Below are 142,821 nucleotides of genomic sequence, written 5' to 3'. Positions count from 1 at the left end.
TGAAAATCGCTGATCCGATTGTTCAGAAATTTTTACTGTTTTTTACTGTTCACAGCAAAACAGCAATTTTCAAAATTGTTTAATAAATAGTAAAAAAATTCCAAAAAATGTAAAATTTAGTCTCCAAGCACATTTCAATATAGAGATCACATCTAACGGTTCGGATCGGTCATTTGGATTTTCAAAATGGAAATATGGCGTGGAGTACAAACACGTTTTACTCCATGGCTCACCGTAGCTCATCTCTAATTTTAACTAATAAATTAATTATAAAATAATATTATATAGTTAACTTTTATGAATGTATATACAATGTGAGTTATTTTTTTATAAAATTTATGATAATTTCATTCAATATCCAAACTATATTTGTATCCGTATTCGTGTAATATTCAATCTGTATCCATATTCATTTAATATCTGATTTGTAAATGCATCTGAGACTATTCATATCTATATCTGTGTTCAAAATTAAAAATGGATATGGATACTGTTTAGCTATTATCCGTCAGTATCCGATCCATTTTCATCCATAAACAGAAGGGATATTATTTTGAGGAATATTGTTTCCACTTATCAAATCAAGGATTATAGGCCTGTTCAATATATTTGGTTGAAAGGAGAGACCTCACTATGACCCAAGGAGAAGGTGGCTGTTTTCCAATTTCTGAAGGACAGAGATCTGTACAAGTTGTAGAGGATAAAGGTTCATGTACCACAGGTTTCCGTGAAATGAAGAAAATTCTTGCAATTTAATGACAATCCAAGGGCAATTTTCCAAGTTATATCTTTTGTAAAAGTAACAAGGAAAATGTTATACCTAATAAAATTAGTCCTTTCCTCTATACTGGCATCAGGCCTAGGTTTCTTATACCCTTGAGGCAGAAAAGCCTCATAAATTGAGTTTGCATAAGAGTTGCCACCGACCTCTATCATCGAGTCGATGTCAGCGTCTTCCCACTCATCCAGTGTAACTGACAAAACCTGAAATCACACCAATAATTCACTACCATGTCATTACTTTACTTTTCTTTTGACTCGCATGTCTTTTTTGACTAGAGTATACTTTAGTTTTTTTTTTTAGTTTATTTAAGCACCCTTGAGAAATTATTGCTTAGTTTTGAACTTTATAGATTTAGAACACGTCTGGGACAAGTTGCCAGATATAGTCCTGTAGAGGTGTGCTAAAACACATAAATAACAGGAAAATAATTATGTATTTATAGAGTTGGCATTATAGAAGTAGCAATAACATACAAAATGTTGAACACCCAACCAGCAACAATAGAACTTCCATTCAGCATAAGAAATGATTATGGCATGTGCACATAAGATTAGAAAGAGAAAGCTATATAATATTGTTTATTATCACCTTTGAAATCTCTGGGCCAAGACTTCTGTGAACATCACTGCACTTCAAGCATAGAAATACTCCAATGTTTGCTGAACTGATAACAAGAAAAGAGGTTGACTAATCAATTAATCATTATCATTACAACAATAAACCACTAATGTAAGACTTCAGCATCTAGGATACGGCAGCAATTATTACTGCGTTTACTGGTACAGCCACCAATTCTATTGGCACCTACCATTTCTGGAACTGTGCCTCAACAATACTGTTAATCACCAAACTGACCAGCAAAAGCTAAAAAAAAAAAAAATTTAGTTCCATAGCAGCCAGTAAAAGCAGTTACTATACTGGTACAGTTTTTAAATTGGCACTTACGCCCATTTCGGGTCAGATCCGCTACAATCAGCACAGGTTCTATTATCGCTTTTGAGCATAAGCTCCTTCAGCTTCCTTGATTTGCCTATTTATGTTTAAAAAAAGACAGCTTAATTCTCCAGATCATAAATGAAATGCAATGTATAAGTTTATTTTTATTAAAACTAAAATTATGCACCAGTAAAATTCCGATCAGGCCTATTGTAACGCCCACTCATCTTATCAATGTTTTATTCACCAAGGGCAATCTTCAACCTGCAACCAAAGGACTCGAGAATTAAGTTTACAATCAAAAGATGAAAATTAGCACAATAATCAGAATCTGGTTCATACAATTATATATCACCCAACCTTTTTAATAAAAAAAACGGCACAGGTGAAAATGTCAACAACGATAGATGATTGCCTTCCATTGCATTAAAAAGAATCAAAGACAGAAAGATATGATAACAAGAAGTTACTACATAGTTAAATTTAATCTGTTTTCATCAAACATTTCCAAGGTTGTAAAAGTAGAGTCAGAGAGGATTGGATTCAATACAAAAGAATAAAGGATTCAGGATCCAAGACAAATATAATCAGAAAGCCCGAAAAGTTGCGTGGTGACTCAAGGCGAGATGAAGCGTAAATTCCTGTTTCATTTAGAAGTCAAACAAAAGTGTCCCACCAAAAAGCTTGTTGATGGTGATTTTGTGGGAGGTGATCTCATGAAAAATGTCTCAAACTGTGGTACCACTCACTGAAGCAGCAAGAGTAACCGAATGTAAGTGTCTTTGCCATAAACTTCCTTACCTCAGTATTCTTGCTGATAGTGCCACTAATTTATTATATTGTAACCCTTCAGGTTTTTATTCACAATCAGTTTCATAAGAGAGTGGTCCCTGGTTCTTAACTAACGCCCTGTTCAAACACAATAACTGTAATTCTTCTGCGAGCTTAAGCGCAAGTACTATATTAGCTGCCCAATTTGAGGGGCCAGAATTTGTGGTCATTTAAATTCCTCTCTATGTTCATTTTGTTGAAAATAAATGCTACTTCCCTGCATAGGTACCACAAGTTTGGGATGGTTTGTGTCTGACAACTGGGACACGACCTCAGCACAAGATCAAATGGTACTTCTCTCTATGATTGCACTCAAATTGGATGCAGTCATTAGTAACTTTGTTGTTCTTTTACATAACTAACTACATCACAAAGGCATAAAAGAAAATGATATAATAGTAACCGAATTCCTTCCTGTGCGCCAACCCCCCCACCCCGCAACCACAACCAATTTAATTCTATTATTTGTGAAGTACCTTACTTAAAATTAGGACCTTCTACCATCACAATCAATAGTCCGTTATTGTTACCATGGTTTGGAGAATGTATCAATCGGAAGACCACTATCCGTTGATTATTTCCAAACCAAACCGAGTGGATTCGTTTTGGTTTTGGGTGATTGAAGGCTTAAATCGGAAGAGACTCACCGTCTGATTTACGCCAATTCTTCCTTTCTTCTAGTTGTGTTGTTTGTGACTGATTGAGTCTTCAGATTTGATCTTTCTTATTTGTTTACCGATTCTTCAAAGGCGGGCGTGATTGATGATCGGGAGAGAGATCGGGGATAGCGCTATGTTCCGTCAAGGCAGCATCTATTCCCTCAAATTTCTCTTACCAATTCGTCAATGATGGATGAAATTGATGATCGGAATATAGATTGGAAGAGAGATTGGAGGGAGCGTCAAGTATGTTCCGTTAATTAAAAGAGAGGAAAATAGACGAATTTCTGAGGTCCTATATAATAATTTATTTAAGAGAAAATTATCTCTTAAATATAGATTAATAATTGGAAAAGAGATTGACCATTTTGCCCTTCAGCAAATGGTAATAATTAAAAGAAAAAACATGGTTGACCAAATTATATTCAGTACAGAGACATTTCCCAAGTCATAAGGATTCAAACGCACCCTTAAGCTCTCTCTCTCTCTCTCTCTCTCTCTCTCTCTCTCTCCTCCTGCTCCGGTGTTTGTAAACGAACTATGGATGTCAATAAATATGTGCGGGTCAAGTAGATGTAATTTTCATATCCGTATTAATTTAAAATTGTTCTTACTTCTAAGTGTGGTACTATACTATAGTACGGGTACTGTAGTTCTTGGGGAGGTGACTCTGTGTGAACTAATAATTAATTACAAGATTCGCCAAGGCAAATTCGTTTCATTTGTGCGCCTGCGCCTCATCAATCCAGGTTGACAGTGACAAGTGACAAATGACAATTGAATGATCTATGCGTGGCATTAATGAAATTGCTATCCAACGAAGCGCCCATGGTGCCAGGCCTATCCAATCAAGTGTTCATTGGAACATGTGGTCCTGTGTCTGTGTGGCGCCTACTCGCCAAGAAAAATAACATATTAAAATTCCATGCTTATACATAAGTAATCTCATTAAAATTCCATGCTTATGTATAAGAAACCTCATAAAGGAGTAGTAGATAATCCAACACATACAAGTAGGTCATATCAGAAAGTCTTTCAAATTTCCTACTCTTTCAAGGAGTAATAGATAGTGCACAAATGACCAGGATATTAGCCTGAGATAATTAGTCCATAAAAATATACTATATATTCAGAATTGAATCTCGTACAATTTAACAAGGTGAACTATGTTGAAGGTTTGCACTAATTATACGTGATGAGGAAAAAAGGTTGGAAAAGTACAAGATAAAAAGCCTCAAGTATGTAGTTTCTGAGATTTTGTGCTACCAATTCGTTTTTCAATTTTCAAAGTTCAAAACATCAATCCGAACCGTTCAACTCAATCTCTATATTAAAATATGCTTGGAGATCAAATTTTACATTTTTTCTGAATTTTTTTACTATTTATTAAGCCACCTTGAAAATCGCTGATCCAACGGTGGCTTCTGATTTTACTATTTTGTTAAGCCACCGTTGGATCAACGATTTTCAAAGTGGCTTAATAAATAGTAAAAAAATTCAAAAAAATATAAAATTTGGTCTCCAAGCATATCCAAACATATTTTAATATAGAGATTGACTTGAACGATTCGGATCGACGTTTTGAACTTTGAAAATTGAAAAACGAATTGGTAGCACCAAAACTCAGGAACTACCACTTTGATCTTAGCCAACCTCTATATTTTGATTTGAAGAATATATACATGGGTCTTTTTAAAAGTTATTATAAGATATGGTATTAACTTATTTTATAAAATCTAACATATAAATATTTTTAACATACGACATTTTATCTAGTTTATTTGATATAAAATTTCATATCCTGATTTTTACAATTATAAGAATTTTATCAATCATATGTTAAAAATAATTTAGTGAGATACTTATGCTTCAATAAAAATATACTTATTATGTATATGACATAATCTTAAGAAATTAAGAATATGAATAATCAATGCAAGAAATAATGCTCGCAGCTCTGAATAAGTTAAAATGGAAGTAATACGACTCGCCAGTAAATAAATTACGGCAAAAAAATTAAAAACTAAACTTTGTTGAATCTGATAATTTTTTTGAGAAGAAATTTGAGAGTCTAGCTGTCACACCCCAAATTCCGGGTCTGACAGCCTGCCGCGTATATTTATTAAGACATATATATACGCAAGGCAGTGGATCTTTTATATGCATTACCAATATCCTCATTTGCTGTATCCATGTAATAAACCTGAAAATGACCCAAAGGGAGGGGGTGAGAATAAATTCTCAATGCGAAATTTGCCACAGTTAGATTATTGGACTTGCAATCAAACTCTATATTCAAAAATAAAACCCAAACCAAAACAGTTCAAACAGATATATATTCATAAATAACAGAATGCCAATGCTCGACAACAATTAATCAGATGAATCACAGTTAACGGAATTCCCAAGATGAATTTCAAACACAACACATATTTTGGCTTACTCGATTCATTAGGGCTTGTAGCAATTATAGATGTTCTTTCGAGCTGGACCCTTTATCAAACCCTCGTCTGTAGGGTTACTGACACCTACAGACGTCCCACCGAGCTGGACCCTTTATCTGACACTCATCTACAATTGCTTGGTTTAACAGTTATTAAGGTCTGGTTCAAGTCACATAAAGAAAATTCTCTTTAGAATAATTTCCAATATTCGCAATATTCAATTGACCGTCCAAATGCATTAACACGTAGGAGAATGCCACCGAGCCACAGATGTTACACACTAGTCACCCACGATTCCAATTCACACATCATAACATAATCACCCTCCCTCGTCCCAACCGGTACTGGGAAACATTGAGGGCCGTTCACCTTTGCAAAGCGCAACCTTTTCAAAGCCATTAGGATCCTGGGAATCAAAGCCAGCATACAGCTCAACTTTGCAAATTCATTGAATCCAAGTGCTTAACTTCGTAAATCCATTCACATACATATCAAATCGTGGTGACTTTCAATCAAATCAGATCATAATAGATCGACACAACCTACAACCATACCAGCATGCAAATCACTCAAGTCACATCAATTCGAGTTTAATTTGATTGGGCTATGCAAATGCTTTACACAATTCGATGATGCAATCAATGATATTCAACATGACAAACGAATACACAGTTTAATTCCTGAAAATAAAGTATCAAACAAGTCCAAGAATCCCGCACCTGATTACGACGAGCGTATCGCTTAGTTATGGTTCAGACGTCTCAAAATGTCCCGCGAAGTCTTGCTCGACCGAATCTACACCAATTTTACATGTATGCCGGGTTTAATCCGGTTACATTATCAAACTTAAATTTCAAAAGCCGTCTTTTAATCCGTCAATTCCTTTATACCCTTCGACCCATTTATAATCATTTTAATTCAAGCCCAATTCCAAAATTATATATATATGGTCGGCCCTTATATAAACTTTCACCTTATTACACTTTGGCCCTTTACTTAAAATTATTTACACCATAGGGTTAATTTGCATAACAACCCCTAAACTTTTAACATTTCGCAAAAATGGTCCCTGTCAGTTCAAAGGCTGGTATACACACAAAATCAGCACCATACCAGTAGTATACTGGGCTGGTACCACTGGTACCAGCACTTCGTAAGTCAGCACAACAACACCTCAGCACAGGTCAAAACTATTAGTTTGTAATAATCTAGAAGTCAATAATACGATAATTTATCATAAAGCTTTGTTCATGAATTGAATGTTTATTTATATATCATTTTGTTGCCTTGAGTATTATTGCATTTATGGATCATTTCGAGTTCATGACTGAAATTGTGAAACTCCATAATATAGATGATATATACTCTTAAAAGGTCACTGACCAAGGTAATTAGCAGGAACACTAATTACCGCGATAAGGTTAGTATGTGGATTAAAAGATGGTTAAGTTTTACAAACCACCTAACACGAGATGTCATTTTAATCACATAGATACATGTTCTAGGAACATGGTATTTGACAGATCCCGAATGAAACATTAAATAGAATTGTGTTCGTGTCATTTATGTTTTCATTCAGTGTCAGGTTCTACAATATGAGGTATTTATCGTTCCCACTGAGAAATATGTATGTGTGATTGTTATCTAACACTGTCCGTAAAAAGCAGTCATAACGGTAGCTTTTCCATATGTATAGCTTAGCTGAGGAAGTGATAGTTTACCAAGAATACTATTTGTCTCTAGTATTTTATACGAGCTATAGCATCACTGGGCCCCTTGATAGAGTAAGATTATCTACTAGCGCTATAATTACAAGAGTAATTATATTTGATAATCTGCTCAAGATCAAGAAAAGATTCAGTTAGCAAGGATGACACACATCTACCTTGAAACTAATCTGATAGTTATGAGACAGAATAACAGACACAAGTAAATTGTTTACTGGATCGTGATATTGTACTGTACAGCATCATCTGTGTAATTGGATGGTCATGATGTATACTGCCAGATACGGCTCATGATTATAGAAGTTAAAACAGTTTTAACTCTATTTACCAACATAACACAGATCCTATTGGGTCACACCATATAGGAGTTAATCGGAGAATCTTATTGTGATTGATTATAAATTGGTTATGATCAATAGTAAGATGGTTATAATTAATTATACGTGTTATAATTAAATTATAAATGTCATTTAGAATGACAAGCAGAAACAACGGTTAATTTATAAACGTACACATTACGTTGTATAAAAGTTACCGAACAACAACCGAAAAGAAATATAATTGTATATGACAATTATATATATTTGATTTGGATTTTAATTTGTTAATTATGGATTTGAATTATGGGTTTAAAAACCCAAAAATAATCGAAGCCTTAATTAAAATTAAAAGCCCAAAGTCAAAGCCCAAAATCAAAGCCTTTTACTATTCATGCCTTAATGGGCCAAGGGCAAAATGGTCATTTCACACCTATGCCACCTTGCATGACACCTTAGGGTGTAGAAGCATGGAGAAGAGTGTGGAAGGGGTATTTTGGTCATTTCACATATTAAAGCATGAGGTGTCAAGGTATTTTGGTAAATAGATTTGTTTTGAGGGGTATTTCGGTCTTTTGCGAACCTCCTCAAAACACTATAAATAGAGGGGTGAGGGTAGAGAGAAAACTTACTAATTCACGTGTTAATCTGATTGCTTCGTTAATCGGTTTTTCTCTCTTCCCCGGTTTCGTTTATTACGAGATTCGGAAAAATATATTTTTGCAAACTCTACGGTATTTCTTGTTTTGCTTTTAAGTGAAACGGAATAACTTGGAGTCTTAAATATATTTAATCTGTCCCTTTTTCGGTGAATAGTGTTTCTACAGAATTCCGCGGTTTACGGTATTTCTGACAGAAGAAATAAACTGCTCTCCGGTTAGTCCTGGTGGATAACCGATAGAGGTATCACATGTGTGATACTCCGAGTCAATTCTTTCCCTGGTGTAGCTCTTCTCGCTCGGTCTGCATTCCAACTGTGATTTGAAAACAAGGTATAAACATGTTATATTAATTTATTTAATTGATAAATAGATTTAAAGCTTTAGAAAATCAATTATGGAGTAGATCTGTAAATATGATTAAATGGATCTTCTTGATTCATTTAATCCGTAGCTTAAGGTAGATGTAAAAAATTTTGTTTAACTTGATACCTCGCATATTTAGCCTATATTTGACTTGATTTCATACCAAATCCATGTTCCAAATTGTCAAAACCATGTGCATTTCATTGATATATTCTTAGAATTTGGTACTGCTGAGAGTTTGTTTGTTTTCTGCAGGATTGGAGCAAAATACACGAAGAAACGGCGTTTTTGGACACCTTGGTACGGCCCTTACCAAACTTGGTACGGCCTGTACCAAACTTAGCCGTTTCAGCCTTCTTCCCACCTTGTACGGCCTGGCCGTACCAAATTGGTACGGGCCGTACATAGGTGCCGCCTGACAGAATTCAAATCTTGGCAGAGGCTATATATAGCGGGGGATCTCTCCATTTTCGGGGATTCCACTTCATTCCAGATTGAGAGCTCAGTGAAAGAGAGAAAGAGAGCAAAGGAGCAAGAAGAGAAGATCAAGGAAGAGGAAGAGGCGAGAATCGACGGATCTACACCTTCTCCATTCCCGATCTTCAATCTAGTTCTTTCATGACTTTCTCTATCTCTTTTCTTGTATATCTGGACAGATCCATGACTTGTGAGTAGTAGACTTTTGTTTCTAGGGTTTGTAGATGGATTTTCTTGATTTGTGTTGCTTTTCTTGATTTGGATCTTGTATGAACTCTTGTGATTGAATTGATTGTGAATTTGCTTGTCTTGATTGCTTTGTGTTTCTGTGATTGCATGTGGTGTGCCTATAGTGGTAGATCAACCCTAACAAGGTCATGTGACCATTGCCTTCTCTCAACCAAACCAATCCCTTTAGGTAGACTTGATCGAATTGAAGCCGAAAGGTTGAATTCTCCTCTAATCGACAGATTAGAGGTTACCTTAGATCTCCAATCAATCAACTAGAGGATCTGGACCAAAACACGAGAGTTGAGGTTTAGAAACCCTAGAAGGTGAAGAATTGAATCCAAAACTTAGATCTTGAACCAACAAACGAGAGTTGAGGTTTAGGAACCTTAGGTATGGTCAATTGAACCTTTATCAAGAGTTTAATACGAGGTACCAGCAAGAAATGCATCAACTCGAACTTGTAAGCTCTGTTCTGGTAAACCAGTACGGCCCTTACAAGAGTGGTGCGGCCTACCCGTACCAAGCCCCATACGGCTTGGTCATACCAGGTTGGTGCGGCCTGGCCGTACCAACTTGGTAAGGCCCGTACCACTAGAGGCAAATCAGAGATGAAGTCTGAAACCCTTGAAACACCTTTTATCCCAAATCAAAACACAGTTTATACCTTTTCTTGCACATTTTCTATTCTATATCATTGTGTGATTGCTTGAGTTGATTCCTTAGGAAAATTAAACACCAAAACCCATTTTTCTCACTTCTAGTCTTTAGCTAAGCTAAGTAAAATTCTAGATAAAGAAACCGTCCCTGTGGATCGATACCCGATTATACTCCTCGATAGGGTTGTGCACTTGCAACCCTAATCGGAAGGTGTAACCGCGGTTTAAAAGGTACGCCCCCAAGCGTACCGAAACTTGCGTTGCGCTTTTACGCCGATCAAGTTTTTGGCGCCGTTGCCGGGGACGGCTATCATTCTCTGGATTTTTGCTTATTTTAGCTAATCTAGATTTTAACTTGTATCTTTTCCTTTACGCTACTCTTTCTTATTACTAAAAAAACTGGCTCTCGAACAACCTCCTGCAGGAAAGTTCAGATTGAAATACCAACTGAGGAGCAGAGGGCCACTCTTTGACGACACTCCTCCAGACGACACTGTCCCTGCCCAGACCTCTCTCGACGCGACTCGAGTCACATCAGACGCGACCCGCATTGAAGAAAAGATGTCCGAACATCCGAGCAGAGAGGACAGGCGTGAGCGAGAGGAGGACAAAGACAGAGAAGCAGAGCTGACCGATCAGTCTGACCACGAGATGGATGATTTCATGCCCCGAACCTTGAGAGAGTTCAATGTGCCAAGGGCTGAAGATGTGAGAGGTGCAATCCGGCTGCCGCGCATTCCAGGACAACAACCTAACTTCAATCCAGGGGTTGTCAACATGGTGCAGCAGAACACCTTCCATGGACTCGATCACGAGGACCCGCACTCCCATCTCCAGACTTTCCTCGAGTGCATCACGACCATCAAGACCAACGGTGAGAATTCTGATTACACCAAGCTTGCTCTATTTCCTTTCACTCTTAGGGACAAAGCAAAGAAATGGTTGGGATCTTTACCCAGGGACTCGGTTTTGACTTGGAGGGAACTGTCCAAATTGTTTTTGACCAGATTTTTCCCTCATAAACGAACTGCCAAGGTAAGACATGACCTGACCAGCTTTAACCAAATTTTTGATGAACCCCTGAATGAGGCATGGGAAAGGTTTAGAGAATTGCAATACTCTTGTCCACACCACGGTATACCAGACTGGCTCTTGATCCAAACGTTTTACGACGGCTTGAACGAGAGCACTCGTGCTTACGTCGACGCTGTTGCGGGAGGCGCGCTGATGTCAAGGGAGCCTTTAGAGGCTATGAACTTGATAGACAGCATGGCGCAGAACCAGCAGTGGTCCGGCCGCGAAAACTCACGACGAAGAGGAGGCCAAGGAGGTAACCAAGGAGGTGGCAAGTACGAGGTGGATCACATCACTGCTCTCACCGCCAAGATGGACGCCATGCAGAGAGCGATGGACAAGCTCAGCGTCAAGGCAGTCGAACAGCAACCTCAAGCCTGCGTCATGTGCGGAGATGAGAGGCACGCTTACGAGCAGTGCCCGCTGGCGCAACAAGACGAGGAAAGCGAGCAGGTCAACTCTCTCAACAGCGAACCTTCTTTCTTCCCGAGACCTCCTTTCAGCCGGTCTTATTCCAAAGATCCAGTTGAGCAGCAGCATTGGAGGTCGAACCAGAACAACCCTGCACCGTTCAACAACTCTTCTTCCAGACCGCCCTTCAACAACTTTCAGAGACCATCCTTCAACAACAACACATGGAACAATCGAGCGAACAACAACTGGAACAACCCCCCTCCCAACAACAATAACTGGGGCAACCCATCTTCGAGCAACAGCAACAACAACGGCAACAGGAACTTCTACCAGAACGCTTCCTTTTCCAATCAAGGCAACCGAGCAGCTCCATCTGATCCCCCAAAATCACATGCGCCTACCGGAGCGAATGATTTCACCCATGAGCAGGGCAAGATGAATCAAATGATGTGGGAGCAGATGCAAAGCATGACGACTCAGATGGCTGCCCAAAGCAAGTTGTTGGAGCAGCTGAGCCAGATGGTCACCTCAAGCCAACCTCAACCTGGGAAGCTTCCAGCTCAACCAGAACCCAACCCGAGAGGAGAGGTTAAGGCGATTACTCTGAGAAGTGGGACCCACTATGATGAACCACCAATGCCGATTGACATCACAGTTGATCCGGCACCTGACGCGACCCTGACCCCTGTGCAGATTCCAGCGAGCGAGGTAAATCCAGGACGTGCTGACCTCATTCCACCTCAAGCGAGTACGGGTTGTACCAGCTCAGCGAGACCTGTACAACCTTCATTTGAAGCGTTAGGGAGTCAAAAGAAGAAAGGAAATGAGAAACCACCCCCATACCGGCCACCCGTTCCTTTCCCCCAGAGATTAGCCGAGACCAGATTGAACGCACAATTCGCGAAATTCATTGAGGTGATCAAAAGGCTGCACATCACAATCCCGTTCACCGATGCCTTGACTCAAATGCCTACTTATGCCAAGTTCTTGAAGGACATTCTATCCAACAAGCGCAGCTTGGGGGGGCAAGAGACTGTGAAACTAACGGAGCAGTGCAGCGCCATTCTGAACAGCGAGCTACCACCCAAACTGGGAGACCCTGGTAAATTCTCAATTCCTTGCAAAATTGGGAAAGCTACCATCAAGCGAGCCCTGTGTGACCTAGGGGCCAGCGTGAGTCTCATGCCACGCACCATCTTTGAGCGCATGGGAGTAGGCGAGCTCAAACCCACGCGCATGACTCTACAGCTTGCTGATTCTTCTGTCAGGGTACCACTCGGCATAGTGGAGGATGTGCCAGTTCTAGTCGGAAAATTCTATGTCCCTACTGATTTTGTGGTGATGGAGATGGAGGAGGACAAAGAAATTCCCATCATTCTAGGACGGCCATTCTTGAAGACGACTCGAACACTCATTGATGTGGAGAACCGAACTCTGACTCTGCGGATTGGAGATGAGAAAGTGGAGTTTAATCTCAACCGAGTTATGAAGTGCCCCTCTGAAACAGAAACATGCTGCTGGCTTGGTGTGGTCGATCAATTGGCCAAAGAACAATCTCGAAGGCAATACAGACCGGATGAATCCCACGCGGGTCGCATGCCACAGCTCGAAGTCTTGGAAAACAGAGAACGAGGATCTGATAAAGCTGACGCGAGGTCTTCACGCGACCCGAGTGAACCTGACGCGGACCGCGTCAAGGTTCACATGGAGCCGCTGACTCCCGAACTCAAACCTCTTCCAGCTAACCTCATGTATGAGTCCTCAGACCCAAATACCTCTTGTCCTGTGATTTTCAATGCAGACCTCGACCCTGCTCGCATCCTCAGATTATTGGAGGATTTGAAAGCTAAGCAAACGGTGATTGAGGACTTGATCGAGAAGGTGATAGGCGCTCATCCAGCCCCATGCAGGCTCAGGACTTTATCAGCAAACCAGCACACGGTCTGTACACCTCTGAAGTGGGAGCTCCGCCCAGAACCGCCTGATCCCGCCCGATTTGAAGCATAACAGAGAGATGGTCGAGCTCAAGACCTAAAACAAGCGCTCCTTGGGAGGCAGCCCAAGCCTATTTTTGTATCTTAGGAACAATTAGACATGCATTCATGTTTTCTTTTTCTGCATCATAAGCGAGATTGAGAAGTCTTCAAGGGCAAAAGAACAGCAACCTTCCCTGATACAGCTAGGCTGTACTGACTTTGTACGGCTAGACCGCACCAGATTGGTACGGCCAGGCCGTATCTAGGGTTGGCACGGCTCAAGAAAGGCCGGTACGGCCCGTACCAGATTGGTACGGCCAGGCCGTACCTAGGGATGGGCGACGCAGGGGTGCATTCAATGCTGTACCCTTCTTCTTAAACCCCCCCCCCGCACCTTCTCTTCCTCTCTCCCTCCGCCGTACCCTTCTCTCTCTCTTTCTTTCTCTCTGCCTCACTTATTCCCTTTCTCTTCCTCCTTCCTGCCGCGCACCAACCTTCCCTCCTTCCTCTCTGCCTGCTCTCCTCCTTCCCTGCCGCCTCCGTTACTCCCGTACGGCCCCGCACCAGTACAACCCGTACCAGTGAAGGCCGCACCACGTCTCTCTTCGAGTAAGTTGTCTTCTCTTTCTTTCTCTTTTCCATTTTTTGTCACCATTTCCATTTTCGTTGTTCTCTTCCTTTCCATAAACGGTTCTGCCATTTTTCTGCCAAACCCTAACCCTGGTACGGCCTACCCGTACCAGGCTGTACGGCCCGTACCAGCACCAGCACAGGTACCAGACCTTGTACCAGTGCTTACTTGTTTCATTTGAATTGACCAAATTTTTGTGTTCTGTACCTGGTTTGAGCTTTCTGAGCACTGATATTACCAATTTGGTGTTGGTACCAGTTTGTACGGCCTGTACCAAGTCCTGCACGGCCTGTACCAGGTTCTAACCTTACCAGCACAAGTTCCAAGTCCGGTACGGCCTGTACAACGTCCTGTACGGCCTACCCGTACCACTTTGTGCGGCCTACCCGTACTTGACTGGTACGGCCTACCCGTACCAGACTTGTACACCCCACCCGTACCAGTCCAGACCGGCCTTCATCTGCTTAGGTCTTGTGTGAGACGTACATGTCCGACCCGAACACAGAACGCCAACGCAAGTACGCTCAACAGCAACGCCAAGAGCGTCTTCGCGAGATGCGTCGGCAACTCTCGCACACCCCCACTCCTTCCGGGTCTGATTCTGAGTCCTCCGTCCCCTCCGCTTCTGGCCCCACGTCATCTCGTCTCTCCGGCCGGAGTAGCTCCAGGAGCGCATCGCAGTCTCGGGATGGAGGAGAGTCCTCGTCTAGGAGTGCCTCTCAGGCCGGTTCTGGAGGTGGGCACGAGAGCCCATCCTACCAGCCTTCTGGTACACCCTCCAGTGACCACGCCTCCGACTCCTACGGCACTGATGAGGGTGTCTCTGACTCCACCCAGCGCGCAGCGCAGTTCCACCAGACCCTCCGTCAGAGAAAGTTCGCCAATACGAGGATCGTAGACTTCTCGGCCCTCCAGACTCTGGGACTTGACCAGGAGTTCCTACGTCTCACTGATCGGATTGGGATATCCTCTTCCTTCTGGAGCATCGCCCAGAGAGGATACTCGGGTCTCACCCTTGAGTTCCTCTCCTCTCTGGAGCTTCGATATAACAAGAAGGATATTCCATACATCAAGTTCCGCCTTCGTCAGGAGGTTCACCGTGTTTGGCTCTCCCAGTTGCGCGAGTGGTTTGGTTTTGCACCAAACCCGACGACGGACTCCCTCTCATTCGCTGACGATCTGGATCGCAACCACTTCTGGGAGTTGATCTCTGGCAGGAGAGCAGGCTCTGCATTCAATCCGGAGTTCAAGCAGCTGAATGTCCCACATCCCGTCCTCCGCTGTATACTGCGGATCCTCGGCGGCACCTTCTTTGCACGTGGTGAGACGATGACCCGTGCTAATGTCGAGGATCTGCAGTTGCTGGATCATATGCTGCGCCCTGACGACGCACTCGAGCGGCCCGATCTGATGCTCGCGATGATCCACCACTGGCTCGGCCTCCAGCGCGCCACCAAGGTTGGTGGCATTGTCTCTATCTCCGCCTACGTCACGCTCATTGCTGAGCGACTGGGTGTCCAGATCATCGGCGATGAGGAGTGCAAGGGCCCCCGCCATTTCACTCTGACGGCCCTGCACAACTACAAGTTTATCCAGCCAGCAGCAGCACGTGATGGACGAGGTGTTTGGGCATGGCGCATCGGCGACCAGGCCAGCTATGTCATGCCTTTCCCGGTCACTCTCTCCTTTGACGACCGGAGCACCTGGCTGTTTACCCGTCCCCCTCGTATCCAGCAGGGCCCCGCACCACCTCCACCTCCACCACCACCACCACCCACGGACGATGTGGAGATGCTCGACATTCCCGTTCAGGATCAGGATGAGCATATGACTCCTCACTCTCCACTCCAGATGCCTCCCTCTCCTGGTCAGGTCCCTCTCTTCTCTCCGCAGGGACCTTTCCCTTCTCCTGCTGCAGGCCTTTCCTCATTCGGTGCTGGACCTTCCACTTTCCAGCTTGGCCCATCCACTTCCACATATCAGGCTGGCCCATCCATTTCCTCAGCTGGTCCCTCTCATGAGCCTACCATGCGCGAGATGTACGCCCTCATCTCCTCCATGCAGGCCACCCAGATCTCTATTCAGGCCTCGCAGGGGGCCATCCAGGCGACTCAGTCCGGCTTGCTCGAGTCTCAGCTCGCCATTCAGGAGACGCAGGCCGCTCAGGGGGACGCTATTTTCGATATTCGGGCCGATGTCGCTCAGCAGGCCCTGAGTATTCAGCGTATGGAGCGACAGATGACTGACTGGCGATTCTTCATGGACCACGGTCACTGGCCTGGCCCACCACCACCCTAGACTTCTCAGGTTCGCTTTCCTTTACCCGAGCTTTTACATATTCTTTATCTTTATGTCTTGAAGCATTGAGGACAATGCTCAGGGCAAGCTTGGGGGGGAGACATTTGCATGTAGGTCATGTTTACTTTATCGTTATTTTTACTTGTACTTTTTCGTATTTTCTTGCATTATTAGGTGAAAATTTGCGTGAACTGTTAGAATTAAGAGTAACTTTGAAACATTTCTAGTCGTATTTAGGACAGCCCTGAATGAATTAGAACTAACCCATGATTAGTTGATTGAACTGCTTAAGTTGAGATGTTTTTAATGATTGAAAAAGATGAAAAATTTAGGATTGTATCGAACGAAATTATTTGAATACACTGAACTATACCTTTAGGAATGGAGATTTTCTATTGGAGTATCCGTTGGTATGAGCAAAAGAATATAAAAAAAAAATAATAATATAATAAAAGATGGAGAAAATAAGAGTACTGGCAATAAGTCCTATTGGGCGCCTTTGAGCTCGTCTCCCAAAATAAAAAAAAATGATGAAAAAAGGAGCAATAAGCGAGTACTGGCAATAAGTCTGATTCAAAATGAATTAGACGCCTTTGAGCTCGCCTCCCAACCTAGGAAATAAAAAAATGAATGAATAAAAAAATATATATAAATAAATGTATGATTTTGCTTGTACCAACACATGTTTGAAATTTTCTTACCCAAGTTTGTTTCAAGCTTGGGGGAAAATTAAAATAACCATGAATAAAAGCATAGATTTGGTAAAGAATAAAATTGTTTCGATCAAACCTAATCATGAAACCTTTACAATCATTAAAAGCATCTCAAAATAAGAAGTTCAATCGACCAATTGGTGGAGTGAATTACGGTTTATAAAGGAATGTCCAAACTACAACTAAAATGATTCTAGAAATTCTTAACCATAGCAGATTCACGTAAGTTTTCACAATTAAGATTTGCAACAGCATTTAGATTTAGTTGTCTAGCTTCGAATCCAAGTTTGAATCTTTTTGCTTGAGGACAAGCAAAGGTTTAGCTTGGGGGAATTTGATACCTCGCATATTTAGCCTATATTTGACTTGATTTCATACCAAATCCATGTTCCAAATTGTCAAAACCATGTGCATTTCATTGATATATTCTTAGAATTTGGTAGTGCTGAGAGTTTGTTTGTTTTCTGCAGGATTGGAGCAAAATACACGAAGAAATGGCGTTTTTGGACACCTTGGTACGGCCCTTACCAAACTTGGTACGGCCTGTACCAAACTTAGCCGTTTCAGCCTTCTTCCCACCTTGTACGGCCTGGCCGTACCAAATTGGTACGGGCCGTACATAGGTGCCGCCTGACAGAATTCAAATCTTGGCAGAGGCTATATATAGCGGGGGATCTCTCCATTTTCGGGGATTCCACTTCATTCCAGATTGAGAGCTCAGTGAAAGAGAGAAAGAGAGCAAAGGAGCAAGAAGAGAAGATCAAGAAAGAGGAAGAGGCGAGAATCGACGGATCTACACCTTCTCCATTCCCGATCTTCAATCTAGTTCTTTCATGACTTTCTCTATCTCTTTTCTTGTATATCTGGACAGATCCATGACTTGTGAGTAGTAGACTTTTGTTTCTAGGGTTTGTAGATGGATTTTCTTGATTTGTGTTGCTTTTCTTGATTTGGATCTTGTATGAACTCTTGTGATTGAATTGATTGTGAATTTGCTTGTCTTGATTGCTTTGTGTTTCTGTGATTGCATGTGGTGTGCCTATAGTGGTAGATCAACCCTAACAAGGTCATGTGACCATTGCCTTCTCTCAACCAAACCAATCCCTTTAGGTAGACTTGATCGAATTGAAGCCGAAAGGTTGAATTCTCCTCTAATCGACAGATTAGAGGTTACCTTAGATCTCCAATCAATCAACTAGAGGATCTGGACCAAAACACGAGAGTTGAGGTTTAGAAACCCTAGAAGGTGAAGAATTGAATCCAAAACTTAGATCTTGAACCAACAAACGAGAGTTGAGGTTTAGGAACCTTAGGTATGGTCAATTGAACCTTTATCAAGAGTTTAATACGAGGTACCAGCAAGAAATGCATCAACTCGAACTTGTAAGCTCTGTTCTGGTAAACCAGTACGGCCCTTACAAGAGTGGTGCGGCCTACCCGTACCAAGCCCCATACGGCTTGGTCATACCAGGTTGGTGCGGCCTGGCCGTACCAACTTGGTAAGGCCCGTACCACTAGAGGCAAATCAGAGATGAAGTCTGAAACCCTTGAAACACCTTTTATCCCAAATCAAAACACAGTTTATACCTTTTCTTGCACATTTTCTATTCTATATCATTGTGTGATTGCTTGAGTTGATTCCTTAGGAAAATTAAACACCAAAACCCATTTTTCTCACTTCTAGTCTTTAGCTAAGCTAAGTAAAATTCTAGATAAAGAAACCGTCCCTGTGGATCGATACCCGATTATACTCCTCGATAGGGTTGTGCACTTGCAACCCTAATCGGAAGGTGTAACCGCGGTTTAAAAGGTACGCCCCCAAGCGTACCGAAACTTGCGTTGCGCTTTTACGCCGATCATAACTCTTTCCGCACCTTAAGCTAAATCAATGGATTGTCAAAAACCCAACACATTCATGGTGGCTTTTCTGGCTGAGCCACCTCCAAATAATTTTTGCCAACAGAGCTCTATTCATCGTGTATAAATTGGTTACCCCCAAACCCCCCTGCCCTTTGGGTAGTATGACTATTTCCCAAGCCACCAAACTCATATATCTAGACCCCTGAACCTGTAACTTATGTCCATGCCATAGAAATGCTCTTTTGATTTTATCAATTTTACTGATGACCCACCTAGGCAGAAGGAATACCTGAATCATGTATATCGGCATTACCGTTAATACATCATTTACCAATGTTATCCTTCCCCCAATAGACAGCATATCAGACTTCCATTTGGTTAATTTCTCTTCTATCTTCTGGATTAATGGGAAATAAAGTGCCTTGTTCAAATTTTTTTGTTTGATAAAGGTAACCCATGATACGTTATTAGAAATGTAGATACTTTGCATTCCATGATAGCTGCCATTTCCTTGATGTGCCCTTTAGCTGATGCTGTTGCCAGAAATTCCAATTTCTCTAGATTGGCCTTCAACCTTGATAGCTCTCCATAGGTGTGCAATGTGATTTTTAGCAGCTGCAACTGTTGTGGCCTTGGTTTTACTATGAAGAGGGTATCATCTACAAATAAGAGGCATGGTTTGCAATTCTGAAAAGGTACCTTGAGCAGACCCACTGCCACCAATTTTTATGTCCATCTTGATAAAAAGTCTGTTGCCAATATAAACATATAGGGGGATAATGGATCACCCTGTCTAACTCCCCTTTTTAGTATTATTTTTTTCCCCTGTACTGAATTAAGCAACACCTTTGATGATCCCTGAAAGACTCCCTGCATGATAGTTTGTACCCATTGTTCTGGCATCCCCCTTACTCTCATGATTTGTGCCATGAAATCCCAGGATAGTGTGTCAAAAACTTTAAAAATGTCAGCTTTAAACAGGGCCACCTGCTGCCTCTGAATTGTAGCTCTGGTTACCACAACCTAAGCATATAGGAAGCCCTCACTGATATGCCTTCCTTAGATGAAACCATACTGATTGGGTGATATCACACTATCCATCAATGGTTGTACCCTATTTGCTAGGATTTTTTAGAATAGTTTCTGGATTAAGTTGATGAGGCTTATTGGCCTGAAGTCTACTGGATTTTTGGGGTTGTTTTTCTTTGGCAGCAAGGTTATATGTGAGTCATCTAATGGGAATAGACTTTTGTTTGAGCTTGTGAGAATGTTGTTGTATACTTGTGATACCTCGCATATTTAGCCTATATTTGACTTGATTTCGTACCAAATTCATTTTCTAAATTGTCAAAATCATGTGCATTTCATTGATATATCCTTAGAATTTGGTACTGCTGAGAGTTTGTTTGTTTTCTGCAGGATTGGAGCAAAATACACGAAGAAACGGCATTTTTGGACTCCCTGGTACGACCCTTACCAAGTTTGGTACGGGCCATACCAGACTTAGCCGATCCAGCCTTTCTCCCATCTTGTACGGCCTACCCTTACCAGGCTTGGTACGGCCCTTACCAGGCTTGGTACAGCCCTTACCAGACTTAGCCGATCCAGCCTCCCTCCCATCTTGTACGGCCTAGCCGTACCACTTTGGTACGGGCCGTACATAGATGCCGCCTGGCAGAATTCAAATCTTGGCAGAGGCTATTTAAAGCGAGGGATCTCTCCATTTTCGGGATACACATTTCATTCCAGATTGAGAGCTCAGAGAAAGAGAGAAAGAGAGCAAAGGAGCAAGGAGAGAAGAGAAGGAAGAGGAAGAGGCGAAAATCGACGGATCAACCCCTTCTCCACTCCCGATCTTCGATCTAGTTCTATCATGTGTTACGTTATGAAATTTTTACAATTTAATTAGAATGATTTAAAACAAAGAATCGATAAATCATGTTAATAAAATAGAAGTTTAAACCTTAATTAAGGTTCCCCTAAATAAGTAAGTTAAGTGTGAATCGAAACCGCGTCGAAATTTCGAGATTTCGGAACTTTATAGGCTCAGTGCGGGTGGGGTCCATCCGCAGTGCGGGTGGGGTTCATCCGCACTAGGCTCGGATTTTCTTGAATTTGGTCTCCAAAATCGGCTAAGTAGTGAGTGCGGATGGGGTTGATCCGCAGTGCGGGTGGGGTCCATCCGCAGTGCGGGTAGGGTCCATCCGCAGTGCGGGTGGGGTTCATCCGCACTAGGCTCGAATTTTCTTGATTTTGGTCTGAAAACTTTCTAAGTCCCGAGTGCGGGTCAAGCCACCCGCAGTGCGGATGGGGGCATCCGCACTCAGGGTGATTTTTGCCCTAAAACTCAAATCCAACCTTCTCTCTCTCTCTCACTTCACCATTTCCCCATTATTTCGTGATTTTCGGCCAAAGAGAAGGAAAAGAGTGCGAGAACTTTCCGTTTCTTTCAGACTCCCGATTGTTGCGAGAAATCGAGTTTGGAACCGAGAAAGCAGCCGAGGATCTCTCCGAACCCTCCTATTTGGTATTTCTTTCTCTCCTTCTTTCTTTCGAAAACTCGAATCTTCTCGATTTCTCAGATTCTCGTTTTAAACCCGAGATTTGTGTTCGAATTGCTCGAGGACTAGTTCCTCTACACTCCTTACTAGTTTGTTTGCCAATCTTTTTCCCGATTTCTTCCGATTTATGAAATCTGATTTCTAGGGTTTCGTGCCAAAATTGAAAGTTGGCATAATCGTGATTTGAGTTGCTTAACCCGACCAATTAGACTTGTAATCGGTAGGGTTGCCTCCTGATCGTGAATTTTTAGAACATTTAACGACTGATTTGAGATTTTGACCAAATTAGGGTTAACCAAACGGTGGATTGAATTGAACCGAGAACCAAAGTAGTGAAACGGTGATTGATGGTTACCAAATGGAGAGTTTGTATGGTCCAGAGGACCTAGATGAGATCTTGTGTGGTTTTAGAGGATTTTGGTAAGAAATAAGGAACCGAACGAATTGATACCAAAAACATAGGAATTGATTAGAGAAGGTATAAGCCCTAGAGGTAACTCGAGTAAACCTCTCGATCCTGAACCAATGTTAAACCAAGTATACGTATAATATAGGTGTAGGCTCGGTCGAGCAAGAACTTGCGAGACAATACGAGACGTCCGATCCTTAAATTAAGCGGTACGCTCGGCATACTAAGGTGCGGGATTCTTGGACTTGTTTGATACTTTATTTTCAGGAATTAAACTGTGTTTTCGTTTGTCATGTTGAATATCATTGATTGCATCACTGAATTGCGTAGAGCATTTGCATAGCCCAATCAAATTAAACTCGAATTGATCTGAATTGAATGATTTGCATACTGGTATGGTTATAGGTTATGTCGATCTATTGTGATCTGATTTTGATTTAAAGTCACCACGAGTGGAATTGATATGTGTGTGAATGGATTTACGAAGTTAAGCACTTGGATCCAATTAATTTGCCAAGTCGGGCTGTATGCTGACTTGGATTCCCAGGATCCTAAATGGCCTTAGGTGAACGGCCCTCGATATTCCCAGTACCGGTTGGGACGAGGGAGGGTGATTATGTTATGAGATGTGTGATTGGAAATCGTGGTTGACTTGTGTAACGTCTATGGCTCGGTAGCATTTTCCTACGTGTTAATGCATTTGAACGGTCGATTGAATATGACGAATATTGGAAACGATTCTAAAGTGGATTTTCTTTACATGATTTGAACCAGACCTTAATAAACTGTTAAGCCAAGCGGTTGCAGATGGGTGTCAGATAAAGGGTCCAGCGGTTGGCCATCTGTAGGTGTCAGTAACCCTACAGATGTGGGTTTGATAAAGGTTCAGCTCGAAAGAACATCTGTAATTGCTACAAGCCCTACTGAACTGAGTTAGGAATCGAGTTAAGCCAAAATATATGTTGTGTTTGAGATTCATCTTGGAAATTCCGTAAACTGTGTTTCAGGTTGATTAACTGTTGTCGAGTAGTGGCATTCTGTTATTTATGTTTTCTTATATAACTGTTTGCGTTATTGTTGTTTGGGTTTCATTATTGAATATAGAGTTTGATTGCAAGTCCAATAATTCAAATGTGGCAAATTCGCACTGAGAATTTATTCTCACCCCCACCTTCCCCGTTATTTTACAGGTATTGGTGCGACTGATTCCGGAGAGGCACGAGAGTAGTAGGCCTTAGTAGCTTACCAGTATATGACCCTAGATATCTTTTGTTGTATAGATTTAGGGTAGGCCTCGTGGTTGGTATCCGGATGAGATACTTTTGTTGTATTATATGCTGACCAGACTGTGTACTCTGATATATATATTAGAAACTTGTTTGAATTGCTTGTTGTTTGGTTTGAAATGTGAGTAGCCTTGTAAGCATACACGGTGTTGTATGCTTACGGCGGGGGACTGTTACGACCCGTGGCCGCGGGGTGTGACATCATGCCTCTCTTTATCTCTTTACTTGTATTTCTGGACAGATCTATGACTTGTGAGTAGTTGATCATTGTTTCTAGGGTTTGTAGATGGATTTTCTTGATTTGTGTTGCTTTTCTTGATTTGTGTTGCTTTTCTTGATTTGGATCTTGTATGAACTCTTTTGATTGTATTGATTGTGTATTTGCTTGTCTTGATTGCTTTGTCTTGCTGTGATTGCATGTGGTGTGCCTATAGTGGTAGATCAACCCTAACAAGGTCATGTGACCATTGCCTTCTCTCAACCAAACCAATCCCTTTAGGTAGACTTGTTCGAATTGAAGCCGAAAGGTTGAATTCTCCCCTAATTGACAGATTAGAGGATACCTTAGATCTCCAATCAATCAACTAGAGGATCTGGACCAAAACACAAGAGTTGAGGTTTAGAAACCCTAGAAGGTGAAGAATTGACTCCAAAACCTAGATCTTCAACCAACAAACGAGAGTTGAGGTTTAGGAACCTTAGGTATGGTCAATTGAACCTTTCTCAAGAGTTTAATACAAGGTACCAGCAAGAAATGCATCAACTCGAACTTGTAAGCTCTGTTCTGGTAAATCAGTACGGGTCTTACAAGAGTGGTGCGGCCTACCCATACCAAGCCCACACGGCTTGGTGGAACAAGGTTGGTGCGGCCTAGCCGTACCAACTTGGTAAGACCCGTACCACTAGAGGCAAATCAGAGATGAAGTCTGAAACCCTTGAAACATCTTTTATCCTAAATCAAAACACAGTTTATTCCTTTCCTTGCACAGTTACTATTCTATTGCATTGTTTGATTGCTTGAGTTGATTCTTTAGGAATATTAAGTACCAAAACTCCCTCTTTCTCACTTCTAGTTTTTAGTCAAGATAAGTAGATTCTAGATAAAGAAACCATCCCTGTGGATCGATACCCGATTATACTCCTCGATAGGGTTGTGCACTTGCAACCCTAATCGGAAGGTGTAACCGCGGTTTTAAAAGGTACGCTCCCAAGCGTACCAAAACTTGCGTTGCGCTTTCACGCGAACAACTTGCATCAAATCTGGCATGAGGATCTAGTGGATTTTTTTGAAGAATCCTCCTGAAAATCCATCTATCCCTAGCGATTTATTATTTGGCATACTCATGATGGTTACTCTAAGCTCATCTTTTGTTATTGGATTTATTAGACATTGCATATCTTGGTTGTTATGTTCATCATATAATTAATCTGATAATTAATTGGACCATATATACACTTCAAATGTGTAAAATATGTTTCTCAAACCGTCTACACCACTTATTGTTATAGTATTCGAACTCAATATTTTTTGTATTGGTTATTTATTTATTATTTTTTAAATATTATGTCATATACATAATTAGTATATTTTTATTGAAGCATAAGTATCTCACTAAATTATTCTTAACATGTGATTGATAAAAATTATTATAATTGTGAAAACTAAGAATATGAAATTTTATACTGAATAAACAGATAAAATGTCTTAAAAAAATTTTATATGTTAGATTTTACAAAATAAGTTAATATTATGTCTTATTATATTTTTTAAAACCATGTTAGAAATATTATACATATTTTTTTATTCTAAATCATTTATATACATAAAAAATAAAAGTTATTTAAAACTTAAATAAAATTATAATTGTATATTTTATATAAGCAAATGATAAATGATAGTAAATAGAGAAAAGAAAAAGAAAAGAAAAGAGAAAAAACAAGTGGAGTCTATAAGAATATTTTGTTAAGAATTTTGAAAAGAGTATTTTATTCTCTGTATTGAAAAGAAAAGGAAGGAGGCTTTATGAAATTTGTTTTCCGATGAAAACTGTAAAATCTAAAATTGGCGGTTGAGACGAAGAACCGAACCCGGCCATTGGTCCGATAGATGCTTTAGCCTCACCTCAGAGCCCTCAGTGATCGAAATACGGTGGCGCCACCGCTTCTCCCGACCGCACACCCACACCCACACCCACACCCCGTGAAATCGCCATGAGTTCCTTGCTTAGAGACTTCCTCGAGCCGTCTGAGAAAAATCCCAACCTTACAACCGACTCAACAGAGCTCAAAGGAAAGCAAGTGATCGACCTGGGAAGTGGCAGCGAGGTGATACATGTCCCCAGGTTCGTACCCAGGGAACAAGCCTGGCAATGGTATGAGTACCTTGACAAGCACATTCCCTGGACCCGGCCTACCATTCGCGTCTTCGGCAAATCTTCCATTCAGGTTTGCTTGTAGAAGGTTCAATTAAATTGTTACAACTTTTTGCACATTCATAGGAAAATTATATTTTTGCTCCTTTCTTTCGTGTTGTTTGTAGCCTCGAGATACGTGCTACATAGCTAGTGAAGGGCTTCCAGATTTGAAGTACAGTGGTTATCAGCCGTACGCGCATGCATGGGATGAATTCCCTCCTCTCAAAGACATATTAAAGTTGGTAAGGCCATGCAATTTTGTCTCAACTTAGCCTCTCTCTATTCAAATACAATACCATTTTAACTCTTGTCTGATTGTTTTATGTGAATTTAATTATGTGCGTGCTGTTAGGTGCATGAAGCGCTTCCAGGAAGCTATTTTAACAGCCTGGTATTGAATAGGTACAAAAATGGCTCAGACTATGTATCATGGCACTCTGATGATGAGCCACTATACGGGCCCACTCCCGAAATAGCCTCGATCACTTTTGGTTGTGAGAGGGAATTCATGCTGAGGAGAAGACCATCCAGAGCAGAAGGTATATAGTTATGCATTATGCTAATCAAGGGCATTTTGGGAATACAAATTCTGTGTAAGAACAGCTTATATTGTCAGAATTGTACTACAAGTTTACCTTGCGTTTAACACTTGTGTGTTGCTTTATAAGAGCTAAAACTGGTGGGTGTTGTCATTGGCAAATCTAATGAACGAGATGGTTTTCTTGGAAGGTTAAAATAACTACAGAATATTATTTTGCACAAAACTATCTAAAATATTACAATATTTTACTGACATGTTTGTAAAGTTGGTATATAAATTGAAATGTAAGTTTAACAATTACAGTACTACGCACCATTAAGTTCATAACTTTGCACACAATCTAAATTTTGTTCCTTTATGAGCCAGGTACGAAGATTGCAGAGCAGAGCCCCAGAAAGAGGCTCAAGACTCTTGTGCCAGATCAGCATTCATTTTTGCTGAAGCACGGTTCCTTACTGGTGATGAGAGGGTACACACAAAAGGATTGGCATCATTCAGTGCCTAAGCGTGCAAAGGCTGGTTCCGCCAGGATCAACCTTACCTTCCGCCGCATGCTCACCTCAGCTGGTTTTCCAGCCTAATTCTGCTGCCGTTAGACAAGGGAATAGCCGAATAGGATTTTTTTTTGGACTAAATTGTCTTTTCTGATGTGATGCTTTAAGTTTATGTAAATAGAGTAGCTTTCTGATACTAAAAGATGACTTACTGGTATGTAATTAGAGGAACTAGACCTTTTTCTGGAAGGAGTGGTAACAGTCACAGCTCTATTACAGATTTCATCTGTTGCTTCTCAGGAGAATCTTGATTCAGATTTCATCTATTACTCTTTTCAGTACAGTTTGTTATATTACTATTTCTCTATACGAGTTGGTGAGGCCACGACTCTATGTAGGCATGCTATTTATGGTTGAGCTTAACCTCCTATCAGGCAACAGATGTTGCACAATCCAGATTGAGTCTGACGCTGACCCTTACAACAACATTAGACAGCATCAGAAGATAAGGAGCAGATATTCTGTCAGACCTAAAATAGGCAGCTCAGATTGGCTCGAGGCATCCAATGAATTGTTTACAGTTGGAGAAAGAACCTAACTTTTCTCACCCTCACTCGAAGATGTTGAGATATGAAGAACCATTTCCTGATTTAGTTGGCTAAAACTACTGGTAAGAACAGTTTCTAGCATATCTGTGCTCGTGAATTAGAAAAGTTTGATTTCTGTAAAAGAGGGAAGGACCCCTGCAGACAATATATAACTGCATGGTGTGTTAATGCAAATTTAAAGATACACGAAGCATAGAATGATGATAAATAAGGAACAATCAAATAACATAAATGACTCTGCAGTCACAAACAAACACAATGCATTACAGTGCTGATAAATAAGGATGCAAGTTCGATACACACTGAAACACTAGAATACCACAATGCAAACTAACGACATGTCTTTCACAAGGCTCTTAAGCTTAAATTGTTCCACACATACACACAGATGAAGATGCAAAGCAGAATGCTAATAAAACAACCAAATGAAGATACATATAACTCAGCAAGTGGCTTTCACTTTCAAGTTGCGGCCATGAGGCTCTCTGCGGCAATTGAAGAAGGCAGCTGCCACAGGGGGGCCCAAATCATGAACCCTTGAGTAATCTCGGGTTTTGAAATTTGCTCGAGTGCTGAGTTCAGAGATGCTGTGCAGTGGGCCCTTCTGCTGGAACAGAACAAAGACAAACCGGTGGATGCCTACCTGGGGCTTTGGAGCCAGGTATGGGACAATCTCCTCTCCTACATATAATAACACAAATGAGGGATGCATTTGCTGTGTTTTAAGAAACCAAATTTTTCTTTGCTTGTTTTCCCACTAGATTTGTTCTTTCTGTGACAACAACCTAAAGAGTTTTTCTGAACTTGGCATCATGTAGGAAAATTCATTAATCTGTATACCAATATATGAAAGAATGCTAAATTTAATAGTCACTACAAATGTGCAACCTTTTCCTATTTTTCTATAATTTAGTTCTTCTGTAGTGATTACCATCCTGTAATCTTGGGTCACAAAAGTATTTCATTCCAGGATTTTATAGTTTTGTTATAAGTGAAGTAGAGAGAGCTACATTTTACCTTTTGTCACGTCGCCGCCTCCAGGAATATTAACAACAATCCTAAAATTACAATTTGAAAATTAATCAGCTACGGTCAGATTGCATATGCCTTTCTTCTGTTCGATCAATTGCAAACTAGTTGGAATAAACTTTTGATTAGAAATTACTGTAATATATCAATATATGGACCTACCAGTGAACAAATTCTCGCATGTTGAAGTGACAAGGGCTTGGTGAATCCGGATCTATCATGACCTAAATGGGAAACAAGAAAAAATATTTATTTACCATAATTTTTCTTGAAATTATATTTTATTTACCATGATTAAACAACAAAAGTAGGAAAATAAGCAAACCTCAACTATATGGAGATTTTGATACTTACAAGTGTAAATAACTCATTACGCTTTCCAGAGATTTTGATCATTGGAGGATCGGCGATGATTGATGGTTTCAAATCACATCCAGTTATGATATGCTTTCCCTCGTAAGTTACCGACATGTCGATCATCGGCACAAATACATCCAGCACATCCCATATTACCTTTCCTATTACAAGGGGATCTATGACTCTAGCCATTGATGGGATTGAGGCTTAGAGACAAACACAGATAGAATAAGGACTGAGGTGGAGGAACCAAGGGTTAAATTTAAAGAAAGAGGAGATTAGGCCTTAAAAAAAAAAAAAAAAAAAAATCATGCTTAACATGCACCAAAAAGGAGTTTCAACAAAGCACTGTGTTGGTACGAACAGTTACTACTGCCTTGTGTTGTTGCGAACAGTTACTGTTTGTACAATTTTAGAGAAAAGTGAGCCGGTATCTTTGCTATTATTCCAAATTGGATCGTAGGGACTCCACTTTTATATTCTGGACCGTCTGATCTCAAACAAACATGCCGTAATCGACCCGTGACATTTGTTTCAGATCGGACGATCTAGATAGGAAAAGCAGGGTTCTGCAATATGGTCATAAAAAACAGCGGAAATGAAGGCGAAAAGAAAGTAAGGTTAAGCTTCCATATTTTCATGTTAAAAGGTTTTTAACTTTTGGACTAAAGCGCGATGGTTGCTGGAGACGATAAAATAGGAAGATAAGTTGAAGCAAGAAAAACCTTTTTGGTGCATGTTAAGCATCATCATAATTTTCCTATAAAAGATAGATCCATGATTAGACTATTTAATTATACTTTCCTGACAAGCTTGCATAATAGAAGAGCATTAAATTAAACTGTAAGGAAATGAAACAAGGCTTATATAGGCATAACCTTCCATGCTGCAAGTCTGTCAACAAGTGCTGGAGCATTGTCTTTTTTCTTCTTTTTTTTCTTTTGATAACTTCTGGCACGGCAGAATTTGTGTCCAAATATCATCAAACTTTCACAAGAGCTATTGCTGCGACATTACTTAGCATAAACTATATATAACTAAAACCTCTCGAAACGAACTTGTACCTAGTTTTAGTTAAAAAAAAAGAACTTCGACACTAATTGCTACAAATTAGATCAGAATTGAACTACAAAGTAAATGCAATGCTCTATTAGTTAAAACAGAGCAGTTATTGAGTATTATACTAGCGAAACCTGAGGCTAAATCGTCACATTATTGCAGTTTATTTTCCTAAAACTGTGAATCAAATTAAAACACAATAAGTAATCACATTCACAATGAACAAAAATTTACTATCTTTTTCCTCAAAAAGTGAAATAATTTTCAATTTAAATGTTGGAATTATGGATCAATGAAATCCCTTGCAGAGTCTGCCAAGTTCCTCAAAAAAAAAAAAAAAAAATGTTCGAATTATGAATTAGCGTAATACAAAGAACACTTGGTGCAATTTGATGCAGATTAGATCAAATTTGTGGCTTCAAAATGGTAAAAATTAAAGCAGAGCATGCATTTCCAATCAATTTGCAGAACGTGTTATGTGCAATCAACGCCATTTTTTTTGTAGTTCTAATCTCTCTTTTTTTTAGAAACAAGCAGAGGCTTGTAGTTCTAATCTCATATCCTTTTATGTGTGATGTTAATTTATTTGGCACCGATTATTAGCAATTTCGTAGAACTTTGGTAAATCACCGAATTTTTTATTAATAGAAATAAAATAAAAAATATCGAAAAATGGTGTTACTTTTAAATATTTGCGAAAAGTAGGTAGATCGGGTTGTCAGAACCCGTCCCACCGGACGGGTTAAGGCGTCCCGTCCCGACCCAAAAAATAAAAAATAAAAAATAAATCCTGGACGGGTTAAGAGGTCCCGTCCCGACCCAAAAAAAAAATCCTAGACGGGTTAAGAGGTCCCGTCCTGACCCAAAAAAAAAAAAATTAAATCTTGGACGGATTAAGAGGACCCATCCCCCATCTTTTTTATCCGGCCCCTTCCTCTTTTCCTTTCGCTTTCGGTGTCTTCCGTCTCCCCTCCGCACTCAGTAAAAAACGGGGACCAAGGCGAACGAAGGCGATCCAACCCGATCCGGACCATACCAAGGTGATCTCTAGGACGGACTAAGGCAACCCGTCCGGCTTGGTTAATTTCGTCGTTCCTCCATCAGACCCGCCCCTTCGGTTTTTTTTTTTAAATATAATTAAAATCAATTAGTATAAAAGTATGTTAATTTATAGTAATTTCTAATTTGATTTGTTATCAAACTATTGATTATAGTGAATTTTATTAATTTGTTAATTGCATTTTAAAATATTTGATTAGGAGTGTTCAAACGGTTCGGTTTTGGACCGAACCGAATTAGTTCGGTTATTTCGGTTTATTGGATCAGTTCGGTTATTTCAGTTTATTGGATCAATTAGGTTGGTTTTTCAAAATCGAATTATAACTTCGGTTCGGTTCGGTTCGGTTTGAAAAAAATTTAAATCCGAAATAACTGAACCGACCGAACTTGCATATAATATGAATTTGATCGGAACCACACCCTTTTATTTTTTAATACTCCGGTTTATTTCTTAATCAATTGCTTTAAATACTTGGTTTATTTCTAAATATCTTAGTTTATTTCTTAATAGTCTGGTTTATAATCAATTGTTTTAATTAAAAAAATTAATATATTTCGGTTTGAACCGAACAAACCGAGCAAACCGAAATAAAACTTTGGTTCGGTTCGGTTGCAATGCTAATTCGGGTCGGTTCGGTTCTATTTTTAAAACTGAATGAAAACTTTGGTTTGCCAAGTTTGGATCGGTTTCAACCGAACCGAACTGATGAACACCCCTAGTATTGATAGCATTATTTTAATTATTCTTGAGATTAACTATCTACTCTCAATTAGTAGTTGCAATTTATTAGATATAAATAATTCATAGGATTATTTGGACAATATTCTAGCCTAAAGTTCATAGTTCATTAATTTTAGATTTTTTGGTAATACAAGTAATTTAGGTAATGTAGGTACTTATTTTCCTAATCTATTCTGAAAATGAATTGAATTAATTAGATTTTATTTTATTAGTTTGGTAAGTGTATTTTGCAAGAAGTGATAAATTAGATAATTTATTCATCTCGTATTTTATTTATTTATCAATTTATTTATTCTTGTGAGTTTTAGAGTTCATAGGTGCTTAATTTAGTAATTTATTTAATAATATTAGTGGTTAGTAAATTCAGATTGTTATTATTTTTTTTTAAATATCATGCATGCAGAATGTCAAGCAATCGTGATTCGGGTGGCCCTTCACATGCTGCAGCTGCACATGATGATTTTGGTTTTGAATCGGCATGGTCAGCAAATAATTTTAGCAATATATTATGGATGCCGCATGACCAACATAAGATCTCACGAATCCATGATGATGTAAGTTACTCCATGAATCATATAATTTTGTTTTTTTTTTATAAAATGATATAACTATTTGAATTACAATATTTTACTTTAATTAAATTTTATAACATCGACAGGATTACAGAAATGTAGGAGTGGACCCTCGAGGTATTTGGACTGGGATTAAGTACAACGACCTTTGCAAACCATTCTTGCTTAGACTCGGTTTGTATCAGGTTTCTCAAATGGCTCACATAAAAATTGACCCAGCACTCCTCGCTGGTCTCGTGGAGCGATGGAGACCAGAGACCCACAGTTTTCATCTTCCCGTGGGAGAGATGACAATTACGCTGCAGGATGTTTCTTGTCTCTGGGCGCTGCCGATCGTAGGGTTACCGGTGACAGGTCCTTCAGACTGTACTTGGTCTATCTTAGTGGATCAACTTCTTGGAAATGGGACCGCAAGTGCGGTGCTTAAAAAGAAAAAGAGATCGGGGCCAAACGACACGCAAGAGGTTCGAACAACTTCTGGGTATGCTATAAGTTTGAAGGAGTTGCGTATTCGATTTGCTGCAATGCCAAATACGGAACCCGGTGAGCCGACAGAGGAGTAGATACGCCTTTACACAAGGGCGTATGTACTCGATTTGTTCGGGTCTATATTTTTTGCTGATTCGTCGGGAGATTCGGTTCCGGCAATGTATTTACAATTTCTAGAAAATCTTGATTCCCCGGAACAGTACAACTAGGGTGGGGCTGTTCTAGCTTATCTCTACAGAAGCCTTTGTGTTGCGGTTCAGCCTTTGTGTTGCGGTTCAGCGTAAATTTGAATACATTATTCAACGATTCAGATCCGTTAGTAGTCATAATTCCCCAACGAGCGTCGTTGTCCATACATTGATACACCTTCCATGGTTTAGGGATCTCATTATGATTGGTATCTTGATATTTACCGACATTATTTAAGTACGCAACTGCATCTGGATTTTTCTTTCATAATATTTCGAAGAACTCCTCTAACCACCGTGGCTTCTTTTTGTTCACAAGTATTTTAAATAGGTCACAAAGTTTTCTATTGTGTACTTTTTTCATCAAATTCTCAGTAATGTGTTGTGAGCACAATCTGTGAATGCACTCGCCACCATCCTCGTACCAACCACCGTATCTATCGGTGAATACTTTCTTGATTCCCATGTGCCGATCAGAAACAACGCATATGAACTTATTACTAATTACCTCCAGACACAACCACCTCATGAACCATCCCCATATCTGGAAACTCTCTTCCCCGACTAATGCAAAAGCCATAGGAAGCAACTGGTTCTCAGCATCGTAACCGCACGCTATCAGCAATCTCCCTTGATACCTACCAGAAAGGAAGCATGCATCAATACTAATGATTGGCCTGAGATGAGGCACTGCAGCAATGCACGGACCGTAAGCCCACGCAGCTGCCTTAAACAACCTTTCTGTTGGATCTCCTGTGGATTCGTGTGCAACTCCGAATTTTGTCCCTGGATTGTCTTTTTTAATTGCTTCCAACAATGGAGTGAGAAGGTCGTAAGATTTTTTTCAACTACCAAATAGTTGTGCGATTGCCAGCTCTCGACCACGCCACAACTTGTTATATTTGGGAATGATTCCCTTGTATTTTTTACGGACTAGCCCTTTAACGCTTTTAATGGTTAAGGCAACATTCTCCCTAATATTTTCTCGTATAACATCGGTGACCATTTTTGCAGTTAATTGTGCATGATCGGTACGAGAAGCATCGGCATGGCATGTATGTGGTCCTGAAATTGTTCTAATTTCTCACTTAGATGAAAATAATCCAGACTTAGCATACAAACGCCACGCACACCTGGTGTCCTTGCAATTGACTACCATGCTAATTCTATTGCTCCCCGTAATTTTTACTTCAATATTCTTTTTGATGTGATAACTATTTATTTTCAATTGTAGAGCCTCTTTTGAAGAGAACTCATTACTTACAGCAAGTGTATCATGAACATGTTTTGGCCTACTGAAGAAGTTGACATCTGCGGGTTGAAATGCTGAGGTGTCATTGAAGCTTGTCACAGGGTGACTTACACCGCGGTCACTTATGGGAAAATGTTCAGCCTGAACGCGTGGTGTTTGGTGTGATTGTGTTGAGGTATCATCCTGGACATCCCCTTCTGAATTAGCTTCATTATCCCAGTCGGCGTCATCCTCACATGAGTCAGCGTCCTCTTCATCATCACTTTGCGGCACATCATCAAAATCAGTATTAGGATCAGCTGCCTCCGGTGGATCGATCCATGGGCTATTCTGATTATTGTATTCTGTCTGAACAGACGATGACAACTCGTTCAGATTAGGATAAGGATGCAGATAAAGGTCTCGCCTCGGTGCTTGTTGTGTCGGATAGGGTTCAAAGAAACTGGGACCCCCATAGTTACCACTATATTGGATCTGTTGAGGGTCTTGCCTCGGTGTTTGTTGTGTCTGATAGGGTTCGAAGAAACTAGGACCCACATAGTTATCACTATATTGGGTCTGTCGAGGTTCTGGATTTGGTTCTGGTACCATACTATTAACGAATAACTGCGGTTGTATTTCACCGATGATTGAAACCAACTCAATGTATAAATCAAGAAAAGTATACTGGGTTTGGGCACACATACTTTGGATATAAATACCTCTCCAACTCTGATCACACACAATTTCAATTTTCTCATAATAACATCGGGTTGTTGTACCAACATTAACCCGTGCATGTGCTTTTAGGTTATACTCATTCTCGGAATATCCAAGTTGGCGATAAATTTCACCTTTCACATCATACCAACCGTGTTCATCAATCACACTCAATGAGAATTGAGGACTAATACTATACTCTACTCCTTTACGACCCTGTCGTATTTCATCACCAAAATAAATCCTCAGCATCAACATGATTAATTATTTTTATAAATTAACCTGCACAATAATGAATAAATCACATATTATTATTATTATAATAATAAAAACTAATATTAATTAAATTATTCTACAAGAGTTACTAAATGACATAGCAGAAAATAACAAAATCATTTAATTGAACAAATATAAAGTTCAATAATTACGTAAAAACAAATTAAATTTGATAACATTTTAGTGATACCTTACAAAATTTACCTATTGAAATATATTCGTAACTAATATTAATTAAATAAAAATTACATATTATTAACTTACACAATAATGAATAAATTACATATTATTATTATTACATTAATAAAAAATAATATTAATTAAATTATTTTATAAAAATTACTGAATGATATAGCATAAAATATAATTAAGGAGTTACCTATTTAAAATTTGATTTCGCTATCAACAGCAATTACTTCTCTCTGTCTGAGTGTGATGAGCTTCTGTCTCTGTCTGAACGCCTTCTGCTATCTAAGTGACCGATAATTGAAAATGATCAACCATTCTGCGTAGAGGGTATTAAAGTGTAGCTGGACGGTGTAAAACAACCCGTCCTATTTTTTTTTTTCCGCCGGGACGGGTTTAACAAAACCATCCAGATATTTTTTTTTTTAAGTTCGGGACAGGTCCTATAAACCCGTCCGATTTTTTTTTTTTCGGGACGGGTTGTCTAAACCCGGCCATGTTTTTTTTTTTTTTTTTTTTTTTTTTTTTTTGCACGAATTTGGTTAAGGTTAGGCGATTAGGGATGTAACCGGGACGGGTTTATTGGACCCGTCCGGTGGGACGGGTTATCACAACCCGTTATACCTACTTTTCGCAAAAACCCGCAAGTACTCCTCTTTTTCGATATATTTTTTATTTTATTTCTATTAATAAAAAATTCGGTGGTAAATCATATTACTGGGACAGTACTTCCATCGTCAATAAAGAAGAAAACACACAATTCTCAAAATTCCGTTTATCACTGGAAATAAAATGATTGGTACGAATTGATAAACATTAGATCAAAGAGACAATTTTGTGACAAAAAAAAAATCAGCATTTAGACCAAAACAAGGCTTTCTTAATTTACTTGTGGCATTCAATGTCCGAATCCAAAAACTTTTCTTAATTTTTTATAAGTAGAGTATTGATAAACTCCACTTTTGTTTAATATCTACAATTAATTCATTAAATCTGGATTTTAAATTTGTGATCTCTCACACAGAGGGTATTGTCTTTGTCACTGGAGCAGAGGTTGGTTCCTTTGTGTATCAATAATTACAAACTAGATAAAAAGAATGGTTGTATGTCATAAAACTAAAAATCATTGATATGGAAAGAAAAAAAAAAAAAAAAGAATTATTGGTTCAGCTCTCCCACCTTAAGGAATGAAAAAATTCATTAGCAAAAATTAATAATGTGAAAAATTATTTGAGTTTGGTGCATATACTATGAAAGCTGAGACATGCGACAGTAGTTCGTTAATAATTTAAAGAAGAGAATAGTGCCTCTTTAATCAATTTGTGGAACAAATTTTTTGATGCTCCTTTCTTCAACTATCAACTTATTATTGTCACACGCCGTATATTTTTATGTAATATGTACTAGTTTAGCACCTTAATGTTGTTTTTTATTGCTATGCTGGTTATTACTTGTAGCATTTATGAAAACTTTACTATTTTCTTTGGAGGTGATTAATACCATATTGATTAAACTTAGTCTCACTAATTATAAACAATTAAACATTATCTTGACATATGTTCACCCCTAGTTTAGTCTATTTATTGAGCACAGGAACTCGTAGTCGTTGCTGTGTTTGTATGTGAATTATGCCCCAGATTTATTAGAATTTACTTGATCTGAGCTTTGACAATTAATTCTTTGCAGACAAATTTTAGTCTAATCTGTTTCACCTAGTAAGCAAATTATTTTCCTTATGCTTATAATATATATTTATGGGACTTGCGTGAAATTTCCGTTCATCTTGGATGTGAATTAATATTTATTGAGTTCACTGCTGAATTACAGGATATGTACGAATCCGTATCATCTGAGACATCAAATTTTGCTTTGAGATTCGGCGCCCTTTTGAAATGGATGGGGTGAGTTTAATTGGCTTTGAGATTCGTGCAGAAAGAATTTGAATGGTCCAGATTTTACATAGATCCACCCAAAGTTTGAGATATCTCAGAGGATGTGAATTCGATATGTACTCCATTACTACATTCGGGTCTATTTAAGACTAAAAACTCGCCAGGAAGGGCCCATATCAGCCATTGACATCACCAAATGATTTCCCACATAATTTCGAGACAGGGCAACATGAACCTTGAAAATGTTTCTAAATCTCTTTCTGGGTAGACAGTTCCAAATTTCCAAATTACCATTATTAAATCGCAAGCATATTTAATGATATCTAACACAGATATGAGAACATAAAACCAACAGCAGCCATAACATGTATGTAGATTCAAACAATGTAACAGATTATAAAACACAACACCATAAAGGAACAGAATACACAACTTAAACAATTCATCATGGCTCATGCATGAAGTAACACTGAAGTTAACATGACATTATTCTGTATCCCTCCCAAAAATAAATAAAAATAGTTATGCTACAACAACATCAACAACGACCAAAAACTAATCTCTTTAATCACAACTTAACCACTTCTCTAAGAGACTGTTGTTATGCTAATTATCCTAACTTAAAGAACGTTTTCTTACATGAAACTAATATCACACAAGCAGCAGCTAACTGGAGGTCGACTAAACAAGATAAAAACAAAAGAAATCTACATCTCTATCCTAGATTAATTCCTACACTGCCATCAGTACAAATAAAATCACCATCATGGAAACCTTTATTTCACCTTTGTTAAATTTGCTTTCCACGTGCTCTGCAATAATTACATGCAGAGAATTTACTAATGTTAAGAGCTATGATGTAATTTATTTTAATTTCTTAAAAGATGAGCCATTATATATTAGAAAATTACCAGAGGCTCATCTTCATCGTCAGATTGACTCACGCCATCCTCAGAATTCTCCTTAGACCCAGCATCAGGCTCTTCTACCTTTTCAACCTTATTGCCACCTAAAATCAGACAAAATGTTACTAGAAACTTCAAAGTAGCTCAAGCTTTAGTGCCATCATGATATCAAATATGTTACCATTATTTGCATCATCAATATCAGCCTCAGTAGTATCTACAGGAGCATCTGGAATGCTATCCTTTGTGACACTTCCTGAAGGTGTTTTCTTAGGTCGACCCTTTGGTTTGCCGGAATCTTTTTTCTTGGATGAAGGAGACCTAAAACAACAAATCAGATAGTTAGTGCTGCACTAAACTGACCACAAGGAATGATATTAAATTCGGAGTTTTGCAAATGGGTGCTGATACAGTGTCCCTCATTAAGCTCCTGACTCATGCCCCTACAATCTATGGGTTGTGGACCACATGCAAAAATGAGCCCCACCCCACAAATGTGTAAGGGGGGTCATATATTTTCCCTTGGTAAATTACATACTTCTTAGCAGGGGTCTTCTGTGGTATGCTGTCTGTCTGCTTGGCAGTATCCCGTTTTTTCTCAAGAGATCTGTAAACACATAGTACTTGGTTAGGCAATGGTTGAAATAAATACTTCAGTAAGAGCTTTAAAGAAAACACCAGAAAAAAATAAAGGTATATCCTTACTCCTTGGGAGTTGTCTTCTGATCAGTCTTTTGTCTCTGCGTTGTTAAAACACGTCATAATTAAATAAAGTTTTCAGGTGCTCAACTTGACTACTTTACTCTGATAGAAAAATAAATAAAAGACGTGGGTCAAATTAACCTTTGCCAATGAGTCACTGCTGAGGAGCTTCCATTGCTGTTTAGCCAGGTTAAGCACCTCTTTATCTCCATCATCATAGAGAATCTACCAAAATTAGCACAAGATTGTCAAAAACTAGCAAAACATTTCTTGTCAACTATAAAATTCAGACCTTTTGTAAGGCATCTGTAACTCCATATTATCAATCTAAACCAATTAGACTAGAGAACACATAATGTTATTCCTTTCATCCCCCCCCCCCCCCCCCCCCCCCAATGAAAACAAAGACAAAGATCATGAGATTCACCGTGTATTTTTTCTTCCCTGCATCATAGGACCCCACAATGCCACTATAATACCTGATGACAGAAACATGGAAAAAAAAACAGTTGCATCAAATACCTGTTTGAATTTGCTACTAAAATAGTTTCTTACAAGAAGAAAAAAAAAATGTACCAACGAGAGACTTACTTCTTATCAAGAGGCCACCAGACTTTTATTCGTTTACCAATCAACTCCTTGGGATCATCTTCATTACCCTTTGTCGAGCACTATAGGCATTGACACAAAATAAAAAGACAGGCATAGAAGCAAAAATTAATAGCTGAACTAGTAGGCTCAACTATCAAGTCAGTTTATTTATAAACTAACCTGACAAACAGTACATATAGAATCTAATGTTACCTTTTCTAGACCCAAGAAGCTTTCCCTCTTGCGTTTATTCACCGAACCATTTGAGCTCCTGGCATCAACACTCTTGTTTTTCCCTTCAAAACTTGTTGATGCAGAACTTTTGTTTTCCCCCATAGAAACATCTTTCTCAGTTTTAAACGATTTCTTTTCTTCAGTTTTCTTTGGCGGGGACTGGTACACAGGAATGGATCTTTTCTTTTTAGGGGTCAAGCTGGCACTTCCCTTCTCAATTTGCCTCTTCTTCGAGACTAATTCTTTCTTCCGGGCCCCCCCTGTGTTATCCGAATTAATTTCTCTGACAACACCTAATATTTCATCCTCACCATCAAATTCAAAGGGGTCCTTCGGCTTTTCCTCCTTCTTGGACGCCTTTTTTCTTTTTGCTCCCTGGGCTTTGATAATTTTCAGAATTTTGCTCAAGGGCAGCTCGTTGCCATCCTTGTCCGTCACCGGCAATAGGGATTCATCATCAATCTGTATATTAAAGGGGAAAAAGGTCTTATAAAACCAAAACCTCACGAACCTTTCTAACTTCTAAATAGCAAAAAAAAATATATGATTCCTATACCAACTTCAAAGAATCTGAAATATTGATTTAATGACTCAAAAATGTCTAACACAAAAGGTCCATATTTAATCCAAAGAAACATCTTATGGGTTTCAGTCTCAGATTTACAGTAACATGCATGCAATATCAAAATAGATAAGATGGGAATGGAGAAGAAATGAGGAAAGTTTCCTTTTCATTTCCTTTTCATTTTCTTTTCTAATTCTTTATTCTTGTTTGCTCTTTGCTTTTCCTTCTCTATTTTCCAATTTGCAACTAACTGGTAAATTTTGGGGCCTAAAGAACCCCAAAATGCTAACTTAAATGAAACCCAACTCACAAAAGCCAGGTTGCTATTTCCAAAAATGCCCATACTCAAAATGGATAATAAAACCCATCTTCAACTCTGGTCACGGGCGTAATAAGGCCAACAAGTCTAATCGAGTTATTAATACCAACAGTCTGACCTTACTGGCCCAGCCCAACAGTCTCAAGGCCATGCCAAGCTTCACCCTGATCCAGTCTGACATGAGCCTATCACATCCCGTAAGCTTAAACTATGAATTCATTTGTAGGGTAAAATGCATACCAACTCTTCTTCAACTTTAAGAGCCTCAAAATGGGCCATAACACTCTCAGCAGCTGACCAAGTGTGCTTATTCTCCTACATGAGACACAAAAAAAGATAATAAATATAAAATAATAATGACCAGTCATTAAAAAAGTCAACTTAGGTTTCCCACTAATTAGGATTTAGGATTTCACAATACCAACAGACATTCCTGCATTTATTATTTTAATGTAGAAACATGGGCAAATAATCTACTTTTATCAACGTCTCAAAATTACTCACCATGCCATTTTCCTGCTCACTTTTCTCAGGAGTTGTATAAAGCTGAGTAGGCAATGGAACTGCTTGTGTTTGACCAATTTCTGTCCCATCAGAGACCAACCTTTTTGCAATGAGAAGACCAAGGTCGCTTATGGCATGTAAACTCTGAACAAAAGAGCACAAATTGTATTTATTATTTCATAAGATGACATATAAATTCATCAGGCATTTATTGTACCCAGACACGAGGCATTATAGATATACCACATGTAAGAGTTGTAACATACCTGTGTCTTATCTGCATCAATTATATCTTGAGAAGATTTGATACTATGCAGTATTGAGACAACTGTTTTGTAGCTCTCTTTATTTGCAGCTGAGACACCTTGTGTATTTTCATCTCCAGCTAATAGCACGGTGAGAAACAATGAAAGCCGCCTGATAGTTCCGATAAAATTTCAGATAAATAATAATTTCAGAAATAACAGAGAAAAGCTAAAAGTAAAGAAGTTGGCTTTTTCCAGTACATGTTCTAACCTAACCAGTTATTACAAAGGTGGAAACAACAATTAACTGACGTACCAATAAATGGGCCCAAATGCGTCAATTTCTGTGCCCTCCTTAAATTTGGGGCACGAAGGATCATGAGCAAGTGCATGTACCAAATAAGCAAGGATGTACTCTGGGTAAGCCACAAGAAGGTTCATGTCAGCTTGCACTGAGAGTTGGCGCATCTTGACTTGTTGGCATATTTGCACCACTTCAAGTAGATTGTGCTTACACTGACAATACCAAAAAGTGAAAGAAGAAACAAAAATAAAAAAATTGACAAAAACTTGTTGTAAGCAGAAGACAATTATTAGAACAAAAAGCATACAACCAAACTAAAAATGGAACTGTGAGTACTGACCTCTTCATATTCTGGTGAGTGGTACTTGGAGATGTTTAGCAGAAAGGAACAAGCATATTTTGCATCCAATACTCTTTCTTTTATGTATTGATGAACTTTGCCAAGGAACAGCTTTCTTGATTGAGGATTCCCATCCTTTTAAACAAATGGTATTAAATAAAAAACTATACAATGTCCCAAAAACAAAAAAAATTATTGAGTCCAGTGCACTGGTTCGGTTCATTATTAAATTACCTGGGAAATCCTCAGAGTCAAGTAGTAGACATCTGATGGTATTTGTGCATCCCACTGCCTCGATAAGCGAAGGACAGCCTTTGCAGAAGCAAGCCTCAGATGAGCCTTGTCAATAGCACTGCAACCATTTTATATCATCAGAAAAGAAATAAATCAGTAAAGAGCTGCAAGTCCCCACCCCCCCCCCCCCCCCCCAAAAGGTTTTCCACTGACCGTTGTTAACATTATTAACTCAATGTAATAAATGCAGATGGTCAATTACAAGTTACACAACCCTCTTTTCGATACCTAGAAATCATATTTGGAGAAACATCCCCATATGAGAGAATGTTTTTCAGAAGTCTGAGAAGCTTCTCAATTCCTTCTCGTGCATGTGCATCCGTAGAAGGCAAATAGCTGTTCACCAAAGTTTTTAAGCCATAAATCTGCAAGAATGAATGTTTGCATTACTATCCAATTTAACATGACCAAGAAGACAGCAATAAAATCAGTACCTTCAAAGAGCAAAGTTCTGATCTTTCGCTCCATTCAGACTTGGAAGGAGAAACTTCGTCAGCCTTCTGTTCCCGAAAAGGAAAAGAATAATCATTCACTAGCAAAATCATACATCAACAACAACCAAGCCTTTAGTCCCAAACAAGTTGGGGTAGGCTAGCAAAATCATAATAATGAAAATTTGATTTTAAGATTTAACAGAAAAACTCACAATGCTATTTTCCAGTATTTTGCTATTCAAAAAGCCAACTATTTCTTCTTCTCTTGTTTCAAAAATTGGCATTGCAATCTGTGCAATACATCCTAGAGATTGCAACGCAGATGGCAAGTGAACTTTCTCTTCTAATGTATCCACAATCCTCTGCCAAAGAAGCAAAGATACCAATAAATTAGAACAACATTAATCAAATATAAATCCTCTCCTCTTTAGTTTGTCTATTATCTGGCCTAGAAATCAGGTAGTGTCATCAATTTATAGTTTTATACCTAAGTGAGGAACTTCGCTACTAAAGAGTAATGTTGCAGTCAGGGGAGGAGCCAGACTTTAAAGGTATGGGGGTCAAAAACATATAGAGGGTCATCCATATAAAATTTTCATGCTGTGTATGGGGGGTCAATTTTACAGTACCCATAGCATTTTACTCTAAACTATATAGAAAATTATGTGTAAGCACAAAAATTTTGAAAATAAATGGGGGTCAATGGACCCTCATTCACTATGAGTGAATCCACCCCTGGTTGCAGTCAAAGAAGAATAATTATCATGAGATATTGCTCGCACAAATTTCAAAAACCACAACCTTGTAAAGAACAGACAGAGACTTGAGACCATCATCCTTCGTAACAGCAGCCAGGGCATGGACAGAGTACTTTGCCTGTTTCCGGCTTCCTTCCAGACACAGCCTCTCTAGAATTAGATCAATTGAGCTGCTGAAATCAACAACATAAATGACGTTGTAAGAGGTTAAGAAAATTTTGTCTGTCAACTCTAAAACTAATTCAAGTACTGCACCTTGATGTCGTAGCTAGTTCATCACGGATGGTCCCACCAGCTTTGGCCAAAACATGAGCAATGCCTTCTTTCAGTATTTCGTCGTCTTCCTTTATGAGATTTACAAGTGCTTCCTCTGACCCAGAAAAGAGCATAGGAAAGAAAGAAGCAATCACCTAGAAAATTAAGTCACAGAACTTCTTAAGAGTCTGAAAACCAACATGTATAGTCTTCAAGATTGTTCTGCAAGGAATAGTAGAAGTTATTACAGTGAGGAGATTCATGCATGCTGAAAGGAGGTCAATATTCCCAGCAGATTTTTCCTCTGATGCAACAGAAAGGAACTCCTTCACATGCTCCTTGTTTATCAATAGATAAGAGCATCTAGCCGACAGCATGCTCATGAATTCATGCAACGGGTGCTTTTCATCAATTATCTTAAGCAATTCAGCCTTCACAAATAAGAATGTTGTTAGAAATAACCAAAACAATGAAGAGTACGAACTTTTAAAAAACAGTATGATTAACAGTAAAAGAACCAAAAGTTACCCGAATAGAACATGCTTGTTGGAATGGTGTGGCTGGATCAAGCAAGGTGCTTAGTAATTTCCAAACATTGGCATCTTTTAATTGGTTGAGTGCATTTAAGCTCTCTTCTGCCTTTGAATGATCGTGAAATAAACGGGACATGCTCCTAAAGCACACAGATATTCTCTTCTGAAGATCATGTGCCTCTTCCTGTATTAAGAGAATTAACAAATTAAATAATAGGCCAATTAAAAACAAGACATTTATTTGCTATAATAACTCAAAAACAAAGTATATTGATAAATGACAATAACAATGACAATGACAATGACAATAATTACCTGAGATGTCTGTCTAAGGGCAAGGTACTTTTGCACCTCCTGCTGTAACCTGAAATCATATGCCAGCAACACTAAAATCCACTATATACCTATTCTTTTCGGAACACCACATAATTAAAGGAATTATGGTGAAAAGCAAACCGCTGTTTCTGGATTAGAATCTGCTCGAGGGCCTTCGTCTCAATCTTATCAAAACCGGAAAAAGCCCTTACCCAGTGTTTTGCTCTGTCCTTAATAGAGAACTCACCCGGGAAATAATCAATCATAATGAGTTCTATTGTTTCCGGCCTGAACACATTTTAGAAAAGAGATCAGAATAATTTTAATATGTTTCTCCTATGACACATAACATTTATTTCTAGGAAAGAATGTATATATCTCCTACCTAAAATCCTTGTCATAGAGACACTTCAATATCTTTCCTGGTATCCATTCAAATTCCTTGCCATCTTTTGAACTGTCAGTGCTTTTCTCACAGTAAAGCCGGTATATGTCAGCAAGCCTCTTCATGGTGTACTTCTTGACAGATATCTACAACTCAGCCAAAATATTCTCATTAAAATTTTCTGTACGAAAGGCAAAAAATCTAATTCCGGGAATTAAACAAAAGTTTTGAGAACAAACCGATGTATCACGAAGTCGCTTTGCAACTAATTCGATAGTCTCAGCTTGAATTTCTTCAAACTTATGGTGAGCTACGTCACAAATTGCCGCAACTACCTTCTTTCGAACATTATCATCAAAGTCTAACAACCTATCACAGAGCGCCTCTGCATATGTGACCCATACTAATCAATTAACAAAGATAATAGATTCTCATGTGCTTAAAACAGAGAAGGGTAATGCTCTTCCAAATAAAAGAAACCCTTCTTTGACTAGCTAGAATAGATGAAAAGAGAAAGCAAAAGAAGACAAAAGAATGTACGGATTATTTGAGAAGCTTCAGGCCGAGAAGGGTGTGAGATGAGGCAATTCTTCAAATGCTCAATCACCGAAATGCGCAAATCAACTACTCGATCAGTCAACCGCTTCAAAAACTCCAAGAAGAGGGGCTGAAACGACTCTAAGATGGGAACCCCGGGTAGAGAAATTAGCTCCCCTATCAATTCAACTGCTTTACTACGCACTTCAAGCTTGTCTGTCTATAAGTTACAAAAAAGATATAGTTAAACTTTGCTTTTCTGACTCGCAACAAAGTAAAGGATAAAAAAATTTCAAGCATCTCAGCTAAGGGATGCAATGCAACTAAGTAAAGGCCAAACGGAACAGATGTACCTTAATATATAAGGAAATATTAGATAAATAATAAATAAGAAGATTTCTGAAATTGTAGGTATTGTATGCTGACTGATACATTACTAAAATCCTATAATAAGGATCCACCACTATATTAAATACTTCTACTGGTAGAAATTTTTTAATAAGAATCAGGACGTGGAAAAAAAAGGGCAGCAGGGTGGGGGAGAGTGGCGAGGTTGCTTTACCAGTAATTCTCCAGTAATAAAAGGAACTATTCCTGTCAGAATCTGGGGTCCAGACTGGTACAGATCAAATATGACTTCATGATGGTCAATCGTATTGCTCAAGAATGCACCTTCACCAGAAATTGATGAGACGAGAAATTGCTTAATTGGTGACTCAAGCTTTTCTAGACAGTTCTCTATAACACTCTTGGCAAGCCTCCTTGCAGCCAAAGAAAAACCCTAGATTGTCCAAACAACATAAGTATAAAGGCCAAAATAAAAAAAGATAAAAAAATTGAATGTAATCAAATAGAAGGAGAGGAAAGGAACTGACAGGCTTTTTTCTGCCCAAAGAAGATAAAATAGTAAGCAAAAGGTTTTCTTGTATCTCTTCGCTTTCTTCAATAATTACAACCATAATTGTTTGCATTGCACTTACAACACTTTGCGAGTGATCATCACTGTGACAGTAACCAAAAACAAAAGTGAACAGTAAAACTAGGCATAAGTGAAAATCATAGACCAATCTGACATTGGATTATATGTTAGGTTCTAGAATTGTACCTCACAACACTGAAGAAATTATGAAACATCTCATTTATGAGATCATTGCAATCAAGATCAAGCATCACAACACAAGATCTGTATCTAGCGAGTGTTTCTAGAATGGCAACCCTCCTTGGAAAAGTGGCACTATTAGAATCCTTTAGCCCGCTAAAAGTGCCAACAATAATTTCAAACATATCCTGCCAAAAGAGGTGAAAGGACTATGTTAGATAAATATTTTTTTTACACATATATACTGTAGAATACTACAAGAATAACATATTTTAGTAAAGACCAAAAGTAATCTCCAGTAGTCAAGTTATGAATTAATAAGAAAAATACAAGTATGTTTCACTTTTCAAGGAAAACCTGTAATTATTTAATTCTACATGAAAGGAAGAAACAACAAGGAAACAAATGAAATCATGTTACCCTCAAAACATCGTCACTGTAAGGTGCTTCTGGAGCAGTGATTCGTGTGATCTCACAGATGCAAGTAGCAATGATAACCTTCGCATCACTATCTTCATGCTTCAGCAACTCCGGCTTTGAAAATGCATCAAAGCAATCGTTCAAGGAGTCAAGCACCGAGGGGCGTGGTGACTGCTCTATTTCTGACAGGGAACTGGCTGTTTTCTGCACAAATTCAATACACTCATTAGGCTCTACTGGGAACATATTGAGGATGCTTAGCACTTTCTGGCTCTATTAAAAGTTGTTAAAACCTGGTATATTATCATTTATGTTAAGTTGGTTCTAGAGAAGAGACTCACTTATGGTCCCGCAAACACTAAATGCGACAAAATCACATCCAATTAATTTGACTGTGCTTGACAATATTAACAAGCTATAGAATATGTAAACTGAGACTCACTTATGGTACTGCAAACACTAAATACGACACATCCAGCTAATTTGACCGTGCTTGACGAAATTAACAAGCTATAGAATACGTGAACTGAGAATTCATCTGGTTTGTGTTCGGTGATAAACATGAGCGATAGCTTTTGTTATTCCTTGTCTTTGAAAAGAAGTGGCTGTTTTGCTTGGTTATGAAATCCGAGCACTTCTCTGTAAATGTTTATTATAGATGGAAATTTTGCACAGCCAAGGGACTCCAGGAGCTAAATAAAATAACTCTACAATAAAAATGTTCCAAAGATACACTGCTTATGATAAATTGATTCTATCTTGAGATGCCTATAGAAAAGTGCACTATGGTACAACAAATTCAGAATCACGGAAGATTCCCTGACTGGCTCCATATTTGGAACTTCAACTTTAATGAAAACCAATCATAGAAATATAATTTTCAACCACAAAAAGCTTCCTAAAGAACCTTCCTGTGACCAAAATCAGAACAGAAACCATTAAAATTAACCTCCAATACTACCCAAAATCATCAACTAAGCATCCAGGATGACAAGTTTTCCTCCTAAACAACCACAGAAGCTAAAAGCACTGTTTAACCAAACCACATCAACACCTAATCAGAACGTAACATCTAACAGAAATACTTGAAAGTCACTTCCCCAGTTTACTCTGTGCAGTATGTGTGCAGTATATGCAGTTCCTACTCCACGAATTCGATTTTCCAGTTCACAGAAACCAAAGCTTCCCACTTAAAACCTTGAAATTATCATTGATACCACTGCTTGAAACTCTGAATGAAACTAAAAAAGTGATAGAAACCACTAATTTTCACCGGAACGAGTGAAACTCGAAACTTTCCAACGACAGCAGAAACCCTACTTGGGGAAATTACAACGAAAACCCACCAAAAAGCCTAACAAAAACTCTCCAAAATCACTAGCGACAAGAAAGCCAATCGATCTGAGCAAAGAGATCTACAAAATAAACCAAGAAAAGAGAACCGATACTCTACCTTGAGCAGCTCGACTAGCTCATCCTTTGAGGAAGGAGGCGACTGCAACTTCTCGCCGAGCTCTCTGAGCTGCTGTTCGGCCATTTCTGACCGTCAGATCGAGAGTCACTTGATTTTTTGAATTCACTCTCCTCTTCACTCTTCTCCTCCTCTCGCTTGCCTCCCGCTCGAGTCGGGTTTTTTTGGTTTTTTGGTTTTTTGGTTTTTAAGTTCGAAGAGGTGTAACCTTAACCTTCAACCTTACAGCTGCTTGCTTGGTGTTTTTGGGAGATTTTACAACTAGTTTTGAGATTTCGCGACTGATCATGGTAATAACCCTCCGTTTTTCGATTAATTACGGGACTCGACCATAAGTTGGTCTTCTCCAAAGAATTGGATGTAGACCTGGTCTAGCAAAGCAGTCGTAGACTTAATTTTATATAAATTGCTCTATTTTTCTTCATTTTATGCTTTATAATATCTGCAGGTTTGGTAGTTTAATTAATTTGCATGATAATTTTGTAATCTTTCTATTAATTATTAAATATAAACTTGTTATGTAGCAATAAATTTAGTTGTTAATGATATTTTATTGATAATATTATCTTAAAGATCATCAATTCACTTGTATCATCAGTACATAATAAAGATAATAATTTGGAAAATCATCCAAATTTTATTCAGTATAGAATTTGGTCTTTTTCTTACTAAAAGACAAAAAGAAATGTGAATGACCTCTGTGCCTATTGGTAGACCGCGTGCAACTACCGCACAACAAAGCCGTTGCTTAGCCACCCACCAGATACGGTGCTTACCGTTTCGGACCTTTCCGTCCTATCTCATAAAATTTTGTCCGTTTTGTAGTAAATTAAAAATCTGGGCCTGTGGCCCGGTTTCTGCCCAGACTCGGCCCACTTAGCATTTACAACTAGTAGTAGTATGTACTTTTTTCTTTTCTTTTTTAATTAAATTAAATTAATTAAGAACCTCTTGCAGTCTCTTAACGCCAAACCTCCTCTCTCTCGCCGGATCAACAAAATTTAAAGAAATGATGTCTCAACGTGAGAAAGATAAACAAATGGAACTGGGACAGTTTGTGAAGCTGCTGATAATTAGAAGATGCATTGGTACGTACAACAAGTACAGCAGCAACGGTGCTGAAAACATCAGTACAGAAGAAAATACATTGATACACCAGTAATAACATACAAATAACATAAACTACCATTATCAGCAACGGTGCTGAAGCTCGAACCGCTGTCTACTCCTAGTTGTCTCAATTGAAACCAAGTTGTATGTTTCTCGGCATTTATGCCAAAGCAATCACATTCAAAAACATACATGACTGCATGTAAAGATCTAATTGACAGAGATCCTGTTCAAATCATGTACTTGTTTGAGGAAATTTTGAATCCTGCATCAATTAAAGCTATAAATTAGGGGTTCTGGAGCAGAGGTAATTAGACCACTTGGTACCATCAACCTGCTTTTTTTCTTTGATTACTGAAGGCACGGTAAAGATCATTCACATATTTTGCCGCAATTCTGATATCATTGAACCTGCTCTGCACATCAAAAAACCACAACAAGTTCAAGAGCTCCCTGTCAGACGAATCACCCTTGAATGGTCGCATCGCAATTGCATTCTCCTGAGGCCGCACAAGTTTTGGGCTATCATCTATGATCACTGACCACTCGAGCCTTCTGCCAGTGGTTGTCAGATCCTTCTCATAACACCCCTCGTTGATTGCAGTACATGCATCCCGGTACAACCTGTGTGTGATGTATTTGTTACTTGGGTCAAGCCAGTCGAGAATGGGTGATGCATATCCTGCACTTGCAGCTGTGAAAATCACGATCTCAAATGATGCCCAATGGGCGGCACGCAACAATTCTTCCACACCTGGTCGCTTGACAATAAAATACGGCTCATTTACAAAGTAATTCCTATCACTGGGATGCTTGGTGCTTGCATAGATTAAAGTTTGATCCAGGTCAAGAAATAATGTCTTCTTGTCAGTGCTAGGAAGTGGAAGAATCGATGCGGCCGGACTGAATGACATGATGTTGATGAGTTGTCGAAGATCAACAAAATTCCTCTCCACCTCAAAAAACTTGAGTAAATTTATGAGATCAGTATCAGTTTGGTCTCCGAGGAATGGTCTTACTGCAATCGCATTTGACCACTGCTTGACATGCTTCCTTGGATTGTCGTCAATAATCACAGACCTGTCTAGTTTCCTCCCGGTTGTAACCAGATCCTTCCGATGCATGTTGGTGCATGCATTTTGATACAAACGGTGTGTAATAAACTCCCCGGTCGGATCAAGCATGTCGATGATTGGACCAGCAAACTCACTAAGCCCTCTTGTGTAAATGACAACTTCAAACGAGGCAATTTTTGCCGCACGGAGTAATTCATCAAGGCCTGGTCGCTTGAGCACATAACATGCCCTTCTAATCCCCTTTCTTAGTGGAAACACCACGAAGACGTCAAACTGGTCATGTGGCGGGTTGAAACTATATTTGACAAGGACTCGGCGCAAACTGAGAAAAAGTGTCTTTTTGGAAGATTCAGGGAGATGTGCATTTCGAGGTGCTGGAAGGGAAAGACCAACAACCGGTTCGGACGGTGGTAGAGATGACAAGACCTTTTGATCATGATAGAATGAATACCGGGTTAGAACAGGTTTGGTCCGGGAAGGCAAAAGCCTGACAGGTTTGGAAAGAGGGGATGGAGTCGATTTGCGAAAAGAGAAAAGATTGATCAAAGATTTTAGTAATGAGAGGATGATTGCCGAGGTTATGGCAACATAGCAGATGGAAAATGCAACAGCTAAGGAGGCGGCGAAGGTGACAGAGGCGTTGACTGTGTTGGTTATGTGTTTCACCAAGGAGGATGTTTTGCTTCTATGTGTTTTTTCATCGGATATGTCAGGTTTGGGGAATAAGCTTTGAAGGAATTGCACCATTTTTCCTTTTGATTTTCTTTTTTCGAAGGTTTGCGAAGATTTGTTCATTAATTTTCCTGAAAGGCGCGGTTTGAGGCGAGGTTTATGGAATTCGTTTCCTAATTTAGGAAAACGATAGTCCGTTGCATTATTGGTAAAAAAAGTGAAAATTCATAACCAGAGTGTTAGTTATATATGAGGAAACAGAATCATTTATTGTAAAAATAAATGAAGGAAAGTCGTATGGTGTTGATCAGAGAAAGAATCATACACCCTGATTTTACCTAGCTAATTATAGAAATAATATAATTAAGCTAGCATGTTCAAGACTTGGGCTGTTGAGCACCTTATCGGTGGTCTTATTGAGAAATGCGTATGCTATGTTAGCATGTGATTTGTTTCCTGAAATTAATGTTGTGCTAACTGCTGTTCCCTTTTAGGTTGTATTAACGGAACTGCATACTTCATTACTCCATAGTTCCTTTTTAAGCTCCTCTTGCATCCATCTTTAGCGCATGAAATCTCAATCTTCAACAAAAGGAAAAAAAAATTGAGGGTCTTCTTTTGCTCTTACAGTTTCTTTCTTGTGTTCAGATAGCTAATCCAGTACATTTTTGCATGCCTTTTTTTTCCCAATTATGGCTCTTAATTTTTAAATTAACCTTAAGAAGAATCGACTATTAATAATCTAAGTGTAAATACAATTTTTTCCTTTTCATTAGGATTAAAAAAAAAGAAGAAAATGATTCTCGTTGAATAATTTGCTAATTGACAATTGGAGAAAATTACATATGAACCAACTCATATAGTTACAAGCATAATAAAAGGGGTAAAAAGAAATGAAAATAACAGACCTGTGAGCCAAAGAACAGAGAATTATAAAAAGAAAAAAAAAAAAAAAACAACAACAACAACACTTAATTTCTTCACCTTCTTCATTGGAAGCACAAGAAAAAATATATATATACATACAATGTAATAAAACAAGGAAATATTTACATATAATTGATTGTACTCTTTGCATCTTTGTTGCAAGGAACCAAAGATCCATTCACATTTGACGAGTTATTAAAAATGCTCTAATCATGCATAGTTAATAACTTGATATATATATTAATCTACCTACTGTTGTACCATATCTTGCACTGCATTCTCCTCTTTGCCACAATGAACTTGAATCTTCTTCAGTTTAAGAAGGTTTCCAATTCCCATTACGACAAAATCGAAGTTTGATGAGGTAACACTTAATTCTTTCAGCTCTGGCATGCACTGTTCTTCAAAAGTGACTGAATTTAGATTATCCTGATCTTCAAGATTTAGTATCTCTAGCTTTAAAAAGGTGCTTCCAAGAAATTTCAGGGTTTTTTCATTGTAATAATCATGTAAGACAAGAGAAAGAGTAGTCAGGTTGGTTAGTCTCTGAAGAACTGGAATTGTAGTTTCTGGTAATTTACTGTCCTTCAAAGTTACCTTCACCAGATAATTACCGAGATGATTGAGAGAGGAAATCAACTTGAGACTTTGTTCAAGGGGAGGTAGTGAAGACTTGAAATCCAAGCAGAGTTGTGAATAAGCAAAATTAGTGACACTTGAGCTCAGATGCAAAGATTGCAATAAAGAAAGCCTGTATGCTGCCATGCCAAACTCTTCGTTGTCCTTTGAATTAAAAGATATTATACCCAATCTTTTCAATTGAATTAGCTGCCAAATATCATTGAAGTTCCTCTGCACCTCAATAAACTTGGCCAAATTTACGAGATCCGTGTCAGTATTATCTCCGAGAAATGGCCTTACCGCAATTGCATTACCCCACTGCTTGACATGCTTCTTTGGATTATCATCGATAATCAAAGATTGGTCAAGTTGTCTTCCTGTCGAAACCAAATCCTTCATGAATAACCCATTTCCACACTTGGTGCAAGCATTTCGGTACAACCGGTGCGTTATCAACTTTCCCGTTGGGTCAAGTCTATCAATGATCAGATCAGCGTATTCATTACATTCGCTTGTGTAAACGACAACTTCAATGGAAGCATTCTTGGCAGCACAGAGAAATTCATCAAGGCCAGGTCGCTTGATCACATAGCAGGCCCTTCTTTTCCCTTTTATCACAGGATGCACCACAAAGTCAAACCGATTACATGGCTTGTTGACAATAAAATTAACAACGATCCGGCCAAGGCCAAGAAAAAGCGTCCGTTTTGAAGATTGAGGAAGGACTGTGCTTTTGCATATAAATTTCGGTATAAAGCGAGTTGATGAGATATTGCGTTCATGTCGAGCATGGTACCGATTTGGAACGGGTTTGGTGGGGGCAGGGAAAAATGTGCCAGTTCTGGAATTAGGGGAGGGAATGGATTTGCAACTAGTGTAAAAATTAATCAGGGATTTGAGGAAGGTGAGGAGAAATGTGGTGGTAATTGTGATGGTAAAGATGGCAACTGTGGTGGCTAAGGAGGCAGCGAAGGTGATCGATGCAACAAGCATATTGCTGATCATGTCTTTTGTCATGTAGGATGTATCACTATTTTGTTGATGTCGTTTATCATCAGAAATCTCATGTTTGAGCATTGTGTTTCCATGCTTTGCAGCCATCATTTTTTTTTTTTTCTTCTTGATTAATTTTTGTTTGTCACCATTATTAATTTTTCATTGATGAAGGAGAGGAAAGGAATTCTTGTCGCAGTTAAATGAGAGGATAATATTTTCTTTCCCTATTTTAGAATGTAGAGATGGCCGTGATTTTTATTAATACCCTCCAAAAAAAAATTAACAAATGTCATCTGGCTGAAAAACTTTCAAAAATATCCTAATCGCTCAGCATTTGGGCAGTCATTTTTTTTTTACCAAACCGTCCAGCGTTTGACAGTCATCTACATTAAAAAAAAATTTAGAGATCTTAGTATAGAGTATGGCTAATATAACATCAGTGTCATTTCATTATATATAACACCAACTCCAAAACCTATCAAATCGAGTTGAAATGATGAATCCAAACCGTTCAAACTAATTTATTTTATGAGTGATGCGTTTACATGTAAACTTTTTATATTTTTGAGTTATTTTAGTACCAAATCAAGCGGCAAAAATATTGAAAAATGAATGTATTAAAATTAATTTAAAAACTCACACATTTGACCGCTTGACTTGATACCAAATAAACTCAAAAGCTTATAAATTTTACATGTAAACGCACAACTAATGAAGTAGATTGGTTTGAACGGTTTGGATTCACCATTTGAACTCGATTTGATAGGTTTTGCAGTTGGTGTTATATAGACTGAAATAACACTGATGTTATATTAGCCATACTCCTTAATATATATTTTCATATGTTTATCAAGGTACAAGCTAGTTTATACTAGTAAATAGCAAATATATGCTAATTTTAAAATGATTGTGATTTTTTTTAGAGATATTTTAATATTTTCATCTAAAATGTATATTTATGATACCTATCCTACATGAGTAGATAGTAATCATAGAGAGATTTTGTGTTGTTTGATAAGATTATATTACTTTGAAGAAGTATTCTAATTTGTCATATTAGATTGCAAATACTTGAACAGCTGTTAGACATCAATTGGAGACGTAAAATTGACAAATGCATATCTAAAGTTGCCAAAAAAACAAAGGGAAGAGCCTCCAAACTTGAGTTGAAATTTCCGATTAAGTTTTTCAAACATGTATATAGCAAACATTCATTCTATACACACTAAACATCTCTAAAAAAAAAAAAATTATAGCAAACCGCCTCACTGTAGAACAGTCAGCTAAACATTTTTTTAGAGATGTTTAGTATGTATAGAATGAATGTTTGCTATAAAAATTGGACATTAAAATGAATGTTTTGATATCTTTTTTACTGTCTTTCAAGTTAGATTTATTACCCAGAAGTTTCGCGGTGCGGGGGTATTGCCTTGACATTTCTCATTTTTAGCACTGAATTGAATATTAAGAAAAATATCAAAATGAATGTTTGCTATAAAATTGAACATTTTTTATTTTTCATTTTTAGATGAATATATTAAGATCTCTATAAAAAAATATTAAGATCTCTATATAAAAAAAACACTGTAACTAACCGTCCAAACGCTGAGCGGTTTGATAAAAAAAAATCGCCCAAATACTGAGTGGTTAGGGCATTTTTGAAACTTTTTCCAACCCAGAGGGCATGTTTACTATTTTTTTTTTGTTGGAGGGTATTAATAAAAGAGAAATGTTCTGGTCTTCAGAACCATCATACCCGAGTGCGTCCCCCCAAGTAGTTTAACAGAAAAAAAAAACCTTCCAATGTCATCAAACTTTCATTTCCAGCGCTAATACCCAAACATTTAAAGCTATATTTATAGGGAGCATCTAGCTATCCCCCGTAACAATCCCCCATTTTATCCCCTAGTTATTAACTACTTCAATAACTACTAACTATCTAGGGGGACCACTTACTATTTGAGGACCACATAATATTTGAAAGATTTTACAACTAGCACGCGCAAGTATTCATCTATAATGCATCAAGTATTAATCTATAACACATCAAGTATTCATACCTAATATATCAAGTATTTAAAAAAAAACTGGACACGTTTTTAGATGTGGGATTTTTTTTTCTTCGTTCAATCTAATCAATATTTCTGACGATTGGTGAGGAATTTTGCAAATCTAAAACCACGAATGTTTTTGATATAATTTTATCTTTAAAATAAGATCCATGATGATATACTTTCGAGTTGTCCGTTGTACAAGTATTCATCCTCGTTGTGCAAGTGCAAATATAGAAACTAGACACATCACTCATCCATCTTTTACACGTTTTTAGAAGTGGTTTTTTTTCTCCGTTCAATATAACCAATATTTCTGACGATCTATGAGGAATTTTGCAAATCTAAAACAACGAACGTTTTCTACACAATTTTATCTTTCAAATGAGATCCATGATGACATACTTTCGAGTTGTCCATTGCACAAGTATTCATCTCTTATCGAGAAAGTATTAATCCTCATCGTGTAAGTGTAAATATAAAAACTGGACACATCACTCATCCATTTTTTATATGTTTTTAGAGGTGAGTTTTTTTTCTCCGTTCAATCTAACCAATATTTCTGACGATTTGGGAAGAATTTTGCAAATCTAAAACCACGAACATTTTCTACGCAATTTTATCTTTCAAATGAGATCCATGATGACATACTTGTTGGGGTTTTGACGGTTCAAACCCATTGATTTAGCTTAAGCTGCGGAAAGAGTAAAACAAAAATTTTTACATCTAACTTAAGCTACGGATTAAATGAATCAATAAGATTCGTTTAATCCTATTTACAGATTTACTCCATAATTGATTTTCTAAAGCTTTAAATCTATTTACCAATTAAATAGATTAATATAACAATTTATACCTTGTTTCCAAATCACAGTTGGAATGCAGACCGACCGAGAAGAGCTACACCAGGGAAGGAATCGACTCGGAGTATCACACGTGTGATACCTCTATCGGTTATCCACCAGGACTAACCGGAGAGCGGTTTATTTCTTATGCCAGAAATACTATAAACCACGGAATTCTGCAGAAATACTATTCACCGAAATAGGGACAAATTTAATATATTTAATACTCCAAGTTATTCCGTTTCACTTAAAAGCAAAACAAGAAATACCGCAGAGTTTGCAAAAATATATTTTTCTGAATCTCGTAATAACCGAAACCGGGGAAGAGAGAAATTCCGATTAACGAAGTAATCAGATTAACATGTGAATTAGTAAGTTTTCTCTCTACCCTCACCCCTCTATTTATAGTGTTTTGAGGAGGTTCACAAAAGACCGAAATACCCCTCAAAACAAATCTATTTACCAAAAACCCTTGACACCTCATCCTTTAATATGTGAAAAGACTGAAATACCCCTTCCACACTCGTCTCCATGCTTCTACACCCTAAGGTGTCATGCAAGGTGGCATAGGTGTGAAATGACCATTTTGCCCTTGGCCCATTAAGGCATGAATAGTAAAAGGCTTTGATTTTGGGCTTTGACTTTGGGCTTTTAATTTTAATTAAGGCTTTGATTATTTTGGGCTTTTAAACCCATAATTCAAATCCATAATTAACAAATTAAAATCCAAATCAAATATATATAATTGTCATATACAATTATATTTCTTTTCGGTTGTTGTTCGGTAACTTTTATACAACGTAACGTGTACGTTTATAAATTAACCGTTGTTTCTGCTTGTCATTCTAAATGACATTTATAATTTAATTATATCACGTATAATTAATTATAACCATCTTAATATTAATTATAATCAATTTATAATTAATCAGTAAGATTCTCCGAGTAGCTCCTATATGGTGTGACCCAATAGGATATGTGTTATGTTGGTAAACAGAGTTAAAACTGTTTTAACTTCTATAATCATGAGTGGTATCTGGCAACACATCATGACCATTCAATTGCACAGATGATGCTGTATTGTACAATATCACGATCCAGTAAACTATTTACTTGTGTCTGTTCTTCTGTCTCATAGCTATCAGATCAGTTTCAAGGTAGATGTGTGTCATCCTTGCTAACTGAATCTTTTCTTGATCTTGAGTAGATTATCAAATATAATTACTCTTGTAATTATACCGCATGCAGATAATCTAACTCTACCAAGGGGCCCAGTGATGCTATAGCTCGTATAGAGATACGAGGGACAATAGTACTTTTGGTAAACCATCACTACCTCAGCTAAGCCATGTATACCGAAGAGCTACTGTTATGACTGCTTTTTATGGACAGTGGTAGATAACAATCACACATACATATTTCTCAGTGGGAACGATAAATACCTCATACTGTAGAACGTGACACTGAATGAAAACATAAATGACACGAACACAATTCTATTTAATGTCTCATTCGGGGTCTGTCAAATACCATGTTCCTAGAACATGTATCTATGTGATTAAAATGACATCTCGTGTCAAGTGGTTTGTAAAACTTAACCATCTTTTAATCCACATACTAACCTTATAGCGGTAATTAGTGTTCCTGCTAATTACCTTGGTCAGTGACCTTTTAAGAGTATATATCATCTATATTATGGAGTTTCACAATTTCAGTCATGAACTCGAAATTATCCATAAATGCAATAATACTCAAGGCAACAAAATAATATATAAATAAACATTCAATTCATGAACAAAGCTTTATGATAATTTATCGTATTATTGACTTCTAGATTATTACAAACTAACAATACTTTCGAGTTGTCTGTTGCACAAGTATTAATCTTGTCACGCAAGTATTCATACATAAGATATTAAGTATTCATTTATACACATTGAAGTATTCATATCTAAGACATCAAGTATTCATTCATATATCTCTAATTTTTTTCAAAATTTGTTTTTATGTCATTTATTTAATACGCAGTGGCCTAATTCACCATTAATAAAGCTTTGTTCTTTGCAAAACTCGCTACTTCATGAGGAAGGGGAACATAAACATGAAAAAGATTAATTGCATATACATATAAAAAATTATTTTGATACGATCGACAGTGACAGATATGACCCGGTAGAGACGTGCTCTAGTATTCATTGAAACACATTGAAGTATTCATTCATACACATTGAAGTATTCATTCCTGGCAGAGGCGTGCTTGATTGGGATGGAGTGACGGATGATATCCGGCAGAACGTTCGCTAGAGCAGGAGCAGCAGGCACAGAGGGAAAAAACTGAGGCGAAAGTGTAAGAGGGAGGGAGCTTATTGTATTTATCATTTTGAGGTGGGAGAGTGAGGGGAGCTTATCAATGGAAAAACGGAGGTGGAGGAGGTGGTGGGAGAGGGAGGTGGAGGTGGAGGTGGAGGTGAGGTGAGGTGAAGGTGAGAGAGGGAGGTGGGAGGCGGAGGTGGGAGAGGGAGGCGAAGGCGGAGGTGGGAGAAGAAGATGGAGGTGAAAGAGAAAAATAGAGGTGGAAGAGAAAGGGAGAAAGAGGAAAGAAATAAATGTTGTTAGAAATAGTAGTTATAGTTATAGTTAAAATAGAAAGTTTGTTGGGGGATGAAATGGGGGATGGATAGGTGGGGGATATTATAATTACCCATATTTATAACCTTTTAAAATGTTACTCGCAAGCATTTAAACATCTATCTGAAAGCATTTCTAGATAGTTTTAACTCTTAACTGCTTTTGTCTTCAAGCCAAAAAAAGGAAATATTCTTTTCACCCATTCTTTTTTAATTTTTTATCTGATCATTCTAATTCATTTTTCCGACAATTTGTGATAAATTTTACGAATCTAAAAATACGAACGTTTTTTATTAGATTTTATCTTTCAAATAATATCCATGAAGAAATACTTTTTAGTAATTTTGAAGTCATTTGTAATTTTTTTTTAAAGTAAAACTCATGAGCACTTTAAATTTTTATGTTTTTAAACCTCAGTCTGCAACTTTTAAGGCTTTGTACATGAGGTTTATATATTTTGTACATGAACTTTGTACATGCAGTGTTATTGTTGAGATTTATATGAAAGATTTGAAGGCTTGTAAACAGAGGTTTAATTGTTTTGAAGCAAAAAAAAAAAAGTAACATAGATTTAAAGTGGTAAAAAAAAAGATGACACAAATATAACTCGAAAGTTATTCTTCATGGATCTCATTTGAAAGAGAAAATTGCATAAAAAAATGTTCGTATTTTTATATTCACAAAATTCATCACGGATCGTCGAAAAAATGGACAAAAATGATTAGAGGAAAAAGAAAAGTGAGTGAAATGAATCTTCTTCTTTTGACTCAAAAACAAAAGTAGTTAGGAGTTAAAACTATTAAAATTTAGAATTTTAATGATTTCAAATAGAGGTTTAAATGTTTGCGAGTAAAATTTTAAAATGTTATAAACATTGTTTTAAATATTTGAATATTAGCGCTGAAAATGAAAATTAGACAATATTGGAAGTTTTTTTCTATTAAACTATTTGAAAAGACACGCTCGGAAATTTTATTTGAGTACAATTATTAGGCTCCTTAATAAAAATCACGGTAGAGATGGTGTCCAAGAAAATCAAGGAATTTTCCCAGTAATATGCATTTGTTATGATCATAATAATTTTAGAATGGTCAATTATTGCTCCTCTAAAAGTCTGAACAATCAATTATTGTAACTTCTCTTCTTCTTTTTTCTGAAAGTCAACTATTGTTTCTTTAGTGAGTGAAATTTGATCTAAGAGAGACCTGAACCGTAAATTGTAGATTGGAGAAAATTTTAGACTAGTCACGTCATCATGTGAATTAGCAGTTTAATAGAGATCTGCTTTGAACGGTTTATATCAGTTCGGCCTATCGAGCTATTTTTACAGCTCCTCAGAGTTCTTCAGTCAAACAACTCAGTTCAATATATATATATATATATATTCCATTTCAACATTATTCAGACGCACCATTTTTATTTGACTTGAGTAACTGGTATATACTCTTATTCAATTTCAATTTTCCTAATAAATATATTGTATATAAACACTTAACTCCTTATTTTTATAAAAATTCTTGTTACGTTTAATATATAATTATTAAAATACGACCGTGCGATATTTATCATTTTAAAAGTATTATACGAATTACTAATTCAGTCTCAAAATCTACATGGGTCCATGTCAAAGATTCTTAGCTTTGGTTTCTTTGGGTTGGTAACAGGCCTTTATGGGCCTGGGTTAATTTTTTTGCCTTGAATTAATATAATATAATATAATATAATATAATATAAGCACAACTACTGATTTCATTATCAATCACTAATTCACTATCCTGTTCCTGTATTAGAGCCAGGCGTTGGTTACACCTGACCAGCTATATATATATATATCAATTAGACAATTAACATGGTGTTGGTTGAACGGATGTCGGGTCAGCGCAACCTGTCACCAGAGTTATCACTGGATTGTTTTTCTGGCAATAAATAACTTGTGGAAATCAATTAAATGAATTAGGGATGCGTTGTTATTCTGATACTGAATACTATATGGATGCATGAATGTGTGTATGGTGATGTGCAGTGAAGAAAATTGTTTAAGCACTGAAGAGGAATAGAGGATACGATTCTGTGATCGACTCATTTTACTGTTTGATTGTCTAAACCATTTTAATTTATTGTGATTGTCTGCATCTAAATTCTAAGATGACGACAATGGGCCTACAGCAATTATTAATTATATAACAATCCTAACAATCATGTTGATAATTTCAGAACCAAGGATAAGTCGTTGCAATTAACAGCTCAGCAAGATATAAGCATCACATTCACATCAATTTGATGCTTTCTTTTTCTTTTAATGTAACAACAAAGGTGATCACCAATTCCAATGAAGTGACAGCTAAGCTAAGCTAAGCTAAGCAAACAAACGTGCCAATCTTGCTTTACCTGTCAATTGAAAAATCTGGTCAAACCCAAAACCTTTCTCCGTCCATTGCCGTTAACTCAGACGTTAGTTCTAAACGGAATTTTAACGGGACCCACCAGCCGCACAGCTCACATGGGACATGGCCTTGTAGTGTGCTGTGTGTAGTCTAGTCTTCCTCCACACCTCCAAATCCAATAAATAATAATAATAAAAATAAATAAAATAAATAAAGCCTGGTCCGAATTTGTATTATTAATACCTTTTTGTTTATTTATTGAGCTACACATAATTTCGATCGTTTATTAGATTGATTCTTTGTAATTCTCTTTTGGAGACTTTCTTTCGCCTCTGCTTTCTTATTTCGTCCGTCCTTGGTCTTTTCTTCTCTCGAAATCTTCTCTGTGCTTTCAAGAGATCAATCCATGGCGGTAAGCACAGATCTTCAGGCTTCTGTTTTTTTCTTCTTCTTTTTTTCTTTTTTTTTCTTTTGTTTCTAGCAGGATAAAACTGTATACTTTTATCGCACTTCGGCTTGCAAGTTTCCCTAACAGGATCACTAACAGGATAATTTATCTATTTTGTGATATTTTAGCTAATTTCTATTATTGGTCTCTATCCATCTTTTGAGCTACTTAATCAACGACTCTGCTGGAATCTAGGAGCTGTACTCTTTTAATTGACTATTTTAACTTTCGAGTTCATCCATCATTGGAAGCAAAAAAATATGAATAAAATTGGGAAAAATGAGAATTTGTTTGATTTGGAATTTATTGAGCGCTAATTTGATATAGATGTATCAGACAGATGCAGATGGTTAATATATATATATATATATATATATATATATCTAACCAAAAACCAAAGCAACAAGTATTGATTGTCTGGTAGACACTTCACTATTTGGCCCCTGAGTTTTTGGTGTTTAACAATTTTGCCCTCTGCAGGAAGAAAATGGACGCCCCTTGCCAAAGTTTGGAGATTGGGACGTGAATGACCCGGCCTCGGCCGATGGCTTCACCGTGATTTTTAACAAGGCCAGGGATGAAAAGAAAGGGGGGAATACGCAAGATACTGACTCACCTATGAAAGATGACAGGACTAACAAACCTACAGTAGGCCATGCTACCCGGTCTAATTCTGTGAGTTTCTTCCTCTTTGTAATACATACCCACTTTACCTTTCCTTGTGCTATAAACACTAGCTTAGCTGAATATTTCATCCAATTTGACCTTCAACAGGCCTTCATTTTTAAATACTGCCTCAATTTAGGGTTAATTTTAGCCCCTAGTTTGCTCAATTTGGCTCTTAGTTTATTTTTTTTTATGCAATGGAATACAGACCCAACTCGAGGAATTATCAAACCAGTAAAACTGCATATCAGAACCCATCCCAATGAAAACTTAAGCCTAATCCTGTAGTACAACTGGATGAGACAAATCAGGGTTGCTTTGGGTTCAGCTTGGGTTAAGCCCAGGTTGATTATTTGGGTCATCTCCTTTCTGGATAGTTTCTGTTACCGGTTTTTAATGCCAGGTACTGTCAGGTTTCATGGGTTACAGGGCATTGAATTAAATTCTAGATAAATTTGACTTTACTTGTGGTTCTAGTAAGAGTTTCATGTAATGCTACTGTTATGTTTATTTTAATTTATAATTGCTAAGGTTCAGATAGGGTTAGTTCAGGTCAGACCTGATTACAGTTAGTCAGGTGGTTTTTTCATGTTTTGGGTCAATTTCTTGGGGTGGTCAATTTTTTTATATTCTTCACTTGGATTCTGGTAAGGTTTGATCAAAACGGATGGGCCGTACTGGATTTGTGACCTATATTGTAAATGGGTTTTGATTTTCTTGAAGGCAGATGCAACAATATTTGAACTGGCATATTTGTGTTGTAAAACATGAACTAGATACTCTGGAAAATCATCCTCAAGAGTTCCTTCTGTGTGCTTTTTCTTTATGGTACTAAATTGATAATCCTTTTTTTTTTTTTCTTTCTTTTTGTGTTACAGCAGAAAAAGTGGTTTTGCTGTGTGATGTCCAGCCCAACACATACTTGATGTGAGAAAGCACTTTTATGGTTTAAAGTACATTTCCAGATTGGTTTAATTTTGGAATATATTCTGAACGAATGCTATATATAATTTTTGGTTCTGTATGCTATTTTGGTGGCTCATACTGTAATTCTGTGAGATCAAATGCCAAAATGGAACTCTATAAAGTTGTCAAGACAAATATTTTTTTAAAGATGGGTTGCCTGTGAGTATGTATATCTAGGTTGTACCTGTGTAATCTATTTCATTTAATACTCTCTTGTGAGCATCACGCACTCGGTATTGTATTCATTCTCTTTTTAATATGATGAAGGTTATTCTCCATTGTCTGTAGGCCTTATTTATGTTATTACCTAAATGACATTGTACTGGACTACTGGTAATCATCATATTCTCTCGTGTTGAGTTGCTTTCATATCCCTTTCACTAGCTATAATCATAATTGACTCCTTGCTGAGATTTTAACAGATGATTTACTCAATAGCATTTTTTGTATTTAAAGATTTTCCCACACAATGAAAATCTTCCTATTAAAAGTAGAGAAATATTAGCGATTTTGGTTGGCTAGATGCATTCTTCACCTCAGGGAAGGTAAAGAGCACAACAAGGATTGCAAAGACTAAGAGATGTTACTAAGAAAATAGCAAGCTTCCATTGTCCTTCTGAACAAACAATGCTCTCCGTAAACCGGCAGATTAATAAGCACCCAAATCAAATAAAAAAAAAAAAAAAAGGGGGAAAGAGGTTCACCCTGTCTTAATGCCTTTTTGCACCAAAAATACTTGCCTAAATTTCCATTTAGATTTATACATGTTCTACTACCTTTTAGGATCTATTGGATCCAAAATTGAAATTTATCTCTAAAACCTCTAGTTTTAGTACTTCTAATAGGAATTTTCAAATTATATGATCAAATGCTTTTTCAAAGTCAAGTTTGAAGTACTCCTTTTGAGTTTTTTAATTTTGACTTGGTGGAGTACTTATCCATAGTTACCTTCAATATATGCACAACAGTTGAAAGTCTATCTGCTGATAGTTACTAATCAATTTAAAACTATAATTTACAAGGTTAATGGGTCTGATTTTTTTTTATATATTTATTGCATCATCTTTTTTTTAGGCTATAAACTATAGTAAAAAATCATTCAAAATTGTCAGTCCTATTTTTAACAAAAGAATTTTCCAATTTGTGATGCAATAAAAGACATTTTACTTTCATCAAAACCTAAAAGAAAGCCACCTGAAGGTCCTTCAGATGGTTTAACAATCCAATACTAATATTAAGATTAAGAGCTTTCAGAGTTCTCTTAGTCCCAATTTTTTTTTTTTATATTTCAAAATTTAAAAGACAAACATGGAATCCACATAAAACTTTATGATTTTGAGAGGTGGTTTTATAGTAGATCAAGTGGTAAATATACTTTAAAAAATTTCAAATTATATATACTTTTTCTTAGAGTGGGGTCTGGCTGCAATTTCTAGCTATCTCACGACAGGATCTCAAGTTCCTGGAATTCAACTATTAATAATTTAAAGCCAAAATCTTACAAAAAAAGGCACATGTATATCTACTTGAAAAACTTTTTTAAGCTGCTAAACAGTTTCAGAGCTCTAAGCTCACCGCTCCTCATGTCTCTCAATCTTCTTCTCAGTATCTGCATAATAAACCAAATTATTATTAAAATGTTAGGTTATTTTTAATGATGCAAGTACTATGAACCAAAGAAATGCTGCAGAAAAAAAAAATTGAGATTTTTTACATATTGTGTGCGGTAGAGGATTCTACGCTCACTGATGCACAGATCTTTTGCTAGTTGTTTTAGTAGTAATCTCCTGTTGGCTTGCTTTGCGTTTACTGAAACTAGATCATCGCTTTGACCCTGCATTTTTTTTTTTAAATATAGGGAAACTTGTGAACTTATCACAATATATCATGTGAATGTCTATTAACAATGAAATCAAATCTGAACGGAGAGAGACCTCTATGTACTTGGTATATTTTGAGATGCTAGATTCAAATGAATCAAGTATAAACTGAAGAGCTTCCTCCTCTATTTCAGGATAACTTATGGTGCTCTTGGTAGAATTCTTATTTGATGCAGCTGCAGCCATCTGAAATCCAATAGGAAATGGTGTAAAACAATGAAAAAGTTTCCTTCACCAAAAAAGCAAAAATTCTGAAAGCCCTTGCAATGTACCTCTTCAAAGCGTTGACTCATGCTTGGTGGGCTCACCACTAGGTAAGCATAAGCCATCATCTCAACTGGCCACCCCTTTATTTGCAAAGGAAACCGTTCAGACCTGCTCATGTTTCAATTTTTTTCAATAATTGACCATTTATTAGGGTTTAAAGCTATGCAGCTAAAGACATCAACACAATGGATTTATACAAATTAAACTATAGTATATTTACTGTTCTGATGTTGGGTACTGGTACTTAATTGAAAAATGTTAAATCAACTTAATTATAACACTAGGGGATAAGAAAATAAACACCAGTATCATTATATAAAAGAACCGAAGAGTTACTTCTTGAGAATTTGGATCATGGTTGGCACTTACTCTGACAAATTGTATCTTCTCAAGGCCTCTAGCTTCTCCTTGTAGCACTCATCAGATTTGTCAAGAGATAATGCCAACTCAACTGAATCATTAGGGTTTGAACCCTCCTTTGCCACAAAACCATATGAAAGCAATAGCTCCCCATTTGACTTCTTCCCATATGATATAAACACCTACAACAAGTCCTTGTGAATATTATTTCTATATTTGAGTAAATAAAAGTCAAAAAACAAAAGAATATGGTACCCAAAAAATAAGTTCAATGTTACCTGCTCACCTGGTTGATATGGGCGGTCTGTTGTGAAAACAATTGCCTGCGACGACTTGTCAAAATCCAAGAATGTTTTAACCTGAATTTCATTCAAGGTCACAAAACTTTTGTCATGAGAATTTACAGTGGTTCATACAAAATAAGGAAGCCATGACAAAGAAAATAAGTAAACCTCGGAGTTATGGTTAAGCATGTCAGCCCAAGGAACTAATGCAACTTTCTCATCCATTGATGGCAGACGAACCTATAGTACCACAAAACAGAAAAACCTCAAATTATCACATATGTCCCTGTACAAGGGAAGTTATCATTTACAACATGTTGTATGAAAAATATCACATCTAATGCTCTTTTATCTGTTTCTTCAAAGCAAGCCAAAACATATGTAATTCGTGATCATTCAACGTAATAAGGGTTATTTCAGAAAATAGTAGGCAGAGAAAGGGATTGTATCCTCCCAGGTACTGTAGAGGATTACCCCCACTTTACGGTTTGGGATTAAATCTCAATCAGTTTGGGATTCGGGCTAGCGCAGGGAGGAGCATTATTGGGCTTTGAGATTCGTGCCAAGTTAAAAAGAACGGTCCAGATCTAGTAATTGTAAAAGATTCCCTTATCAGGTAATGGAGAGGATGTGAATTCCAGAGAAAGGGTGGTTATTGTACACGTAGTGTTTTACTGGTAAACATGTTCCATATTTCATTAGGGTAAGCATCATAGTTCTCAGGAAACATGATATTTTCAGGTTTTGCAGTGAAATGCAAATTACCAGATTAAAATATTTACTACAAACATAAGTGAAAGAATAATCATATTAGAATATAATAAGAATTACTTAGTAACTAATCTATCAATAAAAAACATACCAAGCGTGAGAATAGAATGCCAAAGGACCACATGAATGTCTCCATGTTGTATATCTAAAGAATGGTAATGCAAATTTTAAGGACGAGGCCAGTTGAAACTAACAAACAAATAAAGAAATAAATTTTATATAACATGGCCTTGACGGACATACCTCCTCAGGAAACAAATCAGGGTGCTTTGAAAATATTCTATCCCGCATATCATTGTATCTGGAAGTATGAAAATTTTATGATAATAGAACTCTCTTAAGCATATAATTGATATTGAATTAAGTTTAATTTCTATTTCTGTTGCAGAACTGAGATCAGTATCCAACCAATACTAAGCAGAATTGCAACTTTTTGAAATGAGAGGACTAAAGTGCATACGTGCCAGTGACATCTGTTATCCTTTGAATGGCTCTATCCCTGATAGGAGAAGCAACTAGAAAAGCATCGAGCTCTGATCGGGTCCTGAAACCACACAAAAATTCTGTAGAGAAGAGAATTGAATGTGCACATTCAAAAACCCTAGAATTGATTTAGGGGTGCTTCTTTGTATTTTTTGAAAACTTTATGCAACCTGTCTTATACTTCTATGGTTATTCACCCGCAATACTATTATGTAAAGGATAATATTTACATATATGTATAACCCTACATGTGGCAATCAAGGTCAATTTGGAGATTTCTGGCTTTTCTTAAGTTGAAGCTTGTATTTTCTAGGAAAAAAAAATAAAAATCAGCCATCCTGTTCCCAGAGTGAACTATACAGACAAGTACCAATATAAGAGAGAGTATGGCTGTCTTGGCAATGCAGAGATATAATTCTTCCATCGTGATGCGTTATCGAGACTAGCTTCACTTATGAGGTGTGTGGCAAGAAGCGGCCAATCTGGTACAGAGTTTTGCTTCATTACCTTTCCGACCTCTGGAAGCGTCCATTCCTGGTAAAACAACATAAACATCTCAACATCTGCTCTGGAATAAAAATTCACACCTTATCTTTGCTAGCACTAGTTGACAACAAGTCAGCAAATTGAGGTTAGATACCATTGGAGAAAATAAATGAGGTTCATTTTGTAATTCAGAACCCCAGGTATAATTGAGTACCAATTAAGTCTAAATTTTCTGTAATACTAACTTCAGGATTAATAGAACACTAGATAGTGTGGAATATATGCATCAAATAAGGCCTAATAGATGCTTTTATTGGGCTAACTTGGAGTGCAGAGGGTACTGGTATCGTCAACCACTGTCGCTCAGAAAAAGCTTGTACAGATCGAATCTAATGCTTATGCATACATATATAACTATCAAACACTACAATTTTTATCATACTTCAATATGCTCTTCTCCATATCAGAAAATAAAGGTTGATAAACGTAAAACTCACTGAATCAGCAGTGATTATAAGAGGAGGAGGCACAAAAAGGAGCTTCTCTCCCTTTCGGATATTCTTCAACGCAACCAGACCTCTTTCCCCCACCTCAACCCGTTCGATTCCCATTTTCTGCGGGGGCAAGCCCGAATCCGACAGCCATTTTTGCAAATCGTACGCGCTTTCTAACGATTCGTAGTCACAACCCCACGACACTGAGCGTGCAGCCCTCGGCGGGGTGGCGAGAGAACAGCGAGGGGTAAGACGAGACAAGGGGAGACGAGGTGCAAAGAGAGAGCCTGAAGTGGTGCGTTTAGGTGGGGCTTGTGAGCAGAAAGAGGTGCGTAGAGGAAGTGAGAGGTCGAGCATGGCGGGTGCCATGTTATCCGTTGGCCGTTGATTGGCGAGGGAAAAGGGATGGTTTATCACTGCTATTTTGTGCTATAACCCTCGATTAATCAAATTTTGTATATTAACTCCTAAAGGTCTGGTCTACAAACTTAAAATTATTTAGGTTTGACCTATATTTGTATTATGGATTATTTGAGTGTCGTGTTCCGGTTTGCTCTTTTATCTTTTTGAGTGGTGATTTGACGAAAATAAAACATTGATTTGATAACTTAAAACAATGCATGTGAGTTGCAAATTTGATTCCCATGTGCGTATCCCGTATAAATCGTAGTAAAGAGTTACAACATCACTTCATAAATATATCAAATGTCTTATTTTTTGACATACACTCTAAACAAAGAAACATTTTTCTTCACAAAATTATTTAAATCAAAATACTAAGATTTTAAAAAAAAAAAAAAAGAGGACCGCCGGTGGGTGGGGGGGAGGGGGTGTTTGGTGGGTTTTTTGGGCCGCCTGTGGGTCTGGTGGTCGAGACAGTTTTGAAAAAAAAAATATGGCAGGAACATTTTTAAAATTAACTTTTTTATAAGATATTAATAAAAATGGCCGTAAAAAATGTTACTGATAGCGTACACTAACTCTACTCTATAAGATTATATGAAAATAAAGTTTGATTATGTGGATATTCCTAAGTGAGGAACTTATAGGGGTGTTCTTTAAGTTCACCAAGTAATTTTTTATGAACTATCGAATTGGTTTCAAATGTTAAAATCAATAATACTTTAAGTTTGAGGTATTCTTCAAGTTTATCAAGCAATTTTTTGTGAACTATCAAATTGATTTCAAATGTTGAATCTAAATTATTGAAACCGATCTATCTTACGAGTGATGCGTCAATATGTAAATTAATTTTGTATAAAGTCAGGTGGTAAAACAATGTTAGAAAAATAAATGTATTAAAATTAATTTATAAATCTTCTAATTTTAACAGTTTGACTCGTAAGTTAGATCAGTTTGAAACCAATTCAATAAATTTAAAACTAAATTCATAAAGAGCGTTGATGAACTTACGAAATCTCTAGTTATACTCTAATGTCAGTATATCACATACTAATTATTTAAACAAAGTAGAAATGATTGATAGAGATATTCTACTGACTTTAAATTACATGTTGAAAAAGTTTGATCATTTTCAAAGAAATGATCATTATTATCAAATTTCTTTAAAGATTGATTATTTGAAAAAAAATAATCATTTCTTTAAAATAATTTCAAAATGCCGGATCATATTACATGTTGAAAAACTTTGAAATTTGAAAATAAATTTCTTTAAAAATAATTTGAAAAAAATGAAAGAAATGATTATTTTTTTCAAATTTCAAATTTAAAAAAATTTGAAATTTGAAAAAAATTAAAATTTGAAAAAAAATGAAATTTGAAAAAAATTGAAATTTAAAAAAAATTGAAATTGAAAAAAAATTGAAATTTGAACAGAAAAAAAATGATCATTTTTTTCAAATAATCAATCTTTCAAGAAATTTTAAAAAATTGATCATTTCTGTAAAAAATGATCAATGTTTTTCAACATGTAATTAAAAGTCAATAGAATATCTCTATCCCACTTCGATCATTTCTTTAAAATAATTAAATGATCATTTTTTTCAACATGTAATATGAGCCGTCTCGCGAGTTCGCGAGCAGAGTCAAACTTTTTACTTTTAAAAACAAACCGAGTTAGAAACGAATCCTTTTACTTCTCTCATTGAGCTGAGCCGAGTTTGAGCCGATCATTACCATCCCTAACAATACATTTTAGCGGCACTACATTTGCCTTATAATATATATCAACAAAACATAGCTTGGGCTTGGGTTAGGCCCATTGGATGAATGTAGTGGGCTTGTTCTAGGCCCATTGGATGAAGAATCTGTTGAACCCCGATGAAACCCTCGCTGAAGTGAAAATGTGAAATGCATTTTCATTTTTGAAGAAACGTTTTGTACAATTGTACATTTGTACCTGATGCCAACCAGTGTGCTTGTATATGGCTCTAGGCCTCTAGATATTTGCTCCAAAAAAGAAATGTTAAAAAAAAAAACAGATTTTGTCCGGATTTTTTTAAATAAAACTAAATTTAATATTTTCAACAAACTACATAAGTACTATTGAATTATTTTTTATAAGAAAACAGCTCCACCGATCCGCAGGATCAGTGGAGACAGAAATACATTTGCTCTATTGATCTGCAAAATCGGTGGAGCCATTTGATGACCCTCTTTATAATCTAATCACATAAAATTATTAGTGGTACAAATGCATTTTTGTCTCTATCAATACTTCAGTGGAGTTATTTTATAAAAATTAAATTAATGATTTTTTTAAATATTTAAAATTAGTTCTATTTTAAAAAAATATCTCTTGCCCGAGACAAGCCGTTTAACATATCAACCCGTACAGGTTGGTTTGAAAAATAGCCTAATTAATCAATCATTTTCTCCGTGGGCACACCGCACACAAATCAAGAAATATGCTCAATTTTTCACATGATTTCCGTTGAAAAAGGAAAAAAAAAATGCAGTCTCTATCTTCACAAGTTCAATTGGGTGCCGTTGTCATTTATCAACTCAGATATTCCAATCTTCACCCACGGACCATGTCCAGAGGCGAACTCAGAGGACAAAAAAAAAAATATCGAACAAGATTTAAATAGCTTATCGGATTTAAATTTATTAACTAATTGAGTACTCAATAAAAAAAATATTTTGACTTATATTTTTCAATACCCTGACTTATAATTTCTGACCCTATAACTTATAATTGATATTACTAATCATAATTCAAGATATTTATTTTAATTTTAACACTAAATTTAACCCGAATTACAAATCAAAATATCCAGAGGGAGCAAAAAAAAATTCAAAGAGTAACAAAGTCAATCGGTACTAATAAATCACCACTAAAACTCGAAATTCAGGAGGGGCGGCTGCTCCCCTTGTACTAATAAATCACCATGGTGTATATTTCAGCTTCAGGTCTAAATAGCTAAATTAATCCGCTAATCACCACCCATGTGATGCCCTTGCAGTCTGCAGATCTCCCCTCAGAAAAAATAAGTAAATGAGAAGTTATCCACTGGGGCGCTTCAATTGATAATAGGAAAATGACTTTGGTCTGAGTTGGGAATTAATTCCAATGTAATCCGAGAAAATCATTTTCGATTTTCGATACCGATCTGGGAGAATATATATATAGCACCTGGAATTGTGGTGAAAGTGTGTCATTCCTCCAAGAACCTCTCCCCTGTTAATTCCTTTACAATCCCTCTCCTCTCCTCAAGAGGCACCTGGGACTGGGACCCACATGGATCCACCACGACCCCACGTAGCACTCTTGCCAAGCGCCGGCATGGGACACCTGATCCCCTTCTCTCGCCTCGCTGCCTCCCTGTCCGAGCACTGCCATGTCACCATGGTCTCCATCCTGCCGACTGTCTCGGCAGCCGAGTCACGCCATTACACTGATCTCTTCTCCACTTACACCAACATCCATCCTCTTCATTTCCAACTGCCTCCTTTCGACTCGTCAGCTTACCCTGATGCCGACCCATTTTTTCTCCGGTGGACATGTATTAGAGACTCTGCTTCTGACATATTTAACCATTTACTGACAACCTCTCGCTTTCCTATTTCGGCTCTTGTCACAGATATAGCTGTAGCTGGTTCGATTCTACCTTTAACTAAGAGCTCCGGCATGCCTTGTTATGTCCTTTTTACTTCCTCAGCCGCAATGTTATCCTTCTTCAAGTATTTCCCGACTTATCGTGACTCCAACCCTGTCAGTACAGGTGATGTGAAAATACCTGGGCTGAGAACTGTACCAGTTGCATCACTACCTCGTCCCATGCATGACCCAGGACATATGTTCACTCAATTACTCGTTCAAAATGCCCGAAGCTTGGTCAAATCCAATGGCATAATAGTCAATACAATCGAGTCCTTCGAACCGGACTCACTAGCTTGGCTCAGAGGTGAGCAATCGCAATCACAATCACAATCACAATCACAATCACAATCACAACCGGGTTTTCCTCCTGTTATTGCTGTGGGTCCGTTAAAGCCAGTTAAGATCCCAATTTTTACCATACCAACAGTGTTAACATGGCTTGATCAGCAGCCCGAGAAGTCGGTGGTGTACATTAGCTTTGGCAGTCGCACGGCCATGTCGAAAGAACAAATTAGAGAACTGGGTCTCGGGTTAGAGGCCAGCAGGTGTAGATTTGTATGGATCATCAAGACTAGTGTGGTGGACACAGAAGATCAAACCGAGCTCGGGGAGTTATTGGGTGGAGGGTTTCTAGAAAGGGTGGAAGATAGAGGGTTTGTGACAAGCAAATGGGTGGAGCAAGAGGAGGTGCTACGGCATATGGCGGTCGGTGGATTTGTTAGCCATTGCGGGTGGAACTCGGTGACCGAAGCGGCCATGCATGGTGTTCGAGTGCTAGCATGGCCGAGACTTGGCGACCAACGGATTAATGCAGGTATGTAAACTGTGTATGGCAAAATTTATATATAATTGATTAGACCAAATGATCAGAAAAGGTTCAAATTTAAATTTAATTAATTATTCAAGTTGATTATCTAAAAGTAATTGAACCCCACATCATTTAAGTTCTATTGGCCTTTTTTTTTTTCTTTTTTTTTCAAAAAAACAAAAAGTATCCAAAATCACCCAAAATTGCATAGAGACTTCTTTTACCTAACCTATACCAGTAGTACATAGGCCATCAAAATTCAAGTACATGAGCAATCAAATAATTGTCATCTATCAGAGCCTAACCTAACAGTCTAACACACAAATTATAGATGTGGTAGCAAGAAACGGATTGGGAATATGGCAAGAGGATTGGAGCTGGGAAGGAGAGGAAGGCATCGTCAGTGCAACCAAGATCAGCCATAGACTGAAGGAGATGATGGCAGATGAAAGTCTACAGGAAACGGCTCAGAAAGTTGGGGAGGCGACTCGAAATGCGGCAATGCCAGGCAAAGGGTTGGCTGAGCTTGTTAGGAAATTGGAGGAATTTGCTTAAACAAATTCACCATTAATTGGTTGTGTTACATTTCTTCACTACATCTCCATAACTGGAAATAATGTTTTTTTTTTAAAAAAAAAAAATTTAGTGACTGATTCATATGTTTCATCTGAAACAAAAATTAGCGGTTAAAAAAAAAAAAGTTTGATTAGTTGATGTCTACCAGAAAATGGTACCAACCATACTACATAAACTACCTCTAATTTGGGATCTTGCACATATCTACGGCAATAAATTGAATTAATCTTTTTTTTTTTTTGGTCTAAGCGAAATAATTGCGTTGAATGTGATGAACAAAGATGTCGCCATCTCACTAATAAATTAACCAACATAGATTAGGACATATTATATCTGGAATTATAGATGATAGTCAAGCAGTATTTCCTGCCAAATAGATATATCTTAGAGACTTAGACAATGTGGTTTTGAGTCCATAGATTAATAAAGTAGTTATAAAATTACATTTTGAAAAAGAAAAATCTATGATAAAATTCACTGGGCACATCTTTTAGAAGTAGTGTTTAGTAGATGATTTGGCTCTAAATGGGTTTCTTGGATTCGTAGATGTCTTTTTAGTTCACAATCTTGTATTAATGTAAATAGCGAGTGAACACCTTACTTTTATTATAAGAGAGGTGTGAGACATGATGACCATCTCTCTCCTTTTTTTATTCATATTGGCAGCTGATGTAATTAGTAGAATATTTACAAAAGGGAAGCTTGCCAATATAATAAGAGGATTAGGACCCAATTGTTTTCAAATATCTCAATCATTAATTGTCATTATGCATATGATATAATATTATTCTTAGAGGATAATAATGAAATAGTTATGGTTGCATGGTGGGTTATGAAAGCCTTTGAGACAGTCTTAACTTAGATAAAATTGAAATGTATGCTATTAATACTAATCAATTAGATGAATTAGCGGAATCTTTTAAATGCAAAACTGCTTCTTTTTCCATTAAATATCTAGGTTTGTCCTTACATGATATAAAACTTACCGTTAGGGATTGAATTTTTTTAACCGATAAACTTGAAAAAAAGCTTCAAAATTGGCAAGGACAATTATTGTCCATAGGAGGGAGACATACTTTGATCAACTTAGTACTCTTCGTAGTCCCTCTTTATGTATTGTCTTAAAAGTTAAAAGAGATAGATAGAATCAGGTGTAGGTTTTTTTGGCAAGGAACAAACAGATCTAGAAAAAAAATATTCCTTAATTAAATAGTATATTGCTTGCTCAGCCAAATCATATGGAGGTTTAGGATATTCTGTTTAGTGATGAAATGTGTGTAAACGAAGATATTCTGTTTAGTAATGTTCAGTGATGTCCTTACATAACTTTGCCTATTAAAATAAAATCAGTTATCTTTCACACATGATTTTGTTAGGCTTTTTTGGAGATGGAAGCCTACAAGGAGATTTAGCCGAAATTTTTAAATATACCATAATCTCAAAAACAATAAACCAAAATGCCACAATTTTGTCAAAATTCGAAAAATGTCATGGCCGCATACCCTAGAAGCGGTCACATTTTAGGTGGCTGCATCTAGGAAAAGCGGCCAGATTTTTGGGCCGCTTCTAGGGGATGCGGCCACCATCCCACATATCTATAAAACCCATTTCTGGAGAGAGATTCATTTCACAAGTCGTTTTCACTGAGCCTCTTCTTCTTCTTGGCTGAACTGTAAGTTTTTCTTTTCTCTCTTTTTCAATTTTTTTTTTCAGTATTTGTAATTTTAGGTTTCCTTATATACTCAGACCAAAATAACTGTTATGGTATCTGTTTACACTGGTGATGAGGTTCTAATAGGTCATAATGGGGTTTATTACAGTATCGGGCCTGTTTCTATGATACCGGTAATGTCGGGTACTGATTTGTTGGTTCTGAAATCGATTATTTCTCAGAACCTGGGATTGAATCAGGATTTATATGACCTTGATATTCAGGCCAAAATTAGTATGCCCACTGGTTCAGGACAAATTTGGTTTCAAGTATTTCCTGTTCAGAATGATGGAGTTTGGCAAGTACTGTACAACTAGACCATGAGTTTTTCTAGGAGTGGATACAAGGTAATTGAACTCTTCGTAGAGTTTAACCGAGTCCCATACCATTATTTAGGTTTAAAGTTCTCGAATTTTAATGAAACGGCTCCATCTTCCATGTCATCTCTGATTCTCTGGAGTCCGCATCATCTGCATTAACTCAAAAAAATATCTTTTGAGTTAATAAATATCGACTGTCCGATTGTAAACAGAGTCTATCCGACTCTCGTCTAAAATAGAGATCTTTAATATTAGTGTAGATTTAATTGTACAAATTTTAAGAGAGATTCCTTTTTGAGTCAATGCAAGAGGATACGAATTCGATTCTCTGTCAGTTATGGATTTGGTTTTTTTTTATGTTTTGCGTGGCCGCAGGCAAGCCCCATGTTAACCATTCGGGTTTTTCTGTGACACTAATTGTGCGGCCTTGAATAACTTAAGATTTTAACTAAGACTAATGTTACAGGAATTAGCCACTATAACCAGCAACCATGACACAGGGTTGAAAAAGAAACATAAAATGCATTGTGACTAAAATATAAAATAATTTTTGTAATTAAGACAAAATGCATTGTCGACTAAATTATAAAATATCATAAATACTGCTGCTCAAACAAAAAGAAAACGCTAAAAGTCTTTTCTCCCTGTTTTTGTTTTTTTTTTTAATAAAATAAATGATTAGACTATTATTAAAACCCTGTTCGCCTCTTCGACCTTCTGTATCTCACAACTCACATAAAAGCACACTTCTTATTGTTAGTATTTAATTTACCGAGGAGGGATCTTGTCATCTTGCTCTACCAGTCACGAAACCAAACCCCGGCAATAAATTGCATTAAATGCTTTCTAAGAGATACATAACAATATAACATAACTGCATTGAATCTAAATAAAGACTTCCATCTCAATTGTAATTTCAAAATTAACCAAAGGAAATCATATACATTCCGGCTACATTTGCAATTTTGAAGCAACACAAAATGTCTATCTCTGGAGAATCACTCACTGGACCCCACGTGGTGCTTATACCGAGTGCCGGTATGGGCCACCTGACCCCCTTCTGCCGCCTTGCCGCCTCCCTTTCCGACCTTTGTCAAGTCACCATGGTTTCTCTCCTGCCAACAGTGTCATCCGCCGAGTCGCGCCATTATTCAGACATCTTCTCAAGTTATCCTCGAATTCATCCTCTCCAATTTGAGCTGCCTCCTTTCAACTCGTCGGCTTATCCAAATGCCGACCCGTTCTTTCTCCATTTTGAACGGATTAATCAATCGGCTTCTGAACTTATATCCCATGTGTTAACCAAAGCATCGGAACCTGTTTCGGCATTAGTCATAGACATCACCTTATCTACATCGATTGTCCCTCTAGCGAAGAGGTTCGGCATCCCTTGCTACATCCTTTTCACCGCTTCGGCCGCAATGCTTTCTTTCTGTGCATATTTTCCTACTTATTACGATTCCAATCCGGGCTCCATTGGAGACGTACAAATTCCCGGGCTAAGAACGGTGCCAGCAGAGACAATTCCTCTAGCTCTCCACAACCCGAAACATGTGTTCAGTCAGTTGTTCATCCGAAATGGGCGAGAATTGGTCAAAGCTGACGGGTTATTAGTCAACACTTTCAAGACCTTTGAGAAAGATTCCCTAGTGGCCATGAGGGATGGACATGTAAAACCGGGATTTCCCCCGGTAATTGCCGTGGGCCCGTTACTGCCGGTGAATATTCCTACAAATTCGGGAGTTCCCCAAGTATTTCCTTGGCTTGATAAGCAGCCCGAGAAATCGGTGGTGTATGTTAGCTTCGGGAGTCGCACAGCAATGAGCAAAGAACAAATCAGAGAATTGGGGCTAGGGCTGGAGGCCAGCAGGTGTCGGTTTGTTTGGGTTGTCAAAACTGCGGTGGTGGATACGCACGACAACACCGAGTTAGAGGAGGTGTTAGGAGAGGGTTTTTTAGAAAGGGTGAAAGATAGAGGGGTGGTGGTGAAGGGTTGGGTGGAACAAGAAGAGCTGCTACGGCATAAATCGGTTGGCGGTTTCATCAGCCATTGCGGGTGGAACTCGGTGACTGAGGCGGCATTGCATGGCGTCAAGGTGCTAGCGTGGCCTAGAGGAGGGGACCAACGGATCAATGCAGGTATAATGTCAAATTTATGAAAACTCTGGCAATTAATAAAAGTGTATTTTTTATAACAGCTAGGGACTATTTCCGAAAGTTTATAATAGAGAATATTCCATACTCCATATATTTTTTTCATTTAGCTTTTATATATATATGATGTAATTAATTATGTAATTAATGCAACACACACATATGCATGTACAGGTGTTGTGGCAAGAAGTGGGCTGGGTGTGTGGGTGGAGAAATGGAGCTGGGAAGGCGAGGAAGGATTGGTTGGTGCAGCAGAGATCGCAGAGAGAGTCAAGGAGATGATGGCCGATGAGCGGCTCACGGCAACAGCACAAAAACTTGGAGAGCAGGCTCAAATGGCAATGGCTCCGAGTGGTACTGGTACTGGTACTGGTACTGGTACTGGTACTTCCCATCAGGGATTAGTGGACCTTGTTAGGAAGTTGAAAGGAGGTGAGTGATGCTTCATAATATATTTTTGGAGGGGGTGTTTGGGTTAAGATGAATAATTGGGTTTTTTAAATGGTCCGGTGGATAGCTAGAATGCTAGATGCTACATTAAGACCAACAATGTTATCTATATATGTTTCCCTAATGTTTATCGGGACAAGACTTCACACATTTTTGTGCTGAATTCGTTCACTATAAAATAGTGCGGCATTATGGTAGGTTAATTGTCAACAAAACCTTTGGATAAGTTGAGTCTAAATTGTATTTGTAAAATTTACACGGAGGATTTAGATTTACAACACCGTTTAAATTTATCAAATTTTAAATCTGTTCCCACAAAACTCAAAACTCAAATAAGACGTTTAAGTTCAATTTTAAATAAAATTTCTTAAAACTTCTTTCGACAAAATCACGATTAAAGATGCATGCCTTCACAATTGAATACTCAAATATGAGTAGAACTAAGGTGTTCTACTCATATTTACACAAAGATCCGAATTATAACTCTAATTACAACTCATATCATATAATATAAATCTCTTAACCAGAGTCCAACCACTGGCCTATCTCAAAGATTATCTAGTAACGATTAAATCAGAAAATAAATTCTAGGATACAATCCAAGGTTCAGAATCATCCGATACATTTTTAATTTAAATTTCAATCCTATTACAATTTTTTTTTTCCTGTTCGGTCGGCTTAAATGAATGAGTGTGGAACGAAATTGAGTTCAAAAGAGTTGCGGTGAAAGTGCAAAATGGGGACTTAATGGCTGCAGTGTGGTACAGGAAACATTATCAGGGGAAGAAAAATGCGATCTTTCCAAATGAAAATGAAATTGAATGTTGGTATGAAATATTCATACCATAACATAGGAAGAGTAACAATTATGATTTTGATTGATACTGAAATTCAAAGATAAGAAAATTGATTTATGGATGGAATCAAATATACAGTAATTACAGGAAAAAGTCTTCGGAAAGAATCAATTTTTCATTAAATATCAAAATCAACATAATGTATTTGAGACATACGCTCATTTACAGGCTTATTATGAAAACTGTGAGACATCCATTTACAAAATATATGTGCAAAAATACAAATATATTTGTCAATATTGTGCATTTCATTTACCAATGAAGAATTTCGATCGAATCAAATCTTTCATTGATTCGGATACTTTTGTGTGATAGTTTTAATTTCCAAGTGCATTAAAAAAATGGTGGTTTGTATTACGATATGGAATTGTAATTACATTCTATCTACTGTACTTTTGGCAGCCACTATCAAGTCTTTCTAAAAAAAAAAAAAAAAAAGAAGCAAAATGGTGTGGGCAGGTATGCATGGCTCCGTGAGTCAACATTTTTAATAATTAACCTTTAAGTTTTATATTGTTGAAAAATAAGTTCAAATTTTATAATTTAAGTTAAAAAATATCAATATTGAAACAAATATGTCCATAAATTTCTTTCACAAAAAAATTGTCTTCAAAATTCAAATGAATTATATCAAGAGGAGGGATCAAATTACAACAATTTTTGAGTTACAACAAGTTACCACAACTATTTTCTACATTTTCAAAGTTTAAATCGTTGATCCAAACCGTTAGATGTGATCTCTACAATAAAATGTGCTTGGAGACCAAATTTTACATTTTCTGAAATTTTTTACTATTTATTAAGATGGGTACAAAATTCAATGATTTGAATTTGACTAGTTTTTGTACCCATCTTAGTAAAAAAATTCCACAAAATGTTAAATTTGGTCTCCAATATCATTTTATTATAGAGATCACATCTAACGGTTTGAATCGACAATTTGGACTTTGAATCAAATTAATTTAGATAAATGCATTTAAATTAAATAATTATATCAAGTCATATCCGACAAACTAATTGAATGATATTTAAATAGAATTTTCATGCCATGCTGATATGAATTGACTCCGGCCATTTTTATTAATACTCTAAGAAATATATATTTTTTTTTATAAATGTCCCGACCGCCAGGTCCACAGACGGTCCAAAAATGCCACCAGATCGCCAGACCCACGGGCGGATCACAGTACAGGCGGACCACCCCCCCCCCCCCCCCCCCCACGGGCGGTCCACTCTTTTTTTTCAAATTTTTTTTTAAATTTTTTTAGAGAGATCTTAGTATTTGATTTAAATACTTTTGTGAAGAAAAAGTTTTCTAGTTTAGAGTGTATGCTAACAAATAAGACATTTGATATATTTATGAAGTGATGTCGTAACTCTTTATAACTTTGATTTTATTTGTCAGTTGGATATCACAAGTCTAAATATAACACTAGTTAAGGACTTAGCATTTATTCAAAAATTTCCAAGCTCTAACAACTTGTTGATCTTCTTCTCTTTTTTCGGTTTTTGTAATATATATATATATATATATATATATATATATATATATATATATATATATATATATATATATAGAGTAAAGCTAGCGTGTGACATGCTCACCAAGAAAGTTTGGTGAGCATAACTCCAAAAGTATATCGGATCGACGTCAAATGTCAAATCCAAACCGTTGAAATCCATGTACTTCATGAGTGATGCATATACATGCAAAATTTTGAAAGTTTCGAGTTTATTTGCTACACGGTCAAGTGGTCAAAGAAATAATAAAAATTGAATATATAAAATAACTTATAATAAAATATTCATTTCTTTGACCACTTGACCGTGTAGCAAATAAACTCGAAACTTTCAAAATTTTGCATATATATGCATCACTCATGAAGTACATGGATTTCAACGGTTTGGATTTGACATTTGACGTCGATCCGATATACTTTTGGAGTTATGCTCACCAAACTTTCTTGGTGAGCATGTCACACGCTAGCTTTACTCTATATATATATATATATATATATATATAGAGTTAGGCTGGGGTGCTATGGATAGCATAGTGGCCTCTATGCTACGACTCAATATTCGAGTTTTCAAAATCCAAACGGTCGATCCGAACCGTTCATCTTATTCTCCATATTAATATCTGCTTGGAGACCAAATTTTATAATTTTCTGAATTTTTTTACTATTTATTAAGCCACTTTGAAAATCGCTAATCCAACGGTTTTACTGTTTTGTGCAGCCACCGTTGGATCAAGAATTTTGTAAAATACTTAATAAATAGTAAAAAAATTCAGAAAAATGTAAAATTTGGTCTCCAAGCAGATATTAATATGGAGAATAAGATGAACGGTTCGGATCGACCGTTTGGATTTTGAAAACTCGAATATTGAGCCGTAGCATAGAGGCCACTATGCTATCCATAGCACCCCAGCCTAACTCTATATATATATATATATATATATATATATATAGAGGTAGGCTAATATACAATTGATTGTTCCTGAGGTCCCGTACAACCAAGTCATTTTCTGATTTTTAAAGTCCAAATGATCGATCCAAGCCGTTCATCTTGTTCTCCATATTAATATGTGCTTGGAGACCAAATTTTACATTTTTCTGAATTTTTTTACTATTTATTAAGCCACTTTGAAAACCGCTGATCCAACGGTGGCTTAACAAAACAGTAAAACCATTGGATCAGCGATTTTCAAAGTGGCTTAATAAATAGTAAAAAATTTCAGAAAAATGTAAAATTTGGTCTCCAAGCAGATATTAATATGGAGAAGAAGATGAACGGTTCAGATCGACTTTTTGGATTTTGAAATTTCAACTTTCCACCGGAAGCATTTCGGCCCATGTGCTAGAGGAAGCGCGTTAGCCGTACTCTATATATATATATATATATATATATATATATATATGGAATATGCTAGCATGCTATGCATAGCATAGAGCCCCTCCATGCAATGCTTTGGATTTCGACTTTTCAAAATTCTAACGGTCGATCCGAACCGTTCATCTTGTTCTTCATATTAATATGTGTTTGGGGACCAAATTTTACATTTTTTTTGAATTTTTTTACTATTTCTTTAGATTTATTGAAAATTGTTGTTTTTTTATGGTCCAGATTTATTGAAAATCTCTGATAACAATTTTTTTACATTTTTGCTATTATTTGATATCATTGGTACTTAAAAATAAAGAATCATCACATCATCAAATTGTTATCAGAGATCACGATTAAAGTTAATTAAAAATACAACATCATATAAATTTTCTATTAACATGTGTCTTAATTTTTGAATAATTATTATTATTTTCTTTGATATATTTTTTTTCTTATAATATGTCTCCGCTGCAACGCACGAGTATGATACTAGTATATATATATATATATATTCGGATCTAAACCAGTGGATAGTTCCACATTCTCTAGTAAAGTAAAGAAAGATGAGGGTTCCAATGCCTCATTTTTTTTTTATACCTCATCATACCTCATATTTTATATTTTTATTTTCTTCATATTCAAAGTCTAAATTATCGATCCGAACCGTTCGACATGATATCCATACTAAAATATGGTTAGGATGAAATTTTATAATTTTTGAAATTTTTTTACTATCTTTTAAGATGAGTAGAAAATCATTGTTTTTTGAACGGTTCAAAAATAGTGATTTTGTACCTATCTTAAAAAATAGCAAAAAAATTCAAAAAAATATAAAATTTCATTTCCATGCATATTTTAGTATAAATATTTTGTTGAATGGTTCGGATCGACAATTTGAACTTTGAAGAAAATAATATAAAATATAAAATATGATGAGGTATGAAAAAAATGAGGTATTGGAATCCTCCTCACTGAAGAAATAGGTCGTTATATATATACTTCTTCGTTTGTGCGTGTTATGGAGAGCCTCACGTAGTGAGAGGGGGGAGGAGAGAGAAAAGTGGGAAAAAAAATATTAAGTATGAGATCATGTTTTTGTTCCTATAAAATTGCACGAGCCTGAGAATTCTTTAGAAAAAAAAGTAGAAAATAGTTATAAGAAAATAGAGTTTCCGAACCAGGACAGGACTGCAAACGAATCGAACCTACAAAATTGCACGGACTTGGAAATTCTATGAGAAAAAAAGGTAGAAAAAAGTTGGAAGAAAATAGGGTCTCCGAAGTCTGAACGGATTTGGGATTTTTTTTTTTTTTTTTGGAGATTTCCCTAAAATCCCATCAATTTCCATTAAAACCTTGATCTTACATTATTTTGTCATGTCTTCTAGACTAGAGTGTGACTTAAAATGACACCTTTGCATATATTTGATGGCCGTTCAATCTACGCTCGCAACAAACAAAAGCAAACAAAAAAAATAAAACCAAATCCGCTACAAAACAGACTAGTCAATTATTTAATGATTTTTTCTATGGCTAGTTTTCGGAATGATCAATTTTTTAAATATATTAAATTAAATCACACAAATATATTTAAATCTGGCAGCCACTGCTCGATCATTTCAAAAAAGAAAAAAGAAAAAAAAAATTGAGACAAGATTTTCAGAAAAATTAGCTTTTAGTCGGTAATAATTCCTACTCAGTGGATTTCCGCTTCATTCACAAATTAAAAACCAAGTTCAGATTTAAAGATTTATTATCTCGCTAATATGTTATTAAAATTCAACATTCATATATCATGCATATTATTTAAATAAATTTTAAAATTTGAATTATAGAGAAGTCTGATTTATTTGATAGCGATCAAATTAAAATTGAATTCAATTTGTTATTCACATGACATAGAGTCAAAATTTCAATAACACGGATTTCTTTTACTTTTATGGTAATTTTTTTTCTTAATTTTCTCTTCGATTTTCCATTTGTTTTCCTTTTGATATTGAGACATTTTAATCCTACTCTACATTCTTATCGAACTTTAATAGAAAATGCATTTTTGTTTTTGTTTTTGTTTTTGGGTGCTTGTCGGTACCAGTTTTTTCTGATTACTGATATATATTTTTTTAAGGAAAGCTCTACTTGTATTTAAACAGAAATTAAATCAGCTTTATTCCCATACAAGAGGGGAAAAAAAAATAATACCTGCAACATTAATGATAAATAAATTCGCTTTGAACAAAATAAAATTAAAGGTGAGAGCTAGAGAGGTAAAATGAGTTGAATATATAGAGTCGTCGACAAATTAAGTATGGGGCTGTGTGGCCAGAAATGCGACGCGATCTTCTTTCTTTAATTAAAACATATAATCTGCATAACCAACAGCTACCAGCATTCATTAACAATGTTCTTTTAACAGATCTAGTCAAAATTTGAATTAAATATTATCATCTTCTGTATGACATGCAAAATATAGCTTAAATTTTAGTGGTGATCATCAATATCGAACTTCATAGTTTAGTTGCCAAATTTACTACATTAATCTGTTTCAATAGACTCACTTGGGCAAAATGTAACAGCCTAGCTAGCTAATTTAGCCAAAGACAGTAATTTATTAATTACTAAATGGTTTGACAAATTAATTCCTTGATGTTTTAATCAGATCCCCTCCCCATCAACATAAATGTTTTGACATATATTAACTCAGTTTTATTATCCCTACCTACCTAATTGATAACTGAGGATAACTATTAGCTACCTTGACAAGACAAGGTGAACAGAAAGGCAGACGGCATGTAATTATCAAGCATTAAAAGTTTAAATAGCACCATACTAAATGCCTCACAACATGGTTTCCACAAAATTGGTTATCCCGATACTCTCTTTTCTAATATTGTGGTGCAATTAGAGTGGAAAAAAACGTGTCATGCCGTGCCGTGCCGTGCCGTGCCGTGACTAATACGTCATGACTTTTGTCTTGTACCGTGCCATGCCGTGATCAAGTGAACAGTGATCTGTGCCGTGCCATGATCAAAATGTTAAGGGGTGATCACGGCACGTGAGTCACGCTGTGACTTGCATGCCGTGTTCAAACGTAACTAGTCACGTTTCTCACGTTTAACTATTTTTTCATAATTTAAGGTAGTTTCTTCAAGATTCACCATTTAATTAAGACTTAACGGTTCTAATTACACGTGACTCGCGTAATTACGTGCCGCGACTGGATCTTTCGCGTGCCGTGCCGTAACCAAAATATCAAAGGGGTGGTCACGGCACACGAGTCACGGTATGGAATAGTAACACGTGCCGTGCTGTTTTGTGCCATAACCGTGCCATTCCATGATGGAGCCAGGTCCGGTGTGCCATTTTTCCCACTCTAGATGCAATGACGCATCTCCTTTATAAGCATCCCGGAAGGAACTGGTACAACATAATTCACGGAACCTCACAAACACCCCCCTCCCCAAAGAAAAAACAAAATACCTGATACACAATGCCTTTGCAAGAAAATATGCTCAATGCACCTCATGTGGTGCTAATACCTAGCGCCGGAATGGGGCATCTGACCCCATTCTCCCGCCTCGCCGCCTCGCTCTCCTCTCTATGTAAAGTCGGCATGGTTTCCATCTCCCCCACCGTGTCATCGGCCGAGTCTCGCCATCTTTCTGACATGTTCTCAGCTTACCCCGCCATCGATCCTATCCATTTCCAATTGCCTCATTATGACTTGGCAGATCACCCCGATACCGATCCGTTCCTTCTTCGTTGGGAAATGATTGGTCGAAGCGCCTCTGACATTCTTAATCATATAACAAAATCTCCCATACCAGTGTCAGCTCTTGTCATTGACATCCCAATAGCAGCAAAGTTCGTCCCTCTTGCCAAGAGCTTAGGCATCCCTTGTCATCTCATGTACATCTCCACTGCTGCAATGCTGTCTTTTCTAGCATATTTTCCTACTTACTGTGACTTAAAGACAACTCCCGGTCTTGGTAATGTAGATATACCTGGGTTGAGAACGGTGCCAGCATCATCAATCCCTGGAGCACTTCATGACCCGAAACACCTGTTTACCCAATCATTCATTGAAAACAGTCGGATGCTACTCAAATTTGACGGTGTTTTTGTCAACACATTTGAGTCATTCGAGAAAGATTCACTTGCGGCCTTAAGAGGGGGACTTGTTCAACCGGGTTTTCCACCAGTAATTGTAGTAGGACCTTTAATGCCATTAAAGATGCCGACTTCAGGTACGTCAGAAGTTTTTCCATGGCTTGATAAGCAGCCGGCTAATTCGGTGGTCTACGTCAATTTTGGTAACCGCACAGCCATGTCAAAAGATCAGATCCAAGCATTGGGTTTTGGATTGGAGACAAGCGGATGCCGATTCCTATGGGTTGTCAAGACCACAGTGGTGGATGCACAAGATGTAGCAGAGCTAGATGAATTGCTCGGTGAAGGGTTTTTTGAAAGGGTGAAAGATAGAGGAATCGTGATGAAAAGCTGGGTGGATCAAGACAAGGTGTTGCGGCACAAAGCAATTGGCGGGTTCCTCAGCCATTCCGGGTCGAACTCGGTGATAGAAGCTGCAATGCATGGCGTCAGGATGCTAGCATGGCCAATGGGTGGAGATCAGAGGATAAATGCTGGTAATTCCACATTTTATACAAACTATGTACTACATTAATATTGCAATTAAACATGCATGCCATGTGAAAATATTTTCTATTAAAGAAAAAAAAAATAGTGTGATTGATTGCTTTTAAGTGTGACTAAATAATCTGGCCCGACACAGTTCCGGTGGTGAAGAGCGGGCTCGGTATTTGGCCAGAGAACTGGAGCTGGCAAGGCGAGGAGAAGATTGTCACCGGGGAAGAGATTGCGGAGAAGGTGAAGGAGATGATGGCTGATGAAGGGTTGATGGTAATGGCACATTCGGTCGGAGAGGAAGCCCGGTGGGCAGCGGCACCCGGTGGCACCTCGTATGAGGGGTTGCTGGAGTTTGTTCAGAAGCTGAAGAAGCGTGCTAACAGCTGAGACGGTGCGCCGGTGCCTGATGCATTTACTGTGAAAATTAATATGTAATAGTAAAAAATGATGTTATTGGGGTAATAAGACAAAGCATATGTTGGGCATTTACTGTGCGCCGGTGCCTGCTGCATTTTATACAAAGCATAGCTTGTTAGGAAGACATCTTAAATCTGTGGCATTTAATCTATGTAATTTCTCTTTAATTTAATCAGCCTCCTTGTGTTGTTGACTCGCTCTCGCTTGAAGTAAAAGCCTTTTAAGCTTTGATTGTACGGAGAATATCAGTGTATATAAGAATCACACAATTTTATTTCATACTAAGTTTCTCTCCGATTTATTTTACGATTTGATTCATTTACATTTTCAAATACACACTAAGAAGTAAGAACGATATGAATTTAAAATTAGAAACTTGGAGGAGAAGGGAAAGAGACAAGAAATTAATCCAGAGGGAGATTTATAATTACGGGATATAACAATTAATATTTAGATTCAGAAAGATCACATGATTCACAACAATAAAAATGGATCTTAATAATAATTGTATTAATTAGAAGATGATCACACTCAAACCCCGCTGAAGCCGCATGATCTATTTCAGGAATAATATTTCTCAATATCCCCGTCGAGCCCAAACTGATGAACGACAGGAATTAATTAAGAGTGTCAAATTTAGCAAACTTAAATATTAAAAATAGAATCAAATCCTATAAATGTCTTCCGTTGATAACTAGTCAAAGGAGTCAGGGTTCCATTAAATATTAAACATATATATATATATATGTGTGTGTGTGTGTGCGCGCGAAGATCAGTGTGGATTGGGCAAAGTTTAATATAGAATTAATTGCTTCATCTGATATCGAGTTCTCTTCTTGCAGTTGCAGGATGATTATTCTGATTTTTAATTTGTTTGATGGCCAATGATATCAAGGGACAGAGTCACAGAGAGAAAACTATACCTAGCTATTTCAAAGAGGAACGTACATTGGTATTATGGCTGCCACCATTCTTTTACTTTTTTTAACTTATTGCAAACTTTAAGTAATGTCAGCTATTTATGGACTGGTTTTCAGTTTCTTTTTCACATTAGTTTTAACTTAAGTATACTAAAAGTATAAAAAGTTGGATTTTAGTTTTATTTTTTTAACGAGTGAAGGAAAATATTCATAATTCTCTTAGGCCCTTAGCATATTTACCGGATATTGAATCTAAATTTTTTATTGTCATTTAATAAACTTGCTACTTGAACTACTAGTTGAGTATTTTTTTTTTTCCTTTACAATAAAAAACGCTTCGAACTTTTTTTTTCTTTTTTTTAAAGAATTGTCACGATCGGAGGTGAATTTGATGAAGGAAGAAAGGAGCTGTGCGGATTTGGGGATAATCCAATCAGCCGCTGAAAAGAAGGGAAGAAGGAGATGGAGGGCAGCCCATCTATTGAAATTGAAGTGCTGCAGGTGGGACCAGTGCTAAGGGCAGAGACCGTTTCCTTTAAAGAGGCATCAAACTGGCAGGTGGGGTCATCCTTGCTAACACTGGAGAAGATTGGAGAAATTGAGACTGGAGAGGAAAGGTCAGCAGACGGTTAGAGAGATTTGTTATTCTCTGCCATCGCTCTTGCTGACATGGCAATTCGCGGTACATTTGAATGTTCCGTTGTATCTTTTACCAAATTACTTTACTTCTTTTGTTCGCCTATATATAGGCTGTCTCTGTAATCATTTGGATTATGCCAATTTTGAATGAAAGTTACCATTTTCCCTTTTCTTTCTCTTTCGCTATTTCTCTGAAATTGTTCAAGTAGCTTGCTTTTGGGCTCAATTGTGATTTCAATTGTATCGTCAGATCTTGGATCTGACATTTGGTATTAGAGCTTTTCCGATCACAACTGGGAAATCGGAGAAACACCAAGGTGCGACGAGCTTCCATGGCAACGCGCACCAAAGCCACTGTTCAGGCTGACAGAGATGGTGATCCGGATCTAGCTGCAATCTAGGACCAATTCTTCTGATCTGAGTTATCACAATAGGAGCTTGCATCTCGGGTTGGTTGAATGGAGGGTTGATTGGAGGAGAATAGTCAAACAATGAACAAGATGATGAATATGCTGGAGTCAATGATGCATAAAGTTGCCCTAGAGAAGGGAGAAAACAGTAGCATTGGTCAGTATCGAGGGGAGCGACCCAGATTCACCGTTGGTCCAAGAAGACCTTTAGTGGAGAAAATCGGCGGTGGAGAGGAGTCCATGAGAGAGAATGACATGAGGCAAGGTGACTACCAGCAACCTCCCCCAAGAACTTGGCTACCTATAGTCGATTTTCCAGTATTTAGTAGGGTAAATCCAGTCGATTGAGTGGAGGAAAGTGATTTCTATTTTTATTGTTATCAAGTAGCTAAAAATTACAAGTCTAGGATGGCCTCCATGCATTTTACGGGTGATGCTATAGAATGGTACAGATGCATTAAAATCAATAATCAGCATCCACCATGGGTAATATTGAAAGAAGAGGTGCTGTCCAATTTTGTGAATGAAGTAGGTAAACCGATGAAGGAGTTTAAGAAGGTGCAGCAAACCAGTAAAGTGGAGGAGTATGTTGCTAATTTCATGAGAGCAAAGGCACGACTAATGCATAGGACTCAAATTGATTATGAAGAGTTTTATGTGGGTAGTTTTATAGGAGGGTTAAAAGAGGAAATTAAGAACACCATTGATTTATTTGAAACACCAACCCTCAAAATAGCCATCAGTTATGCCAGAAAAATTGAACTGACTCTTGAGGGTAACTCTAAGAAATGGAGTTCAGTCAAACCACCAGTCTACCAAAGGGCAATAAAATGGAATGAACAGTACCAGTACAGAAAAGGGGATAGCCTTCAACTGACTACCAAGACCCTAGTACCAAGCCAGAATCAGTTGTCCTTAGAGGAGAAGAAGGCTAAGGGGTTATGTTTTAGATGCAATGAAAAATATCATTATGGCCACAAGTGCAATGGTAAAGGGTTACATGCACTAGAAGCTGAGATGGATGAAGAAGATGAAGGGTTTGAGGAAATAGCAGAAGGGGTAATAGTAGAAGAAGTGGTTGAGGAGCAACAGGAAGATGAACTGGTGAACCAAACAACCATTAGTGTCTGCATTAACAGTGCTGAGATTAATACTGGTACACCAAGATTCAAGGGGCAAATAGGTCATCTTCCCATATGTGCTCTAGTTGATAGTGGGAGTACCCACTCATTTGTCAGTCCAGCCATTGTACAAGCCCTAAACCTCAAAGGGAAACCAACTACTTCCATCTCTTTTAGAGTAGCCAATGGACACAAAATGTTCTCTAAAATGTTGTGTACTGGTGTGGTGTTTTCACTGCAAGGTCAGGAAATTGAAGGAGATTTGAGGGTTTTGGATGTCCCAAGTTATGACATAATATTGGGGGCTGATTGGCTAAAAGGATATGGGTCAAAAATTGACTATGATGAAGGAACTGTGAGCTGGAAGCATAAAGGAAGACCTGTTAAATTGAAGATGGAAGGAGTATTTGCTAAAGTGAGGTTGAGTGAGCAAGAGGTTGATGTTCAGAAAGAAGTGAAGAAGGGCAGTCAAGTCTTTATGGCACAATTATTCAGCATTATTGCCATTGAAGAAAAAGACACAGTAGAAAAGGATCCAAGGGTACAGTCCATTTTAGATGATTTTGAATCCATATTCCAAGAACTCACAACCTTACCACCTCAAAGAACAGTTGACCACAAAATACCCCTAAAAGCAGACTCAAAACCTATTGCTTTGAGACCTTACAGGTTCTCATATTTTCAAAGACTGGAGTTGGAGAAAATAGTTACTGAACTGTTAAAAAATTCTCTTATCCAACCTTCTCAAAGCTCTTACTCTTCTCCTGTGTTGTTGGTTAAAAAGAAAGATGGAAGTTGGAGGATGTTTGTTGATTTTAGAAAGTTGAATGAAAACACTATCAAACACAAGTTCCTCATTCCTATCATTGATGATCTGTTGGATGAGCTCAAACATGCCGTCTATTTCTCAAAGCTGGACTTTATATCATGATACCATAAAATCCGAATGTGTGAAAAGGACAAACACAAAACAGCATTTCAGACACATGATGGTCTCTTTAAATTCAATGTAATGCCCTTTGGGTTGACTAATGTCCCAGCAACCTTCCAATCTCTCATGAACTCCCTTTTTAAACCCCACCTAAGAAAATTTATCCTTGTGTTTTTTTATGACATCTTGATATACAGCCCGGATTTAAATTCCCATCTGAACCACTTGTAAATAACCTTATAGATCTTGAAGGAGAACAATTTGTTTGTTAAGCTCAGTAAATGTGATTTTGGGGTAGAGAAAATTGAGTACTTGGGGCATGTAATTTCCAATGGGGTAGTAGCTACAGATCCAAAGAAAATTAAGGCTATGGTTCAATGGCTTGTGCCAAAAATAATAAAAGAGTTGAGGGGATTCTTAGGGTTAATAGGCTATTATAGAATATTTGTCAAGGGGTATGGAATTATTGCAAAACCACTAACAGATTTGTTGAAAAATAATGCTTTTAGATGGAATGCAGAGGCTCAATCAGCATTTCAGCAGCTGAAAGATGTTATGGTGCAAGCTCTAGTCTTGGCTCTTCCTGATTTCACCAAACTTTTCACACTAGAGACAGATGCTTGCCATGATGGCATAGGGGCTGTGTTACAACAAGGAATGAGACCATTGGCATTTATCAGTCAGAAATTGAGTCCTAAAAAGCAAGATCTCTCAATCTATGAAAAAGGGTTTTTGGCACTGATAGTGGCAGTAACTAAATGGAGGCATTATTTGATGGGAGGTAAATTCATTATTAGAACTGATCACATAAGCCTCAAATATCTAATTGAATAAAAGATCCACACCTCTACTCAGCATAAGGGGTTGAGTAAATTGTTGGGCTTAGATTTTGTAATTGAATATAAGAAGGGGTGTGACAATGTGGTGGCTGATTCACTCTCAAGAAGAGAGAAGGGTAATAAAGGAATGAAGAATGAGAAACAAGAAGCAAGAATTTTAGCTGTGAGTGAAATCAAACCAAAGTGGATGGAGAATATTCAGAATAGTTACAAGGAAGATAAGTGGATTGAGAATCTGAAAAAACAATTAGTGGATACTGATAATAGAGAAAAGAAAGGTAGTAAAGTCAGTGAGCACCTGGGAGCGATGAGGTATAATGAGAGGATTTGAATGGGCAGTAGTGGTGATTGGAGACAAGAGATAATATGGCATGACTCAACCATAGGAGGTCACTCAGGAGTCACAGCCACCTACCAAAGAATTAAGAAGGTATTTTATTGGCCTGGGCTCAAAGATGATGTGCATCACTACATTCAAAGCTGTCACAACTGTCAACTCAACAAGCATGAGTTAGTTTCGAGCCCTGGATTGTTGCAACCTTTACCAGTACCTGAAGAGGCATGGGCAAGTGTTGGCATGGACTTCATAACATGCCTGCCAAAATCCAAGGGTAAGGAGGTCATTATGGTGGTGGTGGACAGGTTAACAAAGTATGAACATTTCATAGGGCTCTCTCACCCTTACAAAGCTATAGATGTAGCTCAAGCCTTCTTAGATTTTGTGTACAAACACCATGGGTTACCAAACACTCTAATCACTGATAGGGACCCTATTTTCACTAGCAAATTCTGGCAGGAATTGATGAATTTGATGGGGGTAAAGCTCAATATGAGCACTTCATACCACCCACAAACTGACGGGCAAACCGAGAGAGTAAACCAATGCTTGAAATGGTACTTAAGGTGCATGGCACATGATAAGCAAAAGAACTGGGCATTTTATTTACCTTTGGCTGAGTGGTGGTACAATACCACTTTTCACAGCTCATTCAAAACCACACCTTTTGAGGCACTGTATGGATATTCCCCTCCCCAATTTGCTTTGAGTAGTGCACCAAAGAGTTCAGTGGAGTCGGTGAATTTGTTGTTAAGAGATAGACAACATACTCTAAATGAACTGAAGGCTAATGTCATGAAGGCTCAAAATAGAATGAAACAATATGCATATAAGAAAAGGAGTGAAAGACAATTCAAGGAAAGAGATTGGGTTTATTTGAAACTGCAACCTTATAGGCAAAGTTCCATATTAGGGAAGGGTAATCAGAATCTTCAAAATTTCATGGGCCTTTTGAGATAATTCATAAATCATAAAATCGAAGAAGTTGCGTACCGATTGTAATTGCCAGCAGGATCAGCTATACATCCGGTTTTCCATGTTTCTCAACTCAAGGGACGTGTGGGAGATAGGAGATCAGTATCTCCAAATTTGCCATTAATTGGAACTGAAAATGAGCATCCTAAAATACCGATGGCGATTATGGCAAGAAAAATGGTTAAGCGTAACAATGCAGCGGAGGCTCAAGTGTTGATTCAATGGCAGGGAGAAGAGATTGAAGATGCGACTTGGGAAGATTACTACTTTATGTCTAAGTGATATCCAGAATTTATTCTCGAGGACGAGAAAGCTTTCAAGGCAGGGGCATTGTCATGATCGGAGGTGAATTTGTTGAAAGAAGAAAGGAGCTGTGCGGATTTGGGGATAATCCAATCAGCCGCTGAAAAGAATGGAAAGAAGGAGATGGAGGGCAGCCCATCTATTGAAATTGAAGCGTTGCAGGTGGGACCAATGCTAAGGGCAGAGACCGTGTCCTTTAAAGAGGCATCAAACTGGCAGGTGGGGTCATCCTCGCTAACACTGGAGAAGATTGGGGAAATTGAGACTAGAGAGGAAAGGTCAGCAGATGGTTAGAGAGGTTTGTTATTCTCTGCCATCGCTCTTGCTGACATAGCAATTCGCGGTACATTTGAATGTTCCGTTGTATCTTTTACCAAATTACTTTACTTCTTTTGTTCGCCTATATATAGGCTGTCTCTGTAATAATTTGGATTATGTCAATTTTGAATGAAAGTTACTATTTTCCCTTTTCTTTCTCTTTCGCTATTTCTTTGAAATTGTTCAAGTAGCTTACTTTTAGGCTCAATTGCGATTTCAATTGTATCGTCAGATCTTGGATCTGACAAGAATATTATCAATTAGTACTATTTTTTTATTATACTATGTTGTACTTCCATAATTCCATTGAAGGATGAATATCACATTGGTCGCGAATTGAAAGCATCACGTATGATTTAATCATCAATGATAATTATAATATCATATCCTCTGTTAACTCAAATTATTCTGTTCACATTACATCGTGTTGCTTCTTCTAACATCCTACAAAAGCAGACGGAATTGACAATTTCCAAATTCCGAATCATATTTATAATTTTTTTCATTCTGGCTTTTCATCATGTACTATCTTACAAAAAAGAAAAAGGAAAAAGATTCACGAGTAATAAATAAAAATTCGTGAACGAAAAATGTAGGGAGTTTAATTTGTTGGTTTATTTTGATTCACGATGCAATGAAGCTCTGGTGCAAATCATGCAATACATAAAAACTAGCAACAAATCTGATTCCATCAAATTAAAAATTCCTAAATCTCTCTCTCAACGATGTAGTTCTCTACGCCAGGAGCACATGCACGAGTTAATACCCCTGGGCTAATTTCTCCCTAAGATCACAACGCCGTGATCACACACTATACTTTCTTCTTCCCCAAGTCTAAAGGTGGAAGAGTCGAAATCAGGAGTCCAGGTCTCCAGGACTACGCCTGCCCAATTCAGCTATTCGGATTGCATCTTCTCCAGTGACCGAGAAGTTAGGTGCATATCAATACGATATCAAACGGTCAGATCAAAATCTAATGTTCGAAAAGTAGGTAATTGACCATTATATTTATAATGCAATGGAGAGAGACTGTACACAGATTTTGTCAGTAAATATTACAACGGGAAGGGATTGTCATTATCCGGTCACATTGCGCCATTTCTCCAAAGTCTCTTTCTCCCTGTCTCTTTTCTGTCTACCATGAGTGATTCAATTGGCACCTCTCCGACCCCGATTGGCGATGCGCCGATTTCGTCTCCGGTAGAGGCCACCGGAAGCGCCGCGGGAAGTCTTCAGAACGATGGAGGGATTCTCACCGTAGACGCCGCCGCCGCCGCCGCCGCGTATGACCCAGAGTCGGGTTTCCAGCGCGATGAGTTCGGGAAGGAAACGCTGGCTGGGACCGTGCAATTCCACGAACGCCACGTGTTCCTCTGCTACAAGAACCCACAGGTCTGGCCTTCCCACCTCGAGTCGTCTGAGTCCGATCGCTTGCCCAGGCTGCTCTCGGCCGCCATTAAATCTCGCAAGAAAGAGATGAACAAGTCGGTACGAGTGATGATACTCAATTTGTTTAGATTTAACTTTTATAACGACTGGTTGGGTTTACTGAGGGGTGTGTATTTGTTCATTGAATATGATTGTCTGATCTGTGTGGAATTGTGCTTTATTTTGGATTTACGAGTGATGATACTCAATTTGAATATGATTGTCTGATCTGTGTGGAATTGTGCTTTATTTCTCTCCTGATTCACGGCAATAAAAATGTATTTGTTCCAACCATATATTTTTATTTTTGTTGTTCATGTTACAGACTCGTCTGACAATATGTGAAGGAGAGGACGGAACGGATGCATCAAATGGAGATGTTCTCATCTTTCCAGATATGATCCGATACAGGTATTTCCAAAAGCTATTGTAGTGTTAGAACTAAATTTTGTTTAGAGGTTAAATTACAACTGTGTTAATCCATACCAACCCACCCCCCCCCCCCCCCCCCCCCCCCCCCCCCCCCCAATAGTAATAAAGAAGTGGAATAGTATTATCTATCCTTGTACCAAGGTTGTCTTTTTATTACCAACATGTTACCCACAGTAAATCACTTTGATAATCAGACTTCAGCCGCACACACCCATGCTTCATAGACAGAACAGGCAACTATTTCTTATTGTACCATCTGGCACATGATTAAATTATTACCTGTTGAAATCTCAGCTTAACTCATTGCATAATCAGTCTATCCAAAACTCATATGCCCATACTACTCATTAACCACTACTTTAAGTGTGTTAAGCTGCTAATTATGTCTTATGTTATTTTAGGAGAGCGCATTAGCTTTATACAAAAAAAGGAGTCTTTTTATCTCCTTCATCACCAAAATGTTCCATCCACCTTCTGAAATCAGTCATCTCCAACTTCTATTTAATTCAATCTCTTGTGGGGCCCAGTTTTGTGTAGGGATGCAGTCACTATCCTTGGGCATTCACTCTTTCCACTTCATCCTTGATATTATCTGTCATCAAAAATATAATAAGCAACACCATATTTTTTTTTGTTGTTTTAACACTTGTAGTTCTTAAAAACCATAAATCATTTCTGTGTTATCATAAACCCATCATATATTACCAATTTACCAGAAATTAAGTTAAGTGTCGTAAGGGTGGCAATGAATGTCCCAGTTTTGAGTGAATGCAATCTTATTATTTCAGGAGACTCACTCACTTTGATGTGGAGACATTTGTTGAAGAGGCGCTTGTGAAAAACACTGAGTGGCTTCCTGGAAGTCCTACGCCCATCACTGGTGCATATGTTTTTGTTTGTGCACATGGCAGCAGGGACAAGCGATGTGGAACTTGCGGGCCCGCTCTGATCAATAAGTTCAATGAGGAGATTGGTGTGCGCGGTCTTCAAGACCAGATTACTGTTAGTGGATGCTCTCACATTGGAGGTCACAAGTATGCAGGAAATGTTATCATTTTCTCACCTGTAAATGGAGAGGTGACTGGCCATTGGTAAGAGATGACATGCTGTGACTTCTGTTATTGTTTTCTTGAGAATTAATCTGTCGTGCCCTATTTAAGTAATAGAGTATCCCAATTGGAGTCTCTTAATAGTGCTATACAGCATGAATGGCTCCTTTTTGCTGCTATATTTTGTATTTTTAAATAGTACTCTGTCATTTTGTGATTTAAGTTCACTATGAGACTTACGGTCTTTAATTTGTATGAAGTTTGGTAGTCAAGTGATATAGTACTATTTTATTGTCGCTGCCTCTTATTTATAGCCTATACACTGTAGATAATTTTCGAAATTATATTACTGAGCTCTTATTTGTAGCCTATACAGTGCCTCTTATTTAAGTGGAGTTTGATTGTGATTAATTGGAGTTTGATTGATTTAGGTATGGATATGTTGCACCTGATGATGTGGCTGTGCTGCTGGATCAGCATATTGAAAAGGGAGTAGTAGTTGACCATTTGTGGAGGTAATTTTTAATTCTTCTTCTCAATGTTTGTCTCATGGTTCTTTAATTAATCATAATCAGGGCTAGCAATTGGATTGGTATTGTTTGATCAGATCATTTACCATTAGCTGCTTCTGTATAAGTGGTGCTTGTAATATTACCAGTTTGACCATTTCTTTCTTTGCTCCTGTTTGGTTATTATGATATTTTCCTGTCCTGCTCAGTGTCCAATTGCGCCATGTTAGGCTAAAAGTGGGTTTACATGGGCTAATATTACCAGTATGCATAAGGGAGGGTTAAATTAGACTTCATAGATGCATGATTGTGAAGTATTGGGCCAATTGAGGCTAGGTAGGCTACATGTGGGTTCACTTGACCTTTAGGACTGGGTGCGCAAAACTCCTTTTACCCTAATAAATTAAAATAAGAGAACCACATTTTCTTCTTCTGATTATGCTGAGTTTGTACTGAACTGCTTCCACAGAGGCCAGCTCGGGTTGTCAGAGGAAGACCAAAAGAATGCACTTGAACTTAAGCGACAATTAGCCAACTTGACTCAACAAAACTCGGGCGGATGCTGCCAGGGCAGCAATGGTAACGCTTCGTGCTGCCAGAACGGTACCCAAAAGGAAACCAACTCCAAATCTGAGCGTGCCATATCTGAGAATGGAAATGACAAAATTGCCCCGGACGATAAAGTGGGCAGCTCAGCCCGCAGGTCTAGGTCCCGCAAAATCTGCCACCTGCCAACTTTGCTTGAGACCTGGGAGAAGGAAGATACCTATGCAGTTCTTGCTGTGGGCTTGGCTGGTGCGGCTATATTTGTGGCTTATAGCATGTATAAGCATCACCACAGCAAGTGAGCCTGATGTGCCTGTACGGCATGTTACAGTGCTACTTTATAAATGGTTATTGAGGCATCCATTATTAATACACTACAGTTATTTATTAGTATTGATAAAGCTCCATAGCAGAATTAGTGTTTTTTTTTTTTTTTTGGTTGGACATTGAATAATATGTGGAATCTGCTGGGGACTTACATGCAGTCACTTAAACATGTTAGATTAAGCTTCGGTGTGGTTGCTTGCAAATTTTGTAATTGACTGTACGGCCTATGGTGTGCAGATTTTTGTTACCTCTTTTTGTTGTTTATGGGCGAAACTGTGCTCTATGCCAGGTGATTTTTAAAAGCTACTGTTTGTATGGAATGCACAGTCTGTAAAAGAAACCTGATTGCTTAAATAGAAAATGTTGTGGTATTTATAGTTTATTATTGTTATTATTATTATAAGTTTTTTTTTTTTGCTTTCTTTTATGGAATCCACAGTTTTAGTGTATGCTACATGTTCTTGAACGTTGATGTGACAATTATTTGGATAGAAAAATAAGGTTTGTCTACCGTTTGTTAATTCCACCCAAATTGCTCATGCTGTTAGACCGCTGCTCATATAGAAATTTTTTTTTTTTTTTCGGAAATCTTTGGCAGTATAATCATATAGAATTCCTTGCTGACTTTTTGAAACAAACTATCAACTCTAGTATTTCTAACAACTTTGAGAGAATTTGACGAGTATTCCAAATAATGAAACAAACTATCAACTCATGCAGAGGTAAACAAAATATCTATTAAGCTCATATAAATATCTCGCTAAAGTATTCACATAAACATATAATGTTTCTGTTACTTGTAATTTCAATGTTTTATATTTTGGAGGTCCTTGTTACATGTGGTTTTAAGGTTTTATATTTTGGAGGTCCTTATTACATGTGGTTCTAGAAGTACGGCCATTTTTATTAATATCCTTAAAAAAAAACTAAATTTTAAAAATAACTCTACATTTAATTTTTTTTATTAAAAATGCCCCAACCGCCAGGCCCACGGGCGGCCCAAAACACAAGCGGAGCGCCCGTGGCTGGGGCGCCCCATGGCCCTTTTTTTTTTTTTTTTTTTTTTTTTAGAGATTTTAGTATTTTGATTTGAATAATTTTGTGAAAAAAAAGTTTTTTTATTTAGAGTGTATGCCAAAAAAAAAAATATTTGATATATTTACGAAGTGATGTCGTAAATTTTTATAACTTTGATTTATTTATTTTTTTTTTTTTTGGTGAACTTTGATTTTATTTGTCAGTTGGATATCACAAGTCTAAATATAACACTAATAAGGACTTGGCTTTTATTATGGTTTTTATAATATATGTATAATATACACATACACATACACATACACATACACATACACATACACATACACATACACATACACATATACACATATACATAGACATATACATACACATACACATATACACGTACACACATATATATACATATACATATACATATACACGTACACGTACATATACATATACATATACACATATACATATATACATATACAAAGCTACATATATACACATACTATTTTAGTAGCTCTAAACTACTATTTTGAATAAAGGCCAAGTCCTTAATTAGTGTTATATTTAGACTTGTGATATCCAACTAACAAATAATATTAGTATACATATACACATACATTTTTGCTTTGGTCCATACTACAATTATAATTTAATATTAGTTAGTAACAAAAAAAGGTAGAAGATTTCAATTCATGCAACATATATACATATTGTTTTTTGTACACATGCAATCCCATGTGATAAAACATAACATATACTCCTCTGGATCCAATACAATATTTGTATAAAAGTTATATCCTTACCGCTTAGAAACCATGTGATCAAGGTTTGGCATACACTCTAAACAAGAAAACTTTTTCTTCACAAAATTATTTAAATCAAAATACTAGTATATGTATATGTGTATATGTGTATATGTGTATATTATACATATATTATAAAAACCATAATAAAGGCCAAGTCCTTATTAGTATATGTATATGTATATGTGTATGTATATGTGTATGTGTATGTGTATGTGTATGTGTATGTGTATGTATATATGTGTATGTATATATGTGTATGTGTATGTGTATGTGTATGTGTGTATATTATACATATATTATAAAAACCATAATAAAGGCCAAGTCCTTATTAGTATATGTATATGTATATGTATATGTATATGTGTATGTATATGTGTATGTGTATGTATATATGTGTATGTATATATGTGTATGTGTATGTGTATGTGTGTATATTATACATATATTATACCATAATAAAGGCCAAGTCCTTATTAGTGTTATATTTAGACTTGTGATATCCAACTAATAAATAAAATCAAAGTTCACCAAAAAAATAAAAATAAAAAAATCAAAGTTATAAAAATTTACGACATCACTTCGTAAATATATCAAATATTTTATTTTTTGGCATACACTCTAAATAAGAAAACTTTTTTTTCACAAAATTATTCAAATCAAAATACTAAAATCTCTAAAAAAAAAAAAAAAAAAAAAAAAGGGCCATGGGGCGCCCAGCCACGGGCGCTCCGCTTGTGTTTTGGGCCGCCCGTGGGCCTGGCGGTTGGGGAATTTTTAATAAAAAATTAAATGTAGGGTTATTTTTAAAATTTAGTTTTTTTTTAAGGATATTAATAAAAATGGCCGTAAGAAGTATATAACTTAGGAAGGACAAATAAATTAAAAGGATTTTTTGTGTTCCTTAAAAAAAAATCATTTTCTGTAGACATTATCTATAGTATAGGGATGACTGCAGCTGTACAGTAAATGACCGTATAATGCAAAAGTTTCTAGAGTATTAATACTGAATGAAAAAGCTAATGCGGCTTTAAATAGACTTACAAATAATGAATTTAACCACCTCTTACCTTTTTTAATTATGCATTTTTATTGCCAATTTACACAAATTTGATTAGGATTGTGCAAATCTTATACATTATCGTTACATGTTTTCTTGAAAAACATAATGTTTAGTTCTCCTTAATAATATATGAATTAAATTATATTTTGCTTTACAAACTCCATATCTATGCGTCTAGGCATGTGCTGCAATATCAAAGCTTGAAATTCCGTTTTCCGAGAAACAAAGAGAACTAAGACGAGGAGAAGTTTGCATACCATGTCTATCATGTCTCTTGCCACACGCGTGCATTTAATCTGTTACACCATCTTGTTCTTCGTTGATTTATGCTATTATTATTTTTTTGGTGGGTTACTAAAGTGATATATTTAATGAGTAATTGGTTTCCCTTAAAAAAAATAATGGGCCAATTATTAGACATACCCAAGTAAAACTAATACAAATATACAATACGATAGTAGGTCCATAGTTGTTAATTTTATGTATAACAACGTACCTGACATCAGCCCAGTTATTTCCCCTCAATTCTGTTCTCTGTATATGGTGACCCAATTGAGATCGACCCAAGAATATAAATCAGAAATTGCGTGTCAAATCTCAGTATGTATGTTGCACTATGGATTATATTGTCTTCGTGAAAGCAAAAGTCATATAAAATTCCTTAGTATATATGGATTATATATATTTTACGAGTCATCTGAAAGCAAATAAATTAAATAAGAAACATTAGTATGGATCCCAAAGATATGATCTTGATTTGGAGATGTCATCCATGACTTGGAAATTATTTTGAGCAGAACCATTGTTGATGGTCATAAGAAATTTGTAGACATTATGTTTCCTTTATTTGATTGTTCATACAAGTAGTATGATTTTATAGAGCTAACGGATATATAAGAACCATAGAGACGAGACGAACTCAAGCGCAAATTAGAGAGACGAACTCTAGTGAAAATGGACAAAGATAACGAACACGTTCTCTCAGTCTCAGGTATGTGTAAGGTAGGGCCCACTACTTTACGGTGTCATATTAACTGAAAAACAGTGCCTATTCGGAATGGCGCACGGGGCCAGTTTTATTTGTCCTTTCAAAAAAATACTTACGAATCTGCTGCTATTCTTCTAAGAATAGCAGCTTCGTGCTTTTCTTTATGTGTCTATCTCTCTCTTCAAAAGAGGAGGAGAGAGAAAGTGGAGAGAAAAGGTAGAGAGATAAAAAGGAGAGAGATAGAGAGAAGAGTATGGGAAAAGTATAGAAAGAATAGCAGCGGATCTCGTTCCTTGAGATTCATGCAAAATTAAAAAAACAGTCCGAATCCATAAATTATAAAAGATTCCCTTTTACGGTATCGGGGAGGATCCAAATTCGAAGAGAACGGGATCAGGAGCACTCGAGAAAAAGTGAGACAAAACAAACCAACGGAGCACAGCAAATTCTATGAGCCAAACATAGAGAAAAACCTAAACATAGCACCCTCCGCTGATACGCAAAGATCACATGGATGCATGCCCTCATCAAGACTGTAGGATCGGGAGCAGATGGGTAGGATGAAGGTATCATAAATAATTGGGGTACGTTTGAATGAGAGTTAGAATAGTTAGAATAGTGAATGAGAATAGAGAAAAAATAGTGATTTTCATATTAGTGTGAAATTGATGCTATTCGAATTAGTAAAATTGTTGTTTGGATTGTACATTTAGAATAGTGAATAGCTGTGACCGATAAATAATAGTGTTAACAATGTGCTAATTAAGAAGAGAGATAGGCAAGTAGGGTCTCAAATAAATTGTCATGACGTGAAGATAACATAAGTGGTGTCAATTTTATAACTGTATTGGCAGAAATATGAGAAGAAATCATTTTTTCCTCTCTTCACACTTTCTGAATAGTAGCTATTCTAACATTTACAAGAAACAGATAATAGCAGCTATTCTAGCTATTTTAAATAGCAAAAATGTTGTTTGGATATTGCTATTCTGTATCTCTATTTTAGAATAGCTTCTATTCTTGACAGATCCAAACATACCCTTCATTATTACTGAGAAAATATTTTAGATATATGATTTCTGCAGAAATTATTTTTACTAGGAAGAAGAATAATTGCAGAAAGCATAAATTGAATTTAATTAATGGTCGATTAATATTAGTAAATGCAAATCCAATATAAGAAGGGGACCATGAAGGGACCATGAAAGGACCATTGTTATTTTTGTAAGACAATAGAGAAGCGATTTAAGAAAATAATTTATTATTGTGATTTTATTTTTACCGTTACATGTGTCTCTATTTATAAAAGAAAATAAAAACTAGCAGTTGCACTATTAATTACAACCACTAACTCCTAACCTATTAATTACATGACACTATTCCTTACAACTAGCCGTTACAATTCAAATTTGTAACTAGCCATTATTTTTAACACTCTCTCTCAAGTTAGGAATGTATATATGGTACAATCCTAGCTTGCTTATAATTTTCTCAAATGAACTTAGATCCAAGCCTTTAGTAAAGATATCTGCAAGTTGATCTTCACTTTTTACAACAGTGTTTCAATTTCTTTTGCTTGAATATTTTCTCTAATAAAGTGGCAATCCACTTCTATATGCTTTGTTCGCTCATGAAACACGGGATTGGAAGCTATATGTCGTGCCGAATTGTTGTCGCAATACATTTTCATCGGAGCTTGAGTTTTAAATTCCATGTCTAATAGGAGTTATTTGATCCAAGTTAGTTTGCTTACAGTTGATGTCATGGCACGATATTCGACTTCGGCGCTTGATCGTGCTACAACATTTTGTTTTTTTTTTTGTTTTTTCATGTGACTAGATTCCCACCTACAAATGTGTAAAAACCGGCCCAATCTACATCGAAAGAGCCACATATATCATTAGAATTATTATTTTTCATCGAAATAACTTTGCCGGGATTATTTTTTAAGAACCTCAAAATTCTATTTATTGCTTCTAAATGTGATATTCTTGGTGAGTGCATAAACTTACTAATTTGGTTTACAAAAAATGAAATATCCGAACGAGTGACAGTTAGATAGATTAATTTTTCAACAAGTCTTTGAAATTGATTTGTCTTTTAAAGGTTCACAATCTTCACTATTTAATTTGCATTTGTTGTCTATTGGGTAGATGCTGGTTTATATCCTAACTTATCATTTTTTTTAACAAATAAAGTGTATATTTTCTTTGGGAAATAAAAAGTCATTTATCTGAAGTGGCTACCTCTATTTCTAAAAAATACTTAAGGTATCATAAATCTTTTATGTTAAATTTTTCTTTTAGTTGTTTTTTTATTTTTGGATTTGCTCTAAATTATTTTCGATAATTATGTTGTCATATACATATACTAAAATGAGGGTTAAAGAAAGGCATTCTTGACATACATTTGGTAAAAATCACAACCATTGTTTACGGTAATAAAAAATAAATTTCTTACGGTATTCATTTTTGTCACCGGTGCATAGATTTCATTATAGTTTATGCCATAGGTTTGAGTAAATCATTTAGCTACAAGTCTTGCCTTATAACTTTCTATGGTACCATTTACAACCAATCGGTGTTTTATTTTTTGGAAGGGGAACAATTTTTCAAGTTTCATTTTGTTCTAAGACTTTTAATTCTTCATTTATAGCCTTACACCAAATTGAACTCTTAATTGCTTCTTCGTAATTTTTTGGTTCGAATTCTTTTTCAATATTAGTGAGAAACGTATGGTATTCAATTGAAATATTGTCGTATGAAACAAAATTTTCTATTGGATATTGTACCGAATAAGTTACATAATCTATAAATCTAGTTGATGGTTGTCGTTTTCTAGAAGATCTTCTAACCATTGAATTTTTTGATGTTTCATTTTCATTTGTGTCACTAATATTCTCATTTTCTTGATTGTTAATTTCAACTTGATGGTTATTTCTAGGAATAAATTTTAAATCAACTAAGTAAGGTAAAACTATATTGTCATTTTGATTATTTGGATATGTTTGATAAAATATTTCTTTTTCTTTGAAATATGGTTCATTTTCAAAAATGAAACATTTCTAGAAAAGCATATTTTTTTTATTAATTGGATTATAGCATTTATAACCTTTTTTTTTATAAGATGAGTATTTGATGAGCATAAATTAGGTACACCTTTACCTAAGATTTTGTAACGATAACTTGACCAATTTTCATGCATTTAGTTTAATTTAGTCTAGAATTATATCAAGAATCAAGTTACTACCAAAGTCTATTTAAATTATAGGAAATTGAGCAAAATATAGATCTTCTCACAAGCTTTCCGAAAAGTGGTTGAACACTAAAAACAGAGCTACGGATAATGAGTTATGCTCACTTGAAGTTTAGTTCACAGTCGAAACAAAGGTTCCGTGCGGCCTAAGATGCGGCCTAGCCAACCCACACAGCAGGGCAAAAACAGTAGAAACAGAGGCTCCGTGCGGCCTAAGGTGCGGGCACCCCTGGCCGCACATATTTTCACAGGAATTCCAGCTTTCGACACCCTTTCGTATTTTGACCATATCTTGGTCATACGAACTCCGTTTTAAACAAATAAAAGCTTGTTGGAAAGAGGACAACGAGATCTACAATTCTAGAAAGGTTAGAAATCATAATTTGTAATATCCAAGTTACAGGAATCATTTTAGAGAGGAATCAGCTGGGATCTATTGTCATATCTCATGAGATCTTGATTGATTTAACTTCCATTATTGGATGCTTACTCCCCAAGTCACAAAATAGCTATAAATGAGGGGGGACAGCAAGAGGAAGATGATATCTCCTTTGGGGGAAGCCATCTTTGGATACCACAATTCTCTCCATTGAAACCCTGACCACCATCTTCATCCATCTCATCTCTCAAGTGAATTAAAGGCGTGAAGGATTGAAGAACTTGGCGGATCTCAAAGAGCTTGCAAAGAAGAACTATGGCATAACTTGGAAATTGATGTATTCTATTTCTCTTATTATTTTCTTGATTTACTTGTATGGATTTCTTGTTTTCTATCATGAATGTTATTGTGATTGCACCCATGAGAGGCTAAATTCCTCTCTAAGGGCTTAGGTTGTAACATGAACTTGTGTTAGTTTATTTACTTGAATGTTCTTTTTTTGATAAAACTTGAATGTTCTTTTTATGATGATTGTTTTGGCTTGGTGTTTGGTTTTATTTTATATATTTGTGAGTCATGCATGATCTGTGATTTGATATTCGAACATTGTTAGGGTAGTGACAGTACTTTAGCATTAAGGGTGTATGATAAAGAAGAAACCATTTCATTGCAAACAAATAATCTTAGGATGGTAGATAAGGTGGACTCCAATCTATTTCCGGAATCATAGAACCAAATATGGTACCAAGTAGTAGTAGTAGATGCTTCTTATTAAATAACTCAATTAGGTGGATGAGAGCCCTAATTAAGAGGTACATTAACATGGAATCATGAATTATGAAAGGTAGTTGTAGGAACTAGAATTTCCATCAAGAATATAACATGAATTTAGAGAACTCCAAAACTAAATAGATTGACTAAGTAATTGTATACCAAAAGCCCTTAGAACTCCTTATCTTGATTTGCAAACATTTTTTTATTTGCATTTGATTTAATTTCTTGTTACAAACCAACTGCTTTGGGTATTGAACCCACATTTAGTTACTTGCAACAACCCCCCCCCCCCCCCCCCCCCCCCCACATTTTAATTACTCACAATTTATTTAGTTTTAATTTAGTTTAAATAAAAGTTACAATTGCCTTAGTCTTTGGATCGATATCTCATTACTACAAGGATAGATTGTGCGCTTGCAATTTAATCTACTTTGTGTTTTTAGGTTTATAAATTTAAAGTATTTGTATAATAATTAGTCCAAAATAAATACCCCTAAAATACACAACAGTATTCTAAGAAAATAGTTTTTTGTGATGCAAAATCAAGTTTGTCGTTTCTTTTGATATGTACAAAACTTGTACAATCAAATACTTTCATATGGTCATAAGTATTTTTTTTGTTGATAAAGAATTTCTAATGGACTTTTTAAAATAACACTAGGCAATCTATTGATTAAATGAGTGGCACAAAGTATGACATCTAACCAATAAATAATAAGGATCGTGTCATTTCTAACAAGTGTCTATTTTTCCTTTTCGATACTTTATTTTGTTCGAGAGTATTTAAACAAGTTGTTTGGTGTATAATACATTTTTCTCTAAAGAGACTTGAAATTTATTTATTTATAAATTTGGTTCCATTATTCGTTCTAATGATTTTTAATTTTGCATTAAATTGTGTTTCTATATGGCTATAAAATTCATAAAAATAATCAAACACTTCATCTTTAGATTTAAGTAAATATAACCAAATTGCTTTTAAAAAATCATCAATAAATAAAACAAATATCTAAATCCATTATATAAATCAATCGAGACTAGTCCCCATACATCGGAATGTACTAAATAAAAAACAACTGTATTTTTGCTACTAGAAAGAGAAAAATGAAGCTTTGTTTGTTTTGCTAACTTGCAAATTTCATAATTAGTACAATTCAAATTTTTTAAATCTAAGATACTATTTAAAATATTGTCGGAAGGATGCCCAAGTCTCTTATGCCAAAGTTCAGAGTTAACAATTTTTGCAGAAGCACAAAAATTTATTTTGGAGTTCAAAAGATAGTGTCCGTTTTCAAAAAATCATTCACCAATCTTGATGTATGTTTTCCGGTCTTGAAATATAACACTTTTATAAGAAAATATTGCATTACAATTTAATTATTGTATTAATTTATTTACATAAATTAAATTTACGAAAAATGTTTCTATATATAAAACATTTTTAATTTGTTTATTGCATAAATCAATTTCTCTCATGCCATTTATTTTTGCCCTGATACCATTTGCAACCATGACATAATTATTACCATTGGTTGGGTTGATATTTGACAGTAGTTGTTTGTTATCAAACATATAATCTGTTGCACCACTATCTATAATAATTTGATTAAAAAATAAATCTTTTGAGTTAGAGGCAATACCACATGAGCTCTTATTTTGAATTTGGTTAGCAAGCATTCCGATGATTTGTTGGAGAAGGTTGCTCTTTTACATTTGGTTAGAAATCATTCTGTTGATTTGTTGGAGAATGTGTCATGTCATCAAGATTGAATTGTTTGTGGTATTTGAGTGAAAATCTCCGCCAGACCGATCTAATACATCTCTCCCTCTTTTCTCCGCCACTTTCCACCCTTTCGGTCCGAGATTAGGATACAAAAATCAACACTCATCTCGGGTGTGACCCTCTTTTTTTGCAATTTGAACAACTATTAGAATTGCTTTGGTGATTGGTAAGACTAAATTTTTGTGTCATGGTTGTTTGATTTTCAAGAAAGATTTTTTTTTTCTTCTCTTCGCTGGTATTGACTAGCTTTGCTAGTTTAAATGGTACTTGTACAGAATTTCAGATCTATGACTCTGATATCATATTATTTTTTGTAAGACAAAAGAGAAGAGATTCAAAAAAATAACTTATTATTGTGATCTTATTTTTAGCTTTACATGTGTTTCTGTTTATAAAAGAAAACTAGTCGATTTGCACTATTAATTACAACCACTAACTACTATCTCCTAGTCTATTAATTAATTACATGACACTATTTCTTATAACTAGCCGTTACAATTTAAATTTGTAAATAGTCGTTATTTTTAACAACTATAACAACTATAATATGATGATGAATGATAAAAAAATGGTAAGGTGGTAGTACTTTGTTGCAATAAAATTGCCACGCATTCTTCTGCCATTTATACGGTACATCAACGCATGAACTAATTAACAACATCTATTGATAGAATTCATATCTTTTGCATTAATTCGGAATTTGAATTAATGCAGAATGAATCTGAAATATTGTTTGATCTGTGTTAGCATGAATATAAAATGAGTCTTGTGCATTTTATTTAGAACCGAATTGGCCCGGATTCTAATAATAGAACAATCGATCGAGATGCGTTAATGCAGAGGATACGGATTCACTATAAGACTATTCTCTACAATTTTTTAATTTTTGTCATTATCTCTCGGGCAATCAAAATGATCAACTTTCAATGAATCGATCATAAATCATTATATCCTGCTAAAGTACAACAATCTCAATACAGTGCAATTTTAATATTTTTTTATGTATATATGCTCAATGTTAAATTTTAGATCAAGTTAATTCAGTTTTGATAATGTTCTCATCTTTATTAGCAAAACAAACCCAATTTAAAATAAAATTTTCAAGGCCATGTCAATCACCTAATTTAGATATATTTTCGATTGAACTAAAAAAAAAAAAATACTTTTACAACCAATGAATTTATTTTATTTTTATTTTTTAGCTCAAGTTTCTGTTTCTACGGCGAAGCTCAAGAATAGCCTAGTATCATAACAAAAAAAAAAATTGAATAAACAAAGGGGGCACAGCGCAATGTGCGGTACAACAGACAAATTACAATTCTCATGAGACATGTACATTTGTTTACGTGGGTATCTTATTTCTTGATAAAGGAATATACCTTGCCAAATTCTAAATTGTCAAAGCGGACACGGAATAGAACAAGTAAACATGCTTAAGCTCCAATTTTTTTTTATTTTTTTTTTTCAATTTATGTGTACTTGGAGAATATTTCCTCCTCAGATATAAATTAGATAAGCACTTTAGTTAACAGTGTCCAATGTTTTTTTTTTTTTAATGCACACAATCATCAATCAAGCAATACCTTTGGCGTGAGACAGAATTGTGTGTTGAATTTTCAAAAAATAGGTTGACAGCATCACACGTATTATATATGCTATATATTATTTTCATAATATCCATTAATTGGTTAAAATAATGCTGTAGAATTCAGAACCCTGATGGCCTCCCTCTTAATTTGGAATATTCCACCTTAGAGGAATCATATTATCAGACCTTATTTGGAATATGCCATTCAAAGAAATAAAAAAAAAAATATTTTTGACCAGAGACAAAAAATAAATGATAAAACAAAAGAGAGCTGGTAATTGCACCCCAATCGTGCATTTCAGAAGATTGTATACAAATTCTTTCGTACAGACACGACGAGTTGGGGATGAAATCTCAATGGGAAAGAGAAAAAGCAGAGCGAGAAAGAAACAAGTTGGGAATGAGATCTCAATGGAAAAGAGAAAAAGGAGAGCAAGAGAAAAAAAAAAAGAGTACGCGATAAACGCAAGTGTTGGATACAATCTGTTGTGGAGTTCGTGTTCTCTGAGTTATTTGAGTTAAGATCTAGACCATCCGATTTAAATCCACACTAATATTAAAGGATCCCGTGTGTTATAAACGTGAGCCAAATTGTTCCGAATTCTAATTGTACGGTTCAAAAAATTAACTCAAATGGCACGTTAATGTAGAGGTTGCGGATTCATCTGTTGGGTACATAACGGGGAGCAAAAAGTAGGGGCCGGAATAATTACTTAAAAAAAGAAGAAGTGCAACGACACTGTTAAATGTTAATTAATAAAGGAGGTTAATATATAGATAGACAAGCGCATTTTAAATTAATTGTCTGCTAGACTAGCGAAAATAGGGGTGTCAATGGCACCATTTTATTTATTTATCTTATATCCGAAAACATGAGTAAGGATAAGATTTTTATTCCGTTAGTTAATTGAGTACGGGTAAGGGTAATAATTTTTTTTTGTTATTTTATCTGTTTTCGTATAAGATAATTTTTAAAAATAAAATTATATATATAGATATATATTTGTATAAAAATGACACATGATACAATAAAATTTTATATTTTATTAAATTTTCATAATACAAATTAGTTGTATTCATTATTTTTTTTTCTTATTTTGAAAAATATTTTATCAAAAGCACAAATCAAAATGTTAATGACATTTTTTTATCTGTGTATCCGATCCGTACCGTATTTGAAAAAATGAAAAGAAAAAAAAAATCATTATCATAACTAATACAGATATAAAAATATCTCCACCAAACTCATACCGTCCCCGTTGACACCCCTAAGCGAAAACCGATATAGAAGAACTTATTAAAGACGGAACGAATCAGACACATTTTCGTATTACGTTTCTTTTTGGGAAGATGCTTTCGATTTAAACTGTTCCATTCACATTAAAAAAATTTAAAAATCACAACAGTTCAATATAAATCGTATGTACAAAATTCAATCGGATCGAACAACTTAATGCCCCGCTTCCGCTTTAGTTTGTTTTGTTTGTATTTGCTTTTTTAACTTTTACTTATTTATTTATTTTTCATATTATTGTGTAAGCTGTAAGCATGATAACCTACAATTTCACAATAGAATTTGATAATATAAATGTGTTAATTTCCGGACGCACACAACTTTTGCAAAAGAAATTAGTTGAAGATACCTACCTCTCTTACTCTTATTTATTGCAATTGCAACATTCTACATTCTACATTCTACATTCTATAGTAAAACAGAAATATATAAACATCTATTGCCAAGAAAGTCAAACAAATAGAAAAATCCATATCTTCTCCTGGCCTGGACCACCCCCTCAACCTCAAGCCAAACAACTCCAATTCTCGATCGTTAATAAAAAATAAAAAATAAAAACTGCTCCAAAATCATCTCTGTTCTATAACTAATGGAATGGCCAAATGAAGCCCCCTTCGATCACAAAGCCGGAGTAGGTGTCGGTGCTGACATCAACCTAGAAACAAAAGAAGCACAAGATGATGACATAACTGCGCGGCCATCTGAAACCGAAGATAACCAGATGGCTGTGGCTGTTGCCAACACGGGCAACGACATGTGGATGGAGCGCGCACAGGATATAGAGGATGAGGAGGAGATAATGGAGATTGCGGATTCCGGTAGGCTTCAACCGCATGTTGAACTACCAAATGGTGGGGACGGCGAAGATGTCTACGTGGCAGTTGGGAAGAGTGCTTCGAGCATAGACGCGCTGTCGTGGGCCCTGAAGAATGTGGTCAAGCCGGGGAGCTTTGTGTATCTCATTCATGTCTTCCCTGAGGTGCAACTGATCCCCACTCCATGTAAGTCTCATTCTAATAACCTACTTAATTAGTTTATTGATTTTAGTTTTATATTTTCCATGTTATTTTTTTTTTGTTTCTGGTTAATTTTGGGGAGAGGAGCTGGTTCTGGTATTTTGGTTTGATCTATTTAACGGCTATTTGATTGAATCTATGATTAAGCTAGATAATTTTTTTTAGATGAACTAGATAGTTTTTACGTCTTGTATAATATCAATTATCTTCTCAAGTTAATTGGATATAAAAATAATAATAATTGCAATCAAACCGTACTTTCCTTTTATTTTTCCTGTAAAAGAGTAATTTCTCACATTTGCCGTGAAAAATCAAGCAATGTGATGAAATATAATTCAAATTATGGAAATGAAATGATGATGCATTTTTTAATTTTGTGATAGAAGCTTCAATTTAACATGTATCTATGTCTGTCTGGTACGCGAATCGATCTTACCAAGGAAGACAGGTCTCAGTACCACTGGATTAAAGAGGTGCTTAATTATGGGTTGTATTAATAAATTAAGGTGTATTACAAGATTATTGCTATGTTATAGCATCTGCATCTCCATTGGCCGCAATTGATCCCCTCCCTCCTCCCTCCTCCCTGATATCTCCTATTTACAAAACCTTTACCACAATACCGGGTTCATAGTACCGCATCCTCCCTTCCCCGGTTCACTACTTAACATCACATTCTGATAGTAATATTAATTATGGATTTTGGAGGCATATATATATACTGAGTTCCATGCATTTCCATTAGACAATTAATATTATGAACCTTCTACCATTGCTCATTAATTTGATCTCTGTTCACTTATTAAATAATACTTCAAGTTAGAGGATAAGCATTGAAAGAGATCAATGATGAATCGCGCGGCAGCTGAAAGGATCAAATAATAAATCAGTGGTCATCTGTTTAGTCAAAATAAACTTCTAGCTAGAGTAGGTTCAACATATATAAAATAAATAACTCATGCTTCCTTTTTGACAAACCTAGCTTGAATAAAACCCGTTAAGGGTATACCCGCCCGTACCCGCCGGCTAGGGTACCCGTACCCGAGCCCGGGTATGGGTCGGGTACTCGGGTACGCGGGTACGGGCAAAAACCGGACCGGACCCGTTATTTTAGACCAATACCCGAGTTTACCCTACCCGAGTTTATCCGTACCCGACTAAACCCGTACCCCGACTACCCGAGTACCTGTACCCGTATACCCGAGTACTGTTCATCACAGTTCAAAATTCAAAAAATTTGATTTTTCCCCCCAAAAAAATAAGAAAAAAACCAGAAAAAAAACCAAAAAAAAAACAAAACCAGAAAAAAAAACAGCAAAAAAAAAATAAATAAATAAAAAAATACCCGTACCCGCCCTACCCGTCAAGGGTACACGGGTACGGGTATAGGACGGGTAGGGTATGGTTTTTGAAATCTATACCCGCCATATCCGTACCCGAATACCCTTCTACCCGAGTATACCCGTACCCGAGTCGGGTATACCCGGGGTACCCGTACCCGCCCGAGTATAAATACTCTACTTGAATGCTTGTGACCTTGTGTACACCACTAAACAAAGTACCGTACAATAAGTACCCATGATTTATCAAATACTCAAAACCCATAAAAAATTAGAGAGGATATATATATAACCGGGATCATATTTTCTATGTTTCGATACATGCATGATTAATTTATTTGTTGGGTTCTACAAAATTACACACAATATGGGCTCAACAACCAGGATGGATCTACATATATGATGCTAAGTCACCTTATAATTTTAAAATTTAATTAAATTTTTGAGTTTTTTTGAATTTTTATATAGTCTAGTTCCTCTCATAATATAAAAAATGTGTGTTTGTAGTCTAGTGGTTTGAATTCTAGTTACTGAGTGTAAGGTCATGGGTTCAATTCAATGGCGGATCTACTGTAGCACAGGGGGGCAGCCGCCTCCCTCATTGGATTTTAAGCTTTAGTGGTGATCTATTGATACCGATTGACATTATTCCTTTTTGAAATTTTTTTTGCCCCCCCTCTGGATGTTTGATTTGTAATTCGGGTTAAATTTAGTGTTAAAATCAAAATAAATTTTTTGAATTATGATTGGTAATATTAATTATAAGTTATAGGATCAAAAATTATAAGTCAGTGTGTTTTGGAAAATATAAGTCAAAATATATATATTTTTTTTTATCGAGTACCCAATTAGTTAATGGGTTTAAATCCGATAATTGAGTCTGTCCCTGGTTTCCCCCTGACGAAATCCTAGATCTGCCTTTGTTTCAATTCCCACTAACTATACTATTTTTGTATTTTCCACGTATTATATTTTATAGGTTAACTCCCAATTCAAATTTTCTAATTCCGCCCCTGTCAACATCGTAATGGAATAAACTAATTTACTTTAATTGAATCAAAAGTCGGACATATGATCTTCTGAAAAAAAAAAAAAAAAAAAAAAACACACAACGGAATTGAAAAGGGGTAGATGCAATGAAGAAATCATAGTACTTAGATCTATTGTGACAGGCACAAATCATTATATATTATGAGAGGTTCATTATACTTTTGGTTGGGCTTCTACATTTTAGTTTGTTATGAAGTCACTTTTCTAGTTATAACAATATCCCAACTCAGCTTGAAACACTCCGATAATCTGTATAAATGAGGAGGTGCCAAATCCCTACCAGAACTCTGAAATCACAATTAGTAATAAACTACTACTCATGCTAACCGTACATGTTGTAATCATTGGAATTATAGAAGTTCGATTTATATGATACCTAACTTTTGATGTCGGACGAACTTATTGATATGCACTATTTTTATAACGTGGAGGGTTTAAATGCCTCTATTTTTTGTGTCTACACCGTGCTTTTATTTTTTAAAACTTAAAATTTAAAATTTAAAAGTCAAAATAAAACAGTTAGATATGATCTAAATTATTTTCTCTATGTCATAAAAAATATATAGAATTTCAATTTCATTTTAGTTGTCATCAGGAGCTTGTAAAAAACATACTAATGTGGATAATTTATATACGTTGATTTTTCAACTTATTGATTCACATAAAAATAAAATTGAAATATGATATTTTTTTATGAGTATATAGAGAAAATAATATAGATCACATCTAATGGTTTTATTTTGACTTTTAAGTTTAAAATTTTGAGTTATTAAAGTTCTAAAAAATAGAGACACAAAAAATGGAGGTATTCGAACCCTCCTCTTTTATAACACAGCTCGTTGGGTATGTTTGAAATTGAATAGTCAAAAGGATATTGTAAAATAGTGTTATTAATTAGTTTATCAAAATAATGTAAGAAGAATCCAAAATGTGGGAGAAGTACTAATTCAATGGTACTCGTAATAGTACAAATGTTGTTTACATTTTATGATTCGGAAACATATATATTAACCTAAAGAAATTTTATTTTGCTTTTCAAGAAAAATATTACGTTAGGAAAATACTTATGGATTGCAAGTAAATGAGAATAGTGTGATGCTACTTCAAAAAATAAAGATAAAGTTATTGTTCTTCCTCTAAACATACCCATTTTAGTTTTAGTCTGAATATTTATTCTCCAACCTAGGGCTGCAAACGAACCGAACCAAATCGAATCTATCCTAGTTCGAATTCGAATTCGAAATAATTTCGAATCAAACCCAGTTCGAAATTGAAATAGATTTCGAACCTGAAAGGCCAGTTCGAATTTGGTTCGGTATAATTCGAACTAGTTTGATTTGATTCGAAATTAGTTCGAAATTGAGAGCAATTCTGTTAAATGAACACAGATGGTTCGAAATTGAGGCAGATTCGAAATTTAGTTCGAAATTGAGGCAGATTTGAAATTCAGTTAAATTGAAGCAGATTCGAAATTCAATGCATATTCGAAATTCAGTTAAACTAGGCTGCATATTTTTTTACATATGTTTTTTCTTGAGGCAATTCAAAATTACTTTTCTAGATCTATCCAACAATTCGATTAAATGCTTACACAGATGTTTTTCGAAACAAACAAAGTACAATCTAAATATCAATAAAACAATCACTACATATTTATAATTATTACAAACTCAAATATTATCCTAAATAAAAATCATGTCTCTAAATCAACAGAACAATCACAAATTGATACTAAACAATCAACATAACGATCACATTGCTTGCTGTCACATTGCCACCTGAAAATTAAACAACCAACAAAATGATCATCTTCTTCATTAGTATTTTGTGCAAAGGACAGTCTAAATCAGAAATATTACCCAAATTAGCATTAAATAAACATTCCTGAAAATCAAAACAAACAAGGCCTATGATAAATTATAATGATAAAGTTACTAACTCTAAACAAAATAAAATAAGCACATAGGACCCTAATTCCTTGAACAGATCTATAGCCCCAGCAGTGACATGTAATGCAAAACTGACAAAATCCCAAAATGCCAAAAATCAATGCATCTTTCGAAAACCCTAACCCTAAAATATACATAGTATAGATGCCTCATGATGCCCTAATGCCAGATTTCAGCTGACAAGTAAAAGAGAAAAAATGACTAATAATTTTATGCTGCCCTAATGCCAAGTTAAATCTGGCATTAGAGTGAAACTGAAACTGCATATGTTTGAAAACTGAAACTGAAACTGCCCTAATGACTAATAATTTTAGGCTTGACAAGTTGGCATTTCTTTTTTCAAGAGAACAATTCTTCAAAGACAAATGGACCCCGACTAGATTTCATGCTGCCCTAATGCCAGATTTCAAACAGATACAGTTTCAGTTTCAGATTCAGATTTTTAATCAGTTTCAGATTTTGTTTTTCTGATCAGTTTCAGTTTCAGATTTCTGATCAATTTCAGTCCACTAGCAAACCAGCAACTAAGTACCAGTTTATTTCTACAAGTTAAAAAATATTATAATTACAATATTATGATACAAGAGAGTGAAAATAAATAAAAGCACCTCAATTATAGAGTCCTTGTTATCAGAATTAGAAATTGCATCTTTCTTTGAGAAATTAAGGTGAACTACTTCTCCGTCAGAAACAGTGTTTCTGACAATGAGAAGCATAACATTAAAAAAGGAGAATTGCTGTTGAAAAACACCATATTAAGTCTGAAATTACTATACTATCCTTCTTGTTAGATCATTTAAGAAGAAAAAAGAAGCACAATATGAAATATTATTGACCTTATCGAGAAGGTTTGCAAAAATTCCTCTTTCTCCAGTAAAGACTCACCAAATATACTCTATACAAAAGGAAACAATAATCCATTTAGTAATTAAATGTCTGAGAAAAAGAAAGATAAAACCAATTTAATGTATCATGAAAAAATATATTATTGACCTTCAGAGGATCCTTCAGATCAGTAACACTTTTCCCTCCCTAACAGTAAATTAGTAAATCAATAAGAGTTCTGCTAATAAAAAAATATACAATATGAAATATTTATTTATGCAAGAGTGCTGCTAATAGTGAACTTACTGCACATTTACTCGATGGCCGGAGAGAGGAGACGGAAAAAGTGCCACTGGCAACCGAGAAGAAAAACGAAGCGAAGTTTTAGGTGGTAAGTTGAGAATTTAGCCCCTTCCTTCGTACCAGAAAGAAAAGTCTGCCATCGAGTGAAAACAAAAGTTTGAATCTAATGAATGAAGCCTAGATTTGACCTTCCTACAAACACGAGATTGAAAATTGAGATTCTAACTTGGGCGAGGCGAATTTCTGTGAGGGAAGGTAGGGGTTGAACTCTTTGCGTTGAACGAGATTCAAGAAGGAGAAATGGTGGAATTCGCCAGCGCAGCATAGGAGAGGTGACGGAGCGGAGCGGACTGAGCAGAAGAGAGAAAGTCGGCTAGGTTTAGGTTTTAGCGAGAGTGAGAGCGAGAGGGAGAGAATCCTGGCGACTGCTGTTTTGTTCATCGCAAATTAATTGGACGGTCCCTGTTCCGCGGAGATTCGAACCAAAATAAATTCGCAAACCTTTCGAATCGAATCAGCCTGGGTTCAAATTCGAAATTGATTTAATTTCGAATCGAACTGGTTTGAATTAATTTCGAACCGAATTACTTTCGAATCGAATTTTTTTCGAATTTTTTCGAACCGAACTCGAATCGAATCACGAATCTCGAATTTTTTGTTCACCCCTACTCCAACCCTTTATTGATATTGAATATTAATTGGTTCCATTAACATAGCGCATTACCAGGAACTCAGTATCCTCTCATGCATCGGATATAATCAATAGATAGAAATATTTACAATGCAAAAGTACAGCGAGACTCCATTGTCAGGCTGGCATACATGTACCAGACTACCAGTACAACACAACTCACATAAGATCCGAATTTGACATTAATATCCTTTCTTTCTAGTTGTTTATTTCTGTTGCATTACATTGTTAGGTCATAGTGGGCCTTGTTGCAACTGTTATACTCTGACATCAGCAATGGGTCTAGTAGCCTAATTCATGGAAAGTAGGCAGGAATCTGTGATCTGTGAAAAGTTACAAGAAATTAATTCCAGAAACTTTGAAATTCAAGTCGTTTTCTTTGAAGGAATATATTCATTTTCTTTTTCTCCAGTTTACCATTTTTTTCCAATATACAATGTAACACGTGATGCACTTTTCCTTGGGAAATCTGTCCTTTTCGTTATTGGGTCGATTTGGCAATTTAATGGAAGCAGTCTCTATCATTTTAAATTTTAATTATCATGCCGAAAGTTGTTAGATCTCACATTGTTTTGTTTTTAGTCTCTATGACCTGAATAGTGGAGTTTGGTTAACGGTTGCTAAATCTTGCATTGATATCAGATCAATAAAAGGAGCTCATTCTAGTTTTTTGTATGATTGTTTTTCAACTTTTAAAAAGTTTGATCATACAGCGACTGCTTCCGTAACAACTCTAATTGGGGAACATATATATTACATAAATTACCTACAGCTTAATATTAATATTAGGTATAAACCCTTAATAAGTTTCTTTTTTTTTAAGGTCAGTGACTTTAATACTTACTAACAATTTGATTAATAAAAAAAACGTATTTACAATAAATCAAGTGACTCTAATTCCTAGATCTATTTCTTTATTCTTACAAAATCATTTAAATTACTCAAAATTACTCTAATCACCTTCTAAGGTAACGGGTACGAAATAATCATTACCCATACTCTTACCCATTTATTTAACGAAAAAAATTCTTACCCATACCCATACCCAATAAGCTAACGAAAAAAAACCCTTACCCATACCCGCCTTATCGAATACGATACGGGTCGGGTAAACGGCTAAAAAGGTACCATTGACACCCCTATATAAACCCTTAATAAGTTTCTTTTTTTAAGGTCAGTGACTTTAATGCTTACTAACAATTCGATTGATAAAAAAACGTATTTACAATAAGTCAAGTGACTCTCATTCCTAGATCTATTTCTTTATTCTTACAAAATCCTTTAAATTACTCAAAATTACTCTAATCACCTTCTAATTCATGTATACACTCTTTTAATAGATCTACTTTTCTAATCCTACTTATATATCCTCATAATCACTCTAATACCTTAATTTCATCTCGTTCCATGGCCGGATCTGCTTCTTTGACAGCGGCCGCGCTTCGATGATAACCGGATCTACTCACTACCGCGCTCCGACGATACCGCGCTCTCAGCTCCAATTGGCTTTGTTCCTTCTCCTCTCTCTCATTCTCTTCTCCACTCGAGGAGGTAGAGCCAAGAGAGGGAGAAAGATATTGTTATTGGAGGTGAGGTCTAGAAAAGATAAGGAGTAGAATGGAGGGGTGAGGGGTGAAGGGGGAAAGGAGGGGGGTGGCAACTACTCTAGGATTCGCTTGTTTCCTTAAAAATCATTTTTAAAAAAATTGATGTAATTTAACCCTTAATAAGTTAAACATGCTATTTTTGCATGCCACTTTGGAGCTAACAGTTTATCTTTTATGTACCTTTGTATTTAGCAGGCCTGGCCCTGGCCCAGGGCAGCTAGGGCGATGGCCCCGGCTCCAAATTTTAAGGGGTCCAAAAAAAGAAAATTAGTTATGTAGAGCCCAAAATAGTATAACATCTATTGGAATATTAAGATGATACAGGAGTACAGAATAAAGAGCCTTTTTTATAGGATCTCAGGCCCAACATCCTTTCTTAACTAATATCCCTTTCGGCCCAATTGATTCAATCAGATAGCTAGTACAACAAGAATGGTCTTAGATTGCGTGAATCACGTTGCTCTCTTCCAATAGATGTTATACTGAGCAAATATATACATAGAGGCTATGGCTACAGAACTACATCTTATATATACATATTTAATATTGTGGGGGTCAGTTAATGACACCAGACAACAATATCAAGGTAGCAAGGCTTATCAGGCCAAAATAAGACAGACAAATTCTTCTTTTCTCTTTGATAATTTTTTATCTATAAAATTTATGTAGTGTTTCATTTTCAACAAATATAGTATGACTGAATTCATTGAGTCCGATCCAATATTATGGATAAGACTCAATGGTTCTTATCCAATTTTAATACGATTGAATGTGGAAATAAAAATGTTTTTCTACTTTTTGTTTGGATTCGACTCAAAGTGGCTACCACATTTGATCTTGTTAAAATTGAATAGGGATCATTGAGTCATATCCATAACATTGGATCAAACTCAATAAATCCGATCTTTCTATATTTGTTGAAAACGAGACACTTTTTATATTTTCATACTACTGAATTTAATAATTTCTATATATAAAAAAATGTATCTGAATTATGAAAAAATATATGTTGCAACTTGCAACGTTTTAGTATAATGATGCAATATCATTGAAATAGTGTTTTTATTTTTCATTTTCTGAATATTAACTTTCTATTGATTAATTTAGAACTTGCTTAACTAGTTTACAAATTTAATAATCTATTGGTATATTAATAAAAAAATGTGTGTACAAGAGCCCAAATATTTCTTCCGCCCCGGGTCCCAAAATCTTCAGGACCAGCCCTGGTATTTATGTTATTAATTCAGGCTTGATAGCAAACAATATTATCAGAATTGCTGCAAATAATGCATGAAAAGTTATTGCGCAATAAATTATTTATCAATAACTTGATTTGTCAAAATATTAATACCATCTAATAGGCAGTAATGATCACGTTCTTCTATTTTTGTAGTTATTGTTACTAATCAGGGACTAATATGCTTGAAATGAACATGTGGAATAGTAGGAGCACATATGCCCAAGGAGAGCCTGAGCAAAGATCAAGTGGACAAATACATGAACGAACAGAGGATTGCGAGGCATCAAATGCTACAGAAATATCTAAACTTATGTCGTAAATCCAAGGTTAGTTCACATCCTTTTCAGAGATATCAGTTACAATACCTGGCTAGTTTCTATCAATGGCCTTTCAAATTTATAAACTGTTTATAGCCCTTTAGAATTGGTCTTTCATATAATCTAATGGTACTCTTTAGAATTTAGCATGGTCTATCAATGAGTATGTGAGGTAATAAAAATGTTGTCATTTTTCTTGGTATCAGTCCATAGCTGCAGTTGTAAGAGAAAAAAGAAAAACTCCAGAAATTGTTTTGCCAAGTTTTTTCTTGCATTGAATTTACTGAAACATTATAGATTTGACACTAACCTTTATTTATTTATCTGAATATCAGGTAGAATATGATGTTCATCTTATAGAGAGTGATCAGGTTGAAAATGCAATTGTGGAATTAATTCCAGTGCTAAACATAAAAAATTTGGTTGTGGGGACATCAAAGAGAAATTTGAGGTAATTAAGTCCTATATTTTGTTTTCCTATCATAAAGATCTATTTTATTTTGTTAAAAAAAAATGCATCCCCAAAAAACAACTAGCAGTACACAAACAGTCACACTGCTTGAATTCTGTGAAAAATAAGCATGATCTGGTATACAAAGAGAAAATTCATATTCCATTTTCAGGTTGTAAATAAAATGTGTTCAGGATCAAGGGGTTATCTGAGAAATTTTTCACTGCTCAAGTATCATTTTTCCTTTTTTTGATATAAAAATTACCTTGATTTAATAGGAGGTTGAAGCGAGGAGGCACAAAAGCAGGTTTAATACAGAAAAATGCACCTCACTATTGTGACGTGAAGATAATTTGTGAAGGCAAAGACATAAGCACAATTACAACTGTTCCAGATCAAACTCCACCAGGTTCTCCTTTGGATTCAGAAAATACAAAAACCAAGAGAAGACAACCCACTCCAAAGTCTTCTCCTTCTCCTGAAATCCCTAGTATAAACACAAGTGGAAGCACAAACAATCCTAGAAAGGAAAACAAATTCAAGAAGCTTTTCAGATATTTTTCATGTAAAAGTGGTGCCGATGTACATTAGAAAGACTTAAAAGAGTGTAAATAATATTCCACATACAATTTGTTTCTATGTTTTCTTCCATTTTATGTCCATTCTTTCACCATTTCAGTTGTATGGTATGCATGAAAATAGATTGGTTTCAATTCATTATGTTACAGTGGCAAATGTGAACTATTATATTTTGTATATAACCAAATGTTTCTGATGCATTGAAATAAGATAATAATTAATAATAATAACAAGAAGATGCTGTGGAACTTTTTTCACGTAAGTGGTAATGTGGTAAGAATATTTATCATCATACGTTTAGAGCTTTAGCCTTTTACACCCTGTTTGGATGAAGAGTAGAGAAAAGAATGAGAGGTAAAGAATAGAAGGGAATGGAATAGAATAGAAATGAAGATTAACATATTTAATCTCTTCGTATTTTGATGATTAATGAGAGAAAATAAATTTAATTTTTCTTTCCGTCTTATTTCTTGTTTAGTTGATTAAAATTTAGGAAGTTAATGAGAAATTCAGTAACTGTTGTACGTTTGAGGAAAAAAATTTATATGAGAATTATATATGTAAGATATAAGGGTTGAGTATTTGTATCAATTTTTCTAAAAATATTTATAATAAAATTTCTTTCCATCCGTTATACCCTAATTTGAAAGGAAAATCAATTCTATTAATTATAATAATACAAGGTTAAACCTTCCACCTCCTGTACTCTTCACCTCCGACATAATTTTATCAATCAAACACGATTCAACAGAAAGTTTTTGTTCCTTTCCATTGCCTCCCTCCCTCTACTCTCCATCCAAACAAGCTGTTAGTTACTATGAAAAGTTGAAAACAGACAGCAGTCCAGAAATGCTGGTTGCCTGGTTATATTGTTGAAATTGTATGAAAAGTTAACACCCATTTTCCTCAAATAAAAGTTAATACCCATTTGGATTTGCTTATTTTGAAGCATTAAACCACGCTGATAATATTCAAATCCAAATTAATACACCCACAGCTTACAAATCAAATCGCGATATGAAAAAAAGCAATTAGGAAATGAAAAGAACATGATGTCCCCATTAGTATTCATCATATACTTTACACATATCACATGAGTATTTAAAAAGTTTGAAGTAATTTTTTGTTTATTTTTCTGAAGTACTCCAGAAAATAATGTTTGATCCAAAGAACTACAAAGCTTTTGATGTAATAAATGTGCTCATCTCTTTATCTTAATCTCTCAGCATCAAAAAAGAAGTGAGCCATTGTACCGAAGAAAAAACAAAGCCACAACAAAGGAGTCGACGTACCAATGTGGAGACTAAGAAGAAGACTATGAGTTCTATGTTTGCAAGAACAAACTCCATCTTCAGAAATTAGCTTCATGGCACATGGTCATCATTGCAAACCCTAATATTCTTCATTATAATGATAGCTGTCCCAAATCACATACTCATAAGGCTGCACACAATACCCTCTCCTTCTCTCACTAATTAATGTATTACCAGTCATGTATCGATACATAGCTTCAATGCCTCAACTCTACTAATAGCGTCTCCCATTTTTCATGAATTTCCTGATTTTTGGATGATCACATTTGCCCACAACAAAAAATTGTGAACCACCACATCCAAAGATATCAACCTCAAATCGGGTGTCTTCTTTACACCTTTTTCTTTCATCATTTTCCGAATCATTGCCTCATCTTCCAAATGGCTGGCCTCTGCACAAATGTTAGTATGCCGCATAGTGTCCTCGCTGAATTAAAATTTCTTGTGTAGTTCAGCCCCACATAACATAAAAAAATTCCTTTCTTTTTTTGGCAAATAAGAAGTCAAAAGCCACTTGTTTTTTTTTCATAAAAGAAAAATTACACTATTTCCCGCAAATTACCAGCACCGCAGATCAAAGAAAACTGACAAAACAATCCAGAAAAAAAAAACAATTAAACCCATTGTGAGACTCGGCCCTTCATATCTGAAGAAAAACAAAACAAAATAACAAACATTATTATAGGTATATCCTACAATGTGGACCCAAAAATTCAAGCATTTCCTGTTACTACTACTGATGCTGGTATGGCTAACCTGTAGCAAAAACCAAGACTAAACGGTTAATCTACTCAACTTCCTTCAACACAGTTAGGCTTAATCAGCATGTTGTTTATAGAAAAAGTGCAACGCACGTGCATTCAGTGTTTGAGAGCAATTAATTCGCGGAGCAGAGGCATTTCTTGGCACTCTTGCAGCGCTCCTTTATATAAACTGTACATTTTACTATATATGTTAAGAATTGTGCATCTAACAATAGCAACTCGCAAGTCCAGACCCAGAGAAAACCTTTTTTTTTTATTTTATCTTAATAGAAACATGAGAGGTAAGAATAGCATTCAACAAGGATTATTGCCTGGGAACCACAGATTCCACGTTATCCAATGACGTTCCTCCAATGGAAATTTATAAATTTAAAGGCATACTAATTGAAATGGAGTAGAACTAGGGTGTTCTTAAGTTCACCAAGCCACTTGGTGAACTCAACTCTAAAATCTATCAAATTGACTTCAAACGATGAATCTAACCCGTTGAAATCCTTGTACCTTATGAGTGATGCGTTTACATGTGAAAATTTTAAAGTTTTGAATTAATTTAGTATAAAGTCAAGTGGTCAAAATTGGAAAGTTTATAAATTAATTTTAGTGCATTCATTTTTTGAACGTCTTTTGACCACTTGTCTCTATACAAAATTAATTTAAAATTTTAAAATTTTTGCATGTAGATGCATCACTCATAAGGTAGAAGAATTTCAACAGTTTGGATTCGTCGTTTGAAACCAATTCGATAGATTTTAGAGTTGAGTTCACCAAGTGATTTGGTGAACTTAAGAACACCCTAGTTTTACTCATTGAAATGACCTTAAACTTTTGCATATTCACACTTCAAATAATATTAAATAGTATTTAAATCATAAGAAATATAAATATAGAAACATATCATATCCTTAAATTTCAAAAAATATTGTATCAATGTATCCAATATGAATATCCGATGCTGCATCCATATCTGTACAACATAGGTTAAAATCCTTGTTCGGTCATCCTAGAAAAGAGTTCCAGAACTTCCTTACCTTGCCCCTGCATTGCGGACCCACAAATTATAACCATCTAAGAAACCACTGTGTGCAGCTGATCAGGTATTCCATTGAACACCTCGCTTGCAACATCATTGCTGCCACACTTCATATACATTACATGTATATGATTGTGTTGCATATCTTGACATTCTTTTTGAATCCATGTCCAATTAATTGCATGGTCATGAACCCTCCACCCCAAATCAGCACGTGCAGTGGCTGGCGAGTACTGCAAAAACAGTCACCTCTTTAGGTCTCATGTACCGTACATCTTCCATCTCAAGATAAAGCTTTACATCTTCCTTGGGATTTTTCCAATGCACATAGCCAGCAATCACGGCAGCTCAAAACCTAGTGATCCTCTTAGGCATTCTGTCGAACATCTCTCATGCAGACTCCATGTCCCCAGCCTTTAGTAAGACCATGAAAGGTATCAACACGGTGTCCCACCTCCCACGTGGCCACATTTCTCACGAGCATGAGCATTTCTGTCAAAGAGAAGCCAAGCAGCATCCATCTCCCCACAATGTACTTTCAATGGATAACGAAGATTGGGTGGTTTTGTGGCAGGGTTTCAACGGGGTTTTGGAAGTGGAGGGAAGGGAGTCGGAGAAGGAGAAGGAGAAGGAGAGCTGAGACTTGAGAGATCGTCTGTTTGCTGGTCGTTGATGCTAGCATGCTACTGCGCGCGCCCAGCGCCTTCCTCGCCTAACCAGTAACATCACTTAGCCGTAGCAATTACCAGCTGCTGAGATGGATGTGTCACAGCCTGACAGGGGTGGCAACTGGCTCGTCACAATTTGGTTACACCTTAGACTCGTTACCGCTAGTTAGATTGAGTTAGCTCGCAAGCTGAGGAGCTACCTTGCTGGATCCAGTTCGATTTTGTTTTAAAAATAAATAAATTTTATGAAATTTTTGGATTGAGCTAAACTTGAGTTGGACCGAGTTAGATAGTATAAAATGCAAACAAATTTACATATTGATGCTTAGCCGAGTTAGTTAGCAAACAAGTCAGATTCTAGCTTGAACTTATTAATTTTGAACTGAACTAGTAACAAGCTGACTTGTTAATAATCCAGTCCAATAACAAACGAATTATTAGCGAATGAGTCAGATACAATGCAAGTCACAATTGAACCACGAGCATTTTTACCACTCCTAAATGTGTCCGAAGCCACTCGATCAAATTACACGATTAAGAATTTAAAATTACAAATTATCGTTAGTGTAGTAGGATTCTTATTGTATCTGATCTGAGGCGTCTGATATTAATCATACGGCTGGATTAATAATAGCACGTTTTTGTCCTTAATATATCTTGACAGTAGACTTCGAGTTGACTTCTGCGGCTGGGCTGCTGCTGTTCTCTGTTTTTTTTCTTTTAAAAAAAAATAATTTTTTTTATTGAAAGTCCATAGATGATTGCATTAATTCAATTATTTACAAAGTAACTATTACATATGATTATTTTGTTTAAATTGAAAAGCATTAAAACTTATACATTGAGCTACTTGTACAATCATCTAATTTGTTATGTCTAAAAATAAAAGATACGTGAAGTCAGATAATACGAATTGATCTATTCGCGTCCAAATAACAAGTAGGTAGGACTTCCGATTTTCTTCTCTGATGATGTAGACACAACAGTAATTTCTTCGAGTTGCATATCTCGCGGTCTATGCCGCGTCAAACCCTTCCTTGAGGCTGAAACGTCTTCTTCTTTCCGAATTCGACGCTGCCTAGAGGGATTCACAGCCGAGAGGCACTGAATCAAACCGGATCGGGACAGTCACCACTCAGAAAGAAGAAGAAAGAGGACACTGAATCAAACCAAACTAGGACAGTCACCAGTCAGTCGAGATGGCACTGAATCAAACCAGAACTGGGAACTGAATCAACCGGACCAGAACAGTCACCACTCAAAGAGGAAGAGGAAGAAGAAGAAAGAGAGAAGTAAGGAGACAACTATTAGCATTCTCGTCATCGGCAACAACCAAAAACACATACCTTATTCACATATAGATATAGTAGATACTACGGGGTGGAATGAATTCACAAACCCTCAGTCAAACCTGAAGAGTTGAGACGAACTGAAAAGATAAGAAGCGACAAAATCCTTAAACGGAACCATCCGCTCAATTAAGACGAAGCAAGATGAACCGGGCCGACAAGAGAGGGCAGATGGAGGAGCGGGATGAAGCAGCCGGCCATGAAACGACTCTCAAACCTGCACCTTCGTTTTCGCCTTTTGATCTATTTTCTTCCCTACGGAGTTTCCCTAGGCAAGTAAAAAGAAATAATGTGGTATTGCTGCTACTTAACTTTCTTTGTTGACACCGGATCGGTAATACAAGTGATCATGTATGGTACTGGTCAGTTTCTTGGATCGAACTAATTCATTGAGAGTGGAATTCAGGTAGGGGTGAAAACGGAGCGGATTCAGAGCGAATTCGGAGCGGATAATGTTAATACTATATCTATATCTGTTTTTCAATGAGCAGATTCGAATACAGATACGGATACGGATAGTAAATGTATATCAAAATGTAAAATCAAATCCGCCTTAAACGGATACGAATACAGAACAGAGAATCTATGAATACGGATTCGAATACGGATACAAAACAAATAATTATCGGATAATTGAGTCATGTGAACTTTAAAATACAATACTAATTGACAAAATTTAAAAGGTTTTTGTAATGCAACAAAAAACCAATAAAAATATATATGCCTTATAGGAATAAAATTTATTGGAAAAAAGCTGCATGAAATATTAGTAAAAGAAATGTTAAAATTGGAATGAGGATTGACCAAGCTTCTAAATAGCGTTTATAGCGGTGTAGCGGGGAGACAAAAAAAAAAAGCTTTAGCGAATAGCGGAGCTATAGCGAAAGCTATTATAAATAGCGTTTTTTTATTTCAAAAATTATATTTTATATTTCTACTAATAGTAAAAAGAGTGATGCTTCTATGGACATAAGGGCCTATTTGTAAAATGAATATATTTTTATTTTCAAAGTTCAAATAGCCGATCCGAACCGTTCATCTTGTTCTCCATATTAATATATCTTTGGAGACCAAATTTTATATTTTTCTGAATTTATTTACTATTTATTAAGATGGGTATAAAAAATATCAAATTCAAACCATTGAATTTTGTACCCATCTTAATAAATAGTAAAAAGAATCAGAAAAATGTAAAATTTGGTCTCCAAGCACATATTAATATGGAGAACAAGATGAACGGTTTGGATCGACTGTTTGAACTTTAAAAATAAAAATATGTTCAATTTACAAATAGGTCCTTATGTCCGTAGAAGGCTTTGCCTAGTAAAAATGTCTCATCAAGAAAAAAAAAATCAAATTAATTAAGAAGTTCTAATATTATTCATATTAAACCAATACAAAGTTCAAATTGTCATTCAAAATATCCCTAATTCAAAAACTATCGATATATTTTATATTCAAAATATACCACTACCATATATTAATGCATGATACAAAATTTAATTGATATAGCGGTATAGCCCGCACATGTTCCATTGTATTGATATAGCTTAATAAAGTAAAAAAAAAACAATCTAGATATTAAGGCCCATTAAAATTGCAAAATCATGTTTTCAGAAAAAAAAAAATTGCAAAATCATAACCCATGTAGCATAGCGGACAGCTATTGCCGCTACGCGCTATAGCGGACCGCTATTACCGCTATAGCGGTCGTAGCTTGATTAGCGCAGTTTTAGCCCGTAGCTTAGCTTTCTGAGTCCAAAACCGCTATAGCGGCGCTATAGCTAGCTATTTAGAAGCTTGGGATTGACTATTGAGGAAGCTATTATATTACGCAACAAAAAAATAAATTGAAATTGGGATGGGGAGTTGCTCGAGCCCATCACTTTGGTCTGGCCCAATTTATATTCAAATATTAGAAGAAGATAAGATGGGTTAAATGGTCCCACATTAGACCAAGATAGGCAAGGGGGTTAGTATATAAATTTATAGAGAGGCGCTGATAATACGGGATCCAACTAAAATCTGTTTAGTCTCTATTAACACCCTTAGAAAACAGGTCCCGGATAGATCTGGATATAAATTACCCGTATCCGTTTAATTTGAATTCGGATTATAAACGGATTCTCCTAAATTCGGGTCCTCCAGGTACCACAAAAAATAATATTTTAGAATTAGTGGATCCGGACCATTTTTTTAACTTTGTACGAATCTCAAAGCACAAATAATATTGACTCTGCGTTATTCCGAATAGCCACTATTGTTGAATTAATCTGAGAGGATATGCGTTCAAGAGAGTGGAGGTGATCCAATGATCAGTCAGAACTCAGAACCATTCAATTCACATTAAAATGTGTACAATTAAAACTATTCACACAATTCTTGATACAAATCAAACACACCGCCTCCCTTCCTCAAAATGAAACTGTAAATGTTTCAGTAGCACAGCTAGACTCCACGTCTGATTGATAGCGACCGCACCATGTCCACAGAATTATTGATACAGATCACAAATACTTTTTCATTGCTTGGTTACATCACATCTACATTAATTAAAACGGAAGTCAAATACTACAAAGAGTCAATTTTAAATAAATTTTATTCCAAAATATGAATGAAATTAAATAATTAATTGTTCTTGTTATCCTTCGTTATCGTTTGTCAGTGATTTTAATGCAAATATTATTAGTTGCAACATGCAAGGTGTTAATAAACTGGGCTTGCTGCGCTTCCACAGCCCTATTATATGATGACGATAACTTGGAGATTACAATCAAAGACAACCAAAAATATTTCCGGATAGATACACAAAACTAAAACAATAATTAATGAACATAAATATCGCTTGGCAACATAAAAGCAATCTATGAAATTTATGAACCACCCCTCAGCCCTCTACTTAACCAAAGGAAAAAGAAAGAAAAAGAAACCAGTAATAATCTAAAAGAAATCAAACTCGAGATAATTCTCACCCCCTTTCACTGCACTCGCAACCTTCTCCACCGGTGCTGGGGGCACAGGCCCCTTCGGGACCCCCTCAAGCACCACTGGCCGAGGTATCTCTGGCGGGCTAGCGCACCGAATTAATGCCCAGTTCACCCCTTCGAAAAAGGGGTGTTGTTTAATCTCAGTGGCACCCCTTTTATATGCTAACCTGTGTTGCGGTTCCTTGACGAGTAAACCTCTGATCAAATCCCGCGCTGAGAAGGAAACAACGGGGAACTCAGGGAAGCGCAGGGGTTGGCCCACCACGTTGAATAGGGTGGCACGGTTCCCGGAGCCTTTGAAAGGGGTCTTCCCAAAAAGGAGCTCGTAGAGAAAAATGCCGAAGGTCCACCAGTCAACGGCACTGCCGTGGCCCTCCCCCTTTATGATCTCTGGTGCCAGGTACTCGTGGGTCCCCACAAATGACATTGACCGTGCATCAGTTGGCTCAGCTATTAGTTCTGGTAACGGGCTTACCTGATATGTAGGGTGAGACACCAAGTTAAAAGCTTGTATATAAAAAGAAACAGAACTTTGCACAGATATTATGCTAATTGTGATTTCTTTATACTTCTTATATTTCCCAACGTTGTAGCTTTTCATTTTATCCAGGATCTTTTTCTGTTTAAATTTGAAGTATAACTTCATAAATTGACATTTAATTCAGGTACTTAGCAGACCTGGTTAACAACCTCAGGCTTGGGCTTGGACTTCTTTTCCTTCTTGGATTTTGACGAGAAGAGACGAGGCCCGAAGCAAGAGGTCGGGGCAGAACACGACGGCTGAATGATACAAGAAGGTTCTATTGCACAAGAAGGCTGAGCACAGTACGCTGCGCTGCCACCCCCATTGCGCCGAAGGGAGTCAGAGTCAGGGTTGGCCAACCGTATCAGTGTGGGGCTGACGACGCACCGCAAGGAGAGGTCAAAGTCGGAGAGCATTATATGCCCGTCTTCACGTACAAGTACATTTTCCGGTTTGAGGTCCCGATACACTATGCCGAGCATGTGGAGATACTCCAGTGCTAAGAGCACCTCGGCTACATAAAACCTTTAAAAAAAAAACAATTTTAACCAATGCTGATCAGATTTCTTTCTTTTTTGCACTTCAGTAATTTCTCAGATGCAGTAAAAGACACCAAAATGTGTCATAATGAAAATGAGTTCTGTTCTATTTTTAATGAAAAGAGTTCCACAGTTTTGCATACAAAAGCAATAAGGTGTATCTCTGTACATGCCTCAAGAACCTCAAAATACACAAACTCCTCTAAACTGAGAAATGTCGTGTAAAACCTTACTAGTTTTAGGAAACTGCCATGCATATTGCTAATAATATTAATAAAAAAACCAATAAACTCAACTTCCCCTCGTTCCACATACACCAAGTGAAAAACATGGTCAAATGAAATATTTCACATTTTCCAAGGCATATACAATAGCGCAATAAAAATTATGGTCACGCATGCTTTTTTTTCTAACAATAAACAAAAATTTACTCATTACTTGACTGCTTGTTCGGGGAAATGCTTCCCAGGCTGCCGTTGCCGTAGTGTGTGCAAGTCACCCCCGGGGCAGAATTCCATAACCAAACACGAAAATTTATCTGTCTCAAAGTGCGTGTAGAGAGTCGGCAAGAAGGGGTGGTCTAATAGCTGTAGGATCTCCTTTTCAGTTTGAGACCTCAGGAGTTTCTTCCTGCTTGCCAAGGACCCCTTATCCATTACCTATGTAAAACAATCGAAAGAAAATTTTCATAAACACCACACCCTTTGTGTTATTTTTTCAAGTTTTTTAAAGAGAATTGGTTGGTTGACATAGCAGAGTAAGAATAGAACCACTATTGTAATGGTTCTTTTTTGACATTTATGGAAGGATTACTGGCAAGTTAGGTCCAGTAACTACATGAGCAAGCATATATCGACCTTTACGTTTGCCGTACTGATTGACTGGCAAGTTTTCCAATGTCCTCCTCTTTAATTTAGTTTATTTAATTTTCATAGATTTGCTGTTGTTTATTGCCCACGTTGGATTAATAGAGACAATTGAAGATGAATTGGGGCTTTATTGCATAATTGTGTTAGATTTAGATTAATCAGACAAGGTAGAAAATAACAGAAAGGTAGGTAGTACTGTACCACTTTTGCTCCATTACCTTCATTGCAAAATAGCTTTTGGTACCACTCAGCTCAGAAAGGTACACACTACCAATGTCACCGCTTCCAAGCTGTTTCAACAGCCGAAATTGGCTCAGACCCAATACACCATCCCGGGCCCGCACCACTCGAATTGCTTCCCATCTCGAGTCATTTCCTTTGTGTGGCTTGCTCACACTACTTGCAACACTACTACATGAACTCTCGTCACTAACATCACTACCGGTACTGGCTCTCAATTTCGCCCCATTACCGCTCCCTATATCAATGCTAGTTTTTGTAAAGCTAGTACTCACAAAATCATCACTGTATTTTGTACTAGATGATTTTTTTTCTTGGTCAGGAGTGGTTTGGCCAACTCCGGGTTTTCTGTCATGGTTGGCGGGTTCAGGAGGTTTTACCGGTGTCGGGTTGTGGGGCCCATGAGAGAAATTGTTTATGTGTGGTGCTCCAAAAGGTTGAGCCATGGTCTTTGAAGAAGCCATTGATTATGTTGACTAAGCACTTGGTTAGTTCATGAATTAAACAGTGCTTGCAAATTGTAGCAGAAAAGCAATGGTCTGAAAAACATAAGAAAAATAAGATCAATTCATGAAATTGTAGACTAAATTGAGTAAAATCTAAATTGGAATAATACTAAAGCCAAATTAACTAAAAAAGGTAGCCAAATATTTAGGAGGAAGAAGCGCGGCAATTTAGGCAAAATTGATGATTTACTATTTAAAAAAACACATATTCAGAATAAGAAGGAGATTTTAATGAAGCTTTAAGATGCATGCACTCTACTAAAACAAAAGAAGAACAGGTGAAAAGCATTTTCAATTGCAAATGTAGATCTAATATTCCAAGTTGACAACTGAAGGAATAAAAATAGACAAACTTTCATAGAACACTCACAAGAAAAGCTAATCAGGATGGGTTCTTTCTTATCAATGGTGACTAGGTAATATAGATAGTATAATAGTGGAGAATAAGAAGCCCAGCTCTGACACCATTCTCTAAAAAAAGTTAGATCCACAAACTCCAAAAAAACTGCTCCTGTCACTTCAACAACTGGTTTTTTTTCTTTCTTTATTGTAAGTAGTAAATACCATCTGATATGATACATCAATTTCAGAAAAAACTTATAAGAAACCAACAATTAGAAGGTAAACAAAAGGCAAAACAGATTGAACCTTGTTCCACAAAGGCGACAGCTTTGAGCACAGAGGCGTCGTGAAATTTGAGGCCAATTCGCTCACTGATTAGTGATTAGTGATTAGTGATTACTGAACCAACTTGCCAGATTCCATGGAGAAGAAAAGAGGGGGAAAGGGGGTGAGAAAGGTACGAACAGAAATAAAAGAAAAGGAGAAAAGGAGAGAAAATGGGGGTCCTTTTTGCAAAGTGTAGTATTTGTTTGGCCTAAAGCTCTCTGTGTGGGGTGCACATAGCGTCCAGTCTGTGTAGCTAAAGAGGAGAAAGGGAGAAGGCCAAAAAAGCAAACATTTTTTTTATTTCTTTTTTCGGGAATTTTTTATTAATATCTTTTGTCCGGAAACCAAGGACTCTGAGTAAGTTCAGTTTCTGTTTCCCCTAACTAAACTAGATTTTCTGTGGCCAGATATTTTGTGTATATCTATATAATATCTCTCTGTCAAGTTTTCATTGCATGGACTTTTAAATCTTTTTTTTTTTACTCTTATGACCTTTTACTATTCTTTGTTCAAATAGTATGTTGTACATTAATTAAAGAGCATATAACCGATTCATAAATTGATTGATTACAATATCTGATTCTGATCATGTTGAATAGTACTGTTTATGCCTGACATAAAGAGTGCACCTTTTCTTCGCTATCTTTTTCACTCTTCGAGATTTTTTTTGATAAAGATGATGTCAGTTTTTAAATTTTAAATTTAAATATTCACATAACTTTTTTCAACCGAAATCTCAAAACTTATAACCTTTCACACAATAAACATTGTATTTAAATCAATCAAAGATAAATTCTCATTTCTCTCCTATAATCCTATTGATAGCCGCCATCTTTTTTTTAGAATAATGCAAGAATACGTAACTGCCAAATCCAACGATCGTAATAAAATTAATTAGTCAATCAATTATTAGTTGAGTGTTCAAATTTGAAATCGCGTGTTTCAAATTCAAATCACCGATTAAAACCATCCATTGTGAATTAAGTGTCGGCGACTAAGTGCATCATATAAACCTGAACACCACGAAAATCAACATTAGAAATTAAACTAATTGCAAAAAATCAACATTAGAAATTCAAAATTTTCACAACTACGATGAACAAATTTAACTACTATGCTACCAACAAATAATTCAATTTATTTTTATTTTTTTAAGAAAGTGGATCAAACCACCGACTTTTATTAAAGCCCTATCATACTGTGCGCCTAAGAATACCTGAAAATATACTTATATATAACATGAGAAGTATATACCAATATCCATATAATAACATCTAAGAACATATTACAAGTAGCAAACAATTATCTAGAATGCTACCACAAAACATGGCATAACTACTTAGTAATACAAATGCATACTAACAACAAACATAGCTATAACATGTTACTAATAACAAAACTAAAAAACTGAAATAGTAAAGGAGATAAAAGCCATAACAGCACCAACACCTACTACTATTAGAAACATTAAAAAACAATCAAGTCAGTTCTTGTCATACAGTATCAAGTATCAAGATTCAATCAGATTCAGACTTTTTCCCTTTGGGTCCATAATTAAATTAAATTTTAATATGCATAATTAAAAAAAAATCATGAAAGTGGCTAAGTATATTTTTGCAGTACACTAAAATATGCCTGTAAACAAGCATCAAGTGGTTGCATGTCTCCAAGGAATTCGTGTCCTCTGCATTAACTCGAAAGGGAATCTTTTGAGTTAATGAATCTTGACTATCTGATCTGTTTTCAGATTCGTACAGACTAAATTCATACTAATATTAAAAGGCATCTATGTTATAAGCAAGAACCGAATTGACTCTGTTTAAAATCACACGGTTGAAATTCATTAACTCGAAAGATTCCGTTTTGAGTTAATGCAGAGGATGCGCATTCGTCTCAGAGAAACAGAGAAGTATAGCTAAATCGATCATCTAACATTGCTAATCCGCAACTCCGTTAACAAGTTTGTTTTTTTATTTGTTCATTTACTTTTTACTTGCTATTGTTTGAGAATTTGTTCCTGCATCAGGGCTTGGCTGCCTTCTTGTTTTTTTGTTTTTTTAAGATTATAAATTAAGGGGAAAAAAATGGTCAAGAGGAAGTGAGCCGAGTTTTTTTTAAATACCCAAAAAAAAAACAAATTATTAAAAATAACCATGTTTCAGGAAAAAATTTAAAAATGCCCAAACCGCTCAATTTTTCGGCGGTCCTGAATATTTATTTCGAACCGCCAAATTTCCTGGCGGTCCGAGATTTTTTTTTTTTTTTTTGCAAATTTTTTAGGCACCTCAACTTTGCACCTCTGATTAACATAAAAAACCACCTTCAAAAATCATGAAAATTGACCGTCATGCATTCTTGACATGGTAGAACAGGACTGCAAAGTTTCATACAAAATCTCCAAACAGGTCGTGAGATATCGGCTCTCAAAAATTGCCCGAATTGCTGAATATTTCATTCTGAGTCCAACTTTGCACCTCTGATTAACATAGCAAACCACCTTCAAATATCGTGAAAATTGACCGTCATACATTCTTGACATGGTAGAACATGACTGTGAAGTTTCATACAAAATCTTCGAACAGGTCGTGAGATATCGCCTCTCAAAAATTATCCGAATTGCTAAATGTTTTATTCTGACCCCAATTTTGCACATCTGGTTAACATAGCAAAACACCTCCAAAAATCATGAAAATTTATCGACATGCAGTTATAGTTGTTTAAAGTTACGCGTAAATCCGGCTTTCCTAGCCAAAATTATAACTGTTTAAAGTTTTTTCGAAAGTTGAATTTTAGAAATTCATAACTAACTGTAAAAAAATCCAAATAAATTGAAATTTATGTTAATTTTATGTATTTTTTAATGCTCTACATGCTGATATAATCACTTTTGCAATTTGGTCCATAGTTTGCTATGTTAACCAGATGTGCAAAGTTGGGCTCAGAATGAAATATTCAACAGCTCGGGCAATATTTGAGAGCTGATATCTCACGACCTGTCCGGAGATTTTGTATGAAACTTCACAGTCATGTTCTACCATGTCAAGAATGTATGTCGGTTAATTTTCACGATTTTTGAAAGTGATTTGCTATGTTAATCATAGGTGCAAAGTTGGACTCATAATGAAATATTCAGCAATTCGGGCAATTTTTGAGAGCCGATATCTCACGACCTGTTCGGATATTTTGTATGAAACTTTGCAGTCCTGTTCTACCATGTCAAGAATGCATGACGGTCAATTTTCATGATTTTTGAAGGTGGTTTGCTATGTTAATCAGAGGTGCAAAGTTGGACTCAGAATAAAATATTCAGCAATTCGGGCAATTTTTGAGAGCCAATATCTCACGACCTGTTTAAAGATTTTGTATGAAACTTCACAGTCCTATTCTACCATGTCAAGAATGCATGACAGTCAATTTTCACGATTTTTGAAGGTGGTTTGCTATGTTAATCAGAGGTGCAAAGTTGAGGTGCCTAAAACCATTTGCAAAAAAAAAAAAAAAAATCTCGGACTGCCGAAAATATTGGCGGTTCGGAAGAAAAAAAAAATCTCGAACCGCCAGAAAATTTGGCGGTTTGGGCATTTTTAAAAAAATTTCGGAAACATGGTTATTTTTAATAATTTGTTTTTTTTTTTGGATATTTTTAAAAAACTCACTCGGGCAAGTGAGCAACTACATACGGAATACATTTAGTAAATTAAAATAACTTTTTGTTTAATTGACGATTTAAATAATCGATCATCTAATAATGATGCTTCTATATATCAGGTCTCCAAGCATTAAAGTTAACAAGGTGCAATCTAATTCGTAATGTTGAATCGCTTTCCGAAAGGGATATCCACGTACGCTCTGCAAGTCTAAGTCTAAGTCTAAGGGGATCGGAGACCCTTGCCTAGAAGGCTAGAAGGTCCATAACCTACTAAAGGTCCAAAGTCGTAGCAAATAATTATATTTTTGTTTCAAAGAGAGCATACAAGTAAAAGTAATACCCAATTTTGAAATCGTAGCAAACTTAGAATTTTTAATTATACATAAGACGATAATCAATGTGTCATCTAGTAATAAAACAATAGATTATGTGAGATTACATGTTCGAAATTCAAATGTTGAATTTCTTATGGATAATAAAATAATCAAGTGATTTGATCTTCAATTTTACTAAAAAAAAAATACTATACATAAAAGCTAACACACATATTTAATGTGTATGATTGTATATGTATACAACATAAAATCATAACAACAATTGTACTGTCAGAATCAGAGTATGAAAGCAAAATCAAATTATTTTAGAAATTGTAAAATTATCTTATGATAAAATCATAGATCCTAAATATAAAAATATAGACATATCTGAGGCATGGTTCAATAAAATGGGGGTAAAGCAACATAGACTTGATGTCCATATATAACATCTAGCTCAAGTCGAGAGAAGATTTTTTGCATTGTCAAAATTTTAACTCGTTAGAAATAATATGATCAACGTGTAGCTAGTAAACAAATGATGCAAAGATAATCCCCTCTTATAAGTATACAATTTACTAACAAAAATAAGCTCACTAAAAAATATTACACACTAATGTTTAATGATATACGATATATCACTTCCAAACATGGAAATCAATTCTTTTCTTCTACTATAATTTTTGACATAATTATTAATATAGAATACATATACATTTTCAGGGCATGCACTAGTGGTTTGATACTGACTTCTGGTCAAATAGTCTGAAGTGAATGAAATCGGTGAGATTACCTACTTTTATCAACAACAACAAAAAAAAAAAATAACTAATAGAATCATACATTTTCTTTTGGTACTTTTTCTTCACATAATTATTTATATATAGAAATTTATTAAAAATAAAATAGAAAAATTGATGGATTGCTGGAAATTTTCAATTTCATAAAAAGAACTTAAAAACAAATGAGAGTAAGAAGGTTTTTTTTTGTGGCGAGACATGAGGATAGATCGATACATCGAAATCAAATTATTAATTCAGTTCATTTAGAAGTGTCTAAATTAAAAATATTACTACCAAAAATGATGGCATCAGGATTTTTTTTACGGCATTGAATATCACCGTCATCTATCTGTTTTATTATATTTATTTTAACTAATTTCTATAAATAAAAAGTTACGTTTTTTTCAGGAGTGCTTTTGTAATTCTTTTTGGTCATTGGCATTAGGGCTGGCAAAAAAATTTGTAGTTCGTGATTCGATTCGGGTTTGATTCGAGTTTAATTCGATTCGAAATGGGTTCGAATTGAAACGAATCAAACCAGGTTCGGTTCAAAATTAATTCAAATCAAACTCAAACCTAGCCTGGTTCGATCGAAATGGGTTCGGTTACTTTTATGGTTCGAATCTCATAATAACATCGGTCGTCCATTTACCTGATGAAATTAAAATTCAAGATAGAGAGTCATAATTTAACTTAGCCGACACTCCCTCGCTCTCAAATCTCAATAACCTAGTTCTCTCTCCACCTCTCCCTAACTCACTCTCCCTCTAGCTCTAAAATCTAGCCGACGCTCTCGGCGACTGGCTGTCTCTCCGGCCTAGATGACTGTCTCTCCTCTCTCTTCGGTCGTCTCTCATAGTTCATACCAGGAAAGCCGTCTCTGATGTATTTTTTCATGGACAATTTTTCAACTTAAAAGTACTTATTTCATAGTTCATACCGGTAAAAGGAAGCCATGTGAATTTTGTCCCGTGAGAAAAAATTAATGCATAAACTACCGGTATAACTAGGGCTGCTAAAAAATAATTTAGTTCGTGATTCGATTCGGGTTTGATTCGAAAAATGTGTAGTTCGCAATTAATTTGATTCGAAATGGGTTCGGTTCGATTCGAAACGAATCAAACCAGGTTCGGTTCGAAACGAATCAAACCAGGATCGGTTCGAAAAGAATCAAACCAGGATCGGTTCGAAACGAATCAAACCAGGTTCGGTTCGAAACGAATCAAACCAGGTTCGGTTCGAAATTAATTCAAACCAAACTCAAACCTAGGGTAAGTTCAGTTCGGTTCGGTTCGATTCGTTGCCGCTCCTAATTGGCATGTGTTTGTAATTACTTTCCAAAACCTGGATAGAAAAAGAAAAGCAACTTTATCTCTATTTTTTTTTATGTGCTTCTTTATCTGTAAAATAGGTGACAACACCGTGACATATCTACATGTCGAGGGACCCATAGCTGAGCTGAGCATATTATTACAGAAATACCCTCAAACCCAAACAACTATTCTCTATCACTTCATGTCTCCTGTCGGCGGTCCCCAACAAACAAAGTATCCTTCTTTTCTTTGGGAAAATCTAAAATTTTCGTCGCGTATCCTTCGTCCCATTAAATAATAATAAATAATAATATTGTATTTAAAATTTAGAAATATATGTTTTATAAATGTTGGCCTAATTTATGATTCAAATTTTTAAGCATGTGTTCAGATTTCAAATTGTTTGTAATTTCTTAGGAGTGAGATTTGATTGCCGGCCATTTTTATTAATATCCCTAAAAAATTAATTAATTTTAAAAAGGCCCCTGTGTATCATTTTTTTTATTTCTGCCCTGACCGCCTGGGCCTCGGGCGGCCCAAAATACCAAATGAGGCGCCAGCCCCCCGGGCGCCCCACGTTTTTTTTTTTTTTTTTTTTAGAGATCTTAGTATTTTGATTTAAATAATTTTGTGAATAAAAAATTTTCTTGTTTAGAGTGTATGCCAAAAAATAAGACAATAGTTGATTTGAAGTATATTTTAAAGAACTAAATTATTGATTTGATTCCTTAAAATTTATATGCATACCAAAATCATTAACAATAGACAATAGTTGATATGCAATACAAACTCAAAAAGATCAAATCAATTAGAAAGTGTCTGAAGAAATCAAATTCAAAATTCAAAATTTTTTCATGCCATTAAAAAAAATCCATCTTTCAGATTATTTACAAAATATTTAATACATTTCTATAATAAAAACTTTTACCATAGATTTTGGTTATAGTCATTTTTGCACTCCAGTTTTTCTTTTGTCCTCATAACTACAGTAAAAGAATGTTATATTATGGTCTCCACTAACTTTATGGCCTTCTTTTTCAGTCACTGCATTAGTTTATGTGTCAACTTTCATAGGTATAAATACTTGAGAAATAAGAGATTAATACTTGCAAAGAAGGATATTAATATTTTCGTGCATAACTTGATATGATGATCCTCTCTTTTCAGTCCTCCAATAGTCTCCTCGTCAACATTCCTCTAATGAAGTAGTGGGGATTGATACAGGGACTAAACTGCAAAAGTGATTGCACCAGCATGTAGAACATTAAAAAATACACAGAATTGATATAAATTTCAACTTATTTGGATTTTTCTACAGTTAGTTATAAATTTTCGAAAAAACTTTAAACAGCCATAACTTTGGCTAGGAAAGTCGGATTTACGCGTATGAGCACTTTTCGAAAAGAGGAGGACGAGACGGATCCAATTTTGCCTCGGTGATACACCAGGCATCGTTGTGTCGGAAGCATCAGAATTTCAAAAAAATGTCGTTTAGTGCCTCAAAAATCCAGTTTAAGTTTTCGTTCGACGGTAGGCATTAAAAAACAATGATTTTCAAACCATCTTAATAAATAGTAAAAAAATTCAAAAAAATGTAAAATTTGGTCTCCAAGCATATTTTAATATAGATTAAACATCTAACGGTTTAGATCGGATATTTGGACTTCGAAACTAGAGATATGAGCATGAATTAAAATGCCATGTTTAATTCATGAAGTAGCATAGCCTTACTCTACATGTATATATATGTGTATGTGTATGTGTATGTGTATGTGTATGTGTATGTGTATGTGTATGTGTATGTGTATGTGTATGTGTATGTGTATGTGTATGTGTATGTGTATGTGTATGTGTATGTATATATGTATATATGTATATGTGTATGTGTATATGTATATGTGTATCTATTATACATATATTATAAAAAACGAAAAAAAAAAAGAAATCAACAAGCTGTTAAAACTTAAAATTTTTTGAATAAAAACCAAGTCCTTAATTAGTATTATATTTAGACTTGTGATATCCAACTGACAAATAAAATTAAAGTTCACTAAAAAAATAAAAAATAAAAATCATAGTTATAAAGAGTTACGACATCACTTCATAAATATATCAAATGTTTTATTTTTTGGCATACACTCTAAACAAGAAAATTTTTTCTTCACAAAATTATTTAAATCAAAATACTAAGATCTCTATTAAAAAAAAAAAACATGGGGCG

The 142,821-nt window shown here is 36.2% G+C and overlaps 13 protein-coding genes across 24 annotated transcripts in view; 7 read left to right on the top strand and 6 right to left on the bottom strand.

Moving 5' to 3' along the window:
• Window positions 1-3,518, bottom strand: part of LOC144560949 (putative ADP-ribosylation factor GTPase-activating protein AGD13) — a 7,867-nt gene extending 4,349 nt beyond the window's left edge. The window contains exons 1-5 of one of the 2 annotated variants that reach the window (XM_078310169.1): window positions 3,199-3,518; window positions 1,908-1,984; window positions 1,730-1,814; window positions 1,373-1,448; window positions 821-984 (exon numbers count right to left, since the gene is read on the bottom strand). In XM_078310169.1, the coding sequence (XP_078166295.1) occupies window positions 821-984; window positions 1,373-1,448; window positions 1,730-1,814; window positions 1,908-1,947 (365 nt within the window). In that variant the 5' untranslated portion in view covers window positions 1,948-1,984; window positions 3,199-3,518. The remainder of the gene's footprint in view (window positions 1-820; window positions 985-1,372; window positions 1,449-1,729; window positions 1,815-1,907; window positions 1,985-3,198) is intronic. The other variant, XM_078310170.1, reaches the window with a different exon arrangement.
• A 21,890-nt stretch (window positions 3,519-25,408) lies between these two features.
• ALKBH2 (oxidoreductase, 2OG-Fe(II) oxygenase family protein) lies at window positions 25,409-27,019 on the top strand. Its single transcript, XM_078309845.1, has 4 exons — window positions 25,409-25,754; window positions 25,849-25,965; window positions 26,076-26,262; window positions 26,631-27,019. The coding sequence occupies exons 1-4, from the start codon at window positions 25,521-25,523 to the stop codon at window positions 26,843-26,845; spliced, it is 753 nt and encodes a 250-aa protein (XP_078165971.1). The 5' UTR covers window positions 25,409-25,520; the 3' UTR covers window positions 26,846-27,019.
• A 739-nt stretch (window positions 27,020-27,758) lies between these two features.
• On the bottom strand, window positions 27,759-29,011 carry LOC144560137 (protein MOTHER of FT and TFL1-like). Its single transcript, XM_078309293.1, has 4 exons — window positions 28,750-29,011; window positions 28,558-28,619; window positions 28,384-28,424; window positions 27,759-28,047 (listed from the first exon to the last, which is right to left on the bottom strand). The coding sequence occupies exons 1-4, from the start codon at window positions 28,942-28,944 to the stop codon at window positions 27,809-27,811; spliced, it is 537 nt and encodes a 178-aa protein (XP_078165419.1). The 5' UTR covers window positions 28,945-29,011; the 3' UTR covers window positions 27,759-27,808.
• Window positions 29,012-37,582: 8,571 nt separating this feature from the next.
• On the bottom strand, window positions 37,583-48,679 carry LOC144560591 (binding protein). Of its 8 annotated transcripts, none has more exons than XM_078309829.1 (32): window positions 48,359-48,679; window positions 46,906-47,109; window positions 46,492-46,673; window positions 46,262-46,388; window positions 45,949-46,167; window positions 45,390-45,606; window positions 45,089-45,234; window positions 44,850-44,995; window positions 44,606-44,752; window positions 44,465-44,513; window positions 44,145-44,333; window positions 43,865-44,047; window positions 43,617-43,771; window positions 43,405-43,534; window positions 42,816-42,965; window positions 42,604-42,669; window positions 42,398-42,534; window positions 42,110-42,227; window positions 41,876-42,010; window positions 41,548-41,747; window positions 41,253-41,403; window positions 40,987-41,130; window positions 40,723-40,797; window positions 39,578-40,060; window positions 39,365-39,444; window positions 39,201-39,252; window positions 38,915-38,998; window positions 38,777-38,811; window positions 38,610-38,678; window positions 38,253-38,392; window positions 38,078-38,175; window positions 37,583-37,978 (listed from the first exon to the last, which is right to left on the bottom strand). In XM_078309829.1, the coding sequence occupies exons 1-32, from the start codon at window positions 48,440-48,442 to the stop codon at window positions 37,943-37,945; spliced, it is 4,431 nt and encodes a 1,476-aa protein (XP_078165955.1). In that variant the 5' UTR covers window positions 48,443-48,679; the 3' UTR covers window positions 37,583-37,942. The 8 variants fall into 8 exon arrangements, with proteins under 8 accessions (XP_078165955.1, XP_078165957.1, XP_078165956.1 ...); XM_078309831.1 differs by having other exon boundaries at window positions 42,604-42,666; XM_078309830.1 differs by having other exon boundaries at window positions 43,405-43,531.
• Window positions 48,680-49,580: 901 nt separating this feature from the next.
• Window positions 49,581-51,468, bottom strand: LOC144560590 (uncharacterized). The gene has a single exon (XM_078309823.1). It carries the CDS (start codon window positions 51,355-51,357, stop codon window positions 49,816-49,818), a length of 1,542 nt encoding a protein of 513 aa, XP_078165949.1. The 5' UTR covers window positions 51,358-51,468; the 3' UTR covers window positions 49,581-49,815.
• A 10,395-nt stretch (window positions 51,469-61,863) lies between these two features.
• Window positions 61,864-64,044, top strand: LOC144560948 (RPM1-interacting protein 4 (RIN4) family protein). 2 transcript variants are annotated; one of them, XM_078310167.1, is made up of 3 exons: window positions 61,864-62,098; window positions 62,615-62,809; window positions 63,679-64,044. In XM_078310167.1, exons 1-3 carry the CDS (start codon window positions 62,093-62,095, stop codon window positions 63,724-63,726), a joined length of 249 nt encoding a protein of 82 aa, XP_078166293.1. In that variant the 5' UTR covers window positions 61,864-62,092; the 3' UTR covers window positions 63,727-64,044. The 2 variants fall into 2 exon arrangements, with proteins under 2 accessions (XP_078166293.1, XP_078166294.1); XM_078310168.1 differs by having other exon boundaries at window positions 61,877-62,098; window positions 63,682-64,044.
• Window positions 64,045-65,220: 1,176 nt separating this feature from the next.
• LOC144560947 (Rubisco methyltransferase family protein) lies at window positions 65,221-69,229 on the bottom strand. Its single transcript, XM_078310166.1, has 12 exons — window positions 68,795-69,229; window positions 68,182-68,345; window positions 67,789-67,872; window positions 67,572-67,629; window positions 67,420-67,473; window positions 66,726-66,797; window positions 66,552-66,632; window positions 66,283-66,455; window positions 65,919-66,021; window positions 65,701-65,832; window positions 65,481-65,600; window positions 65,221-65,375 (listed from the first exon to the last, which is right to left on the bottom strand). Exons 1-12 carry the CDS (start codon window positions 69,158-69,160, stop codon window positions 65,289-65,291), a joined length of 1,494 nt encoding a protein of 497 aa, XP_078166292.1. The 5' UTR covers window positions 69,161-69,229; the 3' UTR covers window positions 65,221-65,288.
• Window positions 69,230-72,417: 3,188 nt separating this feature from the next.
• LOC144560529 (UDP-glycosyltransferase CGT-like) lies at window positions 72,418-74,285 on the top strand. The gene is made up of 2 exons (XM_078309753.1): window positions 72,418-73,668; window positions 73,994-74,285. Exons 1-2 carry the CDS (start codon window positions 72,492-72,494, stop codon window positions 74,215-74,217), a joined length of 1,401 nt encoding a protein of 466 aa, XP_078165879.1. The 5' UTR covers window positions 72,418-72,491; the 3' UTR covers window positions 74,218-74,285.
• Window positions 74,286-77,180: 2,895 nt separating this feature from the next.
• Window positions 77,181-78,985, top strand: LOC144561026 (UDP-glycosyltransferase CGT-like). The gene is made up of 2 exons (XM_078310244.1): window positions 77,181-78,408; window positions 78,598-78,985. Exons 1-2 carry the CDS (start codon window positions 77,250-77,252, stop codon window positions 78,861-78,863), a joined length of 1,425 nt encoding a protein of 474 aa, XP_078166370.1. The 5' UTR covers window positions 77,181-77,249; the 3' UTR covers window positions 78,864-78,985.
• A 7,019-nt stretch (window positions 78,986-86,004) lies between these two features.
• LOC144561017 (UDP-glycosyltransferase CGT-like) lies at window positions 86,005-87,801 on the top strand. The gene is made up of 2 exons (XM_078310238.1): window positions 86,005-87,259; window positions 87,406-87,801. The coding sequence occupies exons 1-2, from the start codon at window positions 86,104-86,106 to the stop codon at window positions 87,645-87,647; spliced, it is 1,398 nt and encodes a 465-aa protein (XP_078166364.1). The 5' UTR covers window positions 86,005-86,103; the 3' UTR covers window positions 87,648-87,801.
• Window positions 87,802-95,545: 7,744 nt separating this feature from the next.
• On the top strand, window positions 95,546-99,143 carry LOC144560339 (altered inheritance of mitochondria protein 32-like). Its single transcript, XM_078309505.1, has 5 exons — window positions 95,546-95,958; window positions 96,224-96,309; window positions 97,119-97,421; window positions 97,811-97,894; window positions 98,358-99,143. Exons 1-5 carry the CDS (start codon window positions 95,611-95,613, stop codon window positions 98,734-98,736), a joined length of 1,200 nt encoding a protein of 399 aa, XP_078165631.1. The 5' UTR covers window positions 95,546-95,610; the 3' UTR covers window positions 98,737-99,143.
• A 13,118-nt stretch (window positions 99,144-112,261) lies between these two features.
• LOC144560338 (Adenine nucleotide alpha hydrolases-like superfamily protein) lies at window positions 112,262-123,250 on the top strand. Of its 2 annotated transcripts, none has more exons than XM_078309504.1 (4): window positions 112,262-112,718; window positions 121,949-122,064; window positions 122,391-122,506; window positions 122,785-123,250. In XM_078309504.1, exons 1-4 carry the CDS (start codon window positions 112,307-112,309, stop codon window positions 123,095-123,097), a joined length of 957 nt encoding a protein of 318 aa, XP_078165630.1. In that variant the 5' UTR covers window positions 112,262-112,306; the 3' UTR covers window positions 123,098-123,250. The 2 variants fall into 2 exon arrangements, with proteins under 2 accessions (XP_078165630.1, XP_078165629.1); XM_078309503.1 differs by having other exon boundaries at window positions 112,264-112,718; window positions 121,943-122,064.
• Window positions 123,251-131,011: 7,761 nt separating this feature from the next.
• LOC144560370 (protein kinase G11A-like) lies at window positions 131,012-134,821 on the bottom strand. 2 transcript variants are annotated; one of them, XM_078309544.1, is made up of 5 exons: window positions 134,522-134,821; window positions 133,346-133,906; window positions 132,697-132,917; window positions 131,875-132,244; window positions 131,012-131,671 (listed from the first exon to the last, which is right to left on the bottom strand). In XM_078309544.1, the coding sequence occupies exons 2-5, from the start codon at window positions 133,829-133,831 to the stop codon at window positions 131,150-131,152; spliced, it is 1,599 nt and encodes a 532-aa protein (XP_078165670.1). In that variant the 5' UTR covers window positions 133,832-133,906; window positions 134,522-134,821; the 3' UTR covers window positions 131,012-131,149. The 2 variants fall into 2 exon arrangements, with proteins under 2 accessions (XP_078165670.1, XP_078165671.1); XM_078309545.1 differs by having other exon boundaries at window positions 131,887-132,244; window positions 134,522-134,797.
• Window positions 134,822-142,821: the final 8,000 nt, after the last annotated feature.

The sequence above is a fragment of the Carex rostrata genome, chromosome 10 (assembly GCF_964058835.1).
Source record: "Carex rostrata chromosome 10, lpCarRost1.2, whole genome shotgun sequence".
NCBI classification, from domain to species: Eukaryota; Viridiplantae; Streptophyta; class Magnoliopsida; order Poales; family Cyperaceae; genus Carex; species Carex rostrata.
Note: the sequence above shows the minus strand (reverse complement) of the source record. Positions and strands in the feature narration are given on the sequence as shown.

Excerpts from the sequence above, each read along its gene's own strand:
- LOC144561026 (XM_078310244.1), top strand. The coding sequence starts at position 77,250 with ATGTCTATCTCTGGAGAATCACTCACTGGACCCCACGTGGTGCTTATA. Across the intron at positions 78,409-78,597 it reads GGACCAACGGATCAATGCAG|GTGTTGTGGCAAGAAGTGGG; the intron begins GTATAATGTCAA and ends ATGCATGTACAG.
- LOC144560370 (XM_078309544.1), bottom strand. The coding sequence starts at position 133,831 with ATGGCTTCTTCAAAGACCATGGCTCAACCTTTTGGAGCACCACACATA. Across the intron at positions 132,245-132,696 it reads TTCCCCGAACAAGCAGTCAA|GTTTTATGTAGCCGAGGTGC; the intron begins GTAATGAGTAAA and ends TTTTTTTTAAAG. Across the intron at positions 131,672-131,874 it reads AGCCTGAGGTTGTTAACCAG|GTAAGCCCGTTACCAGAACT; the intron begins GTCTGCTAAGTA and ends CCTACATATCAG.
- LOC144560947 (XM_078310166.1), bottom strand. The coding sequence starts at position 69,160 with ATGGCACCCGCCATGCTCGACCTCTCACTTCCTCTACGCACCTCTTTC. Across the intron at positions 67,630-67,788 it reads ATAACAGATGTCACTGGCAC|ATACAATGATATGCGGGATA; the intron begins GTATGCACTTTA and ends TCATACTTCCAG. Across the intron at positions 66,456-66,551 it reads CATATCAACCAGGTGAGCAG|GTGTTTATATCATATGGGAA; the intron begins GTAACATTGAAC and ends GACTTGTTGTAG.
- LOC144561017 (XM_078310238.1), top strand. The coding sequence starts at position 86,104 with ATGCCTTTGCAAGAAAATATGCTCAATGCACCTCATGTGGTGCTAATA. Across the intron at positions 87,260-87,405 it reads AGATCAGAGGATAAATGCTG|TTCCGGTGGTGAAGAGCGGG; the intron begins GTAATTCCACAT and ends GGCCCGACACAG.
- LOC144560137 (XM_078309293.1), bottom strand. The coding sequence starts at position 28,944 with ATGGCTAGAGTCATAGATCCCCTTGTAATAGGAAAGGTAATATGGGAT. Across the intron at positions 28,425-28,557 it reads ATGCGAGAATTTGTTCACTG|GATTGTTGTTAATATTCCTG; the intron begins GTAGGTCCATAT and ends TTGTAATTTTAG. Across the intron at positions 28,048-28,383 it reads AGGCGGCGACGTGACAAAAG|GAGAGGAGATTGTCCCATAC; the intron begins GTAAAATGTAGC and ends TATTATATGTAG.
- LOC144560591 (XM_078309824.1), bottom strand. The coding sequence starts at position 48,442 with ATGGCCGAACAGCAGCTCAGAGAGCTCGGCGAGAAGTTGCAGTCGCCT. Across the intron at positions 42,228-42,397 it reads TCTCCAAATATGATTTCTAG|TGCTATTGACAAGGCTCATC; the intron begins GTATCGAAAAGA and ends AAATGGTTGCAG. Across the intron at positions 39,445-39,577 it reads GCTTCTTGGGTCTAGAAAAG|TGCTCGACAAAGGGTAATGA; the intron begins GTAACATTAGAT and ends CAATGCCTATAG.
- LOC144560339 (XM_078309505.1), top strand. The coding sequence starts at position 95,611 with ATGAGTGATTCAATTGGCACCTCTCCGACCCCGATTGGCGATGCGCCG. Across the intron at positions 95,959-96,223 it reads AGAAAGAGATGAACAAGTCG|ACTCGTCTGACAATATGTGA; the intron begins GTACGAGTGATG and ends TTCATGTTACAG. Across the intron at positions 97,422-97,810 it reads GGAGAGGTGACTGGCCATTG|GTATGGATATGTTGCACCTG; the intron begins GTAAGAGATGAC and ends TGATTGATTTAG.
- LOC144560948 (XM_078310167.1), top strand. Across the intron at positions 62,810-63,678 it reads ATGCTACCCGGTCTAATTCT|CAGAAAAAGTGGTTTTGCTG; the intron begins GTGAGTTTCTTC and ends TTTGTGTTACAG.
- LOC144560529 (XM_078309753.1), top strand. The coding sequence starts at position 72,492 with ATGGATCCACCACGACCCCACGTAGCACTCTTGCCAAGCGCCGGCATG. Across the intron at positions 73,669-73,993 it reads CGACCAACGGATTAATGCAG|ATGTGGTAGCAAGAAACGGA; the intron begins GTATGTAAACTG and ends CACAAATTATAG.
- LOC144560590 (XM_078309823.1), bottom strand. The coding sequence starts at position 51,357 with ATGAACAAATCTTCGCAAACCTTCGAAAAAAGAAAATCAAAAGGAAAA.
- LOC144560338 (XM_078309503.1), top strand. The coding sequence starts at position 112,307 with ATGGAATGGCCAAATGAAGCCCCCTTCGATCACAAAGCCGGAGTAGGT. Across the intron at positions 122,065-122,390 it reads ACTTATGTCGTAAATCCAAG|GTAGAATATGATGTTCATCT; the intron begins GTTAGTTCACAT and ends TCTGAATATCAG. Across the intron at positions 122,507-122,784 it reads ACATCAAAGAGAAATTTGAG|GAGGTTGAAGCGAGGAGGCA; the intron begins GTAATTAAGTCC and ends TTGATTTAATAG.
- ALKBH2 (XM_078309845.1), top strand. The coding sequence starts at position 25,521 with ATGAGTTCCTTGCTTAGAGACTTCCTCGAGCCGTCTGAGAAAAATCCC. Across the intron at positions 25,755-25,848 it reads TCGGCAAATCTTCCATTCAG|CCTCGAGATACGTGCTACAT; the intron begins GTTTGCTTGTAG and ends TGTTGTTTGTAG. Across the intron at positions 25,966-26,075 it reads TCAAAGACATATTAAAGTTG|GTGCATGAAGCGCTTCCAGG; the intron begins GTAAGGCCATGC and ends GCGTGCTGTTAG.